Below are 116,544 nucleotides of genomic sequence, written 5' to 3' on the forward strand. Positions count from 1 at the left end.
TCTATATTAATCTATCGTTAATGCAGAGGCTCCTAGTCCGATCAAGCAAGGGGAAAGGCAAGAAGGAAGGAACCCGATGATGAGAAGGCCGGGAGCCCGCCCGCGGAGGGCCAGTGCTGCCGCGTGCGATGCGGGTCCGGCATGACAAGCTTTCTATGTTCTTTGCGGCATTGGTCGTTGGCTTCCTCGATCCTAGCGGAGCAGCCATGCATACATCTACATGAACAAAGCAAGCAAGGAAAGATAATGCTCTCGCTGATACAAACGGAAGATTGTGAACAGTTGATGGGCTTGTTCTTGTTGGTCATGTAAACACATATTTCAGGTGGTCACCTACTTGGGTAGCCGCTGAAAGATGCTCTGATGCATTGTGTTTCTTTTTTCTCTTGAAAAATAAATGCATTAGTTGCGCGTCCGATTTATGGAGGCAGCCGTCCTACAAGGCATGTGCTTCCCCATACTCACTCTGACATCTCAGTACCAGGCCAAGGATATCGAACCAACGTACTCAAACCAATGGAGCAACTAGTGCGGTGCCTCCTTTTCGTAACCAAAGTACTGCCCTGAGCAAAAACCATTGTGTTAATTAATAGGGCAGGACAAATGACTATACAAACAAGGATTTGCAGGTGACTTTCTTGCTTCATTATACAGACCAGACAACCAATCAACATCCTCAGAAAAAGATGTTTGGGCACTTTTTTGCTGAAGAGTAGCTGCCTCGAACTAGATTAGCTTGGCAAAGCAATCATCTCTGTTCACCGGCGATGGATCTAGTGAGAGTATTGAGTAGGCATCTGATTAGCCTTTTTTTACGTTTTTCTTTGGACAAACATGGATTAGGCCATATACTGAATTAAACTTAGGTTAGATCTAAGTAGTCACTGGTCCACCTAAACTACTCTGTGGGTCCGTGTCACTGTTGTTCATTGAAGTAAATTCTTAGTGTTAAAGTGAAACAGTAGTGTAAACTGATCTGGCTATAGAGAATGTTCAATCTGTAAGGTTTTCAGCTGCCCCTGGTGACCACAAGCTGTAGGGGGAGCACCATAATAATAGTGGGGATCCGGTTAGAAAAAATTATACGGGATTCACACCCACGTACCAATCGGCGGCAGAGATATTTTTCTACAGTGCAACTATTGTAGCCTTCAGCTAACTTCGGTAGCAACTTTCCACCGGTTCTTGATTGATGCGCGCATCTTTGTCATGTGTGTTGTCGTAAACCCTTCTTCATCTTTCATCTTTCATGCTCTATCGCTAGGGTGGTTCCTTTCTTCTTTTTCCCCTATCCTATGATGTTCTTACGGTGTATGTGCATGTGCATGTGCATGTGCTTCAAATTACTCCAAAGTTTTTTTTTTTGAAACCCACAGAAGAGCTATGTATCATTATATTAAGAAGAAAAGTGACCTAGTTTATAAAAAAACGGGTCCAAAAACCTTAATAAGTACAACGCGCGGAACTTCCCTCACACGTAAGCCAAAAGAAAGAAAGAAACCCTAGATCCCCCTAAACAACCGGACGATGGAGGTTCAGTGAAGCAGCATACATACAACTTGGCAACCACAAACAAATAACACCCACACCGAGCAACGCTATACCGCAAGCAACTGTGCCCAGCTAACACCTCGACCAGGACAGGGGACCTGGGACATCAGAGCATAGCCACTGCCGTTAAGTGCCAAAGGTGAAGGGAAGCCCCGCCAAACAGGAGAACGTCGGACAGAAGGGCATACAACAGTGGAGGATGATGTGCCCTGCAAGGAGTGCCATCGGCTGTAACACCAAGATAACAGAGGAATTCTCTGAAATGGCGCCTTCAGAAGGGAAGCGGAACCGTCGTCGCTCGTCCGAGAAGCCAGACATGGTTTTTCACACGGAAAGATCCCATAGAGAAGCCTCGCCATGGCGCCTCCAAGGAGGTTATGACACCCGTGAACGTCACCGCTGTCGGCAACAAGATGCATGTCAAGGCTTTTGCCTATAATTCCCCTTACTACGTCACAGCCTAATAAACCCAGAGGCTAGACGGGTCGACCGGATCAATCAATTGCAAGGAACAGCCAGCAGCAGAAGAACATGACACAATCACCAATAAGAGATGACCGGGGGCGAATCCTCGGCTCGCAACCACGCACAACATGACCACCGAGAGATGCACCAACTCGTCATCAATAACGGCCGGCCACCACAAAGGAGCACTAGAAGGCACTGACGGCCCCTCCAGGTGCACGATGCATCAGGCCTATCAAGAGCCAGACCGCATCAGGCCAACCACAAAGAGCCCTGCCGAACGACGACCAGTCGACCAACAGTCCATTTCCGTAGCCCCCTACCTTGCAAGCTTATATGCCCACAGCCCTTCACTGAAGCCGAAGAGACTGCAAACAGGCAGCAAGAGACGAGAAACCTTGACGGGGACGGCCTCGTTGGATCTTGTGGCAGCGGCGGAGGAACGTCAAAGGTGTTAAAGCTATCGCCAAGAAGATCAATAGGGAATGTCCGTACGGTGCATATGCATATGCTTCAAATCACTCCAAAGTTCAGAGAACACCTCGAGAAGACACGCACAGAGGAATGATCTGACCCCTCCCTGTCGTTTCTCTTTCTGCTTGCTTGCTGCCTTTAATCAGCTTGCATGCATGAATGATTTGGGGAAAAAAGAAGGAAGAATCATTGTACAAGAGCCGTCTCCCTCATCTCGCTGTGGCCATCATGCATGTAACCAACACAGACAGGTGTTCGATGATTAAAATAATTTCCGAGCCCTCCAGTCCGGCGTAGCGCTACAGAAAGGATTACGACGTGCTCGTCGTCTTCGGGATTCTCGGTAGTCTCGGTGATCTCCAGAAGGACGCCTCCTCCTCCAAAGCTGTGTAGGGGTAGGTCTGGGTGTGTGTGCGCGTAGGGTGGGTGGGTGGGTGGGTGGGTGTGTGAGTGAGTGTGCGTGCGCACATGTAGTCAGTGTACCACCTTCCCAGTAGGGGGAGTGAAAATCAAAAAAAAAAAAAAAAAACACAGACAACCTGGATGTGTGCATGTAACTCTTACAGGTCGTTTGAATCTCAAAAAATAGAACCAGTTTCGATCAAAGTAGTTTTAAGAGGATTTTTTTAGGAAAACCAATTTTAGGCTTGTTATTTGGTTAGCGTGTGTTTTGAAAATTCTTTGTTCGGGTTGTGAAAACCAAAAATTACTTTTACTAACGCCGTGTTTGGCTAGGCTAGAAGATCATGTGTTTGTCATCATTTCTTAATTTTCATCAACCCAATATTCGATAAAAATGTGATAGAATTTGAAGATCTCTCTGTGACACTTTCCCCATTTTTGCTGTTGCTCGCTCTCTCTCATGGCCGACCCATCGCTACTCTACTCTCTTTTCTCCTCACCAGCGAGCACAGAAGCAACAGCGGTGAGCGCGGCGCTCTGGAGTAATTCCTCCTCAGATCCCCCGTTTCTCCATGCTGCAGACTTTACCATGGTATTACATGCTGCTATCTTTATTCTTAAATAGATATTATTTTAAAATTTTAATTTTGTTTTTAAATAATGCCATTTTAGATTTTAAGTGGTGTTTTACTAAGTACTCATATTAAAAATATTAGAAAGTGAAGTTTCAATTCAATAAGTGTGGTGGATTGGTAGTTTATGTGGTATTAATTGAATATTAGAGAAATCGAGATAGGTAAACATATCGTACATGAAAAAATTTATTACAACATTGTTCTTTATACCAAAGGCTAAAATGATATTAAAAAAGAACGGAGATAATAGTACTCATTGGTCTTTAGGTGTGTATGACCGAGATAGGCGACTAGAGACGAGAGGTGAATATGCACCTTATAAATTTATTACGAAATAGATGATCTACTCCTCATTCATCTAACGCTAATAAAAAACGTACAAATAAAAGCATAAACTTTAGAGATACATAATGAGAAAAAAAGTTTCAAGGCAACATGACTTTATATTCAAGATCATTTCATATGTTTTTATGCACAAAAGCTTAAAACTTGAACGAAGAACAAAGCAAATGACAAACACCAAAAGAAATAATTCTCCAAATTAATAGTCTAGAGGTAAAAAGATTCGAGACCTTTTCAAAATACATGAGAATATGAATATTTACTCCTCGAGCAATAAGAAGAACAACTTTTTAAGGTTGAAAAATTACAGCTAAAAAGAAAAAAAAACAAAAATCAACAAGAAAATCGAAAAACTTGCACCGAAGCCATGGAAATCAAAAGAAGAAGACTAGAAAGAGATGAACACAAACTCATACAAGAAAATAATCTTTATTAAGTATATAGGTAAGACCTATTTTTACTAAATTACAAAGTTATTTTTCTCATAAAAGGTCTAATCTATTACAAAAACTAAGCTTATCCTCTCATCTCCTCTAAAATCTATCACAAGGCTCTCAAATAGTTGGTTCAAAGCTCTTTTATAGCTCTATCTCTCTATTTATAGCTTTTGGTAGCTTCCTTGCCTCTTAAGTTTTCTTGTTCCCAAAATACCCTTCACTAGTACTGTATTCCTACCTACCACCAGGTTATTTTAGTGTAGATTTCGCTTCTTCCATCCAACTGTCATGACTTAGCTTCGTCTCAACGCAAGTTTCACCATAATGCCATGTGACCCTCTAGTCCTCCAGCGGTTTTGTGGTCCAACCGTGAAACCTCAGCACACTTCTCAAAGCATGACTAGCCGCCACTTGTTTTGCCTCAAACAAGTGCTCTGATGTCGATGTGTGTCCTCCGTCTTGCGATCTTGATCGCCGGTAAGTCTCTCCCGCTCCCGATCCATCGGGTCGCCTTATCATCTGTACTAGTATCCCCTTCGATTGACTTTGTCACACATCGTCTTCATCCTTGATGCTCTCAATGCTTTGCTTGAACTAAGATGCACCACTAGGATCACTTTTGACTCTGTCTAATCTCCTTGATCGTCTAGCACCAAGCACCCATTTGACCCTGATCATCCCGTCGTCGATCGTCAAATTGCATTCATCATCTGCACACCATGAAACAAACAAACACGTATCTCTAAATTCTAAGGATATATCTAGTTAGCACATAACACAAATCATCAGTTCATAACTCATTCTGCAGAAAATGTGAGCACCGGATGTTCCAGCGTGTTCACTCACTCAACACCGAAATATCCGGTGAGTGTGTTTCCATTCAGCGCACAGAAAAATGCTCTCTTTAAGAATTGATCCGATGTGAAGCTCAGGTGTTAACCCTTCAGTCACCGAAATGTTCTGTGAGTTCAATTCCAGCTGATCAGTGATTGGCAACCTCTCTGCAAGAATTAGTATAATGTATTATCTGGTGTTCACAAACTTCTACACCGGACTATCTGGTGACTTCTTCACATTTGGCACAAAACTTCGAATTTCAAATTTTGTCATGCACTGGAAAATACTCTGGTGTTATCAGCATTGCATCACCGGATCATCCGATGAGATCTTCCACTTTTCACCGAGAAATTATTCTCTGCAGTAAATGATCCGATACTCTCTAAGCCCAACACCGGACAATCCGGTGTCTTGATCTTTATTTTTACTTGAGCACAAAATTACTCTGACGTTAGCTTTAGCACCATACGGAACCATCCAGTGAAGCTAACTTCTCATACACCAGATATTTCGATGAGTTTATTTTTTCTTGACTCAAGATATAAACTCCAACTATAACTTGAGTTAGCCATAAACAAAATTACACATATAAATTTATTTATGTATATAAATTTATTTATGTTAACGAAGTTCAACTCAAATCTAACGTTATTAATGACCCATCACAGTCATAACAAGTCATATCTCAACTTTGTTGTTTATGATGTTTTAATGCAAAAGCTAATCATTAATTACTGGAGTAATTAGTAGTGTTTCGTGGTGGCATTGGTGGCCAAAGTAGTCAACAGAATTCCTTCACGCTTCGCTTAGGCTGGTGGCGGCGGCGGATCACCGTCGAGCCCACCGCGCGGCATCGCTGCATCGGGTGACACCGAGCTATGGGTAACTCGAGGATGTAGCAGCGGCGACTAGCAAAAGGTTCAAAAATTCCAGTGACCCAGGGACTCCATGTCGCCATTTTTTGGTAGGTGAGGCCAAAAAATTGATGCGACGTTCGTTGAGAACGATGATACGGAAAGTTGTTTTTTTTGTAAAATTCAAAATTCTAGCTATACGGGAGTTTGTTGGAGTAATAAAACAAAATTTTGGTGGCCGTTGACTTGAAACCGGTTTTACGTAATCTGGTTTTCGTTATATCCATGATCCAAACAACCCTGTAGAGATATACTTAGTAGTTACTACTCTTTTAGATTATAAATACTTATCTTTTAAAAAAATATTCAATCAAACTTTCAAAGTTTGACTAGCTAGCTTTTAAAATATTTAGTTTAAAAACATTAAAATCATATATGTAGGCTTGTAATACTTTTATAATATCATAAAAAATTCAATAAATTTTATAAATATTTTTTAGAAAATACTGATCAAAACTATGTATTAAAAACCGTATAATATCCAAACAATATGTATTTATGATAGATGGAGTGGTAAATAAGCGTTGGCTGCTGATGAAAATTAAAGCACATATATTTGAAGCATGCAGAATACTACTGTAATTAAGTTACGGCCACCCTCGAGGCCTAGATCTACTGCCCATGTATACGACTTTGAGATTTACGTAATTCTGTCCGGCATAAAGTTCATTCTTGCTTAATAATGAATGAGCTCGGTCACGTAAGGGTTAGTTTGGTCGGTAAACCGGCCCACTAGACGGCGATGCCATGCAAAAGAGAAGCAAGGACGGGACGTGCACCAGGTTGTGTGTGTGCGAGCAATGATCATGTGGACCGGCCGAGGCCCACAACAACACACGACGGCACGAATGATGCAGCGGGCGACGAAGACTTGGTTTCTGCGTGGATCTCGGGCGAGCGAGCGAACGGAGCCCCCTCCAAAAAAATAAAAAAATAGCGGTACACGCATCGCCTCTGCAGCATGCTCGATCTCGTCCGTCCTCCGGCCAATGATCACGATCACTTCGAGCCCAAGCCAGAGCCCCCCCGCTGGGCCGGCCCCAGGTTTTGTCACGTCTCGCCAGCCCCATCAGTCTAATTAATGACGAGCTTAGGGGACGTGTTAACCCGGGGCTTTGCTTAGTTATGTTGGGCGCCGGGTAACGCAACAGCCCTAGCCAGCCTGTCCTTGTTCGCTGTTAGCGTGTGGTTTAGAGATCTAGTGGCTTGCAACGGCAAAGTTAGAGCAAAAAATATCTTGGTACACTAACTCATTATACTAATAGCAATATGAATTGGTAGTGATAAGGGGTATTCTTATCAGTTGTAACAGCCTCAATGATTAATTGATCGTTGAAGGTTATGAACCGACAATGATAGTTAAACGTTTATTGAGAGGTTTCTATAGTGATATATTGTGCTAGCCCTCCAAGTTCTCCAACCACAAGTGCATCACCATTCCTTTTTATGTTATGCTAGTGTGAAGGAGGAGAAAATCAGCTCCTCCTCTTCTGTAAATCAAGTGATCCAGGAAGTTGTGCCTCAAGACAATGAAAGTTCGGTTCCTTCTCTCCCGACCAGATGAATCTTTTCCAGAATATGATGTTGCCATTCATGAATGATGCATTCAAAAGGATCCTCGAGATGGCAAGGTTGAACTGCATTGTTCAGAGTAAGGTGACAAGTTTTCTGAATCCACAACCATAACAACAACATGTGTTGAATCCTCTGGACATTTGCATGAACTTTGATTTCTCTATCAGGTCTAACCGTTTTGTTGCAATCAAGTACATGATGATGATGAGTCTTTGGGACAAGCTTGATCAAGCTATTGTCAGTTTCCTGAGTGATGGCAGTTCTTCCCAGAGGTCTGACTTTGCTCTTGGTAATCTAAAGGTGATGCCTGATTCCCCTCAAATGGTTCATCTAATTCAACCACAACAGTAGCCTATATACAAGTTGCAATAAAGTTCCCTTAATTGTCTGGCACTTGGAGGCTGAAGAAAAAAAGCAAGACCTCCTCTCCAAGATGGACATCAATGTAGACATGAGACTCCATGTGAATAAGTCTATCTCTAAGACTTATTCAACGAGGAAGAAAGGCTTCGAGCCTTTGGCTGTTCTTAAAGGAATTGCCACCCAAAAGAACCTAAAGAAGAAAATGGCTAGCACTCCTATGGTGGACACTGAAATAAGGAGCCAAAGAAGGAACAAGGGAATGCTAGGGCTGAAGTCTCCTCCCATAGCTAGCACAACCAGAGCATCAAAGAGAAGCACCAGAACCTCCAGAGATCTCTCAGACCTGGCCTTGGCTTTGGGCAATTCTCCCTCCCTCAATGGGTTTCCTGGTCTATCTAAGTTCCCTACCCTCGAGGATATTGATAGTTTTACTAATCTTATCCCGGTCATATCTACTGATGCCATTCAGAAGGAGGTAGTGGAGGTGTGCCGTCTTCTTCCTGAGGAGGTGACGAATGAGCTACTGTTGGAGTCAAGGATGGATTCTAAAGACTGTCAGCATGGTCCTTCAATGCTTTAATATTTTGTGGATGGTTATGAAAACTTTCAGTTGGGTTGTGTAAGCTCATGTGATGAAAAATTGGTTCAAATAATGAAATTGGAAGAGCAAAGTGAATTAGCATAATGACATTAGGATGATGTTCATGAGTTGATAAGATATTGCTTGGATAGCATAGATAGTTTGATACGCTATTAGAAGTTGGGTATGCTTATGTCAGCGTGTTGGTTTTGCTTAGAGTTTGTATGGTGTTGCGTGAACTGATCTTGAGTCAAGTAGGGAAGGGACTTGTGCTCGTACTCATTTGCTTCATGTGCAGGTGTTGTTTGAAGGCGAATGTGATCAATGACGGATCGACAAACTAGGTTCAGGGAGGAACTGAGGTTCGATGACTAGGTTCAAGAGGAACTGAGGTCGAAGTGATCGAGGATGTCATGAGGGATGTTCGGGCTAGAGAATAGTGTACGTAAAGGCAAGGTTGCATGTGCGTGACTAGGTGCGTTGTGGAGAATGGCAAACATACGCGAATTTGTGGGCAACCGGATTGTGTGTTTGGATGATGGAGTCGTTTGAGTACATAGTGAGGTCAGGCTATAGTCTGATTGGTCGAAGAGTCCAGTCTCATAAGGAATCAAGTGGTAGTTGGAGTTGGACTCGAGCACGAGTTAGATTCAGTTATGGGTGGACGTGTTTTGGTATGGTTTGTGTCCGGGCAGGATACGACTAAGATTGTTTTCAAACCAAGGTTGGTTTAGAGTGCTATATATTGAGAGGGTCTCGATTAGGGAGATGTGTGCGCCAAGAACGAGATCAAATGTAGACTTTTGATCTAGAAAGTAGATTTGTCTAGGGTTTTGGGATTTTACGAAAATCCTTATTGGATGCTTTGTAGAAGAATCTTGTAAACTCATCAGTGTAATAAAGAATCAAGTTTCGTAAGTTGATGAGTTGCTTATTTGGAATTTTCTCTGTGTTCTATATTCTGCGTGCTTGGTTTTGGTTTTTGATTAATTTTATGTTTTAAGCGAGTTTTATCTTGGTTTAATCCATCCAAAACCTTGCTAGAATATCTAGTATTTGATCTGAGAAAATTTCGAATGGCTTTGGTTTGATCTCGAGTAGCTTTTTGGTCAACTCGACTAGATTTTAATCTATTCGATTATAGTTGATATAGTCTATTTCGACTAGACATAATTCTTGATCCACATATCTGATTGACTTGATTTTTATTGGAGTAGTTTTGTATTTGAATCTAGTTTCTGTTGTCCAAATTTGAGGGTAATCGGACCAATAGATCTTTCTTTACATCATTTTTACTAGAGCATGTACAATCTATTTAAGTGGAATACCATATTTAAATTGATTTTTGATTTGGGTGAGTTAATCTTTGAATTTGGTTTCCACAATTATTCACGCCCCCTCTGATTGGGTATTTTGCGCATATTCAATCCTATAGGTTGGTTCTTTATTTTGGTGCCTGATCGGGTTGTCTCACAGTGTGTATGCTACTTTGGTCACTTTGTGGTGCCTTGTCTTTTGGAATAACTTTAATTATGCTTCATTAGCTACTATTACTGCTCACAGTGACGGGAGGCTCTCTGAAACCCTTTTTCTCTAGTTCTATTTTCACCCTTGGTCACTCCATCCAAATGAGGGTTTGGGTTGTGATGTTCTTTGTCTATGGTGCTCATGGTTGGTGGTTAGTTTTGTTAATTCGACCTATGGTCAAATTCAAGGTTCTATCCCTATCTATGTTTGCAATGAATGTTAGAAAAAGAAAATGGAACATTATATGCCTAAATGTTGAAAGGAAGTGGCTTGCACTTAGAAATAAAGTTGAAGAGAATACATGTTCTATTATTTGTATTCAATAAACTAAAATGGGATCCATCGATAGCTCCTTCCTCAAGAAAATTGCACCGAAAAGGTTCAATAATTTTGCCTTTGTCCCCTCCAGGGGAACCTCAGGAGGCATCCTGTTGCCTGGATTGGTTCCCTATTCACTAGCAATATTACCTTTGATGCCTCTTTTACTCTGACAATTTCCTTCACCTACAACCTCAATGCTGAGCAATGGTACCTCATGTCGTTTTATGGTCCTTACCACGGTCCTAAAAGAGCTGCCCTTATTAATTGTTTGAAAGATCTTTAAATAGATGATGAGGAAAACTGGTTAATCTTAGGGGACTTCAACTTCTATAGATCTATGAAACATAGAAACAAATCGAGGGAAAATCTCTTTGATATTGAAATCTTCGATGATATTATCAACAGTTTGGTCTTGCTTGAAATCCCTCTAAAGGGAAGGAAATTCACCTATAGTAACATGTAGAAGGACTCCTTCTAGAGCAGCTCGATTGGTGCTTCGCACTCTACTGGATTGTGGACTACCTAAATACCCTTTTGTCGCCTTTCTCCAAGCCCACTTCTGATCATTCCCCTTGCTATGTTCAAATTGGATCCAATATCCCCAAATCTCAAATATTTAGATTTGAAAACTTTTGGGTTGACCAGCTTGGGTTTTTAGAGTTAGTGCAATCTGTGTGGAATTCAGATATTAGAGAAATAGAGTTAGTGCAATCTGTGTGGAATTCAGATATTAGAGAAACTTCTAGTTCTAAAATTATCTCTACCAAAATAAAGCTTCTTAAGAGAATTCGAAAGAGACGGTATCATTGTCTCTCCAATCTAAACAATCTTCTCAATGATTGTAACCATGTTTTGCTGATCTTGGAAAAATTAGAGAAAAGAAAACACTTCTTTATCCAAGAGACCAACTTTAGGAGGATCCTTAAGAATCATATTCTTAGGCTTTTATAGTGCAAGAAGGATTATTGGAGGAAAATATGTACTATTAGATGGTTCAAATTTGGGGATGAAAGCACAAAGTTCTTTCATGCTGTAGCTGGAGAGATTCAGAAGAAATACAATAACCTTCCTTGAAGCTTAGGATGGTATCTTAGTGAGTGACCATGATGAAAAGGCTACAATTCTCTTAAATGCCTTCAAAGGCAGAATAGGCTCTACCGATAATCTAAAAATATTATTTAATCTAGATGATTTGCTTCACAAAGCTACCTCTCTAGACAACTAGGCTGACCCTTTCACTAAAGAGGAAATTGATAGTGGTCTATGACCTGCCCTCAAATAAATCTCATAGTCCTGATGGATTCAATGGGCTTTTATTCAAGAAATGTTGGATGATCATTAAGAATGACGTCTACTAGCTTTGTGATGATTTCTATAATGGTTCCATCAGCCTCAGACTATTAACAACTCTTTCATCACTTTGATCCCAAAGAATAACAACCCAGTTTCTGCCAAAGATTTCAGACATATATCTCTCCTTAACACTAGCCTCAAACTTATCACAAAGCTATTAGCCAATAGATTGCAGAAGGTTATTATTCCAATAATTAATAAAAAACCAATATGATTTTATCAAAAGCAGAACAATATAGGATTACTTGGCTTGGGCTTATGAGTATCTTTGTCAATGTAACCAGTCTAAAAAGGAGATGAACATTTTGAAGTTGGACTTTGAAAAGACATTTGACATGGTAGAGCACCATACCATTGTTCTGATGCTATAGAATTTGGGTTTCCCTTAGAAATGGGTCAGTTGGATGGATTGCATCATGAAATCTAGTGCTTCTACAGTCCTAATTAATGGGGTTCTAGGAATAAAATTTAATTGCAGAAGAGGGGTCAGACAAGGTGACCCCATCTCCCCTCTTCTCTTTGTCTTGGTTGCTGACCTTCTTCAATATATTATCAACACTTCTTTTATAATATGGGTCTTTTCCAAGCTAATTCAGACTCAAGGTGATCATGATTTCCCCATTCTTCAATATTTTGATGACACTTTATTGTTCATGGAGTGATCACAAAAATAGCTTTTCTGTCTGAAATGAATTTTGCATACCTTTTTGGCTCCAATAGGTCTAAAAGTAAATTACAACAAGTCTTGCTTAGTTCCCATCAACATTAACCACGACAAGGCTTCTCTCTTGGCTAGAGTCTTTAGTTGCTCTATGGGTTCTCCTCTATTTACTTACCTCGGTCTTTCGTTGGGTATAACCAAGCCAAGAGTAGAGGATCATGTGCCCCTAATGAACAAAATTGAGAGAAGATTATTGGCCATCTCCAATTTCCTCACTATGGCAGAGTGCCTGAAAATGGTTAAGTCATTCTATATGCTCTTCTTACTTATACTATGTGCACCCTTAGACTGCCTTCTACTGTAATCCAAATCATCAACAGAGCCAAAAAGAATTGTATTTGGAGATGGATTGATTTTAATTCTTCTAAAAAAGATCTAGTAACTTGGAACAAAGTTTGCAGGCCAATGACAAAAGGGGGTTTGGGGTAGTGAATCTTAGAATTCATAATGAAGCTCTTCTTATCAAGAACTTGCACAAGTTCTATAATAAAAATGACTTGCTCTGGGTGCACATGATTTGTGGGGGGGGGGGGGGGCATATTACCAACAGGGTCAGGTCCCTCACCTTGAGCTTAACAAAAGATTCTTTTAGTGGAAGGATATTCTTAAATCGGTGGATCACTTCAGGGGAATTACTTCTTGCAACGTGGGACTGAGAGATATTGTCTTGCTCTGGAATGACGTATGAGACTCTTCCATCATTAGGGAACAACTCCCAAGCCTCTTCTCCTATACTAAGAATGAAAACATCTCTATTGCTTCTTTCAGACAAGACATGTCGGTGCACAATCACTTTCATTACTCCTCTCTTAGAGCAAGCATTCCAAGAATTTTCAGTTTTGACAGCAAAAGTTGATTTCATTCAGAACAATCAACAACTTACAGATGAGTGGCATTACATCTGGAGTTCAAATCTCTACAAAGCAAAGAAGTGTTACAATCTCCCTTTCAAGGGGATCCAGTCCCCTGTCCCATTTACTTGGATTTGGCTTCTGCTTATGGATAGATTGAAAACAAGAAACCTTCCGAAGAGGAAAAGATTCAAAGTTGAAGATAATGATTATAGCTGTGTGCTCTGCAATAGTAGGGTAGAAGAGATTATATTTCACCTGTTCTTCGATTGCTCTTTTGCCTCAGGATGCTGGAGGTCCATCAACATTAGCTGGGACTAGAATCTTCAATTTTTTCCAATGCTTCTTAAGGCAAAAAGGGAGTGCCGCTAGACTTTCTTCATGAAAAGTTTCATCACTGCGATCTAAAATATTTGGAAACAAAGAAATGAGTTAATCTTCATATGGGTCATTCCTTCCTTTAGTGGTTTGAAGGATAATTTGGTTCAGGACTTATTCTTACAATCCAACAGAATGTCTTTAGATTTTAGGCTTCTTGTTTCCTCCTGGTTCTCTTTTTTCGTTTAGAGTCGGCTCTTTTTTCTCTTTTTATTGTTCTCCTCTGTACAATTTTCTTTTCTCTCTATATATATTAATATATTTATCATAATAGGGGATTCCGCTACTATTTCCCGAAAAATAACTTAATTTTGCCTCCACCGAAGTACTGACTAAAGGCCAACACAAAAGAAACTGACCATTTCATATGGACGGCTACAACCATCTATCTAATTCGAGGCTGCTAGCCTTCTCCAAGATGAGATAGCTAACGTCATTTCGTCTCGACCACGTCCAGAGCCGAACGATCCCAGCCGCCCGTTGCCTCGCACAACAGACGCAGTCCCTCCGTCATCACTCCAAGCAACAAAACAAAAGGCTATCGTCCCTCCCTACGCGGCTTATAAGCGATGCTGGTGACTAGGAAACACAAAACACCGCCACTGATTCAGACGCAAGCTGAAGGCTCCGTCCAGAGATGGCCGCAGAAGAGGAGGGAGACCAGGTGAGGCAGTGCAGCCGTGCAAGTGAGCAAGTGGTGGCCAGGAGGAAGAAGCAGCCGCTTGGGTGGAAGTCCATGCCCTTCATCCTAGGTTCGCTTCAGTGTAGTACTATCAGATTTACTTTCCATCTTCATCATAGGCGTGTGGTGTCTCCTTGGTGTTTTGTAAGGTTTAAATCTCCTTTTATTTTCCCTCTCCTTTTGAGGTGCGCGCGGCGTGAGCATTTTTGATAGGAAGTTTCCTTCTTTTCCGCATGTTGGATAACCACCTTTTTCTACGCAGAATTGCACTGGGAAAAAAATCCTACTCACCCAACCACCACACGTATTGCGGCTGATAGTAAGATGGTCACGCTAATAGATGGCTACATGGTTACCTTCGCTGTAATATTTTATCACGATGATATTTGATTAAAAATTAGTTTCTTTAGCTTTTTTACGAGGTTAGTGTCATTTAGTTACAAAATGTATAAAATTAGAACATATAAAAATTATATTAGTGAAAGAGAAGTATTTATGCTCTAAACTTATAGCCGAATCATATATATGTATTAGTTCGATTCATATACGTTTTGATCACATACCAAAATTACACGTCAGGTGTAGACAAACTAAACAAAATCAAAATAAATTTGTCTTACTTGATACGACGACATTGAGCTACACTATACTACTTAATCTATTGTCTTAGTAAGATTTTTAAAAAAAATCATTATTTTTTGTTATGAATTTTAGCTATTGATTAATTATATTTTACATGAAGTCTTTATTAAATATTTATTTTTTTTAATAATTTGACTTTTTTTCTATGACTATATTTGATATGAATCACTCTCTTTTCTATTCTAACCCAATTAAATTATTATTATTTTATTTTATTTAGACTCTTTATTCAGATATTTTGCTTCTCAAACCGTATGTAAATTAAACTACTAATTTTTTATAATTTTTAATTCCAAATTTAGCTATATATTAATCATATTTAATATAAACTATTTAATTTAATATAGACTGTTAGATGTTTATAATAATAAATGATCTTTGCCTTTTTCATGACCTTGAGAGTGAACACGTGACTCTTTTTAAGACTCAAATAATAATATAATAGATGACAGTTCCTTCTTAGTAGGCGCAAAACTTGCACTTCGTAGCTACATAGTGATATCTATGTATATTCTGAATGGCTGTCTCTTCTGGTATGCAGCAAACGAGACATTTGAAAAGGCTGCCTCATTTGGAGTGGCAGCAAACTTGACAACGTACCTCGTAAAACGCTTCAACATTGGGCAACTGAAGGCAGCAAACATAACCAACATCTTCTTCGCCACGCTTAACTTCGCGCCATTGCTAGGCGCCTTCATCTCCGATTCATACTTGGGAAGGTTCAAAACCTTAGCCTACGGGTGCTTCGCAAGCCTCCTGGTATGTCCATCAGTCCATGCCACGACCAAGGCTTCTCTCATAATTTCATTTCACTTGCTCTTCAACACAAAAGGAAATGTAAGATCAGTTGTTGTTAGTCTCAGGCTCCATCAAACGAATGAAATAATCAAGAGTGCTTCATGGATGAAATGGCATGTGCAAAGATCCAAGGCAAAGCTTGATATCAGCTTATTAATTCACAAAACTTTATATCCCAGGAAATATTTTTTTTACTGGTTCAAGCTGTTGTAAGGAATCACAGTCCAGATGACCATACTTCCCATTAAGATCATGCTACAGCTACACCATGCAGTCTACAGTGCTTCATGTAGCTTAACTACAAATAATCATGACACGTAACTCAACACTTTTAGGTTAGAATGCATAATCTAGTTACATTGGACTTCCTTGATAGAGAACCCGACACAAGCTTAAAAAAATCATGGACATCACAACTGTACTAGATTTTCTCAAAATGCTTGCAAATATCAAAAGTTCATGGAACTGTGTTGCTTCAGAGTTCATAGTTCGTCGAGATGAGCATTTTTCTAATCTGTGTATTTATTTCCTACAAAACAGGGGATGCTGGGAATGACTTTGTCTGCGTCACTTCCAGCTCTCAAACCGCCAATCTGCAACCAAACATCCCAATTAGGTGGACATTGCACTAGTCCATCAACGCTCCAGATGAGTGTGCTATACCTTTCCCTAGGGCTCCTAACTATCGGTGGTGGAGCGATCCGGCCCTGCAGCTTGCCGTTTGGAGTAGACCAATTTGATAAGACCGATGAAGAAAGTCGAAAGAGCCTAAACAGCTATTATAACTGGTACTATGGCACAAGTACTGTTGCCCTGGTGTTTTCTACGACTATTCTCATCTACATCCAGAACATCAGCTGGGCAATAGGATTTGGCATACCCACATTCTTCATGTTTCTGGCAATTATCATCTTCTATGCCGGTACCAGACTCTATGTCCATGTACCACCAGAGGGCAGCATCTTCTCTGGAATTTTGCAAGTTTTAGTGGCATCATTTAAAAAGAGAAGACTCAAGCTTCCATGTCCACATGATATAAATCAACAAGAGTTGATGCTCTACAACTCTCCCACAAGGGGCAACCTTATTTTCAGACTGCCACTTACTTCGCAATTCAGGTAAGAGGTAACATATATACCGCCCCACTTCACTAGCTCTATCACATCAGTAAGAAAACCCACTATTAGAACTAGCCAAAATGAAGGATCTGAAAATATGTTCATACTGAGATATTTCCAAAAGCAACCTGATTCTCCCAAGCGAATTAATTTTCAATGATTAATCAAACCATATTACCTAATGTTTATTCACTAGCTCTAACAAGCTGGAATACTTGAAGAGCAGGATGTTTCACCCATACAGATTATGTATATCCAAATTGCATGAGCATTCTGTTCGATTGACACAAAACCACTATGATATCTGTTTACAGGCAAATAACATACAGGGCAACTAGACATTATATTAGATGATGCTCTATGCAAGCAAGGATGTGTAGTGAGTAGGCTATACATTCTTGAATGAAGTGAAAAGTAACATCAAAGACATGCTAGGATTGTCTGATGATGCGTTTCAAACCCTTCATCCTCAGGTTTCTGAACAAAGGTGCAATTATGAGGGGCGGTGATATAAATGATGATGGTTCTGCAAGAATCCCATGGAAACTTTGCAGTATCCAGCAAATAGAGGAAGTCAAATGTTTGATAAGAATTGTGCCTATTTTTTTTTCTGGCATCATATGCTTCCTTGCAATGGCTCAGCAATTCACTTTTATAATATTGCAAACGTTTACTATGGACTGTCACCTTGGGCCACACTTCGAAATTCCATCAGGCTCTGTTATATCCATATCACTCATCGCCCTAATTGTGTTCATCCCCATTTATGACCGAATTATAGTACCTATTGCTAGACAATACACAGGGCTGGAAGGTGGAATTACACTTCTACAGAGACAGGGTGTAGGATTAGTGGTTTCTACCATTTCTATGGTGGTAGCAGGACTTGTTGAATGTAAAAGAAGGAACTCAGCTTTATCTAATGGAGGGATATCACCTCTGACAGTCTTGTGGCTTGCACCTCAACTGGTTTTAATGGGTATTGCTGAGGCCTTCAATGCGGTTGGACAAATAGAATTCTACAATACGCAGTTTCCAGAGCATATGCAAGCCCTAGCCGGAGCCCTATTATTCTCTACTTTAGCTGGAGCAAACTACTTGAGTATTGGGCTGGTAAACATCACAAGAAAGGTTACCACCAGACATGGTCACACAAGCTGGTTAACAGACAATATTAACAGTGGGAAACTTGACTACTACTACTATTTTATTGCCATCCTGGGAGTACTGAACCTTTTCTACTTCCTTATATGCTCCCACTACTATCAGTATAAGGCCATGTCGCTCCATGCTGAAGAGTCCATCCAAATTCATGCCAAGGAAGAGGCAGCTGCAGAGATCAACATTGAGACAGATGCACCTAGCAAATAAATATTTCAAGGGTAATTTCGATGATGTGTGTGATAGTTTATATAAATTATTGAAGTCTTTTGTATTTGAGTAGAAGCTAAGGATGTGTGTAGTATGTGTTACATGTAAACACAGGCCATACAGTAATTTCTTTACAGACTTTCCTGCATATAACAGTTAGATTACCTGAAGATTGTGATAGTAGTTAGGACCAAGGTTCACACAACTAATCGTAACTAGCCAGTTACAGGAAGTAGTTGGGCAAACCAGTCAGCTCCATTAACATGTAACCTGATAGTGTTACCATGTGAAGAAGTAAATTGCCAAGTTATATCAGGTTTCGGATTTCACTAATTATTTTAGGTGAGTTCGCACAGTATGGGTGCTTTATCATATGCCTAACTGCATAATGCAAGTAGATCTCTCTCGTAAATAAAGCAGAAAGAAACTCGAAAGAGAGGATATAGGACAGCAAGCAGCTCGTTTGGCTAGTCAACAGCTGTTTGGCCATCAAATAATTTCATTTCTCTAAATACAAAAATAGCCCGGCTCAGTACAGTATTCCCAACCAGTTGTTAACGCTCTCAGCAGTAATCTCGCTCAAGCTAGCTTCTAGAACTGCGATTGGGACAATACAAGCAGATCAGCTTAAATGATGTCTAAATTGAGGGTCAATAACGAACAAGGGACAAGAGCCAATATAACTCAAAAATCCAATTCGTTACAATTTACATAGATTGGTTTTAATTTCATTTGACTTTGAAAGATATTTTAGATATGCAAATGCCAAAGAAGTCAGTAAAAACCAATATTTCCTTAGAACATTAAGTTAATAGCAAGCACATTTCTGTTTGTGGGAAGGGAATGAATACGTCAGCTGCTAAATTTTCCCCACCGTAGAAGGTCGAGGAACAATAATTGGTGCACCACGGACTTTGTCCAGAGCAAAATTTATCCGCAATAGCCGCCCTAGCATTACCTGTAGAATTATCAGCGATCAATTCATTCGCTCGATTTTTTTCTGCGATAGTTGACATAGCATTTAGAGCTATACCTTTCCATCCATAGCAACCTTGGCATACTTAGCCTCGTGATCATTTGAGAAGTGAACAAATCCAAAGCCTCTTGACCTTCCAGAGTTTTTGTCATACATTATTTTAACTGCAAAAGCCAAAAGTCCCCATATAACTTTGCTAAATTGTTTAAACCTAACAAATGTAAAAATAGCTACAAGTTTGTGGGACAAATAGGACAAAAGTAAAAAATCCATCTCTTATCACACTATCTTGATACCAGGTAAACACTGATAACTCTACCCATTGGTTTTACAGTAATATGAACATTGACATGTTATCTTGAAGAGTAAACCCTTGCGCTAGGTTAACCCACAATCACATACCACAGAAGAATTGCAACAAAGAGAAACAATAGCCATTGACAAGAATGCATGTGCACAAACCAGACTACATACAGGCATGGCATAGAGGGCCCTCAAATGTTTATTTGTGGTACAAGAGTGTTGATAGCTATCTATGGAGTAATATTATGGTTCTTAAGTGTAGCTATTTTAGTGTCAACATTTGGTCACTATTGGATTTGAAGGCTAGTAGCAAAGCAATATGCATAATGCATTGATGCTATCAACTTTAAAAGAAAAGGATACACGGTTAGTTCATGAACACACACCCAAGTTAAAACTTAAAAGGGGTTGATAAATAGGGACTGACAAATAAGATGCAATCTGTGGCATAAATACTTGCACACTAGCACTAAACCTGATCTATTGGATACACATATGAGCGACAAATCTCATCAAATACTTCTAGTAATATTCACCTTATCTTTTTACGATTGCCTAGGCACCACTTGTATGTCACAAGTTACATGGTCATATGTATGAGCTGCACCCTAATATATTGTTCAAAAGTCAAGTACTTCAGGTAGATAATATCTCAGGCCTTGTACTAACACTTTGCAATGAAGTATGAACCATATACTGTAACCATGTTCGCAATTCAACAAGTGCATGTATTCCAAGTTTGGTTAGAATAGTGAGGATGGTATCGATACAGATCAGGTCTCAGTGATTAGTACTGTTGCACCTCCAAGTTTAAAAAACAGATAAAACTCCAAGGCAATTGCAGTCAGAAAAAACAAAACGACGAAGGTAATGGATATGATGGTGTACTTAAAAAGTCTCCTATTAGGTCAGAATACCATCAGATAAACTCCATATTCACATGACGCAAGGCTCCTGAATCAACCATGCTAGAATAGATGAAAAATTGTTAGTTTGTCACAACCCAAGGACCAAGGCAATTCTCTATTGTGTCAACTGCTCCATTTGAAACCTCATGTTTGATGTGTCTCTTTTATCCACATGGGACTTGTCCATCTGACAGAGCAAAACTCCATCGCTCATGCCTAAAATAGATCCCAATAGCTTCAGATAGTGGATAGTAATTGCCTGATATATCTTTTCCCTTCCATTGAGAGAAGTTGCTACTTTGTGCTGGATGGCATGACCTCAATGGAGCTAAGCCCTAGAGTTTTTCTTTTTAGTTTTTAGTTTGTTTTGAATAATAGGATCCGATTGATTCGGCAGCACTATATTTTCCAGCCGATGCATAAGTGTTAGAAAGTAACACCACATGCCCATAATCAAACGAGTCCATCTTCAGCACCTTCTCAGCAGCAACTTTAGTTAGTTCCATGTCACTATGCAGATGACCCCCTCCCATCAAAGCCTTCCAAGCATTGGGTCCCTCTTTGTGAGTCAAACTTACCACTTCTGCTGCTTCATCCAAGCGGCCAGCTCTTGCCAACATATCTACTAGGCATCCGATGTGCTCCTGACATGGATTTATGCGCTTCTCATTAATCATTCTCCTAAAGATGATCAACCCATCATCAATCGGTCCAGAATGGCTGCATGCCAGCAGTGCGTTCAAATATGTTACACTGTCCCGCTCTTCACTAGATTCCTCCATCTCATTTAGTGCCATTGCTTGCTCTCCTTGGCCATTTATACCATAGGATAATATCATAGTATTCCATGTGACAACATCTCGAGAAATCATCTCATCAAACACTTTATGGGCTAAACTGACATATCCACACTTACCATAAACTGCCATGAGGGTATATTAAGGACATGTTTATACAGATACAAACCTGACTGGCAGCTATACCCATGAAGTTGAACACATAGCTCAAACTTAGCAATCTCATAGCAAGCAACCAATAAGCTGACCAGTGTCGCAGAATCAATCACAAACATACCTTCACGCCTCATCTTATCAAAAATATGCATCCCCTCTAGAGCTTTTCCATTTCCTAAATACCCGGACACCATTGCAGTCCATGAAACAAAACTCTTCTCCCTTGTCCCATCAAACAACATTCTAGCAGATCTTAAATCCTCACATTTGGAATACATTGTGATCAACGAATTTTCTGCGGTAAGCTCTCTACTAAACCCACCAATGACCATTTGGTTATGAACCAATTTTCTTCTCCTTCCATCACCCAACAGTGCACAAGCTTGAACCAAAATGACCATTGGTATCCTATCGGGCACTATGCCATTTGACCTCATCTAAACAAAAGCACGTATAACTTCACCATGTGCCTGATCAAGAAGGAATGTCATCATCATCATCCATGTAACAACATAACTAACAACAACTTTCCTAAAAATCTCCCTACCAATTTCAAGATCACGGAAACTAAAGTACATGCCAAGTATCAAGTTCGCCACCAAGTAGGGATGGCAATTTATCCCGTTTACCTATGGGTAAATACCCGAATAGGGTAGGGTATGGGTAGCAAATGGTACCCACGGGTATGTTCGTGGGTAAAAAATACTACCCGATGGGTAAATAGGTACGGGTACAGGTAAGGCATACCCATACCCGTAGAGCCCGTATACCCACCGTATAAATATCTCACCTCCAAACCCTAACATTCTACATCATATAAATACCCCGCCCTAGTCCACTCCGTCTCGCTGCCGCTGCCCCACGTCGCACCGCCTCGGCCCGCCCTGTCTTGCCGCTGGCACCCCACGCCACCCCGCCACGTCGCCCCACCCTGCCCCGGCCCACCCCACCACCCTGTCTCGCCGCTGCCGCCGCCACGCCGGTCTGTCACGCCACATCACCGCGCCACCCCACGAGTAAACGGGTATACCCGTAGGTAATGGGTTTGGGGCCGGCTCCTCACTCGCGGGCGTTCGTGGGTATACCCGCGGGTGGGTAAAAAACAGCAGGTACGGGTATGGGTGAGCACTACCCATACCTGCCGTACCCGATTGCCATCCTTACCACCGAGACACTCAAGTCAAGCCCGATCTTGACCGCATAAGCATGTGCACTCTCGCACAGTCCAAGGTCACCACAACCAGCATAAGCTTGAGCAACAGTAATCATGGTCACAACACTACAAACTGGTCCAAAATAATAACACAACCTTTTAAACACCAGCAACGCTTCCTCAAACAAATCATTGTGCACAAACCCCGAGATCATCGCATTCCAGGAAACTACACTGGGATCCCTCATTTCACTGAGAAACGCCCATGCTTTCATGGGGTAACAGCATTTCGCATATGCATCAACCAGCGTGGTTGCGACAAAAGCATTGGGTTCCAATCGACTCTTCACAGCCCATCCATGGATGCACCCGGCAAGCACTCCGTCAACCAGGCCAGCCGCCGCAAGCAACATGCCAACCAAGGTGAAAGAGTTTGGGCACACCCCAGCCTTCATCATGCCGACAAATAGCCTCACTGCCTCGTGTAGTGACCCACTCCTCACGTTCCGATAGATCACCGACGAACAGGCGACCACGTCCCTAACAGGCATTTCGTCAAACAGCTCACGGGGCTTGGCGCGATTAAGGCGCTCATGGCCTCCGCGGCATTTCATCGAACATCTACCGCGCGCACCATCTGAGTTCGAACCGCCCCCAAAAAACCCACCACTGAGAGGTCATTAACCACACCCAAATTGAACATCTCTAAGTTACTAAGTAACAACCATTCGAATTGCGATTTTGTTTCGTACCTTCGGTGACGGTGCCGAAGGATGAGAAGGCGTCCGTGAGGGAGCGCTCGTCCACGGACCACGACAACCCTGCGCGCGCTCCGGGAAAGCAAGACGAAGGTGAGAGCTATGACGCAAACAGGGATTGGGAGGGAGAAGGAACGGGAAGCGGGGGAAATACCGGCAACGAAGAGCCTCGAGTTGGAGGGCGGCGGCGGTGCACCGGGAGTCGACTCGTCTGGTGGTGGGGTGGCGGCGGAAAGAAAGCGGCGCAGGTGGTGGCCGTCGTGGAGGAGAGGAGCGAGGCGCAGGCGGGAGAGCAGCTCCCGAGGCGCCATGGCGGCGGTGGCGGTGGCGGCCGCGGGTTACTTGCGAACCGTAGAGAATATGGGCCGTGCAACTGGGCAAATCCCCCGGTACTGGGAAATTGGGTTTTTGGCAAAGTTGAGAACGAGCCGCAGCTCGTTTGCCAAGTGGTGCGGGTGGCTACGCTGCCCACCAGCGTTCTATCTCTGGGATCAGCGCTGGTGTCTAATATCATCCTAACTATATTCTCTCCATTCCATTCTTTTTTTATTTTTTTCTCATTCCCATTTACTTTATTTTCTCTTATCTCCAACAGCTTCTCTTTGAGGGAATTGCGAAGGGAAATGAGAGAGAATTCCATCCTGAGAGGAATAACCTAGAAATCCCGTCATGAAAGGAAACCGTTGGAGCGTTGAAGGAAACGAAAATCCTTTCACGACGGAAATTTCGTCTGCGAGGGGAATCCCTTGAGCGTGGTCTTAAAGAAGGTTCTCATTAGGTGCTACAGTCTGAGATCATCTCTTCAAAGTAAGCACATGAGTATAAACAGTAAATCTTAGCTTGCGCTTAATGAGTTGTGTGTGGGTGAGTATATGCGTATGATGTGAGTCTCTACGTGAGTCAAATATTACAACTTGTATTTCGAGGGTCTACTAAAAAACACTAGCTGTGTTTATAAAACTAAACTACCCTTCGGCTTTAAATTACCATTGGTAACGAGACATTATCGAATGGATTTAAAGGGATCATATAAATTTCCAGCAAAATATAACATGTTAATATATTTGTTGTGATGTGACATCAAAAGCTCACCTAGACTACACATATGAAAAGGTAGGGATGGGATATGGTCTAACCACCACTTAAATCCACTTAATCAAATGTGCTGTTGTAATTTTCTCCATAAATCTGACCAAATGAGAAGTTTGATGAGCTATAACATATAGTTACACCCTCTCTAATCACCTTCTTTGACCAAATGAGAAGTTTGGCGAGCTATAATATATAGTTACACCCTCTCTAATCATCTTCTATTTATGTCATCGGTCTATATTGATCATTTGATGTTTTATCATGATAAATATATTAACATGATATTATGTTAGGGATTTTGTAAAGGGTTTAATCTCGTTGGTGATAAATGTAAATGTAACTATATAACTTGTATGGGTATTTGCATTTCAAAAAAAAAGTTGGAATAGTCACACACATACACTTTCAGGAATCCAATTGATTGTCTCCATTCCTAAAGAAAAATTTATTGTCGCTCGTACAGAGACTCTTTACCAGTTTCATTACCTGAACATGATTCCTAGATACACTTTTTTTGTCCATGTGACAAAAAAAATCATGTAACAATGTCCAGTCCAAACAGTACGAATAGAATCATTTGTAATCAACAAAATGAACACATCATTGCGCAAGTCTGGCTTTGCAACACTGCGATGACGTACTTCAGATGCACCCTACAAGTTAGGAAAACAGCTAAGGAATTGCAAAAGGTCAGGACTCGAGGCACAAGCTTTAAGCCTCGGCTTCCTAATCGTACGGTGAGCTGATGAAGCACTAGTTGATGCATCTACCGATAATAACAGCAACACAACAAAACTGAATCATTACTTGCAAGTTTTTGCTAAGGCCAACATTTTAACGACCTGGTAGTGGTACAGCTGGTATAGGACTGCCGGTAGCTCTACCTGCTCTACAACAAGCATTAGCTGGTGGGGAAAATTGTTAAAGTGCACTCTAATTAATGGGTGCTTCAATAAAATGTTACTCCTCTGTCAATGGCATATGAGATCACCTGTGTCAATGACATATAGATTATTGTATCATTTTAGCGAAACACAATTAATTGAAGTGGAGTGCATTTATGCAAATCTCCCTTAACTGGTGTGTCACTCTCTTCTTAACCTTTCATCTTTTAGCGAAACACAATTAATTGGAGTGGAGTGCATTTATGCAAATCTCCCTTAACTGGTGTGTCACTCTCTTCTTAACCTTTCATCCGACACGAGAAATGGCTCTGTACTGTAGCAGCACCTAATACACTAATTACCATGTGGCAGCAGCAGCCACCGAGGACGATGCTAAGAGCATCTTTAATTGACTCCTAAAATTCTCTCCCTATATCTCCATAAAGAGAGGCTCTCTAGAAAATTTTCTCTCTATTTTTTCACGCGCTCCAACCGATTTTCTAAATGTCACTTTCTAAATTTCACTCATCTATATTTTATTAGTATCCTATAAATAAAAAATATTTGCAATGGTTATATTTCCTGACTAAAGTTTGTATATGTTTGTTCAAATTGAATTAAAAGAAGAATATCACATGAAATAATAAAAATACATATAAATAAAGTATTACAACGGAACTCACTTTTTTACTATATAACCTAGGGATAAAAATAATTTTAAAAATTAGTCCATCATATTAAAAAAATATTAGTGATTTTTTCATATTTTTGAGAATTTATTTAAGGCTGTAACAATTGTTACAAGTTATAAAAATAACCTTCTTTAGACAATTTTTGTTTAAATTTTACATAGGATTTGTACGGGAGATAAAAAGTCTCTCCCGGCTCCCAACAGTGGCGGGCTAACCGGGCCAGATAGCCAGCGCCAAAATATCTAGGCTCGTTTGGAGAGCCAGTTGGAGATGGATTTTTTTGACTCGCCAAATATGACAATGCTGAGCTGGATATTGTTAGATTGATCTCTAACCCTAACTGGACCCAACGGCCCAGTTGGGCCCTTGATCAGCGCCCTGATCGGGGGCGCCCAGCCCACTATGGCTGGAGGGCCCCTGTCACCCTGCGCTATATAAAGAGGTGGGGGCCGGCGGCTCTTTTCACGAGGTTCGACTGAGCCGTACACCCCACCGAAACCCTAACCCTAATCCGATCTAAGAGGGGCGCAGCCAGTGACGGGAAGCCACCAGCCGCGCCGCCCTGCTCCACCACGTCGACGGCTACACCGACACCGTCCCCGACCGTCGCTGCCCGTGCGCAGACTCCATCAACGAACGTGATGGAGGCATCTGGGTCATCTACACCGGAGCTGTCAGGTTCGTCCCTCTACCTCTCCTCTCTGTCTCTCAGTAGGTCTTTGATTCAATTGATAAGCTTGAAGTATCTCGGGTCTACCCTAGATAGATTCCATAGTTCCAACAATGGTATCAGAGCCAGGTTGCTAGTCAGATCTAGACAGGGGCTAGAATCGAAACAGATGCTTACCTCGCCGTTGCTGACACCGCCGTAGCGCGGCTCGCCGGCGCGCGGGGAGAAGAAGGCTGAGCCGGGGCGCTGTCCGCCGGGCTCTGGCCAAAAGGGGCGCCGCAGAGGCCTACCTCGCCGTTGCTGACACCGCCGTAGCGCGGCTCGCCGGCACGCGGGGAGAAGAAGGCCGAGCCGGGGCGCTGCCCGCCGGGCTTTGGCCAAAAGGGGCGCCGCAGCCAGGCCGCTCGACGGCGGCGCGCTCACCCGCTGGGGAGCGCGCTCGCCGGCGAGAGGGCCGGCGACGGCGCCGAGTCCTCGGACTTCGCTCGCTCGCTCGTGCTCCGCTGCGGCTGAGAGAGAGAGAAGAGAGAGGGGCGAGTGAGCTAGGGTTTCGGCCGTCGCCGGCCGAGCGCCGTTTTGTTCGCGCGATACGGACGGACGACCGTCGGATCGGCGCGGACGGCCGAGATTGAACGGGCCGCTTCGCGGCCCAGGCGGGGCGCGCGGCAGCGGCACTTTGCCGGCCCAGGCCCACGCTGCGGCCTGGGCAAGCAGCGCACGCGCGCAACAGAGATGGGCCGAGCCGGTTGGGCCGAAAAGTGAAGAGCAAGAGCTGGAAAATTGGAAAATTCAAATTGGCTCAAAAGAAAATAAAAAAATAGTAATAATAATAATATTAATAATAATAATAATTTTTCCCTGTGGGTAAAATTCATGAAAACAGTTCATTTTTCCGCTGCGTATTTAAAGATTTTATTTTCATTATTAAATTCGAACCAACGGGAGAATTTAATTTTGAAAAATGGATATGTTTATTATAATGTTGTTATTATTCTGACCAACGTTGATTAATGGCAATATTATAATGAGATTAATCATGCATTAATTCTATTTCTGCCCAACGGTGATGTAGATTTAATGTATAAACAACTGTATGTTTTAATTTTGACCAACGTTGGAATCAAGGCATGCAATTGTTGTTATTATTTATGTTCTCACTGTATATGAATTGTGTTTTCAGGCGGATACAATTTGATGAGTTGTATCAAAGAGATCCCCACTCTCAAAGGTGACAACTACACGGAGTGGAAGAAAAAGATAGACCTGGCCTTCATCTTGGCTGAGGTGGACTGGGTAGTCACCTCACCGTGTCCCACTGAACCTGTGGCACCGGTGAGGGAGACAAACGAGGCTGATGCCGCTTGGGCAACTAAAGAAAGGGATTTTGAATACCAAAAGATGTCCTATCACCTTAAGCATAGGAAGTGGTTCACTGCCAACAAGAAATGTTTGGCTGTGATAAAGAACACGATTGAGCCTGCAATTTTGGGCTCAATCCCAGAGTATCACACGGTCACCGAGTACCTCGATAGAATAAAGAGTCAGTTCACTGGCTCTTCAAAGACATATGCTACCCAGCTAATAAAGCAGCTGGTGACAGAGAGGTACTCTGGAAATGGTGGCATAAGAGAGCACATACTAAGGATGAGCAATTTGGCATCCAAGCTGAAACTAATGGATCTGACTCTCAAGGAAGAGTTCCTTATCCATCTGATTTTTGCTTCTTTGCCAAAAGAGTTTGACACCTTTGTTGTCAACTACAATATACAGCCCGAGAAGTGGGACTTAGAGAGGCTCATGGCTATGTGTGTGCAAGAGGAGGAGAGAATAAAAGCTTCCAATGGTGGCACTATCAATTATATAAAAGACAACAAGAAAAAGAATTATAATGCTAACTCCTCCTCAAAGTCAAAGGGAAAAGGTCCACATCAGCCTCAGCAGAATAAGTTCACAGTGGAGAAAAACCAGTGTCTCCATTGCAAGAAGACGGGACATTATAAGAAAGATTGTCCCGATTTCTTAAAGATGATCATGGCAAAGAAAGGTGAGAACATTATTACGTTCATAAATGAATCCCTGTATATACAGTATTCGAAATCTACTTGGTGGATTGACTCAGGTGCAACTGTTCATGTTGCTAATTTTTTACAGGGATTCCGTTCGACGAGGACTACGCAAAGAAGAGAAAGACACATTAAAGTTGCAAATGGACTCCGAGCAAATGTTGAAGCTATTGGCGATCTTTCTCTAGAGCTTGCTGATGGCTTCACACTTTTACTTAGAGATGTACTTTATGTTCCCTCTTTACAGAGAAACTTGATTAGTGTTTCATGCTTGGACAATGATGGATATGATTGCCATTTTGGAAATGGCAAATGTAAGATAACATTTAATAATGCATGTGTTGGTCTTGCTATCTTACAAAATGAGCTTTATTTATTATCATTACGTGATGATGTGAATGTTGTATGCGATGATGGGAACGTTGCGTGCGACAATGAGAATGTATCCTCGTCTGCGGATGTAAACAGAAAACGAAAGAGAACTCACGATGCGTCGTCGAAATTATGGCACTGTCGTTTAGGCCATATTTCGAGGGGGAGAATAGAAAGACTAGTTAAGAATGATATTCTTCCTTCATTAGAGTTCTCAGATTTAGAACAATGCAGAGAATGCATAAAAGGAAAATATGTAAAGAAAATTAAGAAAGATGCCAAACGAAGCACAGGAATTCTACAGATTATTCATACAGACATCTGTGGTCCGTTTCCTGTAAAGAGTGTGGATGGTTATGATTCGTTCATAACATTCACAGATGATTACTCCCGTTATGGCTACATTTATCCAATCAAAGAAAGAACAGAAGCATTGGATAAATTTAAGATATTTAAGGCAGAAGTTGAAAACCAACACAATTTAAAGATTAAGATAGTCAGGTCCGACCGTGGGGGGGAGTACTATGGTCGGCATACCCCATATGGCCAAGTTCCTGGACCTTTTGCAAGGTTCTTACAGGAGAATGGCATAGTTGCCCAGTATTCTACACCGGGCGAACCTCAGCAGAATGGAGTAGCTGAAAGGCGCAATCGTACCCTGATGGATATGGTGCGCAGTATGATAAGTTACTCCACCTTACCGTTGAGCCTGTGGATGGAGGCGTTAAAAACCGCCATTCATATTCTCAATAGAGTACCAAGTAAGTCGGTGCCCAAAACACCGTATGAGTTGTGGACAGGAAGAGTACCCTCACTAAACCACTTACGTGTGTGGGGGAGTCCTGCTGAGGCTAAAGTATTTAACCCAAACATTGGGAAACTAGATCCCAAAACAGCAAGTTGCCATTTCATTGGCTACCTAGAAAAGTCAAAAGGTTTTCGTTTCTACTGTCCAGACAGACATACAAAGTTTGTAGAAACGAGACACGCTGTCTTCCTAGAGGATGAAATGATGAAGGGGAGCATGGTAGCTCGAGAAATTGACCTTGAAGAGAAGCGGGTGTATGCACCCACTCCGATGATTCATGAGCCATTTTTCTCACTACCTGCTGTCACTGCACCGACAGTGCAAGATACTGTGGTGCCAGCACCTGTTGTTATTCCACCTGTGGCAATAATGAATGACGATGAGGAACATGTTCTTCAGGATCCTGTAGAACCTATTGCCACACATGAGGGGGAGCAACAACAGCCTCAAACAGAAGATGTGCCAAATGTGGAGGCCCCTAGAAGGTCTCAAAGAGTTAGAAGATCAGCTATTCCTGCTGATTATGAAGTGTACAACACTGAAGAATTTCAAATGGAGGATGATCCCACCTCATTTGAAGAAGCCATGAGAAGTGATCATTCATCAAAGTGGCTTGAGGCCATGGAAGATGAAATGAAATCTATGAATGCCAATAAAGTTTGGGACTTGGAAATAATTCCTAAAGGAGCCAAAACAGTAGACTGTAAATGGGTCTACAAAACCAAACTTGACTCCCAAGGGAATATAGAGAGATATAAAGCGCGACTTGTGGCAAAAGGCTTTACGCAAAGAGAAGGGATTGATTACAATGAGACCTTTTCTCCAGTCTCATGTAAGGATTCCTTCAGAATCATAATGGCGTTAGTGGCACATTACGATTTAGAATTACATCAGATGGATGTAAAGACGGCATTTCTCAACGGGGACTTGGAGGAAAATGTTTACATGGCACAACCGAAAGGATTTGTCATGGAAGGAAAAGAACGAATGGGATGCCGCCTAAAGAAATCCATTTATGGATTGAAACAAGCTTCAAGACAGTGGTACTTGAAGTTTGATCAGACAATAAGGAATTTTGGGTTTAAAGAGAATGTAGAGGACAATTGTATCTATGCAAAGTTTAAGAATGGGAAGTTCATCTTCCTTGTCCTGTATGTAGATGATATCTTACTTGCTAGTAGTGATGTCAGTCTACTACTGGAGACAAAGAAGTTTTTGTCCTCGAAATTTGATATGAAAGATCTTGGTGAAGCTTCGTTCGTTCTAGGGATCGAGATTCACCGAGATAGAAGTAAAGGGGTATTAGGACTATCACAAAAGGCATACATAGAGAAGATCTTAAAGAAATTTAGTATGCACAAATATAGTCCCTCACCTGCTCCTATAGTCAAGGGCGACAGATATGGGGATTTTCAATGCCCCAGGAACCAGTATGAGATCGATCAAATGAAAACGGTTCCATATGCTTCAGCTGTCGGAAGCTTACAATATGCTCAAGTATGTACGCGTCCTGACTTGGCATTTGTTACCGGGTTACTTGGCAGATTCCAGAGCAATCCTGGAACAAAACACTGGAAATTAGTAAAGAAAGTCTTGCGTTATTTGCAAGGAACGAAAGGCCTCATGATGACGTATAGAAGATCAGATTCACTCCATATAGTGGGATATTCTGATTCTGATTATGCGGGAGATGATAGAAAATCCACGTCTGGATATGTATTCACTCTCGCAGGGGGAGCTATTTCATGGAAAAGCTCAAAACAAACCGTCACTACATCGTCCACAATGTATGCCGAGTTTGTAGCGTGTTATGAGGCAACGGGGCAGGTGAACTGGCTAAAGAAGTTCATACCCGGTTTGAAGGTGGTTGACGACATCTATAGACCACTTAAGTTATACTGCGATAATAATCCAGCAGTACAGTATGCTCACAACAATAAGTCAAGTGGTGCTGCCAAACACATTGACATAAAGTATTATGTTGTGAAAGATAAAGTCCGGGATCATGTCATAAGTCTTGAGCATATAAGTACCAAAAAAATGCTCGCGGATCCGCTTACAAAAGGCTTACCACCCAACGTGTTCAGAGAACATGTAGCCGGCATGGGTTTAAGGGAAAGCCTATAATTCCTGGACAAAAGAAGGCCCAAAAGTTAAGTATCTATTTCAGAACAGAATGGTGTGTTTTAGTTGTTAAATCTATCGGCAATTGACCGTGACGATGAGACATGCTCTATGCGCTAATCTGTAATGGAATGAACAAAAGTAAATGATATGAAAATGAAAGATGGAATGAGATCAAGGGGGAGATTGTTAGATTGATCTCTAACCCTAACTGGACCCAACGGCCCAGTTGGGCCCTTGATCAGCGCCCTGATCGGGGGCGCCCAGCCCACTATGGCTGGAGGGCCCCTGTCACCCTGCGCTATATAAAGAGGTGGGGGCCGGCGGCTCTTTTCACGAGGTTCGACTGAGCCGTACACCCCACCGAAACCCTAACCCTAATCCGATCTAAGAGGGGCGCAGCCAGTGACGGGAAGCCACCAGCCGCGCCGCCCTGCTCCACCACGTCGACGGCTACACCGACACCGTCCCCGACCGTCGCTGCCCGTGCGCAGACTCCATCAACGAACGTGATGGAGGCATCTGGGTCATCTACACCGGAGCTGTCAGGTTCGTCCCTCTACCTCTCCTCTCTGTCTCTCTGTCTCTCAGTAGGTCTTTGATTCAATTGATAAGCTTGAAGTATCTCGGATCTACCCTAGATAGATTCCATAGTTCCAACAGCTCTAAGTGCAAAACACCTTAACATACGAACAAAAATCCTCGATCTAACAGAGCTACACTATGAAAAATCAAACGAGCTACACTGCACTTTTTTCCCCTCAAATATGCAGGAGTACTACGCATTTCGGCACTTCAACTCTCAGATGCATTCATACAGGAAGAAGCAACAAGTTCTAGAAGTGCTAACCACAGGAATACAGGATACAGAAAAGGTTGAACAACTGATGAATGAAGGGTGTGTTTCAGAGAAACAAGTTCATCATCAGTACATAAATATCTGAGTATCTCCAGACAGGATTGATCGATTATATAGTGCGAAGAATAAACAATATTATGCCACAGACAGCGTAAAATGACAAACTCAAAACAAATTAAAAGGCGGTTAATGACGACGACGAAGTGAATGAATCATTCTAGAAGCAATAGCACATCTTCTCTGCCTTGGCTTAGCTATGAGCTAACATATTTCAACAAGCCGGCCCTGCACCACATCATTGGGTTGCTGGCCAGTCCTTCCTAATCTCGAAGTAGTAACTCATCTCCAGGTAGACCTTGCCATCATCATCGACGAACTAGGAAAGAATACATTACGGCTGTGATTATCGAAGCAATGATCTTGAAGCATCAAAATTGAACTTGGTAAGTATACATACCTTTAATTTGGCAGAATAGGAACCTCTTGCAAAAATGCCAGCAGGTGTTGTCTCTTCTTCACCCTCGTAGATGTAGGGCTCTAGCTGGGGACTGAACGTCCCCAGCATCATCTTCTGGTTCTCCACTGCAGGAAATAGAAAAAAAATCAACTACTTCAAAAGGACAATCGTAGAAAGATTCTGAATTATCAAACCCTACTCTTGTGCCAGATGGCCATGTTATTCTTTTGGTTGGATGAACACTGCAATGAATGATATATCATGAGACATGAATCTGATTTGATTACCTGATTGTTCGATAGATCACAGTTATCTTAAAGTGCGGTTCGTTATCTTTAGTTTTTCAGCAGTAATGTATCACATTATCATTATTACATTTTAAACTGTTGGCAGAATTGGGTTATACGGGTGAGAATCCAGTCTTTGACTGAGTTAATATTTAATAGTAACACAAAGGCACGCCTTGAGGAAAGAAAACAATCGATTCCTCTCTCAAAAGAAACAAAAAAGGAAAGGAAAGAAAGGATCGGATGATCACTAAATGTGAATCATGCAAAGGCTTCCTAACCACGAGCCATCAGTTAAAAAAATTCTTCAAATGTCATTAAAGTTGCAAATTACACTGCTGAATATATAATACCAAAGAAGAATTGATAGAACAAGATAAATAGCAAGTTCACACCGATATCTCTTGTTGCTTTTTAAGTAGGTGATGAAATTCAAACATTTTTTTATCTGATCTGTAATATGCAAGTCGATCGGCGAATTCGATGAACAATGCGACGACAGAGCAAGCAGATCTAATCAAGTTGAGTGCTAGTAATCATGCACGAGGCGTATGTGGTGTAAAAATACCTCTTACTCCAGTCTTCCATACAGTGTTGGTGTACTTGAGGCCGGACACGATGTTGTTGGAGACGATGAAGGAGAAGCGGAAGCTGTAGGGGCTGCCGTCCTTGAGCGCGAACGCGTAGCCCTTCTCGTCCGCCTTGAATGGGATCGGCAGGACCAGGTCCGGCCGGCCCGGCGATAGGATGGTCAGGTTCAGCACCTTCACCTCCGGCTCAGCAGTTTCTGCAACAACAAAAAATGTTCATATGTTCAGGTAATGCACCATGGCCAGATCTGTATGAACTCAAGGACAAGCTAGTCAAGAAGAGGTTACAACCACCTCCGAGCTGTTCTGTGTCGACTTGCCCAAGGAGTTGCTCCTTCCACCTCCTCAGGCTCTCATCATCCTTCGTGCACAAGCAGAGAAGATCACCGAAATTAATTTTTTTTAGCAGAGTAGATTACAAAAAAATTTATATATGGACTTGATTAGACGCAATGCACGCCATTGAATTGAATCATAGGCTGGTACCTTGTCGAGCTCGAGCTGTTCCTTGAGGGGGACCTGGGGGCCGAGCACGACGGTGCGCTTGTTCCCCTCCTCGTCCTCGTCCTCCTCCTCGACGTCGGCCCCGTCGTGCTTCTCCTTCTCCTTCTCCTTATCGTCCATGAGCGGCGGGGATACCTACGCACGCACGCGAAGCTCCCAACGCGGTCGACGAGGACGGCCGGGGAGAGCGAGCGGACCAGCAACGATGGACGGGCCAACGAGCACTCAAAGTTTGGGAGCGGGCGCGTCGCGCTGCGCTTTGTATGTGTGCTTGCCGTGGGAGATGGCGCGCGGGGGTTCGGAGTGGTGGAGGTGGAGGGGGAGGAAAGGGTCGTAGCGTGCAAGAGAACGGCCCGGGCGGCCGCGGGAGGGGCGCCAGGTGTGCGCGCCGGCCGGGCGTCGCGCTCGCGCCTCCACCGGGGGACCTGGGAGCCAGTCGTGGCGTTGGATCGCTCGTTGCCCGACTGCTTCTCTGGTTGCCGCGCCTTTTCCGTTTCATTTCTTTTTTTCTTTCAGAGTGTTTCATTTCTTTTCTTACCTTTGGTGTCTCTCAATTTTCCTTTTCTTTTTAAGAAAAAACAGTATAACTCATAGACACACACTCATATCACTATATGCAAACTCATACAGCATCTATTTAAGACAAGAGATCTGCTATCAAGAGTACCCGCCTATCTGAAAGAATTTTTTTTATCTTAATAAGATACGCCAGAGCAAATCTAGGCTTCTGACTGAAAAAGCCTGGTGTATTCAGCCCATATTGAACAGCCATGGCCTGCCCATACAGCTAATGTAGCTTTCAAGAAAGAGATGTGGCCTGCAAAGTTGGGCCAGGCCGAGCGGGTAAAATCACCTTCGATTTTAGGCCGAGCCCACGCCAGTTAGGAAACGAGAAAATTGGGGCCATTGCCATCGCGTAGTCGCGTCGCGTCAGCGCCCAGGGAAACAGCAGCGGAATGGGCGGCACGGCGGTGCGGTGGCCGCGGGTGCTGACCCCGGCGCACCTCGCCGGTAACTGAGTCAGTGGTCTTCTGTGTCCTCGATCTTATAGTTCTGTGAGTACAGAACCAAGCATTAGCTCGGCGTTCATGTTTGGAATCAGTGCGTTCATAGATGCTGGTGATAGCCTCCGCCTGGGCTTTCGATCGAAATTCGTATCGTACGTCTATTCTAGCTGTATGCCCAATTCAACTTTGCGCTGAACCTGCAAATCGGACAATTAATGCGAGATCTTCTCCTGTTCGATTTTATTTCCGCCTTCCTAAATCTGATTGCGCTGAGAAGCTTATTTATTTCTGCACAAGGCCTATACTTCAATCGACTGAAAATGACACACCTTTCAGTCGACGGCGGGCGGTGAGCTTCCTCCATGATTTTGATTTCGGGAGGGCAGTTCTCGGGGTCCGGTGTACTCCCTGAGCTTAGAGTATGGTCGGGACAGATTGATCGACTAAAACAACAGTTGTTTTCAGTCAATTGAAATATAGCATGTCCCTTGTGATCGCGAGAAACAACATGAGCCTAAAAAAAGGAAGGTTTTTGTTTGTTACGAGCCTAGTTTACAAGTCTTCAAGACAACAGTTGTGGTCCAATTCGAACTTAAAATACATTTTCGAATAAGTTCGTACTTATAATAAGTTTGAAGACTGTAAAACTAACGAGAATTCGAGAAATTTTAGTCTCTGGCTCTCTGCCCTTAATTGCTTCAAGATGTGGAGGCTTTTACTGAAGTGGAGTACTAAAGCAGGATAACCCCATGAAAGGTCGAATGGAAGTGCTATATTCAAACGAGTGCAAGCAGTAGCAAGTTTCCATTACTTCCATATAGTAGAAACACTATACACCTCTCTGAAGCACCAAACTTGCTTCTTTCAGGCGATGCAGCTCAGGCCCAGGCACCCTCCCAACAAATTCCTCAGCAATTTCTTCTGCAACACAAACACAAGATCACAGCAACATGAGATCCCCATACTTCAATTTTCACCTAGGATCTTGGTGAAATTTACACTCTGACTTTAGAAAATAAAGCTCCAAGAATGAATGCTAAAAATGCAGTACTTAAGCTTTTACGCAAAGGTCACATCTTTGATAAATAGAGCTACTATTATCCAGAGAAAAGCTACTTGCAAAGGTTCAGCTTAGCCTAGAAAAAGGTTTATGTCAATCACATGATAAACTAGATAAAGCAAACGCACTTAGCTACACGTAGGCCCAGAAAAGAAGCACTAATACTTCAATAAACTGCAATTACAGGGTACTTGCCTTCTTCACCTTGCAGAGAAGCTGCGGGGATATCTTGTACAGGTCCTCGTCTACATATCCCTTTGGCTTCCACTTCTGCTGCTCATTCACATACTGCCTCCTGCCTCCCTTCCTCACTGGCACAACGTTTGCTTGCTCCCCCTTCACTCGCACAACACACTGCACATTGATAGCAGAATTATCAACCTCTCTGCTAGATAGTGCAGACTCAGTCAGTATCAAAAGCTAACGTGAACCCAAAATATGAAATGCTAAACTGAATTCTCGGGAAAAAATTTGCTCAAAACTGAATGGTGTGTTTGTTCAACCTTCTTGTAGTTATAGGGCTTGGCAGGGAACTGGGGAACCTTGAAGAGGTCCTCGTCTTTCTCCGCTTGCGCTGTGAAGAAGAAGGTCCCTGACTGGAAGTATTGGGTGACGGGCATGTCGTCCCACAGGTTCCAATCGCCGAACGCCGGGGTCTGACGCCACTTGCAGTCGTCTTGCGCCTGTCAGAAATAAACGAAAAAACTCACTTTCTTTGCAACTGATACTGATGGCATAAGTTTGGTTAGATGGGAGGAAGCAGAGACATGACATCAAGTCATCAAGAAAAGAAGCTGAGGGGGTTTTTTTTTTGGGGGGGGGGGGGGGGGGCGGTGGCGAACAATTCAAGCTTGCCTTCTGAAACTTTCAAGTGACCTTATTCAATATATATAAAGCTTTGAGGCGATCAAAACATTATGTCATGTTAATGTAATAAGACATGAACTTGACGAAAAAAGGAACTATACTGTTATGACTTATGAGCATTGTATAGTATACTACAGTGTATGACTAAGATGCTCATATTCTCACTGCAATGACAAGTTCCGCTGTTGGCTAGTACAGGGTGTATAGTCGCTTGCCATTGCAGAAGGATGTAAATCCCTACCTCACAGAAACTAATGTGTTTGACACAAACAAGCAGAAGTGCAGAGCATAAGTTCAGCAGCAAGAACTGAAGTGTACAATGCAAACATGCCCTTCTGATAAGATAAAGAGATAAGGAAAAGAAAAACAAAGATGCAATGCGCATCTCCTTGGCTCACCTCCATCTCTCAGTTACTGAAGTTGTGAAGCAGAAACAGATGTGAGAAGAGGAAGAAGAGGAGGAGGAGGCAGAAGAGCAGGAAGGGCAGTCAAAGCTCTGATGGAATTGGGCAGTAACACGGCAGAGGAGCAGGGAGCTCTATACATAGCCGGACAAAGGCTTGGGTAAAGAGAATGTGGGGGCACACGTAGCTAAACTTTTCAGAAAGCCCTCCAAGAAAAGCAAGGGCCCAAAGCAAGTAGTGTTCAGCTGTTACTGAGCCGGGGCAATGAGTGTTACCACTTCACACTCATGCAGGGTGCAGCACCTACCCCTTGCTTTCCGAGTTAGTGTCTGCTGTTCTTTTCTGTGGTCACTGCCTCACTAGGTCAGATTGATTACCCTTCTCTCTTTCTCTTTTTTTAGATCCGGACCTCGAGCCTTCATTGGAGGCTATTTTTAACGGGATGTGCGATGCCGGGGCTTCGAACCCTCGGCCACTCCCTTGTGGCTTTGCCAATCGGGTTTCATGCCCGTTCGCTCTCTCTCTCTAATAAAGTTGCCAGCTTTTGGTAACAAGTCCTGCCATTGCATGATAGACAATAAGTGTGCGTGTCGCGTGCTTTTATCACCCGCGACGCGAGATGGCGGTCGTCTTCCCGGCAGCTCCTGCCGCGGCTGCGCCTCGACTCTCAAGGCCGGCCACGCATGGAAGCGGAAAGCGGCAAAAGTCGCTCGCTTTTGTTCGGAACCATGGCGAATTCACAATGATTCTTGCGGTTCGCGGGCTGCACGCTTTGCCGCTTTCCACCGGCGTCACGATTACAGCCGAGGAAGAAAGGGTTAGTGCCGTGCGTGAACGTTTGTCTAACCGTGCACTTGCTTGTTACTTCCGTTGGAAAATTGGTCCGTAATTGATCGGAGAATACCGAACCATGCATGCAAAGTCGCTGGCCAGTGGGCCCTTTGGTATGTCATCACCCTTTTACAAGTCATTCGGTGTGTCACCACTCACCAGAGCACGTACGTTATGATACAAAGCTTGCTAAACGGAGTTCTCCGTTTCTTCCACCTTCACTTGGAAGTCATTTGCCATGATTTCAAAACGAAAAAAAACCATCAATACTTACTGTGGATTGCTTTTTTCTAGTACAATTTGCTCAGGCAATGACTGTTTTTTTTTTTTAAAAAAAAAGAAGTTCTATTTCATCAAGCAAATGAAAGTATTCCGGTCTCTACACCTTACGATATATGCGACCTACAATTAAAACCAAAACACACACTCTTACAAAAGATGTTTAAAAAAACAACAAGCATTCATCATTAATGACATATTCTATTATTAAATCTCCACCCATGCGTGACGAAAATCTCTATTATAGTCTCCAACACACGACAAGCCAAGCGCATTGTTGTCATGTCTTCCTCATGCTGCAACAGAGTCCAGAATCTTGTCCAATATGTTGCCCTGAAGATAACCTGCATAGAGGAGTAAACTTGTTTTTTTTTTATCAAAAATCACATCATTCCGGCTCAGCCAAATAGCCCAACAAATGGCACTAGCCCCCACCAGAATTTGTCTTTTCAATTTTGCTCCTATTCCCCTAAGCCACGTTCCAAACATATTTGAAATGCTACGAGGAGGATGTAAACCAAAAGCAACCACTAAAGTTCTCCATAAAAACTTGGCTAGATTGCAATCAAAGAATAAATGTTGAATCATTTCATTCTTGTTGCAAAAGCAGCATTTTTCATTACCATGTCAGTTTCTTTTAATTAGGTTATCTTTGGTAAGGACAACCCCTTTCTGTAGAAACCACAAAAAAAATCTTTATTTTTAGAGGGATTTTCAATTTCCACACATATCGGTTATCATCTAAGATGTTTTCATTTATAACAGCCATATACATCGAATGGACTGAGAATTGCCCATTCTCCTTTAATGACCACCTGAAAATGTCAGAGTTTTCATTAAGATGAACACATACTATTTTTGCCACTAGACTATGCCAGGCTGTCAAATTGTTCCCCACTAGAGCTCGTCTAAAAGAGATATTTAGAGGATCTGAGTTTAACACTTCCGATACCATGACATGTTTTTTGCGAACTATGTTATATAATACCGGGAATTGCTCACTTATTGTAGTTGAGCCGAGCCATTTATCTTCCCAGAATCTAATCTGTGATCCACTCTGTACTTCAAAATTTTCAAAGGAAAGAAAAAGTGTTTTGATTTTTATTAGACCTGACCAGACATGTGAATCATCTGGTTTCTTTTCTACCTGAGCAATTGTCTTGGTACCTAGATACTTGTTTCTCAAAAGCCGTTGCCATACCCCATCTTCAGTAATAAGTTTGAATAATCATTTGCTTAGTAGACATTTATTTTGAACATCAAGGTCTTGTATGCCTAAACCCCCTTGTTCTTTAGGTCTACATAGCATATTTCATTTTGCGAGTCTGTATTTTGTCCTATGTCCATCACCCTGCCAGAAGAATCTGGATCGGTAATAATCCAATTTCTTTAAGATTCCTCTTGGGACCTCAAAGAATGAGAACATAAACATCGACAGACTACTTAAAACGGAATTGATTAAGATTAGTCTGCCACCGTATGACAAGTGTTTTCCTTTCCAGCTGTTTAATTTCTTTTCAAAACGTTCCTCTACTCTAATCCAGTCTTTATTACTTAATTTTCTATGACTCATTGGTATTCCCAAATACCTAAAAGGGAACTCTCCAATCCCACATCCAAAAATTTGAGCAAATTGTTCTTCGCATTCCTTCGTCTTTCCGTAGCAGAATAACTCACTTTTATGGAAATTAATCTTAAGGCCAGATAGTTGCTCAAATGCACAAAACACCAACTTTATATTCATAGCCTTTTCGATATTTTAATCCATAAATAGAATAGTATCATCTGCATATTGTAATATAGAGAGGCCACCATCTACCAAATGCGGAACGACACCTTCAACCTGACCATCTTCCTTGGCTTGGCTCGTGCTATAAATATGGCTAACATTTCAACAACTAAATTAAAAAAGATAGATGAAAATGGGTCTCCTAGGCAATGACTGGTTAGATGCTCTAATATCACTAAAGTGATTACGCTGTTGCTAATGCAAAGGCACAGTGTCTTAAAGTGACGTGGTGCCCAAAAGGGGGGGGGGGGGGGCAGGCCTTGAACATGCGGATATGCATATGAAGATGGGCCTTTTTGTTGGGCCAGCTAAGAACCTTTTGGAATCTACTTTGGCAAAGACGGGAGCATCAGGAACCTGGCGATTTTTCTAAATCCCAGCCCGCATGTCGAGCTTCTTCTTCCTCCTCCTCTTTTTTCCTTTATCTTCTTCTCAGATTTTTTACACGCCCTCTCCTCTTTTTGAATAAAAGTTAGTTAATTTGCTGCCTCTCCTCTGAGTTTGGGCTTTTGATGTAGTCAACTTGGGCGCAGCTGAGAGAGTGCAGATGTCCGCCCCAGCGAGTGACGCATCCAGATCTGATTTTTATGCTGTTGCATGCATGCATGCATGCTACCAGCAAGCTTGATCCTTCTGGTTCCCGTCTTCTTCCTGTGTTCGTCAAACGAGTCGAATCAACTTTCCTATTGCATGCCTATGCCATGACACTGCTAACTATAGAGGATCATTGCCTCAGTTCAGTCCTCCAATTAAATATTCGACTGGCATACAAACTGGCGTCGTCAGCATTTCTTTTTTTATTTATCGTTTGTCCGAAATTATTTGGGCACGGAGTTTTGCAGGATGTCTCTACTCTTACCCCATGCCGCTCTGATTTCTTTCTAGAATTTATAGTGCTTATTTGGATCGTGGGGAAACAATTTGGCCGGGGTCGTAGTTTTGAAATACGACCAGGAACCATGTAGAATTGCCTTTTTTACTTTTCCCTCTAACGAATTCATCCGAGTTTGAAAATCTGTAGAGCGATGCGCCAACGTACTTCCAGTGTCCAGAAATTTTAACATAATTTTTTGTGGTGATTTGCAGCTTTGAAAAGTGATTTGCAGGTTTGACAAGGAAATGAGGGGTGGTTGGTGTTTCAAATAACGACCACCCCTATGAACATTTCTTGTTTTTGTTTCTCCCTCTCCTGAATTCATATGAATTTGAAATTTTGTAGGACGATGATCCAATGTAATATTCATCATGTACAAAAATTTATACAGAATTTTTTGGTGGTGATTCGGAGGGCAGAAAAGTGATTCGCAGGATTGTCAAAGAAAAGAGGAGGTGGTCGGTATTTCATATAACGACCACCCTGTGAAGATTTCTAATTTTTGGTTTCTCCCTCTCCCAAATTCATCTGAGTTTGAAACTCTTTAGGATGTTGCGCCGCTGTATCCTCTTCCTCTTCCAATTTTCACAGAATTTTCCGTGCTGATTCGGAACGTAGGGAAGCGAGATTTCCTTGGGGTCGGAGTCTGAAACTAGACAACGACCACCCACCATGCATGTACACTTGTCTTTTTTACTGCTTCCCTCAACCGAATTCGTTCGAGTTTAAAACTCCGCAGTGTGCTGCAAGGTTTGAATCCCGTCTCCACCATATTTTTGTAGAATTTTTTGTGGTTATTTAGATTGCAGGGAGGTGATTTGCCTGAAGCTCCGATCCGGGCGTGCTGTGCAGCTGGTGCAGGTGCAGCGAAAGGGAAGGGAAAGGAGAGCAGCAAGCTCTCTCTCTCGTCTTCCAGCGTGCATAAAACTAGCTAACTTGGTGTTGACGCGAAAACATGGCACCGTCACCTTATGTGTAATATCTGGTGAGCAGTATTTAGGATGTTTTAGTTATGGTGTTGCGTCGTCGGATCTTCGTTGTCACTCACGCTTGGGAGGGATCCCGTCGAAGTACGAGTGACCGCTTGCTTGTTTTTGATTGTCGAGATTAAGAACATAAAGCAATATAGATGAGAAAAAAGAACGAGACTACAGAAATTAGGTAAAAGACAAAAGATAATGTAAATTGTGTTTGATCGGTTGTTTGATGTCCTTAATCAGTCATGACCCTCTCATATTTAAAGTGCAGCATGTCTTAGCCGTAAGAGATCATGACTTTTAATTCAAATCGAACAAGACTTACAGACATAATTCGGCTACGTCTACCTGATTTTCAGAGTTCCTATAACAAACATATATTTTCTATTTGAACACGTAAAACTCTCATATATTTACTCGAATACGATTTAATGTAGTTCGCACTTCTTAGATTCGATCAACTCTTCTATCTGTTCGGAGACCAACTGCAGAAACAAACCATGATCACTGGTCACCTGGTCATTGGTCATGATCACTGGTCACCTGGTCATTGGTCATGATCACTGATCTTGTTCACTGGTCTAAAAATACTATTCACTGGCCTGAAATCACTGTTCACTAATCGGATGTTACTGTTTATTGACCTAAAATCACTGTTCATTGATTGAAAGATATTGTTCACTGGTCGGAGATCACTATTCACCTTGTCGAGCACTATTTACCTGTTATTGTTCATCCGATCATGTTACTATTCATCCAGTCTCGTTGCTATTTATCTAATCATGTTACTGTTCATCTAGTCACAATACTATTTATCTGATCACCTATTAAACCAGTCATTGCTGCAATAGCCACTATAAATACTAAACCTTATCATCAACCCTTGGCTTTTCTTACTATGTGTATAGCCCACGGTAGAATGCAAGAGGGGACATTTGGGGCCACAGCTCAGTCTGCAGTGTCTTGTTTTAGTTTGTTGTTGCTCTTCAAGTTGGAACAAAAGAGGTAGCCATACGTTGGCCTAAAAGTTGGCCAACACATGAGGTCATAAAATAACCAGATTACTTCACTTTCATGAAAACTTACGACTAATTTTTAAGCAAACTAGCAAAGGACATAGTTATACGATTACGGCGAAGAACCGGCTGTTTTACAAGGAAGAATAAGAAAAGATAGCTACTTCAATTTCGTAGGAGCATATGACTGATTTATGAGACAAATCAACAAAGTATAGCTACTCTAGATCTATTCTTTGAAAGAACAGAAAAGAAACAAAGAAAATAGATACGTTTTGTGTTTGACGATTGTGTGTGTTTTCAATCGGCAGTACGCTCATCTATTTAGACGGTTTGATCTTTCTCTCCTCAGGTCATGACTTCGGTCCATGCTGGTCTCCAATGTGTGCTCCACCTCAACGCTCGATTGGGCTTCGATCTTGCACTTGGGCCAGTGCGCTCCGCCTGAGTTGGCTCCCCATGCCAGCAGGCCATTGCCCCGCGCCAAGCCTCAGCAAGCCGCGCGTGGCACCCTCTGGGCCGCATGCTGGCACGCTAGGCCAAGCGCCGAGCTGGCCAACACCTCTAGCACGCTTGACGCGATCCACCATGACGCTATCGATCCTAAGCGTTGAATCCCTTGAATTAGCTGCCACGGTTTACATGCATGTAGAAGTCCAAGACGAAAATCAATGTATGTAGCTAGAGCTTCCATCGCTGTTGTCTCTTGCCGCCTCTGCATGTAGCCTCGAGCCACAACTGTAGGTGCCGCTACATGTTTCTGTGTTTCTGCATACACGTTGCCGACTAGCATACAGCTCTCCGTGTCTCTCTTTCAATCAATATGCTAATCACCTAATTAACTGACCATATTAACACTATTGCACTAACAACTTAATTAGCAAGCCGATTATTCATGACATCATGAATACTTCTTTATTCAGCCAATGACCCAAATAAAAGCCAAATTAAATTTTGCAATATCTAATTACTAGCTTAACTAATTAATTGGCCAATGATGTAAGCCAATTAGCAAACATATCCTTATCTCAGCCAAATATTCATCTAAGTCGAATTAAATCAATTACCCTTTTAATCTTTTAACACTAGATGATCCGACGAGAATAAAAATATTAACATTAGACCATTCAGCGAGCTCAATTAGGTTGGAACCCTAATCATCATTTTAAAGCAAATTGGATGTCCCGACGTAGCAAATACACTCACCGAAGGTTTGCGCTGGATTAATTTTTCTAGAGAGCAAAAACTTTATGCAAAATTTGAGTTATATGCACTGAATGATCCGGCGTTAACACCAAATCTTTTACCGGACCGATTTTTCCAGAGAGCATATCTCTATACAAGAAATCACCCTTTTACTTACTGGGTAGTTCGGTGATGACACGATTGCTATTACCGCACTATCCGCTATGTACAAAAGATTTAGCCGTGCTATTTTTTTGCTATCAACACCATGTATAGTATAGATTGTTGGAATAGAGAGGATAAAACCATCAAAATGTACCGAACTAATTATGTGGATGGAGAGAACAGGAAGCCAGAATATACGACGTTGTTGAGCACACTACAGAATATGCTAATTCCCTTTTTGAGACAACAGAATATGCTAATCTTCTGCAGCAAATTAAAGGGAAACATAATGTGGCAAATACATAAAAGAATATAGAAAAGGCATATCGAACAGACTGGGCATGTTCTGTCTCTCTTTTTGAACAATGAGGCTGGGCATGTTCCTTTTTTGTTTTGGAACAATGAGGCTGGGCATGTTCTGGATAGGTATGTAATTGGATCGGATATGAACGGACACGGATAGTGTCAGATATAGATACGGATGCGGATAGTCAGAATCAGATCGGATATTGGCCGATCCTATATCTCACATTTGTTTTTCATCAGAATGGAAGTCGGACATGGATGATGTCAGATATAGATATGAATGCAGATAGTCTCGGTCATGAATACAGATTGATATAGATCGAATATGTGATGAGTCAAATGCAAATAATGTCAGTCACGAAATTTTATTCGGATATTAGAGGTATAACAAGCAAATCAGCAATATAATCTCATGGAAGAAGTTACGTTAGAGCGAATCGGAGAAGTTACGAGCGCTCAATATGCTGGCTAAAACTTCTATTATTTATTTAAACATATTAATAACTCCAAACAAAAAAGTATCAACTACAAGTTTATATATCTCGTCGAGAGTTACATTTTTTATATAAAGATTGTTTTTATCCGATTTCATATGAAAAAGTTAGAAGCTCCAGAAGGTAGTCTCGAATAGTTGTTGAATATATCCGATTTTATTTTCAGATATTTGATATCCGATAGTTATCTGTCTCTATACATCTAAATTCAATATTCGATATTTCTTTCCAATATCTGATAGTCGAAATTCTATTAGAATCTAAAATGGTCCAAGTCATCGGACGGGAAAAATCCCATCCGTTTTCATCCTAGTTCTGAAGCAGCCAAAACCACTACTCCTAGCCTACTCCTAGGCTCCTAGCTATGTAACCAACTCCAAGAGTCACAGGCATGGCGATAGGTTACTTTACCCCGTTACCATACACAGGCCCGTGTCCCTTCCTCGCCGTCCGCTTCGATTGAGAACGCCCACTTGACGCAAAATGGCACGCAAGATACGTCCAATTCCAGCCAAGAACACAGCCGCTACCGTCGTCCTGCCCGCCGGTACGGCCTGCGCCCTGCACCAGCACCAGTGCTAGTGCCTCGTAGGCACGTAAGTACATCAGTACATGCGTGCGCACATGCATGCCAACACGGGCCGGCAAATGGCGTGGTGTTGCAGATGATTCGATCTTGCCGGCCCGTGAGTCCGTGACTGGCCGCTCTCTTGACTTGACTTGAGCCTTGAAGGTGACGAGCTCGCGGCGTGAGCCCGTTTGCACATGCACGCACGTCACGGGCCACGCTGCGACCGTATCCCCACGCTATATAAACCTTCATCGAGCGTGACCCACAGATCACAAGAGCTCCGATCGAGTACCTTGGCACACACATATATATCCTGAGCCTTGCCTTCCTACTGAGCGTAGCTCGCTCGACCGCTAGCAAGCTAAGGCGCCAAGCAAGACACCCGATGGCCGGAAGGAAGCAGGTGAGCTACGCGGTCGCCGTCGCCGTCGCCGTCGCGCTGGTGGCTATGCTGGTAGTGGCGACCGCGGCGGAGGACAACTGCGGCATCAGAGACAAGGGCGCGGTGATGAGTGCGTGCTTGTCCTACTGCGCATACGGTAGCAAGGAGCACCAGTGCTGCGACCCCCTGAGACAGGCCGACGTCGCATGCCTCTGTCGCAACTACTGGAGCGCGCTCCAGAAGTCGCGCTACGCCAGCTGCGCCAACAAGATCGAGTCCAAGTGCGGCATCAGGTGCTAGTCATGCTATAGACGTATCGATCTATGCACGTACCCTTTTTATGATTTGCATCGTGTTTAAAATCAGTGTGTAATAGTATTTAAGGACGTCGTGGAAGTATATGTACCGTGTTGTGGGTCTACCGATTTGCATTCTAATAAAAAGCTCTTTAATTTATTCAGAACTTTTTGAAATAGAGTTGAATTGTGAGTTTTTTTAGCTAATACGTAGTTTTCAAGTTTGAGTCGAATGTTGCACAGAGTTGAAAGTTAATTGCTCGCCTGAATGTTTCGGAGCTGGGTTGAAACATGGGAAGTTCCCAAGTTAAAAGTTGTTTAATTCAGGTTGAAGAAGAAACTTTTTGGCACACAGAAGCTTTAGGAATGTAGGTGGAAAGGGGAATGATAGCAGTGCCCACATGCTACACTCCCACAGTAATCCTGAAAAAGAAATAAATCCTAGAATTTAGTCAGGACCAAAACGATAGCGATACAAGTGATTTGTTCTTCTATATTACGACACTATATATTTGTTGGACACTGCTAGCATCTGGACGTCCGATCTGGATATAGTATCGGATGGTCCTAGCTGTTAGATCAAAGAAGCAAGGTAGTCAGCTACCATCCGATCAAAACAATTCCCTTAGACGCCCGCAAGACTAATTAGTGGGCTGCGCTTCTGATCTATGTCTCCCCATCTCTATTCCTTCATGTGCCCTCCCTCCTCCCTTGTGCTCCCCGCTGCTCGTCGCTGCCAGATCCGACGGTTCTGAGCCACGTAGCCTCCAGATCAGGCGATGCTGGTGCTCCTCTCAAACCACACCGTTATGAAGGACACCGACGCGCCGAACCAGCTTGATGCTACCATCTGTCGCCGTCCTCTTCATTGACCAAGAGCCGACACTTCTTCTGAAGATGCTGCCACTGGATCTCCATGCAACACCACATTGCCGTCCACCTTATAGATTTGGCCGCGTACACGTAGAAGAAAACCTGGAATCAGAAGCCACTCTCATTAGTTGAATCTGAGCTAAGCAGTGCAACATCGGAAGTTAATTAATACAACATCAAAAAAGAAACAATGTAACATCAGATAATAATTAGTGCAACATAAAAAAAAAGAATCATTGCAACATCAAAAAGGAATCGATGCAACATTCTAAACGAAGGATTGCAACATCGTGCAACATTAAAAAAGACAGCTACAACATCGAAAAGTATTCACTACAACATAAAAAATGAATCGATACAACATTCTAAACTAAGGACTGCAACATCATGTACAAAATAAATTGCTGCAACAAATTAAATTGAAGGACTGCAACATTCTTTCACAAAGGGGTAGGAGAAGACGACTACCACAGAAAGGTGTATTGCCATAGAAAGGAGAGGTCATCGCTACCACACTCGCTGAGGTGCTCAGAGCATGAGGAGTCACAGCTGCCGCTGGAGGAGTCACCGTTGCCACACTCGTTGAATGGCGCGGACGACGCTGGGACCACCAAGCTCCCAGCCTCGCCCCCCCCCATCTCGTCACCCCTAACCCTATGGCTTACCTCGCATTGGGCCACTAGATCCACTACCACGAGCTTGATCCACAAAGCTCGGGCTGGTCCGCCGAACGAGCTAGCCGATGGACGTAGTGCTGCTGTCAAATATGAGCCAATCTGAAGAGGGAGAGGGATGAGATGAAAGGAGGGGAGCTGGATTGAGCCGTGGGGAGATGGATTTGGAAGTGGAGCAGTGGCTGAGGGATGGTGCAGCAGGAGGTCAGATCGAGTGGGGGGAGTGGCGGAGGAGGCAAGGTGAAGGCGACCAGAGCAAAGTGACAGGGTGGCCGTGGGGGGTGACACGACTAATGTTAATGATTGAGGGTGGGCTGGGCTAATTATCGATGATAGGCTGCAGGTTAAGCGGGCCATCCGATGCGTCGAACGCCCGAACATTATCATTTTCGATATTTGTTATATATGAATAATAATTACAAGCAGTACAACTATACGTTAGATATGAGTAATAATTACAAGAAGTACAACTATAATTTTCTATCACATTTATATCATAACGTCATATTATTGTATTTTGTTGTGGCATTGGGCCCTCCCCCTTAACCATGGCAAAGGAGTCTAATACGTAAATGAGTTTGTAGTGATGAAGTACACCCCAAATGGAATCTTCTGAAGAAGGGGTTCAAATGAAGGTGCCCAATTGGAGGGTACCCATCTCAAACAGGATTTGAGACCATACTCTGTATGTCAGTGACTCAGAATGATCCTATATGTTATTATGATATTAATGTCAAATCATAAAAGACATACAAATTTAATATTATATTCTAAAATCTCTCATATGAAACACGGAGTATTGCTCCAAACCATCTCCAAAGATTGACCTGAGGGGGCCTCATTAGAAGGCCCTCACGTAAGGCAGGGACCCTTAGCTAAAGGCCCATCGCAAAGCCCCTTGCTAGGGCCTTAGGAGGGAAACAATTTTTGTGAGACCTTGAGGCAAAAGACTTCTGCGAGACCTCCACGCCATACACTTTAGATCTAACAACTCGCGTGCATGCGTGTAGGCATGATAGAAGACACGTGTCACGCAGAGGCAGAGGTCTACTTGTGAGACCCGGTCTCACATAAGGTGTGCTGTCAACCTCTCGCTTGGTCACAAGTCCCCCGATGTAGCCAAAGTTAAAGTTACTAGAGGATGGTCAAGGTGGAGTCCATGGTGGACTAGGCTCACAAGATTAAAATGGAGTCCATGGTGTAAAATTGGAACTAAAATCTCTATATAGCTTTATGACTCAACAAGTTATATGTTTATCTTAGCGCCTGGTGTACATTGGCCCCTGGTTGCATTCATGGTTTTCTCAGATTGAGCATTCATGTGGTTGGTGTGGATGCATGACAAATCTATATATGATCTACACAATCTGTAGGACAAGATAATCTATCCAGATAAATCAGGAATTGGCATACATACAGAACATGGTATAATTTAATTTCTCCAACAAAGAAAACTTAGCGTGCCGGAGAGAGATAGGTATATGACAAAGATAAATCAAATCAAATACACACTACTAAAAAAATCCCTAAACCTAGTCAGTTCACTAATCATCATCAATTTCCTTTTTCTTATAAATAATTTTCATTCATTTTGTTTTTCTTATAAATAGTTCATGTTAATTTCTTTTTCCTTTATGCGATGGACACCTGCACCGTACGAATCTCATGAAAAAAGAAGCACCCACACATGCTAGGTAGGGCGGGAACGCGGGAAAAACACAGGAGAACAAGCACTCCCACATGCTAGGAAGGCTATTTCTTTTGACTTTTGTCGAACTTGTGATCATTGTGATATGCTTACGTGACTCTGATGACTACGTAATGTCTTTTATGGATACCAGTTGCTAGTGAATGTATGACTATGTGATGTCTTTTGTTGCTTTGTTGCTCTTTTGTGATATGCTTGAGACTATATGTGAATGTTTATGCAATGTGCTATCGCTAGTTGCTTGTTTAAGAGGGAGTGTCTAGCAATTCCTAATGCTATCCTAAAATTCAAATTTTTGTAATGCATGGTATACAAATTATAGTCAGTTTTTTGCTTGAACCAAATGTGAAAATAAATCAAAGAACATTCGATTCAAACAAAAAACTAGCTTAGATAATAATATTATCACAGTCAGTTATAGTTGTAATCCGACTATGATAATACCATTATCATAATCAGTTCGTGCCTTGAGCCGATTGTCATAATGATTATCACATGTAGTTTTCGAAACTGATGGTGATAATCAGATATTATCACAATCACTTGATTGCAAATGATCTAGGAATCGAATGCACAAGCATACCAAACTGATTGCACTTGGTCTTGGTGTGGTAGTGGTAGGAATGAGTGTAGAGCGATTCGTAGGTGTCTGTGGATCCATTCTAGTTCAACTCAATTAACTACTAGTCAAGTTAATTGAGTTGAACTAGAATGGATCTACGGATCGCTCCACGCCTATCTCTAGGTAGTGGTAGTAAAAGACGTGCATCTCTCCCCAACATCATTATCGTCGGCTTGCCCATCGTCGGTACAACCTCATTTTTACCCGTAGGGGCAAGCATGCAGTAGGGATCTCTACGTGTATATCTAGCGGTGGATACACGGGGGCTGGGGCAGGCCCTCCTAACCCTAGGTGCACTTGGGAGCCCTAAGCCCCCCTCCCTCAACCTTTGGGCATGGAAGAGTAAGAAGAGAACAAGGAGGAGGAAGAAGAGAAAAGGAGGGGAGGAGGAAGAAAAGAGGGAAAATCTCCCTAGTTTTTGGTTCTGCATCCGCCACTGTGCGTTTATGTGCATGTATGTAGCAGGACATGCCTCACTAGTTTAGAGTTCTAAAGAACAACAACAGCTAGCTAGGGACTTGTGTCGCAGCACTGACGGGGAGCCTCGCTGAGGGATTGAATGTACTTAAAAGTGCCTAGAGGGGGGGGGGGTGAATAGGCTTTTCTGAAAATTAAAACTAACCAGCGGATTAAACAGATGCTGGATACTTCGGTGAAGGTCGGATACTCTGGTCTGTCCGGAGTATCCGGTCTAGTCCGGAGTCTCCGGTCTAACAGGAACTCGAGAACAACTAAAATTTAACAGGAATAGCTAGAGTCTAAAAGGTGATACTAGATCTAATAACAGCACAAAGCTTAAACAACAATAGACACTAGCAAGATGATCACAAAAACTAATTGTATGGGGAAAATCCCAAAACTACACAATTAAATGAAATTGCACAAAAGATGAGATAAATGATTATCCTGGAGTTCGGCCACCTTACAAAGAAGTGCCTGCATCTCCGTTGAGGAGCTCACAAAGAGCCGGATCTTCTCCAACCCTATCCTCTTCTAGCGACCACAAAGATCAAGCTAGAATTTTCTTACTCAAGTTGATATCGATTACAAACTTCCATGGCACCCCACAATGATTGGGTGCTCTACAGGCGACGCCTTACCGTCTAGGAGCACAAGACTCCAAGAGAAATGATCACAGCGAATGCTTGATGATGAACTCAATGCTCAAATATCTCAACTTCACTCCAAACACAATCTCACAAAATTGGCGCAAAACTAAGCACTAAAGATGTTTGGAGGGCTTTTAAATGCTCTTGGAAGGCTCTATGAAAGTGGAGCTCATCAGCAACAGCAAGCCTTTAATGCTTGGGGGTGTGGGAGTATATATAGCTCAGCAGCAACAGCAAGCCTTTACTGTTCTGACACACCTGCCCCGGAGTATCCGGTGAACACCGGAGTCTCCGGCCTAAAATTCAAAAGGGCGTCAGAACGGTTACAGAACTGTGTCAGAACTAGCCGTTACGGTTCTGTTAAGCTGTCGGAGTCTCCGGTGAACATCGGAGTCTCCGGCCAGACTTAGCTACCACAGAGACAAGATCCGAAGACTTGCCGGACTCTCTGGCTTCTCCAGGTACCAGAGTATCTGGTGAACACCGGAGACTCCGGTCTCCTTTTTATAAAAGAATAAATACTAACCGAGCGACCCTTGACGGAGTCTCCCTCGGAGACTCCGGCCAAAATATTTTTCCTACCGGAGTATCCGGTGAACACCGGAGACTCCAACCTTTTTCTTTCAAAAATAAATGCTTAACCGAGCGACCTCTGGCGGAGTCTCCCTTGGAGACTCCGGCCTAAAAACTCACCAACTATCGGAGTGTCCGGTGAACGCCGGATACTCCGGACAAATAAAAATTCGGAACCGAGCCTCTTCTGGCGGAGTCTATCTCGGAGACTCCGGCCTAAATACTGAGGACCGGAGTATCCGGTGAACACCGAAGACTCCGGACTCAGTAAACTTCTGCCAATATACCCGGTGTCCGTGGGTGAATGTGTCTCTCAAGTTATTGGTTCTAAAGGTTATCTTGAGCATTGAGACACCATGACAGCAAACAAATGCAACCCTCTTAATAGTACAACTACCCTAGACTCAATTTCAAAGATAGAATAATTTAAATCCTATTGAGTACTACTCATTGCTTCTCTTTTCTTTTCGAGGGGCGTCAACCGTCGTAAGTCTTCACAGTTGAGACTAACACCTGTTCATGACTTCGATAAACATATTAGTTCCTTGATCGTTTTTGTCATCAATAAATCAAAACCCACTTAGGGGCTTAGATGCACTTTCAGGGATCCCTTGGTGGTTGGCCGCACGTGCAATCCTAGTCTCGTCTAGTGCGCAAGCGGTGGCTGGTGGCGCCAGCGCGCGTGAGCAAGGCAATTGTGGTGGTTGTGGGAGCGAGGAGAGAAGAGGAGCGTAACTGAGCAAAGGAGGGGAGTCTCGACGAGTTCCTGTCCTATCTTCATTGCTTGGTCAAGCACTCTTGGGAGCTCATCAACCATCAAGCTCCGTTATCAGGCATGCCTCCAACTTCTCCTCCGACCGGTCACGGATCTGTCACCACCTCCCCATGTAGCCTCCTCCAAGCACGGATCCACGGCCATGTCCTGACCCCTACTGGCTCAAATCCACCTCCAGTTCCGGAAATGTACGAGATATCGTCTAGGTAGGGGGGGTGAATAGGCGATTCCTGAAATTTAAAAACTTTGCAGTGGATTACTGAATTCGGATACTCCGGATTAATCCAGAGACTCTGGATTATACAGAACCTAAATACTCCGGTCTTATCCGGATAGTCCGGATTATACAGGAAAATGAAACTAATGAACTGTTGAGTAAATCTAAGTGATTCTATAGGTTACCACATGTTCTAAAAGAGATCTAAATATCTTATCACCAACAACCTGCAGTCACAAGCACACAAACAAGTAGATCGGGAAAATCCCCAAAGATTAACTAAAACAAGTAAATGTGCAATAAGGTAAAGTAGACAAGAGTTTGTTCCCAAAGTTCAGCCACTTCACAAAGAGGTGTCTACGTCTCCGTTGAGGAGCTCACAAAGAGCCGGGTCTTTTTCAACCATTTCCTCTACCAAGCGACCACAAAGATCAAGCGAGGGTTCTTACTCAAATCAACGAGGGTAACACAAACTTCACGGGCACTCCACAAATTTGATTGTACTTGTTCTTGGAGTGTCTCGTAGAAAAGCCCAACAAGAAAAGGTGATTGAAGTGTCTCGATATGATTCGCTCCTCTGCTTGTAACGGTTGGAGACTGAGCATATCACATGGGTACAGTGTACAACTTCTACAAAGTGTAAATCTATTCGAATAGCTGTGTCCATGATCATGGACATGCAAAAGTAGTAACCGTATTGATTATACTCGGGGTGTGTGAGTATCCTTGATTAGTGAGTGCGTGGACTAGATGTCCGTGTGATGAGATTGTTGGCTCAATCCGTCAAGAGCTACATGGTACTAAAGGTACACCAGATATAATGACATAGACTACGGAGTGACGTGTAGCCCCTCTCAGGACCAAAAGACCCTAGATATAACTTGTTGTCTTGTTCTCTGGTTCAGACTGTTTTAAAGTTAATAGTAGAGAATATAACTGGATACCTGCATAAAACTGTTTGACGCTTAAAACTAAACAGTTAAGTCTTGTCCTTGATTTACCCTTTATGCATATATCAACACCTTGAAGTAGTATATGACTTATTGAGTACCTTTCATACTCACTTTTACTATCATTCAGATGAGGAAGCTGAGGATGACTACGTTGGAGATGAAAGCACGGATGAGGAGTAGATGTAGTAATCACATTCGCAGCTTAGCTGCTCGTGGCCTTGGGTAGATATTTCTATTGTGTTTTTTTATGGCCGTTAGGCCAGTTCTGTAATATACAATATGGGTTTGAAGATCTTTTTATACTTTGTAACCTTAATAATTTATGTACAAAGTTTGACTGTGATGCAACAATTATTATACTATATGTATCCGCTACTTAATCCAAGGATTGATACTTGAGGCATAGGAGCTCCCGAGAAAGGGGTCTTACATGACACATGTGGCCACGACCCCTCCACGAGTAGCTCACGACGGCTCAATTTCTCCCTGCACTTGAGGCAGAGTCCCTGGAGTACTCCTATGACTACTCGGGGATTGACTTTCAACAATTGGAGGTGGCATCCCTCTTTTATGAGCAATCGTCTGAAGCTTACTTTTTCTTGTTGGCAACACCCCCCTCCCCACCTGTGTTCGAGCTGGAGACCCTAGAATACATTTTGGGCTCTCCTGTTGTGCCCTTTCTAGCCTCCACTGATGTTACTGAACGTTCGCCTCTTGTGAGGGTCAAGGATCCCCCTTGCGCCCCACCGCGACCTTCACCGCCGAAGATGACACCGGCATGACACAGAAGGAGGTCCTATAATAGGTCGATGGTCCGTCGAAGTGCTCGCCTTGCCTTGAAGTACCTAGCCATTTTCGATGGATCATCTCCCCTACCACCGTTTATACTCCCTTGGATCATTTCAGCTATCGGCCTTCAAGCTTACGTATAGTCGCTTGAGTCATCGGATCTTGGGAGTCACTTCGGAGCGGTGATGCTGCGATTTCTCCTCTTCGTTGTCTCTTATAGTCGCTTTTTGTTGTTGTGTGTTGTTGTGGTGCTCTAGACCTACCTCTTTAGCTAGGCTCTTAGCCTGCTTTGTTACGTAATTTTTGCTTGATTTTCTCTTAATTAACCAAGCACTTCAGGCCGTTAGTCTTTCTTCTTATTAATATAAGAAGCAGCTCTCATATGGTTCAGTTTCAATATGTGCATGTATGCATGCGATTGGCGAGTGACTGGCTTACCTGTGACTTGGCACACGCCTAACTAGATCAAAATAACTGGTTAATTAATTAAGTTAAATTAGAATAGATTCATAGATCGCTCTATATCTATCTCTAGATATGGTAGTAAATGACCTGTATCTCTCCCCTCTGAGTGCGTTTTGAGCCTACCATACTGATCAGAGATCGTGCGCCTGATCAATCCGGCACAGCAAAAAAAAAAAGATATCTAAAACAGTCAGCCAGTCACGGACACACTGGCCGATGCGCTAGCTAGCCCGACGTCGCATTTGCCGACTATGCATCATTTTCTCGTGATCGCCAATGATACTCCGAACTCCATCCTGTCTTCAATTAGAAAAGGGCCCAATTCGAGCAAAACGACACTCCGAAATGCGTCGAGTTCCCGTAAAACCAGCGTCGTTACCGTCGACTTGCCCATCGTGGGTACAGCCTTATTTTTACCCGTACCGGCAAGCATGCAGAAGGGATCTCTGCGTGTATGTGCATGCATGCATGGCGATTGGCGAGTTGCTGGCTCGCCCGTGACTTGGCACGCGCCTAACGGAGACAAGCGCTCGGGCACATGCAGGTCACGGGCCGCGCTATCCCCACGCTATACAAGGCCGCGGCCGTCGTCCGACGTGATCACATGCACACGCTCACATCACAACTCACAAGTGCCCCAAGCTAATTAAGGAGCACACCTACGCAGCCGGCCGGTGGTCGTACCGCATCAAGGCGATCCGATGGCCGGGAGGAAGACGAGCAACATCGCCGCGGTCGCGCTGGTGGCGCTCCTGGTCGTGGCGGCCGCCGGCGGCGCGGCCGGGCTCTGCAACTTGGACCAGTCCGCGGTGGAACCGTGCCGGTCGTACTGCACGGTGGGCAGCACGGACGACAGCCCGACGCAGGAGTGCTGCGCGGCGATGGGTCAAGCCGACCTCCAATGCCTCTGCGACAACATGGGCATGCTGCGCTGGTTTGCCAGGAAGCAAAACATCAGCGTCGACCGCGCCATGAAGATCCCATCCAAGTGCGGCGTCCCAAACGCGCCGACCAAGTGCAAAGCCAACTAGAGGCCGGCGAGGCAGACATGCATGCACTAGCTACCTTAGATGATGCACTCTAGTTAAACGTGTTAATTAGTAGCCACCGTTTTGTGTTATGTTAGGTCACCATGCCCTGCCTTGTTGTTTTGTGTTCCAGAAGTTGTGATGGGCTGCAGGGTGACTGCGTGCGTGCTTGTGCCCGCCAGGCAGTGTACCCTCGCGTGTTTTCCCTCGTTGTGTGTCTACCTCCAACCGTGTCGCAACAATAATTTTTGCCACTTGTTCTGATCATCTGATGACCTTATCTGTTGTTGTTATAGCTTATACAGGAGTACCACAATATTTCGTGCAACATGCATAGGGAAACTATATTTACACGAAATATTGTGGTTGGATGAACGAGGCAGGATCCTTACTTGGGATGCGGATCAGAACACCGAGCCCACCTCTCCCCAACAGCGCTAGTCGTCAACCACCTTCGTGTCCAGATGTACTGCATACAAACACGAAACATCACATATTCACACCTCTCTAACTCTCTTCTCTAGTGAAATTAACATGTAGATGCCTACAATCTGCTCAGCTAGTGAAATTACATTCGGTAACATGTTACAGGTAAGAACTTTTACCCGCTGAATGCTTCCGTTGCTGCCAATATGTCTTGGTTACCAATCAAATTCATTTGACCAAGCTTTGGTCCCCGTGACTATCATCATCTCCCTGTGGTACCAGCTCTGAAACTGAAAGCAACAACAGCTGAACCCTGCTCATATCCACGCCCAACATCTTCACCGAAGCGAGAACCACACGAAGACCGAAGAGCCCACAGCATTGGGTGGCCAAGGTCAAGGCACCACATGCTGGGCACGATGCCCCCAGCAGCGGTCTGGCGCACGCAAAGCAGCCTGCTGCGCCTGACCTACTGCTGGCCGGAGGGATCATGAGCGCTACGGCTGGAGATGGCCCGGACCCCATGGACATCTCTTCCCCGGAACGCTCGCCACCATTCCTGCAGCTTGCTCCAGTAGGCGTGCTGGTGGCCACTGCTGCCATACACTGCAAGGAGCATAATCCTGCCATGGTCTTGCTTATCTGCGACAGCGTGCTCTCTTTGCCCTGAATCACGGGTCCTGGGAGGACGATGCTAGTGGCCAACACGACTGTGATTGAGGGCCAAACGGGCCAGAATGAACCGATTGGGCTTGCTCAGTCTAATGATGGGCCTCCTGTGCCCCTCACTGCCCAACATCGATGATGGACCACCCCTCACTGATGGATCTGACTCACCTGCGCTGTATTTGGTTTCTCCGATGGGATTTTGTATAGGCCCGTGTACAATTTGGCTAAAAGATAAAGTTATATTTATTAAAAATAAGAGTATTTGGTTAATTGTATTTATTTAAATAGGTTGAATTGAGTTTTTATTTGGTTGACTGAATCTAAACACATAAATAGATAAAAAAATAATATTATGATTGGTTGTTCGTATGAAAATAATTTTATAATATCGATAAGTGAATCTATATGTATGAGCACATGCAACGTAGGCTAATAAGTGAGTTCGTCTGAATAAGCGGATATAGACACTTGTATCCACCGAGCTAGACTGATAATATATATTTACATGCATCGAACAAACTGGAGCAATAGATATGTACAGCCAAGTATATTTTTTCATAAAATTATATCTATCCATTAGACCAATCTAAAACAAGTTCGGACAGTGCACAGACCCTTGTTCGTCCGGTTGTTCGTCCGGTTGAGGCTAGCAGATGTAGCCTAATGTGGGCCCAGTGGACACGGACACTCTGCGATGTAACTATGCAGCAGGAGGCAATATAGGTCACTGTAGCATGATGCAGTGTTTTGTGAGACGGTAACGTCTAAACGGTGGGTACAGTAATACCGTAGCAGGTCCTGTAGCAACACTGTTCCGCTTTACTATACCACCGTGCACTAATACTGTAGTATCTGATTAAGCCGTTCGTTTTTCGATCCGACAGTTAAAAAAAATCCTAATACAGATCACCGTAACTTCTTTACAATGGTAACTCCACTGTAGAGGATCCGTGTCCTTCCTCAAGCTTCCTCTTCACGACTCCGGAGTCGGCTCCGCTTCCTTGAGAGCCGCCAGCCAGCGTCCACCTCGCCCCGAAGCTCTGTGGTCTCCCTGTGGCTCAGATGGCTAAAGAACTGGTTGCCCGTCGGCTTGGCTTCTGCTGCCCTGACGCGCTGGCAGTTGGGAACGCAGTGGCTGAGCACAAGAATATGTTGAATAAGCCGCTGCCATCGAAGGTCGCAAGGCATTGAACTCAATCTGCCATATTGATGCGACCCCACGCCCGGTGGCTGCAGCACTGGCCGTGGACGGCGGCGGGGCTCCATAGCTGGATGTTTGAAGCAATTCCGTATGTTGCGTTAGTTTCTATCCATGTTAAGCACAAGCTCCACGTATATTAATTTTAGTTCCTGTTTGTTTTTCTCTAAATTTTGGATTTTAGATTGTGGATTATGAATTGTAGAAGTTTAACTTAAATGTATTGTGGATTGTAGATTGTGGCATAATCCAGTATATATTTACAGAATCTATTTTCAAAATCTAGCTATTTGTTTGTAGAATCCACCGTCCAGAAACAAACAAACAGTATCTTAGCATCTTAAATCACCTAAGGGTGTGTTTGGTTGCCCGCACGAGGTTTCGTAGAGCTGCATCGTATATCTTGGATGAGGGGAAGCAGCCTGAGGGGATCCGTATTCTGGAAAAGAAGTGTGTTTGGTTGGTTGTATGAGCGGATGCAGATTGAATTTGAATTTGTGTTTGGTAGACTGAATCTGAGGTTGCATGAGGGAGCTCGCTGTCGCTGACAAGTGGGTCCAAACCGTCGACTGCTGCATCTGGCCAGCCTGCATGCGACCTACGGCCATTTCCAGCGCATGCGCGGATGCAGCGGCCGGCCGTATGGCTGCATGAGTAGGTGCAGCCTCGCACAGCTCGTCACGCCATCCAAACGCGCAGCTCGCAGAGCGTATACGCCTATGCCTGCATCCGCTGGTGCGTGCATCCGCCGGTGCGGCAAACCAAACACGCCCTAAAGCGCCGCCTAGCAGCAGGCATGGCTGGCCTCGTAGCTTTCTTCAGGCTAAGTTTCAGTTGCCTTAGTTTGTCTTTTAAATCCCCTAAAGTGCCGATCTGTAGTAGGCATGGCTGGCCGAGGGAACGCCAAAACATCCCATTGCAACTTCTTTAGTTGTGTTAGCTGGTTTCCCAATGAATGATCAATCAATTTCGATTTTTAGTTGGAATGTTAGGGGGTTAAATGAGAGAGACCGATGTGATACTGCCAGGGAAATGATGTACTCTTCACGCTGTGCGATTGCTTGCATACAAGAAACAAAACCGCAAAATAATTCTACTAGACGTTTACATCAAATTGTCGGAGCAAACTTACTTAGGTCAGCTCCAGCAGCATCGGCAAAAGCCGATCTGCATCACCGTATCGTGCATCACGTCATTTGCGGCAGCGAGACGGTCCGGTTTTCAACTCCACCAGAGTCTCTATTAAGTGCTATAGGGATACGAGAGCTTACTCGACACTAGCAAATTTGCGGCCAGCAATAGGGTCCGTATCACTGTACGGCGTCGTGACTATGGATGACTGCAGGTCTAAAAGAGATAAAAAATAATGTAATATAGAAAATATGGTAGCTATTGGAGATGAAAAATAAAGAGTACTATAATAGTATTATAATAAATAAATTTTTAAGTATTTGCTGAAGATGATCTTAGTAATTTTTCCTTGTTGGCTGATGGTGTTAAAATTGTACTTTGGAATGAGTTCCAAATTGCTAGTGAACCTCACTAATCCAATTTATGGAGAACACACCTGGATGCTAAGGACGTATGGAAAATACAAAGCACAGTCGGTATACCAGGCTCAATTTAGATAATTGCCGAACAACAATACAAGAAGCTAATTTGAAAAGTATGGGCATAGTAAAAGTGCAAATTTTTTGCTTGGCTTCTTATACAAGATCCCATATGGACAGCTCAAAGCTTGTAGCTCTGGCAGCGTGAAAACCAATATTTCTACCCAATATGTCTCCGACCTCAGAGCACCTATTTATTAAGTGTCCTACCGCTAGAAGCCTATAGACATGTATTGTAGGGTACCTTCCTTGCATCCGAACTGATGAATCAACACGGACTTCATCAAATCTTGGTGGAAAGAGTGCATCTGTCAACCGAAGCTTCAAGGGAGGCATCGAGATACCGATTATCTTGGTGCTCTGGGAATGGTGGAAAGAACGAAATCAAATGATTTTTCAGGGCAAAGAACTGACAGAATGTGTGCTGCTTCATAGAATGCATGAGGCAATGGTGTGGGATATGGTGAGTGTCCATGCCTTAACAACTATCAGAGAAAGGTAAGAAAAATTATATTAGTTTCACTTTTGGCGTTTTTCCCATTTGTGGTTCTTTATCCTAATTTTATATTGGCTTGAGCCCGGCCTGACGGTTTGTTTTTTTATACCGGACCTCCTTATCCGGAGCCTTACATTGGAGACCAAATCAGGAATGTGCGACACTCAAGAATTGAACCTAGGTGTGCTCGGCCACATCCTTAAGTCTTACCGTCGAGCTCCGTGCTCGTACGCAATTTCTCCTTCTTTCTAATATAATTGTGCCAATTTCTCCTTCTTTCTAATATAATTGTCAACGTGGTGGCTTTAAAAAAAAAAAAGAACGACACAAGAGTAGAACAAATGCATCGCAGATCCGGCGCTTCCAACCGTTGCTTTCTACAAGAAATCACCAGACTGTACATGGTACGGCTCTGAGCCTCTTAATATTGTTTCAAGCTCTAGATGCAGCTCATGCCTTGAGGTCGCAGCCTCGCAGGAGAAGAGTGACAGCGGTGAACAGAACAAGAGTTAGGCATGCAGAGATGAATGATCCAAACCATGCAAGCCCTATGCTTCCCATCCTTCTCTGGCATTCATTCACTTTTACATGTTCAGAAAAGATACGGTGTGCCGGAGCTTTCCCTTTCGTTGCCTTTTTTCAGGCATCTTCTCTTACTGAATAAGCTTACCATTTCTTGTTTATATTTGTGTACTATAAACGCCATTTGATATTCTTCCAACTGGTGCAAATAATTGTCCCTTCTTTCTACACGTCATTGTTCTGCAGAACATAAGGAACAACACAGAGTGAACTAAATGGCAAATAAAGCATAATATTTGACTACCTACGTTCAAGATGGGATACAGAAAATAACATGCAGAGAAGCAAATGTATAACAACCAAAGTGATGCTATGGAAATAATTGAAGAAAGGCACCCCCGTTGCTTAGTTTCAGACCGTATCTGTTATCCCGTGTGCGCGTGCATATGAGAGGGGAGCCACCTGGTGGTCTCCGCAGTCCCCACTGCTCCCTCTCTATATCACTGTCTCTGCATGCTATGGCACAGGGATGTGCATAGGCTAGGCATGAGCAGAGGCACAGAGCAGGCACACAGAAGAGCCATTGCACCTGTCTTCGATTTATATAGCCTCTAACATTTGCTCCCTTGTGTTGTTTCTCTAATCCAAACACAGCACCATCCTCCCATTCTCTATCCATTGCTCGTTTGAACAAGAGGGATGGCTAATGGTTGCCCCACAACTACCACAAGCTCCCTCCTCCTCTTCTTCCTTCTCTCTTGCCTGCTTAGCGGCCGTGCTCTCTGCAACCAAGGTCACCATGGCAGAACATCAGGTTCTTTCCCCCCTTTACAAACAATGAGTTTGTTATTTCTCTTTTCTTGCACGAGAGTAGTCCCTTCTGTTCTTTTTTCCCATTACTTTTATTCACTGTTCATTCATTTCAATCTATTTTGTTGTGAAGGTGCAGTTTATGTAGAACAATATCCCCACCAGGAATTGCCTGAAAAACATATAGTTTTGGAGGAGACCGTGAAGGTGCATATCTCTCTTTCTAAGCGGCGTTCTTAAGAGTTTTCAACTTCCATAAGCTTGTGGCACCTTTTCTTTCTTTTATACATGTACGTGAGGAACGCTTACTTTAAATGTTAACTTGCTTGGCACAAACTACATAGCTATTTATGGAGTTTTTGGTACGAGGTTGTACCAACTAGCAGCTGTGTGCTGTATATATTGTTTTTGGTAAGAGGAAATAGTAACCACTTGCCTCCAACATTACTCCTACAGTAGTACTAAGAAAAGTCTTTAGAACAACAACAAAAGGCATGAAACCTATGTGCAAAGTTAACCCACAAAGCATATAAAGATCTGAAAGGAAGTATAATTAACATGGTGTTCACATGCCTGATATTAGGGTCTAAACAAGGACAAACTGCCTATGTATGCAAGGAGAATGTTGATCGGCTCCACTGCTCCGATATGCACATACAATGAGTGCAGGGGGTGTCGATTCAAGTGCACTGCTGAGCAAGTCCCAGTGGATTCAAACGACCCTATGAACAGTGCTTACCATTACAAGTGTGTTTGCCACAGGTGATCTTTAATGATTAGGAGGAGCTTCTATGTTATGATACGTTCTAGTGAAGTGTAGTAGTCTTCTTTCATTCTTTTATTTTCCTCTTCTTTTCCTTCTATTCTTTTTTCTCTGCTGAAAAAAGGCTTCAATTTTTTCCTTACCTTTGTACAAGAGGCTAGCTAGTAGAGGACTGGAGTCAGGAGGGGCACTTTGTACTTTAAAATGCTTAGTTCAGGTTATGGGCTAGTAATTTTAGTAGTAAATGGTCAGAAATTTTGATATCTGCAGTTTGGAATGAGTAGCTTATTTAAGTAGATAAACAGTATTGTTGACCTATGGCTACAATGCATCGAGTCTATGAAGTATGAACAGACCTCGATATGTACTTGTCTGCTTAAACAGCCTTGGAGATCTAGGCTGGATCCTCTGAGACTGTTGGCCTCCATCTGTGCTAGCACTTTAAAGTGCATAAATGTTGTAAATTTTCTTTTGCTCCACCTGAAGCTCCATAGTGTTTCTCTTCCGAGCACCGTCCGTTCTTATGGGCTTTTGTGCCATTCCTCTTTTTTTGTAGTAACAACCACCTATACAAACGTGCAGTATGTTAAACTAGACAAATCACAGAAGAAAGCTGATGATGACGAAGGGCATGCAAAGGGAAGGCTTTTGTGCAGTCTGCAATCCATCAGCAAACCAGACTTCATTGTTGAAGTTTAACTAAGAAGATATTCCTGAGAAAAATGTCAGACGATCACATGCATCTCTCCAACTTAAGCTAACATGTATAATTTGATGGCTGTACAACATTATATCAAATCCACGAAGATTTATTAGATGAAGGGCAAAAATATTCTCGAAAATTTAAGACTTTTCAATGCCATACAGAGCATGTAGAAGGCCTGCAGACTGCTCTGTATGTATCCAACAAAAAACTTGTGGAGGATTCGTGCCAACAGGAAATATTTACAAGCAAGAGCTCTGTGCATGAGATACCACCGTTGAGCTACGGCTGCAACATGTGTAGATTATGAGCAGGATACGGCAGTTCCTTGCAGAAGAATGCATTGCTTTTAAAAAATTCATTTGATCCCTAGGCAACTAAAGTTTGTTCTCTGCTACTGCTAGGTATGCAGGAAGACAAGGGCAGGTCACTAAAATCTTTAGTGGTTTACCAAATACCTTGACATGTTTCTGTAATGTGTTAATGTACACGAAGGCGCAAGGAGGCCTTGGGATATTGAGAGGTTCAATAAATATTCAGTTAATCATCAAAGAAATTCAGTGAGAACTATATATGGAGACTGAGGTACCATAAGTCATGTAAGGTAGACCCACACATCAAAAGACCATATTTCAAATCAATAATTCCATAACCAGGTAAAAAGCTCAAGGTAAGAATTCTGCAAGCAATTAAATCACACTATGCTGACGGGTTACATGTGAAGATAGCAACTTTACATCTTATTCTTACTGTAGCTTTGCTTCTGGATCTTGTAGATATCCTAAGTATGAATAGAGTGGTATTCTGAGAGTGACACGAGAGAGGAGATGCATATGGAGAGAGGAATAAAGGCTGATATGTGGTGGCCCCAAACCCCACTATTACTCTTTGGCGATAGAATGAGATCATTATAATGTAATGTGGTAATTTCGTGATTTTGAGAGCGAATATGATGATTCTTTTTTCTCCTCAAAAAATAATACTCCCTCCGATTGCAAATGTAAGTCGTTTTAGACTTGTGCACAAAGATTAAGAAAGTAGATCAAATAACCTTATTGCCCTTTATTTATTTCGCATTGGAAAAGATAACTCATTCATTTGTGAGAGAGGTAGCATTTATTAAACAAAAACAAGACGAGAATAAAAGAAAAAAAATGCATAGAAGTTCGAAAATGACTTATATTTAGAGAATGATTGAGGAGGCTAAAACGACCTATATTTACCATCAAAGGGAGTAATAGACAAGAAAAGGCCATAGTTGCTCCCTATGAGGTGGTCCTGAATCTAAGGAGAGATTCACATGGATGTAAGACGGAGGATCCATCTCGTACTGTTTTGTTTTGCCTGAACAAGATGCACGCGTAGGACCCTACTTAAGTCTCATGCACCAAGGTTCACGTGACCACAGCCCTGAACCCATGGTCCAGCAGCACCTTTGTATCTTGACGGTGCTATTGTTATTGTCGTTAGAATATAATCTAAAGTTCCAAACTTGAGCATGTCTATACTGGTAGCAAAGAGGACCAACCATCTTGACGTCTTATTCATGCTAAATTGACTAAACAACACAATGCATTGTTGCATCACACAAGTCATGCCGTGTGTGCAGTTTACCTGCAGTCGTCAAGTAGATGGTCAGGCGGTGAGTACGATATGTTTACAACAGATTGGTAGTTTAGAAAGCAGTTAATTTGAAATTTGAAGCCAAAGAACCAACAGAAAGCAAGGTTAAGAGTTTGCATTGTTGATTATTGTTACCGGTTCATGCTATAATTCACAAGATCAGCTAATTTTCATTTCCCCCATTGAATGTATATAAATGAATCAACAAATAACAGAATAGTTACGAAAAGAAAAGTAGAAAGTAGACAGAAGTGATCGGCAATACAATCTTGAAGGCTTCAGTCTTCAGTCCGAACTTCAATTACCTTTTCTAGGGGAGAACTTCATTTATCTTCATTCTGATGATGTAAAGAACAATGGAATAGGGGTGCATAGACTTGTATTTTAGGACCAAACTTGTATTTCACTCTGAAACCGGTTTTAGTCTCATTATCAGCAAGTGGCCGGTCCAAACAGTTATCATCGTACCCTTTAAAACTGACTAAAAGAAGGATAATTTTTTTTGTAGAGCGCCTTAGTTTGATCACACGTTTTTTGCTGGTGAATCTGAAACTTTAAAGTATCCACCACTGTGCAAGTAAGTCAGCAAAAATTAATAAAATGGACTACTCATGGATAGTCAAGATCTCCATGTTTTGGAAACATTAATCGAAACAGTGGTGTTTAACTTGGCACCTGCTTGGGTTGGCAAATTGAAGCTTGAAAAGTAGCCTGCTTCCATCAGGGCTCTGAACCATCAGATGCAATTTTTATTCAAATTGCCACCTTCAAATTCATTTAGGAAGTAAGCTGAGTTCCAAGCAAAACTTCGTGTTTCTGAAACCAAGGAGGGTGGGCAATATCATAAATGAACTCAAATATGGAAGCTCACATTTGTAAAATATTCATCATGCCGAGCAGCTTCAGAAGAATCTTTACGAAATGTTAAAGAGTTTACAAGGGCCCCCTCCAATGCAACAGTGTTTCTCCGCTCTAGAAAAAAGCTACACTGTCTCATGTCAAGCATGTTAAATCAACAGACATCACGATGATGGATTCAGCAAAATCGGTGGACAAAAGAATAATAAAAAAGATGCTGCCACGTTAGAAAAATTCCACAGCATCACGTATATTGCATCCTTACAAAGATGTGAACTATCTCCGTTCACAAACTCATGGATTTGTCCATCCACTTCAATCACACTCTGTCCAATATCTTTTTCCATCCCTTCAACACTCATCAATCTCCTAATCCTCAAAACATCATCCCACATTCCTTCATTGGCATAGATATTTGACAGAAGAACATAGACTCCAGTATCATCAGCTCCAAGACTTGCAAGACGCTCGACTGATAACTCAGCCAGCTTGACACACCTATGGCTTCGGCAGGAAGCAAGAAGAGATCCCCACAATTCTGGAGTTGGTTCCAATGGCATCATCTCTATAGCATGCCTAGCCTGCTCCAAACGTCCAGCACGGCCAAGGAGATCAACCAATGCACCATAATGTTCTACCTTGGGATCTATCCCGAAATCCTCCCTCATTCGGTGAAATCCTTGGAGACCAACCCAGCATGCGTGCAAGCAGTCAGCACGGCAAGTACACTTAGATCATTCATGGGTGCTCTTTCAGCCTCCATTCGATGTAAAAGCATGACAGCATCCAGACCGTAACCATGAGTTCCAAGTCCAACGATCATCACATTCCAGGTGACCACACTCTTCTCGACCATGCTTTCAAAGATCAACATGGAAAGATCCAAGCGCCCACACTTCATGTACATATCTATCAGAGCTGTCTGCACCACAACATCGAATAAAACCTCCTTCTTCTCCAAGTACAAGTGCAACCATCTGCCTTGATCCAGAGCGCCTAGCTGAGCACAAGCCGTGACAGCCCCAACTGCAGCGATCCTATCAGGCCTTACACCACACCTAAGCATACTCTGAAAATACTCCAAAGCCTCTTTCGCCTCCCCACACCTGACATACCCATCAATAACAACGCTCTAGGAGATCACGTTCCGCTCCGGCATTTCCTCGAAGAGCACTCTCGCCTCATCCATCCTTCCGTGCCTGGCATAACCATCAATCATCGAGTTCCAGCACACCAAATCCCTCGAAGGCATTTGATCAAACAGCCCGCGTGCATGGTCCACGCCACCAGCTTGCTTCCCATACCCGTCGATCATGGTAGCCCAGGAGAACGCGTCCCTCTGTGGCATTTCGTCAAACATATCCTGTGCGACCTCCACCTCCCCACACCCGACGTACCCCGCGACCATGGAGTTCCAGGAAACGAAGTCCCGCGCGCCGCCGCCCGCCTCATCGAACATCTTCCTCCCCGAACAGCAGTCCCGGATCCTACAGTAGGAGCTGATGAGCGCGTTCGCCGTGAACAGGTCTCCATCCAGCCCCCTCCTCACGGCCTCGGCGTGCAGCAGTAGCCCGACCCTACAACCGGGCGCGCAGCCGCAGGCCTTGAACGCGGAGGGAAACGTGTAGGCGTCGGGCGCCACTCCTCGCCGGTGAATGCGCACCAAGTAGAGAAGCGCCCTGCGGGGGCTCCCGGGGGCGTGGGCGCGGATGAGGGTGTTCCAGGGGAACGGGTAGCGGGCGGCGGGCTCCGTCGGTGTGGGTGGGGACGGACGCGAGGGCGAGGAGAAGGAGATTGGAGAGGCGGATCGGGGAGGCGGCGAGGTGGCCGGAGGTGAGGAGGAAGGAGTGGCACTGGAGCGCGTGGGAGGCGGACCTGCACGCGCAGAGGCGGGAGAGGAGCGTGGACAGGGCGACGGCGAGACGATCAGGCATGGCGAGTTCCAACTCGAAACCGACTGATTTGATTTTTTTTTAAGCTAGATGATATCATCATATACACCACATAATTTTTTATAATTTTAAAATAGACGCATATATTTGCAAAATTTTTATTTTAAAAAATCCTCTTAGACACGTAAGCAGTTAGCTTAGCTCCTCCAGAGCAACAGCAACAACAAGAAGAAAAATTTCCCATGCGGGTTCACGACGAAGCCCGAGAACACCGGTCTCGGGAGAACCACAGCCACCCTCAGTTATAGGGCACGTAACCTGCAGTCCTGCACGCACGGCGCATGCGGCGATGCATGCAGCTGATTGTCGCAGCCTCGCAGGGAACGGGCGTGCGTACGACGGCTTCGGTTCCCGCGCGCGGCAAAAGCCGACACGGCATGGCGATCTCCACCTCCCCTCCCCGCGGCCGCGTCGCCCTCCTCTCCGTCCTCTTCCTGGCGTGCCGGGCGCTGGCCTCGGCCGGCGCCGATTCTGAGTTCGAGGACGGCACCTCGCCCAGGTTCCCCGGCTGCGACAACACCTTCCAAAAGGTCTGTGTGTATGGACGTGGACACTGGTGTCGTGCCGTGGCCCGTGCGTGGCTATGCATTGATGTCACGAACACGAATAAAGAAATCCGCTGATTCGCGCGCGCAGGTGAAAGTGATGTACTGGGCGGACGGCGACGAGCGGAGCAGCCTGACCGGGATCACCGCGAGGTTCGGCGCGATCCTGCCGTACACCGCGTCCGACAGCCAGAAGCAGCACGCCGCCGTGCCCAGCCCCAGGAGCAGCTGCGCCAAGTCGTCCGACCAGCTCGCCAACTCCGTAGCCGTGGCCGAGGGCGGGCAGTGCACGTTCCTCGAGAAGGGCGAAGACGGCGGAGTCCGGCGGGGCCGCGGCGTTGCTCCTTATCAACGATGCCGATGGTCTGTCATGCTGTGCAGTCAGCATTCCCACCGGCCATTGCATATATACGCAGACTCTCGTAGCAAAACGTGCATGGTAAACGGAACTAATCGGAACAAGTTGTTTCTGTAGATCTGGAGAAGATGGTCTGCACGGATAACGACCCGCCTCCCGACATCTCCATCCCGGTGGTCATGGTATCGCACTCCGCGGGCTTCAAGATTCTGTCAGCCATCGAGGACGGGGCAAAGGGTCAGATCTAGCCAGCTGCATTTCTTTCTCCTGTGTTTGTGCGCCATGATTATGATAACTAATTTGTGGAGGTCGCTTGTAATTTTCAGTGGACATTCTCATGTACACGCCGGAGAAGCCGTCCTTCGATGGCGCCATACCTTTCCTCTGGATGATGGCCGTCGGCACAGTGGCCTGCCTCTGTGTGGACTGTCGTCGTCGTCGGAGAAGAGGTGTGTGCACAAATTTCGCGCAAATTTGTGGCCAATGTTGGGTAGAGTCTCGTTTTGCAAATCTTTTCTTTGAAAAGATAAATACAAGGGCGACTCTAATCAACGAAGTCCATGATCATATCATCTGCATTTGAGCATTTCCATTGAGATGAATGGGCACATTTACAATGTGACGACTTTAGGCGATTGTCTTCTTTGTTCTAGCCTACTAAGAACGCTCCTTCACTGGGTGGAGAGGAAGATCCCGAATCGGAAATCGTGGAGCTGAAAACTAAAACCGCGCTAGTGTTCATCGTCACGTCGTCGCTTGTGCTGCTGTTCCTCTTCTACTTCAAGTCCAGCTGGTCTGCATGGATGTTGGTTTTCCTGTTCTGCCTCGGTGGTCTCCAGGTACGTACCAAATCTGAAGCAACTTTCTTCAGTTGATCAATGAAGCTAATGCCCTTAATCACTTTAAGTTATTTCTGATGGCTCGTCTATTTTCAGGGAATGCACTATGTTGCCTCAACTCTCGTTCTAAGGTGCGACCACTGACACCAAAACTTTTGCATTGTTGCACCACTGATCTGGATGGTACTAACTTTAACGGAATTGAGATGATGTGCACAGAGTATGTGACCGGTGTCGCGATGCGAAAGTGAAGCTTCATGCCATAGGGAATGTGACGGTGGTGACACTGGTCATCTTGCCGTTAGCCCTGATCATCGTCGTTTACTGGACTACACACCAGAGTTCACCGTTTGCTTGGGTTGGTCAGAACTTCATGGTAAGATGATGTGCTTGTGTTCTAAGTGCAGTGTGCTCTAGTCACAAGATTATGTGGTATTTTGCTCATCAGTTGTTTGTGCTCACTGACATATATGATTCTTCTTGTTCAGGGCATCTGCATGATGATTCTTGTATTGCAAGTGGTCCATATGCCGAATATAAAAGTAGGGTCGTTATGGACATGATCTGGTTTAATACTTCATCCACCTTGTCTACCTCTCTGACGAGCTTGTCATTTTCAGGTTGCATCGGCTCTCCTTGTCAGTGCTTTTTTGTATGACATATTCTGGGTGTTCATATCACCCCTCATATTCAAGAAAAGCGTCATGATCACAGTAAGTTCTTTTTTTCTACAAAGGGTAAATATCATGTTCTAACCGTAGTCTAAACAAAATACCGTTCAGGTTGCTCGTGGTAGCGATGATGGGCCGAGCCTTCCCATGGTACTGAAGATGCCAAAGGAGTTCGATTCATGGAATGGCTATGACATGATTGGATTTGGGGACATTCTTTTCCCAGGACTGCTTGTTGCTTTCAGTTTCAGGTAAAGAACTGAACTGGACTCTGAATCCATCTGCAATTTCAGTTAAGAACAATCGACTAGTTATCAGTTGTTTCTTCTCCTGAAATTTACTAACTGCACTTGAGTTGCAGATATGACAGATCTCACGTCAAGGACTTGACTGACGGTTATTTCCTCTGCCTAATGATCGGCTACGCCTTTGGTATCTAGTAGTGAGTTTCTGAGTTGCAGTCGCAGAAGAACAATGATGCTTACACCAACAATGTTATGCCAATGCAGGCTTGTCATGCACATATCTTGGCCTGTACCTAATGAAGAGTGGCCAACCAGCTCTGCTCTATCTTGTTCCTTCAACGCTAGGTACCAGAGTAGCAGTCTGATGCCGTTTTCGACATTGCGGTGCATAATATGCAGTTCTGACAACTATTTATGCAATGAAATGGTGCAGGAGTCATCGTCACGCTTGGCGCTAGAAGAGGGGAACGTAGTCAGCTCTGGAATGCGAAGGCATAACTTGTGGAATGCGCCTAGTTGATATGAATATGATGGCATTGGTTGCAGGCTTGAAATGGACTTCGGTTTAGCTAGAGATGCGATCATCAATCTGATGGTTATTGTAATATCATGCCAGCCATCATGCATGAACCTTGGTTGGAAATTTTCTCTGTCTCAGTGTACAGTACTACCCACGGAGGGTGATTACTAGCCTGCTGCAGAACACTGCCTGTGAAAGACGTTAGCGTGATGTAAATTTGAGCAAGATTAGATTGTCTTTTTTCTTGATATGTGTAAGAAATGTAAAGTTCCTATTATCATTCAGAAGCTGCTCCAATTTTTTCCCTGCATGTTGGATGTAAACGCTGAAACAATATTGGAAGCTTAGGGCTTGTTTGACAGGACTTCAGATTCTCCTAGAAACGTTTCGGTTTCAGATTCTTTCTGGAAATATTTCTCTGGTGAATCACCCTCAATTTTCTGAAAATGTTTGGCAGGGATTCTGGATTCGGATTCTTGAAGAAAAATGATCTGAGTGATTCTCGAAATGGGTGAAACACCATTTTGAGTGATTCTCCTCGTAGTGTTAAAAATGAGAAACGTTTCAGGTGATTCAAGGTGAAACGTTTCACGTTTTGATGCGTTTGGCAGGGATTCTAGAGAATCAACAGAGAATCTGAAACGTTTCTTGCAACCAAACGGGGCCTTAGTTACATTTAACAAAAAGGAATAATGTGGATGATCGACGGCATACAACAACCTTAAAGAACAATAAAATGAGGAGAAGAGAGAACAAGGATTCCAAACCCTGCAGGAAGGCAAGAACGGCCAGGGCTTGGACCCGACGCTACCATTCCTCCAATTTGCTAGCTTGGTTGCTTCGAGCCATCCACCCACTTCGTCATCGTCAAAGCCTGTGCATGCCTCTCCTTTCTCTGCTCATGTCGGCCCTAGTGTGCTACCTTTACTCTTAGATGCCGCCTGCATCGTCCCTCTATTTCTAGGTTTGGCTGCACCGACCAACAATCGCAGGTGCTGCTCACGCCGATCACCAGTCCTAGGTGTTGCTAGTAGCGAACTTTGCTCCCAGGTGCCGCACGCACCGCCCTCCACTACCAAGTAAAGCGCACACCGAAGGTTACTCCCAGATGTTGCACACCCTACCCTAGATTGCTCCTAGGTACAACACCCCTCCTCCTAGTGTTGTCACCGCCGGCTCCTCCTCTCTCACTTGGATGATTTTAGGGATGAGATCAATTTAGAAATGAACTAGGTTTGGGTTGATCTAGGGTTCTATTGAGTTAAGTGCAATGTGGATAGGGTTATAGGGGTGGCAGCCGGGTTAAGGGGTGTGGTCAAGGTCTAGTATAGTCAATAGAGGGGTAAAAAGACTTATAATGAAAAGCTAACATGATCATGGTTTTAATGGTGATAATTTTTAACAGATGTAACATAAGTGGTATGGAAATGAAGAGAAAATTAAACCAGTGGTAACAGAGGAAAATGAACTTTTTTATAATATATATGGGTTGAGTATAATTTCCAATGACATACGAAGAATTCTCTCAAAGTTTTTGTTAAGATAATGCTTAATGCTAAAGTGTGGGATCATATATCAAAAGGAAAATATGGATATTACTTTAGCATTTAGTTAGTGGGACTCGATGATCATTACTCCATTAGACACAAAGCGCATAAGGCCATCTCCAGCAGAGGTGGTAAATTTGCAGATTCGGGCGCTACAGTGATTTTGCGGTGCACTGTTCATGTACTGTAGCAAGTCCAGCAGAATCGTTATCCGGTGCTACAGTACGCTACAGTGTTGCTACAGTATGCGGAGAGAGAAATTGGGACTGCAAATTTGCGGAGCTACTGTAGCACCCGCAACACTGTAGCACAGCTGTAGCAGTACTGTAGCGACAGTGCTAAAAAGAGACTGCCAGTGGGCCCGGAGGGAGAAAACAATGCCTGTTACTGTAGCAACACTGTAGCACACTGTAGCGGTGCTGTTTACAGAGGCTGACAGCGGGTCCGGAGAGAGAAAAAGAGGAGTAGAAGGTAGAAAATAGGGTAGCTGTTGGAGATGAAAAAATAAGGGATGCTGTAATAGTGATATGGGATGCTGTAATAGTGTTTTAGAGGATGAAAATTTAAGGTAGCTGCTGGAGATGACCTACTGTTTACAGAGGCTGACAGCGGGTTCGGAGAGAGAAAAAGAGGAGTAGAAGGTAGAAAATAGGGTAGCTGTTGGAGATGAAAAAATAAGGGATACTGTAATAGTGATATGGGATGCTGTAATAGTGTTTTAGAGGATGAAAATTTAAGGTAGCTGCTGGAGATGACCTAAACATGTGCTTTGTATCTATTCGACTAGCCACGGGCTCATAATATAGCCCTTGCAATCTGATGTACTAACAATAGAAGAAGACCATTCTGAAATAAATAGTACTGCAACAACTATAATGTAATCTGAACCAGATTCCATCTTCTGTGCCAAAGTAGAGTGTTTACCACTGAAAACTTACTTTAATTAACCTCATCAAAGTTAACCACCTTCCCCTTCCACACCTCTCTCTCTCTCTCTCTCTCTCGCTCGTCGCTTCCTCCTGCAGGCTCCGACCACGAGCACCGCCGCTCCCACTTCCCCGCCCGAATCCGATCCCCTCCCCAAATTCCACGCTGGTATGCCTTTTCTCCTTCGTTGGTATCCATCGCTACTGCTTTCTTTTGTTGGATCTAAGTTTCGTCGCGCGTAGATGCCGTTCAGATGGAAGGATTAATCTCGGAGCGGCCATGCCCATGAGCTTGCCGGGGAGGAAGGCCGCGGCTGGGGCTGCCGGAATCCGGCGGTGGCTCATCACCGTCGTCGTGTCGGTGGTGTCGCTGGTGCTGACCCTCGCCGTGATATCGCTCTCGGTGGCCTCGTCCCTGCCTCGGACGTCGCTGTACGATTACCTCCCTGTCCTTGCTAATGGCCTGGGGAAGCTGCCGTCTTCGGTTCAGCATGCTGATGGGGGCAAGAACGATGCTGCAATTGATGCCCCATTACACGGGGAAGTGTTGCAGGGTGGCCAGGAACCCTTGGTGGAGCAGAATGGTCAGGGTGGTGACGTGAATTCTAGCGAACGGTCTGTGCCTACAGGAACAACTGACAGCAAAGCGCCGGATCCGGTTGCTATCGGTGATGCCACGGCGAAAACTGATGATGATTCAGCAAATGGGTTTCAAAGCGCTGAGCAAGGTGAATTGCTAGTTCATTTCCTTGAGATTTCTGTAAAGTATTTTACTAACATGAAATGGGATGCTATTTGTCATTGTACCGTAGTAATTTGTTAAATTTATCATCATATAGGAGTGAATGGGATAGCAGAAATTGATCCTCCTTCCACGCTGTGATTGTACAGGTACCTGTGATCTATACCATGGGGAATGGTTTCTTGATTCTTCTGGGCCACTATACACAAACAACTCTTGCCCTATCATTACACAGATGCAGAATTGCCAGGGAAATGGACGACCGGATAAGGACTATGAGAATTGGAGATGGAAACCTGAACAGTGCACCCTCCCGCGCTTTGATGCATGGAAGTTCTTGGAGTTGATGAGAGGCAAGACACTTGCTTTTGTTGGGGATTCAGTTGCTCGGAATCAGATGGAGTCCCTCCTTTGCATTCTGTGGCAGGTGAGATACCTGCTGATGCTGTTCATGATCTTACATTTGCATTATATAATTCAAGATAACCATAACCTGTCAAATACTGTTTGTGACTAGCTTTACTGACCTATATGTTTTCCCTATGAAAATTGATATATAAGTACAAAATCCTAGTCGTTTCTACTGATAATTTACCCTGAGTCAGGGTTTGTTCTGGAGTTACGGATGAGCCATTGTATTTTATTATTATTTTGACTTTTTTTATTTTCGATGCTTGCCCATAACAACATTATTTGGAATTTTGCGTTTAAAAATAAAATAAGCACTGGCTCCACACAGTTTCTCTGTAACTTGGTAAAAACCACCCAGTTTTTGGTAGATTTACAGCCAAGTTGACCGCCCTCCCCAAGTCTTGGCTAGTGCTGAACCAAATAAGGTGTTATTGTTGTCCGCTACCAAACAGATAGGAAATAACTCTGTCATCTTTAGTAGAAGTCTAAGTCTTTTGAAACCCTGGTTTAGAGTTTAGATATTGTAGTCGGTTCTTTGTTTTCCCATGGAATGTGGAAGAATTCGGGATAAAATTGTAAGATAAGCTTTACATGAAAATCTTATCAAAGCTGAAGAACTATTACTGATGAGCAAAAGAACACAAAGTAATTGGATCCTTCCTTGCATACTCCTATGGATAGGAAGCTCTATGTCTTAGAATTGCTTCAAAGTGTGTACTTCGTCAGCATATGAGGCTCATATTTCAGAAATTCTTCTAGGAGTTTGGTAGACTATTACTAAGGTTAGTCGCTTTTCTTTTCTCATCGTGTTGAACATAGTCATCTCTATACTGAGCACTTTTATAGGTAGACGTCCCACAAAACCGTGGCAACAAAAGGATGCATAAGTGGCTCTTCAAGTCAACTTCAACAACTATAGCTCGTGTCTGGTCTTCTTGGTTAGTGCACAGGTCAACTGAAGCGGTGGGGATTGCTCCTAAGGGTCTTGATAAGGTTTTTCTGGATATCCCTGATGAGACCTTCATGGAGTTTCTCCCAAGATTTGATGTACTTGTCCTCTCCTCTGGCCACTGGTTTGCCAAACGATCAGCCTATATCCAGAATGGGAATGTTGTCGGAGGGCAGCTTTGGTGGCCTCGTCAAGCAGGAAAGATGCAGATCAACAACGTTGATGCTTTTGGTGTCTCTGTTGAGACATGCCTGACTGCTGTTGCGACCAACCCAAATTTCACAGGTCTAGCTATTGTGCGCTCGTGGTCACCAGATCATTATGAAGGTGGAGCATGGAACACTGGTGGATCATGCACTGGAAAGGTCAAGCCATTGGATGAGGTGGTGAGGAATGGTTTTACCGACGTGATGCATGGAAAGCAGGTTACAGGCTTCAGGGAGGCAGTGAAGAATGCAGGGAAACACGGTTCCAGGTTGAAATTGATGGACATAACCGAACCCTTTGCCTTCAGGGCTGATGGGCATCCTGGTCCATATAGAAGTCCTGACCCAAACAAGAAGACACAAAGAGGGCCAGATGGAAAGCCTCCACCTCAGGATTGTCTGCATTGGTGCATGCCAGGACCAGTAGATACATGGAATGAGATGTTGCTAGAGATTATACGAAGAGAGTTCGAGAGAGATAGAAGCTGAAGAAAAAACTTGCTGGCTACTTTGTCACATAATACATTTCTGCCCTGCGAAACATCTTGGCATGTATTACATAGCATGTTGTTGTTTTTACCACAGATAGGAAGGAACATAGCTTTGGGTACGTAAAATTCACAATATTTTTTTCTGACACATTCTTGGACATACCATTTCTTGCCAAATTTTGTGGAGCTGAAAACCCAGTAGTGTAAACTGATATTAAGTGCTCTGTCTGTGTACTAGTCAGCTTGGTATAAGAGAATGAGAATATAGCAGGTGAAAAAGAGCTCATCGTTTACTGTGATAGATTTTAACTGCAATTTCTGTGTTTTTGCAAAATACCGCTCTTCCGCTCTATGTTTTTGGTTTTAACTGCATTTTCTGCTTTTAATTGCAATTTCTGTATTCTAGAAAGTGCATAAATGGTTTTTGGTATTGCCTAGAGACATGTCTTTTCGTTCAAATTATTATATGATCTTGCTATGTTATTTCAGAAAGCAAGAGTACAAAAAGGTAAAAAAAAAAAGGTCTATTCTCTTACTACTTGTCAGTTCGGTGGAGAATGCTACTTTTTGGCTGCAGAAACAGCCTATTGTGACTACCATTAGTTTACTAGGAGCAGGTTGCTGCATCTAGGACTCTCGAAAGCCTTTATACTAATAAAATGTGTGAAATAATAAGTGGCATTATGATCTGGAATATGTAACCTGATGGGGCTAACTGATCAAATGCATGGTTCCCAGGTGAATTAGGCATCAATTACCTTCTTACTGGATGTGAAAAAGACAGAGGTGAAAGTGTAATAGATTACTGTGTTATACTGGATATCTAGGTAATATACTCAGTATTTGAAGTGTAAATTTCTAGTGTCAAGTTCCTCCAGAGTCATCTCTGTGAAAGGAAGCTATTTGAATGTCCGATTGCTCCATGAAATTCAGTTTCAGATCTTTTGGTTCATCAGGAAAAGAAGAAAGAACGAAAAAGAAGTACGGCTCCTGCCAAATCCTATTCCCAATCATGAGCTTAAACAATGTTCATGTGATGTGACCCTTCTCTAGTCAGTAACGTCAACTGCTGCAGCGACGAAGGTAACGTCAGCTGTCATCGGAGTTTTGATCTCATCTATTAGGATTTAGGAGGTTCTATGCCTGGAATATGCCACTTGGCCTTTGGCCCCATGTTATCTCTTCCTCGAGCCATTTTTTCCAGCATTTTTCTGTATGATATTTTGAAGAGTTAATTTATGACATAATATCGTCAATCGGATGCTCTTTGCTCCTCTTTTTGGTAACCATGCGAACAGCGTGTTAATAATCTACCCCTGTGGGGCTATAAACAATGGGATTAGCACATAGTATGAGGCAGGACGTAGCTGTTACCGCGTGTTTAGCAACAATAAGACTAGTAGCCAGAACGAGATCAATTGATGTGTCAGGGTAGGCCAAATTATATATAAATATATTTTTTGAAACGAAGCAGGCCAAAATATTATCAAATTGAAGTACATAGGAATAGCCATTAAGAACTCGTGCCTCACAAATCATAATTCCAATTGGCAGTTATCAACCCGTCATGAATGAAGAATCATTCAGCAATCACAAGTTGGAATTTAAAAGACTTTCAGAAAAACAATTCAAGCAATTCTCAAATCTCAACAAGTGTGTTAATATACAGAATTTGGGACACAATCTTTGACCTGATGGACATAAGTACGTGTGAATGCCTGATACACCGTGTGTGCCGGTTGGGCATGGCTAGAGGGACTGTTAGTGTAAGTGTACGATGAGCTCCTCACCTCATTGGCTAGCTTTTAGGTGTAGAAAAATCCTTTCGATTCTACATATGGTATCAGAGTCAGATGCCTCGAGTTTGAATCTTAGCGGACACAATTAAATAAAAAGTTATAGTCGACTCCAGCAGTGAATAAGCGATAGTGATAATCTAGGATTATCATTGCCGGTTCTAGAACCGGTAGTGATTGTACATATCAGTGTCGGTTCTTGATCTCATTCCGATTGATTTGTATGGTTATCACTGCCGGTTCTATCTACGAACTAGTAGTGATACTCAATCCAGGAAAAAAATAAAAAAGTAAACATTCATGTATTAATTTAAAGGAGATTAGTATTACTAATGATCATATTAATATTGTTTATATTAATTACAGCAAAAGATGCCATCATATAGACGACAACGCAAAACCCTAACACACACGAAAACCTTAACGCGTGTGTTGTCTAACCTAGCTAACTAGCTAGCTAGTATTCGTGCTCGAGTTCGAACTCGACCCATAAATGGAAGTTTGCGATCTCATCCTTGTCATTGTCGCCACCATCGTCGCCGCCACCGTCGTTGTTGTCGCCATCATTTTCCTCCTTATCATCCTCCTCCGACGAGCTCGTCTGGGCCTTCTTGGCCCTCGACGGCTCGTCGATGAACTCATCCCACACCTCGTCATCCGACAAGGGGGATTCTGGCGGCAAAATGCTATAATCGGACGAGGTGGGCGATGCCTCCTCCTCGGACGATTACACAGGTGTGGGAGAGAGAGAGAGAGAGAGAGAGAGAGAGAGAGAGAGAGAGAGAGAGAGAGAGAGAGAGAGCAGAGTGAAGAGGGAGCAAGGATCGCTAACATTTAAAGTTGCGCATGTGAAGCCTAGCAGTCGCGCGCGTGAAGACGTATGTATTTTGAGGATCACTGTTGGCTCGTAAATCTGACCAGTAGTGATAGTTATTATTACTGTCGGTTATTGTTTGCATGTTTTTTAATGAGCTAATATCACTGCCGGTTAGTAATACGAACCGGCAGTGATGTATCACTAGACTATCGATTCGTATTACTAACCGGTAGAGTTAATCATTATCATTGTCGGTTATTACTATCTTGATTTTTTATGTGCGGCTGAATATAAACCAGTAGTAATATGCTATCATTCTTTTGTGAGGTGATGGTGTAGCACCAGTGGCTGGGGGCAGTTGTATCAATGCCATACACAATGTCGTGCTCTTCTGCGGTGTACAAATCGATGGTCACAATTTAAACACTTTTTTAAAGAATAAAATAAATTATATATATTTGGAAAAAAAAACTATATGCATCAATATCAATACTATATCCTAACCGTGGAAGAGTTAGAGGCCTCTCAGGGGCCTTGCTACTGTAGCAGTAGGCCCATATGTGTGTGTATATATATATATGTGTATATATGTATATATGTATGTATGTATATACATACATACATATAGGTATACATGTATATATATATATACACGTATATATATACATATATGTAATTTTTTTTCCAAAAATTTTAGAAAAATGTCAAAATAAATATTAGTTACATTAATAAATCAACTGAAAAAAAATCTACAATGCAAAGAAAAATATCTAAAACTCAAAAAAAATATGAAACAATTTTTTTTAGGTTAGTATTACTTTCACCTACATGTTAAAACTATGTGCATGCATAAAAGTACTATTGTTTTCTCTATAATTAATTTAATGTGTTTAACATTAATAATTTTATAAATTAAATATTGAAATGTACAAAATTTGTGAACTTAATTTTTTAGTCTTCTTTTGTCGTGCTCTACACAGCAAAACAACAAAGGGCGCGGTGTACGCCCGCCAATCAGACTAGTGTTATATTGTTAGAGGAGTATGGCACGACATATAGATATAAAGCACGACATATAGATATAAAGCACGACATATAGATATAAAGCACATGCACTTATCTAATTCTAGTGTGGTAGTAGCCAGTAGGGGTGGGAGAAAACCAAGAAACTGAAATAAAAAATCTAAACCAAACTGAAATAACCATTTTTATTTACTTATACGGTTTTTGGTTTTAAGATTCTTTTTTTAAAATTGCTCTATTCGGTTTTTGGTTTTTAATTTCCAAAAACCATACTTACATAATAAACCGAATTGTTGTGTACCCCCACTGGCCCAACGTGATATCATATCCAAAATTAGAATATTTGACTTAGTGTTGGGTTTATTGTGAATTTGTCATGTTGTATGCATGTATAGTTATATCTGTATTGCAATTGTATGTGTATTTGCCTTTCGTATACTTGAAACTTTCTGAAATGGGTGAGAGATGTTCAGAATTTCGGTGCAAAAACCGAACCAAAATATATCAGTTATTAGGTCTGTTTTTTCATTTTTCCTTGATTATTTTGGTTTCTAGTTTTTGGAAACGATTTTTTTTAAAATCAAATAACTGAGCCGTGATGACCACATTAACCGATTGCCCATCGTAGCCAGCCATTTTATAGCCCTGCTGATTGATTGAGTTCATTTCTACTGGTTAAGCGAGCACTTTAATATTATCTAAAAGAGTGAGTGTTCTAATGGATTATATTCCACTATAATTTCAGTATTTGAACCCGCCCACATGATACGCAACAGCTACATTAGTTGATCATATTTGTCCATACTCTGAGACAACCTTGAGCTTAGCTAAATTGTGACTACAAACGAAACAACCCCAGAAATATATGATGCTCAGCATCTCTCTCGATGCATCTGGGTCAATGACCCAATCTCCGTACTTATCTAGTCGATACGAATGGGAGTCGATTAAATCACCAACCGATGTTTGATAGATAATTCACAATTGCATTTCACCGTCCGACGATGGAGGCTGGAACCATCGGAAAGCGAGGTGGCACGTCGGCAGATCGTCCGTTCCCGGCTGCCCCCGCCTGACAGGTGTGCAACGTCATTTTCCCTCGCAGCCAAGCTGTAGCCGTGGCTTCAAGGGGGAGCCAGTCAGGTAAGGGTGAAGGGCCTCATCAGCCAGCCGACTGCTGGTTGTTTCGAGCGGCGCTCGCGGTTTCTGATCAGAGAGACGATTGGGATCATGGGATGGGCGCGCATCTGTCGACAGGATGATAGGTGGGGTTCGTAGGGCTGTATTGTATATTAAAGTGGAGTTATATTTGTTGAAAAAAATATATTTAATTTATTGTATCTATCTGATCAAATTGAGCTGAGTTTTTATTTAATTAATTAAATATAAAATTATATAAAAAATTATAATTGATTATTCATACAAATATGATTTTACGATACTAAGTAAATGTACCTATCTTCATAAGTAGATGCATAGCTTATATCCTTATATCCACGAACTAGTCACGAAGTGAAGACTATATATTTATATCCTTGAATTATATTAGATTAGTAAATGTGACATCTAATTATATTTTTCTTTAATATTATAAGTATTCACTAGACAGGCTTGAAAAGATTTCATCAACCAACCGCACTTAAGTAACAAGTCTCGTCGTCCGTAGTCCTTCCCCCACTATTCCCTGATCCATCTAACTCTGGACCACTGAGTTGTTTCCGTCGCCTTTCTCCTTTCCAATCCATTCTGTTTGATGCCAATAGTTTTTGCATTTTGTTGTATGAATTTTCTGGACTGATCAATTTTGATGCCTCTGCTGCATCAAAGACCATCGCGGTTTATGCTGAAGCCTTTTTTTAAAAAAAAATCTCTAGAATCATACTGATATGAATTGAAACCATTGCCTGCAGACCATTCCTCCAGAAACATACGAGTCTCTGTGCAGTGCTTACAATTTTAGGCATCTTTTTCGGAGCTAAGTATACTGACAGAATAAAATTTGGTGAGCTAGGCGACAAGATTGTTACTGTAGAATTGCTACCATGCGCTACTCAGGATGCTGCTGGTTTTTAAAGAGAAAATATCAACCACAGGTCACAGTAAGCGGAGTCTTCCTTTGTTTGCATTATTAAATCTCGTCGCCGACAAGCACACTGCAACTAAAGCATATAAACAATGCTATCATGTTATCGATGCTAATCCGATATAACAACTTCTGGCCGCCGCGTACATCGTTTCTTCGTCTTCTTTTCCCCTCTTTTTGTTGATCTTTATCATGTTTTCTAAGGAAAGATCAGGCTTGAGTACATAATGATTTCTCATATCACTTCTTAAAAAAAAACGATGTGCAAAAACAATTTGCTCTTGATAATCTCGAACAAAAAACCTCTGTACAAGTTTGAGAGAAACTCAAAGTCGAAATGAAACTCTCCCACTAATCTCTCTACAAGAAACATCTTTCAGTGATCTCCCCGGAGAAGAGCGTGAAGCTACTTAATCCTCGCTGCCGGTACGGTGGCCGGAGGCGTAAAGAACCCGACGGCGCGGCACTTGATATCCAACCCGGCGGCGCCGGGCATCGGCATTGCCCCGTCGGCCACCGGCGAGGTGATGGTCGACCGCTTGTAGGGCCCGAGCCACTTGGCGAGCATGTACCGGGTCTTGCGCCACGGCGGCACGTGCAGGCCGTGGGCACGGAACGACCGCCGCGCCGCGTCTGCCGCCACGCGAACCGCGCGCCCGATGGACTCCTCCCGCGCGACCACCGGCGCCGCCGGCACCGCGGCCACGATGGCCGCGTACTCGGCCGTCGCGCGGGCCACCTCCAGTCCCGCCCGGAAGTCGGCGTCCACAATGTACCTGCTCCTCGCCCCCCTCGCCGCCGGCGTGACCACGTCGACGTACTCGTACGTCCCGGCCGTGATGCCGCCGGACGCCTCCCACCTCGACTTGCACACGCCGGCGTCGTACCCCGCGGCGCGCAGCCGCCGCATCACGGCGCGGCGTAAGGCCGCCCCGTGCGCCCGCAGCGCCGCCTCCGCCTCCATCGCGGCCGCCACGGCTGCGACCAGCCTGATCCGGAACATGTCCTCCGCCGGCGGCGGGTCAAGCAGCGCCCGCACGGACTCCTCGGCGGCCCCCGCCCGCTCGAGGCCATTCGCGTCATCGGAGTCGTACTCTCCCGCACCCTTGGGCGCCGGCCCGGCTCCCTCCTCGCCGCCGCCGGCGTCCGTCTCAAGAAACGCCTGGACAAGGCCGGAGAGGCACGCGGACGCGTCGTGGTCGCTGCCGCTGCTCGTGCATCCCGCACCGGCATCCCCGCGGAGGCGCGCGCGGACGGCGTCGTTGAGGCGGATGTACACGGCCATGTCGCCGGCGAGCGGCCTCGGGCCTGTCTCTCTCTGGGGGAGGTGGTTTGAGCTGCGACCGGTGGCGGGGGGAGGTCGACACCCAGCGACCCGGGTTTTATAGGGTGGTTGGCCTGGCGAAGAGTGATCAACACAGCAGATGAAAGGGTTTATTCCCTGGATTAGTGCGGGGTGGGGGCACTTAGGTGACACGATTAATTATTAATCTGTTTAAGAAATGGGATTTGAGAAGTAAACCATCGAATATACTCTCGTGATTGGCGCTTTGGGGACGCTGGCCGCTAAAAATAGTGCCTTCTAGCTAATTCGGTCGTGCCCCGCAGTGGTTTAATCCCGTTCCACGGAGTTGATGACTACAATCCGTTACCTCTTAAGTTGCGTGCTAAAGGCTGTAATCTATTGTTATCTCTTGTTTAGGCAAATCCTAATGCTTTATTTCTTAGTGATATTTTAGAGGAAAGAGATAGTAAGAAATTAGGTTTAAAAAATAGGTAATGTGTAGAGGAGAAAGAGTAAGAAATTGTGATTAAAAAATATGCATCAGCACTGTGTAGAGGAGAGAGAACAATGGGTAGAGGAGAGAAAGTAAAAAAATTGGGGTTAAGAAATAAACATCTTATTTTTAACTTTAATTTTTTACTCTCTCCGTTAAGATATAACTCAAAAACAAAACATTATAAGTTGAGATTTAACAAAACAATTTATTGTCTCACAAACATCTAGCATTGCTAAAAAAACTAGTTTTATTCTATAGGAAATAAGTTTCATCTCTCTGCTATTTAAATAGCTTACCACATTAGTATTTTGCTTACGTGAACATCTAATTAATACCTAAGAAACCAGCTATGTTGAAGCATTAAGAGAGACTTTAGTGGCTTCTACTTTAAATATTTAATTATGTTAGTAAATTTAAGTTAGTATGAGTAGCAAATATGCCATACATTAATCTTAGTATATATGAATGTATTTCTCTCTCTTATCTTCTCCTAGCACCAATTGATAGATATATCTGCGATGAGGTGCAAGGGGTTCTATTCGACCCGTATGCGCACACCCTAATTTTTTTGACAAAGGAACGGAGCGGGTCGGCTCCAAATCGAAGAGGTCCAATAGGAGCAGTGACCCCATTGACCCATGGGTCGAATTGATATCCCTTCGCTCAATCGAAAGTTTGTTGTTGATACATATTTGAGATAGTTTCATGTGTGCCGTTAAAAACATCAAAATCCTCTATTTGTTATTGAAAAAAATACTCATTCTATTTGTGTCACTAGATAAGATTTTGCTACCCTTAGTATCACTACCGTAAAAATGATTGTTATGTATAGGTATAAAAGACTCGTTTACCCTTTCCTCTTTGCTACGTCTCTCCCTCCGCCATTTTTCCTCTCTAGCCGAGCTGCTGCTCCCCGCTCTGCTACACTCCTTCCAACGAAGGCTCTGTTGAGTGCACAAGGGGAAATGGTTCTTGTGCGGTAAGAGAGAAAAGGGGCAAAAATGTCTTTTTTGATGCTATTTAACTGTTATCTGACCGACAACAGGCCGAAATGGCATGTAATGGAGCGAAGAAGTCAACCGATGGCCAAAAAAAAAAAAGATCACTAATTTTTTGGTAGTAGAAAAGGAATTTTGATGTTTCTTTGTGGCAAAAAAGAATTATATCTACATATTTCTACTGCCGACCTTTTCAGCAACTGCTTTGAGAAGTTCTAGGCACGTGATTCCAGGCAATCATACCATTTGCATTTTTTAGCTTCACGGTGATGGTAGAATAAAAAAATTCGTCATAGTATGTATCGTACTGCCAAACTCGTATATTTTCTACCGTATTTAGAAGCGACCCTTTAACCTCTGAAGGATCAACCTACAGTCCATACTCGCAGTCGTTTTGGAAGAAACGAAGGTTCAATTTTCTCTCTCTCTCTCTCTCTGGAGATCGGATAAATTGGGGCAAGTTTTCATTCAAAAACCAGTGAGTGACTAGGTAGCCAGATCAATGAACTTACGCTGAGACTTGACAGAGAGAATCAAAAGTGATCACCATCGCAGTGACAAGGGCGCAGGGATGCAGGAATGATATATCACTCCATCATCATCCGTTACCTCTTGAGTTAGGTGCTAAATCTATCTTTTAACACATTCTACTTTATTCCTTAGCACCTCTTTTATAGGTACTAAGATGGTTAAATTAATTAACTTTATTGCTAAAATGAAGTTAGGACCGGTAGCAAACTTTAGCATTGGTACCATACATTTTAACCTTACTACCCGTGGCTACATTCTGTAGTATCAGTGCTAACATATTTCTCTCCCTCTTTGCTTCTCTTTAGCACCAATAGATATACATGCTTTTAGGTCTGTTTGTTTGCCTGAATTCTCCTAGGCTGCATGAGCGGATACATATAATCTTAGAAAGAAATATGTTTGGTTGTCTGTATCCACTGTTTCTGACTGCATGAGTGGATGCAAAAATATGCTCTCATCCTGATTGAGGGGTGAAGCTCAATTTTAGTTTCACTCCTCAGCCTGGCTCGACGGATGCAGACACCGCATCCGCTCATGCAGACGGGTCAACTTAATAGTGTCACAAAATTATCTTCATATGAGTAACCATATATGCATCCGCTCATATAGACGAATCTACTTGTTAGTGTCATAAAATTATCTTTATACGAGTAACCAATCACAATATCAACTCTAGCATCTACTTATACAACTTTAAATTCAATCAACTAAACAGAATATCAACTTATTGCATCCGTTTATAACTCAAATAGAACCAACCAAATACACTTTTTTTCAACACATATATCTCCATTTAACCTACTTCCTATCCACTTACTTATACCATACAACTCTATAAAACCATTAAAACAAACAAACACACCCACAATGGGATATGTCGCGGCATCGCGGGCTTTATCCTCTGTCGCGCGGGGCTTCGAGGTTGAAGGGTCGGAGGGACTCGACTGGGCAAGGTCAGCGTGTGCCAGGTGCATGGGCCCCGCGTTTGGCCCTCGGCGCTGCCGCGGGGACGTGCCCATGCCTGCGACCATGCGACATCGCTCATAGTCACGGAAGGAAATTCTATAGAACCCTTTACAGAAAGACCCCTGTGAGACCCTGATCTATGCCATCCTTTCCTTGATCTAACAGCTGACGCGTGTAGGAAGAGAAGGATAAGAGCACATATCGTGTTAGAAGAGGAGGTCTTTTGAAAGACTCGATCTTATAGAATTTCCTTCCCCTGGTCACAACACCGATATTGACTTGCCCTTTCGTTCTCGGGGCACCGGGACTCGCTGCATCTATGGGCGGAGGATAGTTGTGGCAAGGGGGGTCGTAGCCCCTGGTCCAACAAATTTTATGTATTTTATAGTGTATTTTTATTTGATTCAACAAATTTTATGTATTTATAGTGTATTTTTAGCTTAGTCTTTCATATTTTATTGGTTCCGCCCCCTTTGTGATTCAGTTATAGCTTATTTGGCTTTACTGGCTCCTATGAATTTAGATCTAAGCTCTGCCACTGGCTGCATCCAGCCCTTTCCCTCTGGGAAGGCGCTGTCCCTGGTCTCCGGCCTCCCCAATGCCCACCTGACATGCGTATATACATCATGTAAGCGTAGATTGTTTTTTAGTTGTTGGTGAGAACGGGTTTACATGCAGGTGTGAGACTTGATTGTTAAACTTTGAAGACACAGATTTCATATTTGAGAACGAGTTTAGTCCAAGTTTGTCATGTTGAATGGCATGTGGATGGCGAGCGTATGGAGTAGAAAGCAACGTCGTATGTGAGTGTCATACCTACAAAACATATTCATCGTGTTGAATGGTATGTGGATGTCGCACGTATTGGAGTGGAAAGCAACCCCTTATGTGAGTGCCACACACTCACATGCGTACGGAACACGTGTGTTGTCCCGTAGGAAGAAGATCCATCACAGGTCACAGGAGTCCATCAGTTGATCTGCCCCCCTCCTGTAAACCCGTTGAGGAAGGACGACATACGTGACCGTCCGCCACGGACGATACACACCCCGCGCAGCATAAGGCCCAACCCAAACACGTATCGGGGACTTCGATCGAGAGTGACGAGCGGCGTCGGTGGGACAGGAATTATTAAGGTTAGTCGCCAGTTGTTATTGGGATAATTGCTCAGTTGTCACTCTGATTAAGTAATAATTATTACTGAAGATGATATGGAGACCACCTTAAATCTATGCATGTAGAGCATGATGACAAATGGAATACCACCGGAGATCACCGGTGGGGAAAGAAAAAACGAATACCCCGCGGAGGACAACTCACCCAGCACCAGGCCGGCCCACTACCCCGGTTCAGTCCATGCCGAGATTAACCCCCCCCCCCCACCCCATGCGTCCGCGTCTGTGCCAGCCAGGCCACAAGACCCGACCCACCGTTTCGCCGGCCGCCCCACGCGCTCCGCCGGTTTGCCGCTCGCGGTTTCAGCGGAACCAATCCCAACCCAACGGCGCAAGGAAAGGACCAGCCAACCCCGCCCGCCCGCCCGCCCGCCCGTTCCGCGCAGGCGCCACCGTGCCAGCGCGCGCGCGCGCGGACGAACGCTCGTGTTTGTTGTGCCGTTGTGTGTGGCCTGACAGGAAGGCGTTGCCTGTTTCAGAAACGAAACGTCGTCCACGTGCTGCGGACTCCGGGAAGACGTCCAAGTACGTCGAATCTGTTCACGGATCATGGTCTTTGGGCTCGTTGTAATGGCGCTTACGCGCACTCTCTGCTGCATCGTTCATTCATCTCAACGGCTTGGCTGAACGAGCGATATGGATGTATATGTACGTTGCGCATCAGGACAGAAATTTGGTTTCATGCATGGGTGAGGCCGATCGATGAAGGGGAGAGCTTGATCGCATATGGGGTCACCTAGGGAATATTTTATGATCGTTATAAACAAAGTCTGTTGTTGCATGGATTGTGGCAGCGCGCGGAGATCTGAATGAACAGCAGAAGCTACCTACGACCGAGTGGATATTATCGCCAACTAATGGCACGAATAATAGTTGGTCAAGTATCTATTGATAGAAATTAAGCCGCAGCAATGATGCATGGTGGCCACTGGCTCGTCTGTGACAATTTTGGGCGACATGGACAAATGGCACATATCGTGCACGCATGAGCATGCAGATAATAATCAGAGTCGCACCACTACTGTTGTCGTTGTCTTCGTACTAGCTAGCTAGTTTGTATAGTCATTGCTACGAGGGTTGTACGCTCGTGAAGTTTTCTCTACACGCTGCTTCACTGTGGATCACAACTCACAAGTAACCTAAGAACATGATGTATTTAGTAGGGATAAAAGCAAAAGCTGAGCAAGAATAAATCTGTATATGTGCATGATGGGGCCTTTATATTGATCGTCAGAACCGTTGCCTAGCTAGGCAAGCAACAATACGGGATAATGCATGATGTGGTACGTACATCCTTCCTCTAGCTCATTCACACGATCGAGTTGGACTCCAACTTGAGCGCGCGACTTGTGTGGGTTTTTTTTAATAGGTTTTTCGCGATGTAGAATTGTAACCTTAGAAAAGTTTCCTTCACAATGAAATTTGACCGTCTGGCCGAAGAGTCGGTGCCCCGCGCGCCCGCGAAGAGCCTTCATCCCAGTCACCTCCAAGTCCCTAGCATTTGACGTGGGAGTCACGCTCGTCGCTCGCTGACACGTTAATATTGCGACCTTATCTACAGGCAGGAAATCGTCCACGGAGCACACGTGATCGCGACGACTTTTTCCAATCAGCATCGAAATCACCACGCGTGCATTCTAATCCAAGTCAAACCCGTCAAACCACCAATTAAGACGTTCAACTATCGATATTGCAATGCGGACGTAGGATATATACTTCCTCCGATTACAAATATAGATCGTTCTAGACTTGTGTACAAGGATTAAAAAAGTAGATCAAATGATCTTGTTACTCTTTATTTATTTTGTATTAGAAAAGATAACTCATTTATTTGTGAGAGTGGTAGTATTTATTAAACAAATATAAGACAGGAACAAAAGAGAAAAATATGTATAGAAATTTGAGAATGACTTATATTTAGAGAATAGTTGAGGGAGCTAAAACGACCTATATTTACAAACAGAGAGAGTATTTAATAGCGGATAAATGCATCTTCTACCTCAAGAAGAGGTGTTCTCCCCTCATTCATAACCCAAAAATTGAAGAAGGAGCTAAGGAACTCCCAGGTGTACCAACCAATAGGAGGCTGAGCCCCACGTTCAATCCACCTCTAATTACAGTACCTTGTTTTCAGAGGTGCGACTATCAGCTGTGCTCCTTTTCAGATATCTGTTAACGGTTCATTATTCTTTCAGGTAAGTGAGTTTTTCTTTAGATATCTATGAGGCTATGCTTTTTTCATTAGTTATTGTTCATACATTCATGTTTTTTTTTTACGTAGAATTAACTATAAAGCACCTGATTTGTCGTGTAGACGAGTGGCATCCTTTGGGTTCACATGGTGTTTATACAGTAATTGCTTCACCAGAATAAAAAAAAAATTATGTAAATTAGGTTAAATTGGGCCTAGCTAAAATGGGTATGTTCTATAAATATTACTACATTAATTGTTTGTCAAGAAAAAATGTGATAAAATTACAGAGATAAGCGAGAATTCTTCTATGACAATGCTCATTACTATTTTTTTCCCTTCCTGGGATTGCAGATGGGAGTGATCATGTAGATATGTTAACGGTTTTGTCCATTTATAAGCAGAATAAAAGAACTGAGGGGGTGTCAACAACAGATATTGTTGGTACTAATCCTGCTTTAGTATTTTCTTTTCTGTTTTTAATGTTAAAGTTTGCTTTGCTAATCATGATATATAAGTCTGAAACAGCGAATATCTAGCTTCTAAGTCTCTGTTGCAAGTTATTTGTTAAAGTGTTGATTGAACATCAGTTGTGACCTTGTAGTACTGGGAATACATATTGAACCGGCTCAATCTGAGAAACAAAAAGGATATATTGACTTTATTGTCATCTCCTGACATGTTAAACACTATTGTGGTCAGCCCTTCTCAGTTTGCCAATTTTGTTCTAATGGACAATTGAAATGCTTTTAACTTCACTACCGGATTTTGATACACGGCAAAGCGCTAAAAACACTCGGTATAACACTGTCGGCATACACAGTGCCGGTAAACAGCTGTTTGCCGAGTGTTTTATGTCGAGCACTCGGCAAACATATTTGCCGAGCGCCAAATACGACACTCGGCAAAAAAACCGACCTAACGGCGCCAGGGCCTTAACGGCCTCTTTGCCGAGTGTCTAATGTATACACTCGGCAAACCCGAGGACACATGGCGCTCGCGACTTTACCGAGTGTCCGTGGAATACACTCGGCAAATCACATCACGTTTGCCGAGTGTATTGGAGGGTACTCGGCAAAGTGAGTACAGAATAGCGCCGAGATAGCACTCTTTGCCGAGTGTATACACTCGGCAAACCGGCATCCAAAATGCCAGTTTAAACAGCCTTGTGACACGTGTCACGTTTGTCGAGTGTAACACTCGGCATATCCTTATTTGCCGAGTGTAACACTCGGCAAACTGTTCTATACCAGACGGCCAATTGATCCATACCAGATTCAAAACTGTCGCTGCAATTCAAAACAATTTATATATATCTCACAGATTACCATATTTACATAAACATCACATAAATCGTCGCATAAACATCACATAAACCGTCGCATAAACATCGCAAGTGACACAAACATCACAAATTGTCGCGACAAGATAGCAAAATATAGTCCAAACAAAAAGAAAATGTTGCAGGCCGTAACAGACTCCACACTTGATTACCACCTTAACCTGCATCAATCAAGGAGCAGAAACACTAAGTAAGAAGTATGCATTTGAAAGTAAACAAAAATGCTAAGTATGGATATGGGGTTACAAAAGTAAGTTTTCAAAGTGAGGAGAACAAACCAAAGTGAGGTGGAGTACCAATGTGCGAACCTCCAGCTCCAGGCGTATTCGATCCCTCTGATGGATACTGCACAAAGGAGGAGATAGTTAGCACAACACTCTATGGTTGTAGGAATGGCAATAAGGGTGATTACAAGGTTATAAACTAACTCACAGGAGTGTGTGGAGCCTGTGGAGCAAGTGGACGAGAAGGGGTTGGTATCGGTGGCGGAGTTTGGCCCATTGCAGCATAAAGGGGCGTCATCATCGCATACCACTGGGATCGTTCTGCCGCCATCCTCTCCTCGAACGATCTCTCTAATTCATGCCGGAGCCTCCTTTCTTCATCCAGCTGGGCCTACATTATGTCATCACAATCTCATCATCGTTCCAATGCAAAGCATGTAAAGATCGTGGAGGATGAATGAAATAGAACTAACCTGGATTTCGTTCATCGCAATCCGTGTAGGCTCTAGGCGAGGACGTATACCCGGACCTGAGCTCGTGCTCTGAGCTCTAAGCTGAGAGAGAGAGGGAGTGGTGGCCGTATCGAGTGTGCCGTCGCCAATCCAGAACCGGCCATGTTTCTTGCCTCCTCCCGCCCTCATAACCACTTCCCCATCAAGATCATGCTCGCTCGGATCAAAGTCTGGGCCGTGGACCTCCTTTGCCATCGATGTGTATCCATCCAGGCGAGCCTTGACGTTCTCGTTGCTGTACGCTGAGGCCGGGTCATTCGGGTCATATGCAACCCCGTGCATCGCCTTTGACTTATGGGCCAAAGCATAAGCCTTGAACTGGGAGAGAGGCTGACCATCATTTTTTGCCGACTGCAACAGAAAAGCAATAACATTCATAAAGGGGACGCCCGCACAGAAATTAAGGAGAACTGAGCTTGGGAACAACAGATGCTATTGCATACCCATCTAGCCGCGAAACTAGTCAGGCTGAGGTTGCCTTGATGGTGTGGCGCGCCAGGCATCAACAATCGCCTTTCCCGGCAAGCATTGTGACTCTCCTCCCACTCGGGAGCGCACCACTTCTCCACAATCACCGTCCAGCACGGAAGGTCTCTTGCGCACCACCCCGGAGGCACCTAAATAATCAAGTACATGATATATAAGAAGAAGAAATTAAGTGTTAGTAATCTAAGGAATAATAAGCTTTAATGTACTTTACCTGCAGGTACTGCTCCCTGGTCAGAGATATGGTCCTAGCGTCTTTTTTTGTCACCTTCGCTCCAAGGTGTTCCGCGTGAAATTTGATCACGGCCTGGACGCGCGCCTCGTAGTGCATATCCTTAACAAGCTTCTTGGCAGCTTTGTCGACGACAGCAGCTTCCCTAGCCTCTAAGCCCGGCTCGCATCTAAAAAAATCCTGCATATAGACGCGACGGATCCAGTCATTAGTTAAATAATTTCCATGCGATTAGTATTGACTAATGTAGTGCGAAAGAAACTTACCCACAGCTCGGCCTTCACCCGCTCGGCTCTATTGGGAAACACCCTTCCCTCCCGGTCACGGGCGTCCGGCGCGGCTGCATAGTGGGCCCATGTGTATGCCGGCTCAGTTACTCCGCCCAAAGTAACCATGCCAGGGAACTTCTCCTTGATCAAAAGTCCAAGGATGCCGTTTACATGGCGTGAGTGGTCACCCTCTCCAACCCTCAGCCAGTTTCTGCACAAGTGTAAAGGCAATTTATTAGTATGTGTTGAAATATTGAAGATACAAAGGCAAAAAAAATAGTGAGAGTAGAGAGAGCCATTTACTTCTCCCCATCTGGTCGAATGAGCGGGCGTCTAGCCATTGGCACCGGTCGCCTCGGGAGGCTAGAAGGACCACGCAGCCACACACGAGAAGAAGTAGAGCTAGAGCTACCCCCTGGTCAACCTGCTCCTCCTCTACCTGCTTCTCCTCATCCCCAGACTGAGTCGCAGCCGTAGGTATAGGCGAGTCAGACTCAGACTCAGCCGCACCTAGAGGCGACTCAGTCTCCTCCTCAACAGCAGGTATAGAAGGACCTCCTCCACCCCTGCCTCCGCCTCTCGGCCTTCCTGGAGGTCTTCCCCGGGGTCTCTTTTCGGACCCGTCACCTGCATCCGTGGCTTTCCCCGTCGCCTTTTTGTATAGCGACGTCAACTTCCTCATACCGCCCACCATGCTTCAATCACTTCCTATGAGAACGAGTAAACCAATTAGTACGGATGTTACAACTTGATGTAAATAAATGAAGCATACTAAAAAAAACATGCTATGAGAAAGAATAAATCATACAGTTATTAGAAATAAACATACAGTTATTAGAAATAATCATCATCATCGGGATCAGCTGGATCATAAGTCTCATCATCACTATCACGCGTGTTGAAATGATCATCCTGATGCTCGGGAGGAGGAATGCCGTCATCATTATCATTGCCTAAATGTAACCGCTCAAGTAATTCCAAGTCCCTCGCATTCTCAACCTCGTCTTCTTCGTCCTCGTCAGCACCAGTTTCATTGTCTACTTCCATGACCTGAGCTTCCGTCAAGTCGATCTCAAAATTCCCTGTGAGGCCATCTTCTTGAAAGAATTCTCCATCATATGTGTTGGGGTCTATGTTGTAATCTTCATTGTTTTGGACTGGTAGTTTACCGTGTGGCGGTACCTTGTACACAACATCCCAACCCTTAAGACGCTGAACGGTTTTGCACGGGTACGAGAGATAATAAACTTGCGTGGCCTATTGAGTGTAAACGCAAGAACACTCGGCAAACACCTGAATTTTTTTTTTGCTACAAATGCACTTAATGAATTAAAAATAGCAAACGGACCCCAAAAAATACCAGATTTTAACATCGAATATGCTATGCTGTATGTTGAGTGTAGAAAAAGTTTCAAGGTCAAACGACGATTGAACCGTCACTTCGGCTTCAAACCTGATCCGTTCCCTCTCGAAACAACGATTCTTCCTCGGAGATGCTTCAGTTTCTAAGCATCGTACGTGATAACTTTTGCGAAACCTTCTCAAATTTTTATCACAGCCTCTACGTATCATATCATGACGCTATGGCAAGTCTCATGTTTTTCAGACTTCGTTTGTTTTTTTTAGAATTAGAAAACCAATAAGCTACATGTTGGTGGTCGAGTGTTGCCGCCCAGATGTTTCAAATTTCTTTTCATTTCTTGGGTAAGGCCTAAAAATAGACTCAACAACATGAATATGATTTTTCTACCCATTTTTGTTCATTATTTCATGTACTTGCAGATCAAATTTGACTTATATCCATTGAAATGCACTTAATGAATTAAAAATAGTAAACGGACCCAGAAAAATACCAAAGTTTAACATGGAATATTCTATGTTGTATGTTGAGTGTAGAAAAAGTTTCAAGGTCAAACGATGATTCAACCGTCACTTTAGCTTCAAACCTGATCCGTTCCCTCTCGAAATCACGATTCTTTTTCGGAGATGCTTCGGTTTCTAAGCATCGTACGTGACAGCTTTTGCTTCTTCCACTTTGCAAGCATTGAAAATTCCTTCTTTGTCTGGATGACAGCTGGAATGATAGTATATAGCAGAGAAATTCCTTTTTTAAGGCAAGCAAGAAGAATTGTCATTCTCCTTTGTTTGTGAGCTCAGCTCATCACACGGTAGCATCTCTGACACATGTTTAGAGCACAACTGATTCCAAGGGCCGCTCCCAGGAGTCCACATCTGCTGCATCTCAATCTTGAAGCACGACTGAATTCTAACTCCAAGTTCATAACAATATCATCCTTAAACCATACTGCAGTAGTACCGAAATCGATGTGTGGCGGCCCTTGATCGGTTGTTATTACGAGAAAGAAAAGAGAACAAAAGGAAACCAAAAAGAAAATAAAGAAAAAAAATAGTTTGCCGAGTGCCTAATATCGGGCACTCGGCAAACATACATGTTTACCGAGTGTCCGTTAGACGACACTCGGCAAAGGGGTGACTCACCGTCAGACGCCGAATGGAGGGACACGTGGCGCGTTGTTTGCCGAGTGCCCGAATTCGCCGAGTGTTTTTTCTCTTTTTGCCGAGTGCTAGTGTTTGCCGAGTGTTTTTTGATGAATTTACCGAGTGCTTTCGTTGGGAACTCGGCGTAGGTGGCTGTTTGCCGAGTACCCGATATAATGCACTCGGCATACATGTAGGCACTCGGCATAGGCCTCGTTTCCGGTAGTGCTTCTTATACGTTGTGTTGTTTCTTATACTCGGCAAACAGCTTTCAACTTTACTTACCAGTTCATAGCAAATACATAACACCTCTATACAGGCATAACACTTTTGGCCAGTTTGCCTTATATAGCCCTAAATTTTTTTCTGATTACAATATAAAACTGTTGTGTTGCAATTTACATACAAGCATTGTTCATTTCCTTGGTCCACTTACAGGATTTTCAGAAGTTGTGCCTTTTGATTTGCAGAATTTCTCCTAGAATGCCTGATTTGAATAAGAAGCTAAAAGCTAACAATATTGATGTGTTCCTTGTGCCAGGATGCTCCCGACAAATAATCATGGTAAGTATATCATTCCGCTCGAAGATACAGTTCAGGTAGTCCTGTAATATCACAGCATGGCTAATTTCTGTTGCCTTCTAGAAAATATTCAAATTTTTATGCTGATTCTTTCTTCTGTTAGATAATCCATAAACTATACTTCGTATGTGATGGGCTATCATTAAATGGTTCTATAAATTACTCATCAGTTTTCTATCTATTTCTACTTTCTCGGCTGTCGACGTGACCTCACCCTCACTCGCCCTAGAACCATTTGACATGTGAACTGTTTAAATCGTCTGGCACACTTGGAAGCTTAATAGCAGTAGCAAGTAGTTGATTTTGTGCAACAACTCTCTTTACTGCACATACAAGAACTTGTTGGATTAAGTATAAGCACCGGGCATGGCCATGGGCCATTGGGCGCGGCGTGCATACAGGGTTGTGTGAGTGCTGATTGTGTGCGTCTCCCTTTACTCTCTCAAGGAAAAAAAAAATGTTTTTCTCCACTATTTTTTAATTAAATCGATAAATATGTGTAACCCTCCAATTAGGTCCGCACAAAAAAAGCTAAAATAAGTCCGATAACACAACTTAAAGTAAGGTTGCGGATTGGAGTGGGGACATGAGTGAATAAAGAAAAATGATAATGATTATCATGATACAGTCCCAAAGCCCAGACTGCTTGGTCGTTTTCCGGTGCCGTTCGGATAAGATATGATCCCATTGCTTTGACTTTGCAAAGGGAAAATTACAAACAGCACTAGTAGCGACACAGTGTCGCACGTGAAAAGTGAAGATTATCAGGATAAGGTGTCACTTGCCTTCTATTTAGTTTATCGGCCTTCAATAGATTGAAATCCAGATTTTGTTTCACTCGATATGTTAGAATTTGTCTTTTGATCTGTACTTAGTTAGAGATATTTATCTATCATGTACTAGAAAATTATATATATTTTTACTATAAAAAATATTGTTCACTTGTGAATTAATTTTTTATTAACTGTTAAATCTTTATTGAACGGTTACTGTTATCGAATGAAACATATCTTGTTTTCATTCGATTGAAAATTAGTAAGTCTCTTAGTTTATTTGATTAGGGTTACTTAAGACCCTTGCACATATAATTTGGTCCTTCCAAAACAAAAATCCCTTTGCAAGAAAAAAGTGACATTTTAGAAATCACACAATTTTCGACCGATTGTTAATTTATACCACGCTAAAAAAATGCAAGATTGTAAAGGTATGCACCGAGATAATTAAATAAACACATCCTACTTTCCACATGGTCTATATATCTAAACATCTCTGAAGGAACTGTACCTCAAATATTAAAATAGTCAGGAGGAATAACCTATTTTGGACTAAAGCAGTACAGTAGTACATAAACATATGCATGCCCCACCACGAAATCCATCATCGTTATATTTGTATTTCTGAGATGGCAGGTCCATAAACTTTAAATTATTATTTAATTGTTTCCGTGCAATTATTTTCATTTGTTTATGTAGGTGTAGTTCGGCCTGGATAATATCCCTATCTTGTTGATTTTGATGGGTGCGATTTCGATTTCTACCGCTTTTGATCACTGCAAGTACTACTAGGCGAACACTGGAGATGGGCGTCCACAAAGAACAACAGTACATGCATACAAAGAGTGACATTTTGAAGAGGAGCTTTTATTTTCTAGCCTGTTGCTGCTCTTGCAACCAACCACTACTACAGTAGGACTACGAGTACATCTCTTAGTCATCCACTATTACTGTACGGAAAGGCTCCCACCTCTACATTTAAGATTCGTGCTGAATCTAAAGTTTATATAAAAAATAAAGTGATTTAAATACTATTCTTTATCTAAAATTAAAAACAAATAACTTAACCAAATACTCTTAATCTATCAACAGTTCAGATCCTAGATTTTTTAAGCTGTATATGACCGGCTCCAAAAATATTTAAGATATAGAAACACCTTACTCAGCTACTCCAGTCCAGTAGTACGTCTTCAACATGGATAAGATCCCTACCTCCCGGGTTGAATAACCCCATGTTGCAGTCAGAAAACACTTTATCATTTCAAAAATAATAAGCAATGCAGCAGCTGCTAATGGCATAATACTACAGCGCGAATCCACGCTAATAAATGAATAATTAACGTTGTGAATTATTCTCTTCTGTTATAAATATTTGTCGCTTTGACTAAGATCGTATTAAACTTTTTAAATTTTGACCGTCAATAGCTTCTAAAATATTTAGTTTGAAAACATAAAAACTATACGTATAGATTCATCTTAAAAATACTTTCATAATATTATATTTTTATTAAATATTATAACTATATTCTAATATAAAATAATGGTCAAAGTTGCATATCGAAGACTTAAAAAAAAATCAAAAGCGACAAGTATTTATAACCGGAGAAAGTATTAGGAAAACCTCACCTTTACCTGCGTCCGGTTGTAGGTGACGTGGATGAGACTGTCCTAGCCGGTGATGCAGGCCAAGCAGTAGTGGTGGGCCCATGTTGGGGCATAGGTGTACACCTGTATATCCTTTTAAAAAATGATTATATATATTGTAATAGTTGTAGAATTGCGTATTATTCTGACTCACAAACCATTCCTACTCTCTTATGTCTTTTCTCACTACTGCACTCCATCTCAAAATCCAATTTTGGATCAACACTATCTCGATCTATTTGCCACTGTTGGCATTCGGCAATAGAAGCCTACTCGATCGCTCGATATAATTGTAGTTTGTTGTAGGCTAATAGACTCTATACCAATCCTTGTACTCGGTGTATAAATATCACCAGAAATCATCAAAGAGAATCACTTCGATAATTCTCCCAAATCTATCTTTCTCACATGGTATCGGCTTAACCTCCCAATCCACCGGCAATCTCATCTTCCTTTCACCGCCATGGCCAATAACAACCAGTAGCTTGCCGTTGCTACCGCTGCTGCTCTTGCCACTGCCAATCCGAGACCTTCTGCTTCCGCCCTTTCCACTCTCAATGTGCGCACACACATTCCTTTCACTCTGTCTCTCCATCCACGCAATTACTCCCACTGGCGTGAGCTTTTCTTATGCCTCATCAGCAAATTCAACACCCTCCGGCACATTGATGGCACATCTCCTAACACCAACGATCCTACTCTTGCTGCCTGGATAGCCACTGACTACTCAATGTGCTCCCTCATCTACTCATCCATCTCCGAGGAAATCCTCGGTATCGTTCTCACTCTCAGTGCCACCGCCCATGCGATCTAGCTCAACATTGAGGGCTTGTTTCTAGACAACAAACCCTCTCGTACTCTATCAATCGACACCGAGTTTCGCAACCTGGTTCAAGGTGACATGGATGTCCTGACATACTCCCAACGTCTCAAATTCTATGTCTACGCTCTCAGTGACATCAGCCAACCATTCACCGATCCAACTCTTGTTCTCACTTTTCTTCGAGGGCTCAATGAGAACACTGTCACATGGCGTCCATCATCAAAACCAGATCTTTGATGTCATCCTTCGTAGAAGTGCCCTCATTGCTCCTCCTAGAAGAAGCTAATCTAAAGATCAACAAACCCAACCCGGCAACAACCCACATCACCAACACTCCGAGCAAACCGTCACCTTTGTCGTCCGCAGGATCCTACTCTGGCCCTCGCAAGAACAAGCCGAAGCACAAGAACAAGGGACACCAAGGTTCCACCTCTGGCAACCGGGGCTCCAATACCGACGACACTACCCCATGGCCATATGGATGTCATTGGGTCAATCCTTGGAATGGGTCATTCCAGATGTGGCCCACTCCTCATGGCAGCCACAGTTCTTCCTTTGGCAGCCAAGGCATTCTCGAGCATGCCCCCTTAAGGCGTTCCTCACTCCTAGTGTACCGAACATGTCCGACCCACCTATCGGATGGCAAGGTGCACCTACATGTCCCGACGCAGGCTAGCTTGACACTCCAACACCTACATGGGACCAGGCATCTATGATCAATGCGCTCAATGTCATGGCCATGAATACTTCGAACTCAGGTTGGTACATGGACTCTAGCGCCTCGTCACACCCCTCCAATGACCCTTTTAATCTCTCATCCACCTATAGCAATTGTATGCCTGCACAAGGTACAAGTCACATCAAACCATGGTTAATAAAAAGAACATAAAAAATCCATCCAATATTTTGTACAAAATGCCTGTTTTACGGTAAAGTGATTTCGAATTTGAGAAAAATTGGTGCAAATACTATGGACAACAGATAAGTTTTTGTTTCCCTACTTCTCTGAAAGATCTTGTGCCTTCAATGCATCAACCTAAATTTTGCAACGTGATCAATCAAAAGTTCCAAATTGAGAAGATTTGAATAACCTGAATAAAAGAAAGGATTTTCAATTACCAGACGAGGATTTAGTGCAAGTGATTGATGGCAACATTTGCTTGCCTCGGTTAGATTTCCTTTTCGAATATAAGCATTCGCTAAGTTTGTGAATGCATCAGCGAAGGTGGGTCGGATCTAGAAGATTAGAATTTAGCATTAGTCTGACATTTCACAAAAACTTATAGTAATCAAATATTTAAAAAGAGAAACACATTGTGTCTTTGCGCGTGTCCATCGATACAGACTAAAAAGACAGAAATCTAAACTAACTAGAAAATACTTCATATCTCTCTATTAGGAGGTAAAAGATGAAGTCTTATGCAACTTGGTTGCGGAGCTTATTTATATAATAATAACAATACGATTGGCTTAGATGCCATTTTCAGTTTGTTCACCAATTTACTGATCAAGCAAAAAAGGCAACCTCAATTAAACTTGCAAAGAAGTGGGACCATATAAACCCGACTTGTGGTTCCGTCTCTCCCAATAAAAATTTTCTATAAACCCCAGTTATATACTTAAGACATGCAGCTGCTAAGTGCTAACCCCTACATGTGAGTCCTCCCCAACCCAATGGTCTAAAAGATGCATGCAGGACTCATGGTTGTCATTCGTTTTGCAGAAGAGGCTTTGTTGCTGAGTTTGACCTTCCCACCTAATGTTCTCATGATTGCATCGTAGCCACTTCCATACCTACCAGCAAATTGCATCAGCCACAAGGATGGAAATGGGTCGTGTCAGTTTTGGATGGATCGTGAGCTTCTCATAGGGTGGTAACATTACCGTTCCTTGAAAGTAGTTAATGAAATAACACAAATAATTCTTCACCTCTTGTCAGGTTAAACACTCATGTCATGGTTTTTTGATATAAAGCGTAGAGGTGCTTCTATATAAACCCATCCCTCAAGACCTAACACATTCAATTCACAAATCTGATTATTCATAGCAGCAAACACTTGCCTCATTTCATCTTCGGTCCTCGGATAGTACACTTACCTTAATTGCATGCTCATAATACTGGATGGCACGATCTACATCGCTTTTCTCCTGCACCTGACAATAGAATCGAAAACATATTATGTCATAATCCCACATATTGGCGCCAAACCTTTGCAGAATAAGTGGCCCCACCCTCAATGCATTCGCCATGTTGTTGAAGCACTCCGGGAAATTGGGCTGGATTGCAACAGCCTCGTCGTTCTTTGCGATGCACATGTTGAAATCCCGCAGCTAAACCAAATAAAATAAAAACAATGACATGAATACAACACGACAAGCACAAAAAGACACGTATGAAGGTATGAGCAACTTGGAGGCTGAATTTCGTGGTTAATCCTGGTAATAAACGGCGCCGAGCAGCAGGAGGTTCTCCAAGCGCCTCGGGTTCTCCCTGTACACCGCATTGCAGTACTCCAGTGCAGCTCTGTAATCCCCAGCGTTGTACCTCTGTTGCGCAATCTCGAGGCGCTTACCCTTGTCAACTGAACCTAACCAAAACACAATAATCCAACAATTTCCACCACAAAATTTCGATCGAATTGAGTTACGTGCATCGGCGAGAAAATTGGAGCGATCCGAACCTTCGAAGGGGCTCAGGAGCAGGGTATCGATGGCCGCACCGAGCTGCTGCGGCCGCGGATGGGGAGGAGGGAGCGGGTAGGGCGCGCAGTGTTCCTCCCTGGCGGCTACGGCGCCGCCGCCGCAAATGGATAGCATCGCGGGCGCCCGCCGGGAACCGGAGGCTTCTAGAAACGTCGGTCGGAGAGGGGCGCCAAGGCCAAACCCTAACCCGAGCACCGCGCGTCCTCGAGCTTCCGCGTACGGGTGGACTGGGGAGGCGAGTCAGGCCACTCGTGCGGTCGCGCCTCTGGCTTCGGTCTCTCTCGGGGATGGCTTTTCATTCAGACGCGTCGCGTTCGTGGGGAATCGGGAGATCGTGGGGTATTTGTAGGCGACGCGGACGCCGCGGCGAAGCCGGTGCGGTGCGGCAGGCGGCGTTTGGAAATCGGGTGGGCGCGGGAGTGGGTGCGGAATCGTCGTCGGCGCGGTGGGAGGATTCAGGCCGTTGGATCGGACGGGATGTTTGGGCTGGGCCAGTAGAATTTTATTCTTATTTGGGCCGCATTTAGATAGGCTATAATTGGGCTCCAGTTAGATATGATGGCCCATCCTCTTAAAACAAAAAAGATACGACGGCCCAAGTTCCGACTTGGTATATTCGGTTCAGTTTTTTTCCTTTCTGAAACAGCGACCAGTTTAAACTTTGGTATATTCCTTTTTAGCTGCCTTTGATGAGGGTGATTGTGCACCGGCATATGCTTAGCTGTATCATCACCCGAAATTCCTGTTCCGTAATTTCACACGAGCAATTTAACTCACGTGTAACCGAGAAAGACAGTTCACAGGACCCACTAATGGTATACGTAAATTTTTTATCGTAAAATTTTTTAAAAAAAATTTGAGCTAAACTTTTTCTCAAAAGTTTGAACGAAAATTTTTCTCTAATTTTTTTTAGAAAAGTTCCCCAAAAAGAAAGATGGGAGAAAAAAATTCTAAAAAAAGAAAAAAAGAGAGCTGTCAGGGTGGTTGGCGAGTAAGCTGCTCGCACGCGTGCGCTGATTAGCAGCCCCTCTATCACCCTTCTTCTATAGTTGAAGTGCGTGCTTAGATGTTGTATCTCAGACGTGCAAGATTCAACAATCGATTGTAAGAGAAGTGCTCCGGTGGACCTCTCCAAGAAATGTTCACGAATCTAGGGGTAAATCCGTACTTAATCAACAATTAGTCTTGTTTTCACATCTCCATTAAAAACCCAAACCTATCGCACAAGCCCTGGGCACCATGGATGCTAATATTGATCCGCCGGAGAAGAGATCAAGCTGACGGATTAAATCACGCGATGCTTGTGATCCAGGAAGAAAAGGCATGCATGGCCGATCTCCCCATCTACGAGCCCATGAGAGCACCCATGCATCATTCGATTAAGAATACATGCCGTTTGGCGAGTTGATCTTCATGACGAAAGCGCCGCCGCCAAAAATACCTCACCGCTGACGCTGAGTTCTGCACTCTTCAGTTCTTGGCACCGTGTCGCTCACCGTTTGTAGTTCTCCGCGTTGGTTGTAGGTTCGTCGCGCTCCATGGGAGAGATCCGTGTTACTTATTTGGATAAGTATGCAAACTAATTAGAACTGATTTGTACATATTTGCCCCCAAACTGTTGCTAACTACCTTTCTTTAAGATTCGCAAACATTTCTTGGAGAGGAGCATCGGAGCAACTTCTCCGAATGTAAATGTACCATGGTACAGTAAGGATGTGTTTGGTTGCTAAATCATCTATTCTGGTTTGGTGGATACGTATAGCCTTAGTAAAAAGTGTGTTTAGTTGTCTATATCTATTGTTTTAGTTAGGCATCAATTCGAGCCTAACTTCGCAATATGGCCCGGTGAATGTAGACTATCTGCATCCGTTCATGCAGACGGATTTACTTGTCAACGTCACAAAATTATTTTCACGCAAGTAACTGATCATAATCTTAACTTTTTCATCCGCTTATGCAACATCAAATTCAGTCGATAAAATAAAAATTCATCTCAACCTATTCAAATAAATACAAACAATCAAAACTCTCTTCTTTTCAATAAATATATCTCCACTCTCCTCTTTTCAATAAATATATCTCCACTCAATTTCTCTCATAAGTCTACTTATACAATACAAGTCTACGAAACCTCGTTCGAATAAACAAACATGCACTAAATTAACAACTCGTGCAACTTTTTTCATCTAGCAAACATAGCATGATATTTGCACTTCGATGCTTGACTATAGTGCTTCAAGTGGCTACCCAGATGCTCTACAAACTGCGGTCAATAGCGGATCCACGGAATCTTGGGAGAGCCCTACTTCGTGGCATTGGATTCGCCAGCGACAGAGACTAGCTCTACCGGTCTCGTAGACCAACGGCAGCCGGCTGCCCTGCACATCGAGTCGTCGACCCACAGTCCACAGGGCACAGGTTGCCCTCGCACATGTCGAGGGCAGGGACATCTCAAATCAGCCCCGTCCTGGCCGCTGCCGAACCGACTGATATGATGCGTCGTGTGTGTCCCTGAACCGTGTTACGTCCCCGGCTCCCCGCACTCCCATCCAAACCCGCAGCGAGCCACACCGCAGCCTCCGCCTCCGCCCGCGGCCCGCCCCACATCCCACGAGCCCCGCCGCGTGAACGCAAAGCCAAAACCATCGCACGGGCACGGGCACGGGCACGGGCACGGAGCCACGGACTAGGTACGTGCGTCGCCATCCGCTCGGCGCTGCGTGATCCACGGCCGCCGGGAGCAGCGGCCAACGTGTGCGCCAGGAGGCCGCGCGTCCTTTCGCCGGACGGGGCGAGCGTGCAGCATCCTCTCGCCCTCGCTCCCCGTGGGGCTTCAGCCCTGGCTGATCTCCGCATGGCATGATTGCGTGCATGTTGCATGCACGGGACCACGGGCGTACCGCGCCTCGTCGCTCTCCCCGTCTGGCCTCTGCACCTTTTCATTAGTTAGTGGTGTACAGACAGAGCATCATCAGGGTCGAGCAGCAACAGCAGCAGGGGGACGGCGCCGGTCGAACATATGCAGGCTGCAAGGAAGGCACGTACATTACGCTACCACGCTGCGGTACACCCTCGGCCGTGGTGACACGCACACATGTCCGGCTGGTCCACGGGCGCAGCCGGATTGACAGGCACATACCAACGCACACAAGCCACTGGAACAGGAGTGGCCCTCCTGGCTGCTTCTGTTCGTCATCTTGCTTCACACCCACAAAGATAGATAGGGCTCCTACAGGACCATATAAATTGCAGAAGAAAATCATAACGGATAACCAGTGTACTGTATATCTGAAGTAATTAATTTGTTAATGCTCTTTTAACCGAGGGCGTGAAAAAAATCACGCTGGATCAACAGGAAAAAGGAAAAGATAGCTAGGAATATACTGTATGTGCTAATGCCTTGAACCGGGGAAGGAGTCCTGTATTCGTATGATGGTATGGACTGGGTATCTGGATTTGGCGCAATAATCGGTCTGTACCTGTCCGATGAGTGAAGAGTCTACTACACCTGCCGATGGGGATTCGCGCGAACGCCGACTGCTCACCAGCAGAGCAGAGGCGACTGTGCACCCCCGGCTCGCGCGCTTGCTTATGTCGGGTGGGAAATGAGATGGCGCTGCCGCGCTGCTGCTTAGGAGGAGGATCTACATCATGCCAACTATGAGCCAGTGCTGGTACCTTACCTATGGTTCGGTGTAGCCAGGATTAATGCATGCCGGGCGAGTTGGGTGATGGGCTAAAACTAAAACCTGAACCTGCCGTATCTTCATGTGGGGTACAACTGGTCATGTTTCAGTTTAGTTGCTTTCGTCCAGTGAAAAAGAACCCAGCTTTGTAGATGTGCAGGTCAACAATGACTCGAGCTGACATTGGCTTTGGTGATTGCATTGCTGATTCAAAAGCTGGAATGGATACAGACAGTTCAAGCTCTTTCCTTTGCATGTATGCAGGCAGGTGTCGATAAACACACGAGTTCAAAACCTCTGGTTTGCTGTCTGTCCTCACAGTGAGGCAACAGTTGAGAAAATTAAGACCAAATTTAAATATGTTATTGATCCCAAGTGGGACTGGAGGGTAAGGAAGTTGGATGAAAATGAATTTATGGTGGTGTTCCTCAACAAGGAGTCTCTAACAACCTTTACAAGATTTAATTTGATTGAGCTACCCTTACACAATCTGAAGGTCAAAATCAGTATGGGAAGGATCCAGATATTACTAAGGTGTTGAAGTCACTTGGATCAATATTTATGGAATTCCTACATTTGCTAAAGATGTGGAATTTGTTAAGGAAATCACTTCTCTAGTGGCTGAGCCTTTGGTGGTTGATGAACTCAGCCTGCTAAAGAATGATTAAGTTAGGGTTAAGGTTTTGTATAGAGATCCCCACAAAATTAGGAACTTTTTTGAGATATTCTTTAATGGAAAAAGGCACTTGATTAGATTCATCATAGAATGCTTCAATGATAAGGTCTCAACTGAGGACACTCCTAGCAAATCAGATGATGATGAAGATAAGGGGTCAGATGATGATAACTTATCAGACTTCGATGAAGATACTAGTCATGGTGACTTGGCAGCCAAGGATATAGGAGGAAAGGGCAAGAAACACCCCTCAAGGGCCTATAAACCTATTGAAAAAGGGAAGCATGTAACAGGGGTGGTGACATCTTGTTCAGAGAGCTGCAAGTAAATCACTTCCATTGCCTCATATGATCCAACAATTGGGGAACTCAAAATTTATAGTGAAATAGAGGTGGAGGAGGGACACAAAGGGTATCTCACTCAAGCAGAAAGCTTGACTGCTGAAGGCGATCATGCCTTGGTGACCTTCCCTGGTCCTCAACCTGCTTCCTTCCAACAAAACTCAAAGGCAAAATGTCCGATGTGGGGGCATCTACCTTCTGCAGCAACACAGATGGTGGAACATGCCAAGATGGAAGATGGAGGCTTTGATACCCAGCCTATACAGGAAATTGATGTCCCTGCTGGCATACTAATTGCTCACAATCAAGAGGGGCCTTACCTGATCTGTGCCAGCTCTCGGTCAAATTTATCACCCCCACAAGACAGTATCATTGCTCTCGCAAATGTGGACCAAGGTGTGCATTCTCCTTTGCCACCTATATTGAATGAGGTGGATGAGGGGCAATAGCTAACTGAGACCTTGGAGAAAGAAGAGGAAAACTTTGACAACCTTTCACATATCAGTTTCAAGACTGAGGATGAAGAGACTTCCCAAGGATGGGTTGAGGTCTCAAAAAGAGCTAAGACCAGAACTCCCAAGAAGAAAGGCTCAACAGTGGTGACTAGGACAAGCTCCAGGATCCCTAGGGATGACATACCCATCCAAGCCAAAGCCATGAAATGGGCTCGGCAAAAGAACTCAACTGCAGGTACTTCTTTATACTGTAATCACTTCACTATTCTAAACAACTCATCTAATGCTTATATTGCTAATGTTATTCATGAGTTAGATTTAGTAGCTGATAGTACTGATACTCAAATTAGTGCTTTTAAAGCTGAGAAAAATTGCTAGGGCTAAGACTACATAGGCAAACTATAGAGCCTTCCTGCAAAAATAAAATGAGAGAGAAGTCTCTAAGGTGGAGGATCTTGAACAGGATATGACCATGGAGGTCATGGACAACTCTGTGAGGGACATTGATAATTCTAACCCAAGAGTAGTGGAGCCCACAAGGAGTTGTTCTATGCATAAAAAGGAGAGAGGCGGGCCAAAGAGAAAGCTCAAATAGAGATTCTTATATGGAATGCCAGGGGGTTAGGCAAAATAGTAAGGAGAAAACGTATAAACGAATATATTCTACAAGAAAAGCTAGACATTATAGGTATATAGGAGTCTGTGAAGAAGGACTTCACAGTAAAAGATCTTAAAGAAATGGCTGGGAGGGAGAATTTTGCTTGGAATGTTCTTCCTGCCTATGACCATTCTAGAGGGATCTTAGTGGGAGTTAAGGAAGATTTGCTGAAATTGGAGGATTATGTGGCCCATCAATTATGTATCCAGATGATTGTGAGGATGAGAATCTCCAACCTCGGATGAGAGTTGATCACAGTCTATGACCCTACAAATCACAATATTTCAAAGGACTTTATATGAAAATTGAAGGAAATTTGTGACAAGGTGTCACCACCTCTCATTTTGGGAGGGGACTTTAACCTCATCAGAGAGGCTTAGGATAAAAACACTACCAACATTAATAAAAACTTGATGGGCCTCTTTAATAGCTTCATCTGGAAATTTCATTTAAGGGAAGTGAAAAGAGCAGGAGTTAAGTATACCTGGGCCAATAAATAACTTACCCCTATTATGGTGATTTTAGATATATTTCTTATGTCAAGTGACTGAGAACAACACTTCCCCTTATACCATGCGTGGAGCCTAACTAGGGTTAGTTCATATCACAATCCTATTTGTTTGGACTTAGGGAAAGCTGAAATACAGAAATGCAAACACTTCATCTTTGAGAGAAAATGACTCTTAGTTGACAACTTCAAGGATCTTGTTCACCAAAGGTGGGTGGACAAGAAAGCAAGAAGACATATTAATGGTTATTCTATGGATTCATGGCATGTTAGCCTTTTTGATATCAGGCAGTTTATGAGGGGTTGCTTAAGACAACAAATTGGTGAACAAGCAAAAACAAGCAAGCTATGCTGGCTAAGCTGACTCTGCTTGATGGCAAGGAAGACTCTGTTGGGTTGACTAAGGAGGAATGGGAGAGTAGATACAACTTAGAAGAAAATATTAGGAAAATTCTCTCCATGGAGGAGATTCTTTGGAAACAGAAAGGTGGAAAGACCTTGATCAAAGAGGGGGATAACAACACAAGGTTTTTCCATTTACTAGTAAATGGGAGGAGGAGGAAGAACTAGATCCTGTATATGGAAATTGATCAAGGGCATATCAGTTCTCAAGCTGAAATTAGAGAGCATATCTATCTTCTACAAAACCTTTTTGGTTCTGACTCTAGAGAGGGGTTCAGGTTACATGATGCTTTCTGGGAGAATCACACCAAGCTTCCAGCTGAAGTCAAGGATAGTTTGATTCAACATTTTTCTATCCAAGAGATTGAGAAAGCCTTAAGAGACGTGAAAGAAGACTCTACTCCTAGGCCTAATGGCTTCACCTCTACCTTCTTTAAGGTCTGCTGGGACATTGTCAAGGAGGAAATCTATGACACATTCACAGACCTCCATGCTGGGATGCTGGATCTGAAAAGAATCAATTATGGAGTTATGACACTGATACCTAAGGTCAAGGAGGCCAACATTATTAAATAATACAGACCTATTTGCTTACTAAATATAGGCTACAACGGTTTCACCAAGGTTCTAAGCAATAGACTGACACCAATAGCTAAGGAGGTTATTGCCTAAGTCAAACTGCCTTCATCAAGAGTAGGAACATTTTGGAAGGGGTGGTGATACTACATGAAGTCATTCATGAACTAAGAAGAATAGTACAACAAGGTATGTGGAAGAAAATTGACTTTGAAAAGACCTATGACAAGGTTAAATGGAATTTTTTAGATAAAGTAATGAAAGGGAAAGGGTTCCCCCTTGGTGGATAGACTGGATCATGCAATCTATCAAGTAAGACATAGTATGCATTAATTTTAATAGCCAAAGGGGACAATACTTTAAAACCTACAAGGGTTTAAGACAAGGTGATCCACTATCCCCTTGCTGTTCAACATTGCTACAGATGTCCTGGTGTGTTGATGGATAAAGCTTCAACCAAGGGCTTGATCAAATAGGTTGTAGATCACTTGATTCCAGGTGGGATCACCCACATACAATATGTTGATGACACCGTCCTGATGATTAATGGCTTTGATAGCTCTATCCTTAATCTCAAGATCATCATGTACTGCTTTGAGTGGCTATCTAGACTTAAGATTAATTTCCACAAAAGTGAGGTGTTTGCGTTTGAAATGGAACAGGGTGAACAAGAAAGGGTGGCAAACTGCTCAATTGCAAACTGAGGCAGCTACCTTTGAAGTATATGGGAATTCCTATCTCTGACCACCACTTTGGAAATACTGCTTCTACTGAGGTGTTATAAAAAATGATGAAAAGGTTAGACCCATGGAAGGGCAAAAACCTGACCTATGTGGGCAAATTGACTTTGACAAACTACCACCTCACTAGCTTACATATGTACACCATGGGATTCTATCTCCTCCCCAGAGGGATACGCAGGAAAATCGATATTGTAAGGTCAAGATTCTTTTGGAGATGGGTTGAGGATGTGAACATATATTATATGGCTAAATGGGTAGCCATATACAGGGGGTCTTGGCATCCTAAATACATCGATAATGAATGAGTGCCTCCTGGTCAAATGGATTTGGAAGCTTGTCTCTAGATCTGAAGATACCTGGCATAAGTTGTTCGAGGCCAAATACATGCCAGATAGTAACTTCTCCACATCCAAGCAAAGGAACACTTCTCAGTTTTTGAAGGCCTTACATAAGGTCAAACACTTATTTCCATGGGGAACTATTTATAAGGTTAACAATGGCTATAAAGTTTTATTCTGGAGGGATGTGTGGCTAGGAGAGACTCTTCTAAAAACCCTATTTCCTTATTTGACCTGTGTGCTGATCCAGAAGCTATAGTCTCTGATTGTTGGGGGCACAATGAGTGGGAGATTCAATTTAAAAGGAGCCTAACGACAAATGATCAGATCCAATGGGAGGAGTTGTCACACAAGCTACAGAATGTCCACCTGAGTGAGAATGAGGATGAAATTGTTTGGGCTCTGGACAAGTCAAGGAGATTTACTACCAAATCTTTGTATAAGTTCTTGACTTTTGAAGGGGTGTCATGCAAGAGGGCAAAGACACTCTGGGCCTATAAGATTCCACTGAGAATTAAGATTTTTTTGTGGCAGATACTTCACAACAAACTCCCAATGGGAACTTCCCTCAAAAAGAGGGGTTGGAAAGGAGATAGGAATTGTTGCATGTGTAATAGATCCGAAGATGTTAACCACATATTCTTTGATTATGTGTTGACACAATTCATTTGGAGGGCTTTGCGGGATACCTTTAGCTAGAATGGGTTTCCCACTTCGATAGCCAACTTATGGGCAAGCTGGCTTCTGAAGAAATTCAAAACCTCTCAAAAACTAGGGTTGTTTCTTTTTACAGGGATTGCTTGGGCTTTGTGGTGGACACGGAACACCATGTCGATCGAGAAGAAATTCTCCAGCAAGCTTGCGGAAGTGTTGACTCTCGCTATATCATTCGTACAGAAATGGAGTATCATTCTCAAACAAAATGACAGAGTTAAGATGGGACATGCCTCAGATCAGGTCTGGGAGTGGCTGCGAAGATTTATTCCAACTGAGAGGCCCCTGATGTCTGCAAGCTCTGAACTGATGGCCTAGCTTCCTGTGTAATAAGTTGCCTTGTATTTGATCGTTGGTGCATCCAGCTGATGATGAGGCGCCCTGTATATTTGATATTACAGTCCTTAGGAGCTCTTGTGGTTTTTTGTTCGCTGGTATTCTAACTGTTAACTGACTAGTTCTTTTTTCTTTCAATGTCCATGTGAACTTATTATTTGGCTTTCAATACAAGCTGAGATTATCTCTGTAAAAAAAATCAGAATCGATGGTTTCAGCAAAGTTGCCAAATATTTTCTACACATGTGCAGGATGACAGCATGGCTATGGATCGATATAGCTGTCGTGTGACTACTTGTATGAACGGATTCTGATGCAATCAATGCTAGTACCACTACTAATGAATCTTTGCAGATGCCGATAGTGATACCAAGTGTCGTAAAAGTGTCCTTACCTTTGAAATCTCATTTTGCTTTTTATACAAGAGCTAGCAGGATGGTTACATTAATAACGTGGCTACTCTCGTTACAACATTTTATTATGATAATTTTTAATTAAAAATTAATTTCTTTAGTTTTTTTTACGAGGTTAGTGTCATTTAGTTACAAAACGCATGAAACTAGAATAAAAGATAAAATTTGTGTTAGTAGGAGAGAAAATTATTTATTCTCCAAACTTGTACCCAAATTATATACATGTATTAGTTCGATTCGTATATGTTTTGGTCAGCCGTTAAAATCATACGTTAGGTGTAGATGGTCCAATTAAAATCAAAATCAATTTGTCTTGCATGCTGCTTGCTTGATGTGACGACCTTGAGATACACGATACTTCTTAATCTATTATCTTAGTAAGAATTTTAAAAAAAATTATTATTTTTTATTACTAAGTTTAGCTACGATTGATTGTATTTTACATGAACTTTTTATTTAGGTATTTATTTTTATAATAATTTGATTTTTTATAAGAGTTTTCTATTCAACCCCAATAATTTTAATTATTAATATTTTTATTTTATTTGAACTCTTTATTTAGATATTTTGCTTTCTAAACCGTATGTAAATCAAACTGCTAATTTTTTATATTTTTTTTTCAAATTTAGGTATTTATTAATCGTATTTGATATGGACTTCTTAATTTAATTTAGACTGTTAGATGTTCGTAACAATGAGTGATCTAAATTAAATTTTTTAAATTAATATGGTAATTTTGTAGCCTTAAGAGTCAATATGGTGACTTATTTTTCTCTAAAAATATTAAGATAATAGATAGATTTGGTTCATATTGTCGTATAGACCTTAAATTTCCACTAATGCGGTGTCCAGATCTAGGCCAGCTGGTGATCTCTCATTGCAAAAGCAATGCGTTTGACTTGTGGTTGTGGTCGTGGTTGCATCACATTCCTTTTAAATGCAGCATTGCTCCGTAGGTGACGCACTAATCTTCGCTTCAAAGCTAAAAATAGTATATTACGTCCCACACCAATTGCAGCCCTCGACATGGGAAAACGACGAGGGCAGTATCCCCACTCCTGAACAATACACGCAGCAGAAAATCTGGCCGTATCAGTTATCTTGTCATTGTCCTGTTTGGAAGAAAAAAGTCATCTCGCCATGGGAGAAAAATATACAAGTCTCTAATGTTTGCTCATGCAGATGCAGCGCCTGGTCATGGCGACCACGATCACGCTGGTAAGACGCATCATCCCTTCATGTCGAGACCACGAACTCATGTACGAGGCGCATCGTGATGTACCGTCCTGCTTCCTGACAATAAATAATGTAGCATCCCTGTTTCACCTTTCACTTGTCTCTCGTCCAAATCTCTTGTAATTTACGAGCCTGTCGCACCTATTCTGCTGAAAATTTACATGGCATGTTGCAGAAAGATGTTGCATTTGGTTAGAAGTGTAGTATCGAGAATGGTGATTAGAGAGATGAATAAATATCTTAATAATTTTTTAATAGATATTTATCTTCTATTTTATCACTAAAGATCTAAAAACAAAGCGTAATAAAAAACACAGAAACACAACGAAAATATAGAGCTCAATCTAGAAGATCCGTCTAGAAAAAAAACTCAAAGAATTCAAAAACCAAATTTGAAGATTCAATCAAAGGTAGGTTTCATGGTTGGAATCGACACTAGGTTCTAAAGTAAACTAATCCATAACTTATCTCCACATAAAGTTTAGAACTTAAGAAAAAGATTCAAAAATAAAAGATAATATCACTGGTTGAAGAAATTCTCTAAGTTGATAATCCAGAGTTAAGCAAGTTCAAGACCCATGAGTATACACTTGTATATGATTTTTATGCATCTAGCAATAAGAAGAATGACTTCATAAGGTACTGAAAATTCAGCTCAAAAATCAAAATGAAAATCATAACGAAACACCAAAAATTTGCAAACTTGTAAGGGAACTTGTCGGAGGGTTAACTCCTGTCGCAGGGATCCTGAGGGACCCCTTTTTAGAGATTCGGCCGGGGGGATGATTCTGAATATATTTGCTGGAGAAATAAATGGATGTAAATGCGATGGCAGGTGGGGTGGAATGATCTGATGCAGAAAAGAGTAAATGTGCTGGGGGGATTTTTAGACAGGTTCGGGCCGCACTGCGCGTAACACCCTACTCCTGTGTGGATGCTATAAATGCCCTGAGAATGTCTCTCAGAATGTGCTGGTTACAAGAATGTTTGTCTATCCTAGAGCCTCGGGCTCCTTATTCTTCGGTGGTCACAGCTTCTATGCCTGTACGAAGGTGATCTTCGATCTCCGAGCAAGAGTCTGAGAGTTCGAGCGCCCTCTGTTCGCTGGGATTCACCTTCAATCTTGGGTCTGTGTTGGACTTTGTTGGATCTGCTTTGTCCGTGCCTGCCGGTCGCTTTAAATACCCGCCGGCGGTAGCGTACCTCGAAAGGGAGGGCACGAGTTCCAAGGCACCATAAATGGAAAGGGCATCATCATGGCCTCTACGCGAAGTGACGGGGTTGAAAACGCGCCCCGCGCCTGGTCTTCAGTTGTCATGATGGCGCTGGCAACGGGCGCCGTGGAGAGGGCCCACTGGGCAGCCGCAGAGCAGCCCGGCGTGCTCGCCCGGTCTTGTTCGCCTGCCACAGCAGCGCGGCAGACGGAACGCCTCGGGCCTCGCGATGCTATTCCGAAGCGCGCCGGATGGTGCGGGATGGGACCCGTGCATTAAATGTCCCCACGCCCTTCTGCCAGAGTATGGCAGGGACTGACACCGAACGTGGCGGGAGCAGTTGGAGGTGACAGGCCACGCGCGCTATTAAATGCGGCATCGGGCCTTTCACTGGCTGACACCTCATCGCTGGGCCATTGACGGGGGGCTTCCTGGGCCGTCGGGGAACCAAGTGCTCGGGGGTCACTGTTTACCTTCCCGAGCACTCTCTCCCGAGAACGCCCTCTCTTGGTCCTCGGGGAATCGAGTGCTCGGGGGCCACTATTCGTGGCCCAAGCACTCTCTCCCGGGCTTGACTGTACGGATCCTCGGGGAACCGAGTGCTCGGAGGCCGTTGCTTGCAGCCCCGAGCACTCTCTCCCGGAACTACCTTCCTTGGGTTCTCGGGGTACTTAGGTGCCCGGGGGGCCACTGCTCGCAGCCCCGGGCACACCCCTCCCAGTACTCGGTTCTCCTGGTCGTCGGGGGACTTGGGTGCTCGGGGGTTACTGTTCACCTCCCCGAGCGCTCTCTTCCCGGTCACTTAGTCTTCGCAAATCATCGGGGAACCCGGGTACTCGGGGACCACTGTTTGTGGCCCCGAGCGCCCTCTCCCGGAACTTAGTCCTTTTTACCTTGCGGAGATGACCCCCGCGGGAGGGTAACACGTGGCGTATTGCTGGCCTGGCCTCGGGATTCGGGGACCCCTGGTTCCTGATTCACCGACAGCAGCCCCCGGGCCCATTAGCAGGCGATGGCCCAGAGACTGCGGATGGGGCCTTCATCATCATCGAGGCCGAACCCAGCACCGGCGTCACGTGGCACGCTTTTAGGCGCTGGCCTTTCCAGCCCGGGCTTCTGGTACGGCCCAATGGGGAGCCGAACGGACACGCGTCCAGCCGACTCCTGAGGCGCGTGATAACGAGGCGGGCGACGCGTGATAACGAGGCTGGCGGCGCGCGTGGCAACCGCGCTGATCGAGGATAGTGCGCCTGGCAACCGCTGACAACCGCGCGGCCCGAGGGAGATTCGCCTGGCGGTTGTGCTGGCCGAGGAAGTCGTCTCGCCGAGCGCGCCGCGGCAGGCGACGTTTGAATTTCCTTGGAGTATAAAAGGAGGAGGCGAGCGAACCGCCCCCCTCTTTACGCCATCTTTGCGATCATGTCTTCTTCTTCTTTGCGCTCCTGAGCTCTCGCCCTCCCTTAGGCGATCAGCGCACCTCTCTTCCCCTACCGTTCCAACTCATCCCCCACCCTGACAAAATGCCGAGAGCGGGAGGTAGCCACCGCGATAAGACACCCGACAGCGTGCTGCCAGAGTCCCGGTTCGTCAATGAGGAGGCGGCGGATAAAGTGCGGAAGATGATGGTGCCCGAAGGCCA

At 43.5% G+C, this 116,544-nt stretch overlaps 10 protein-coding genes and 3 pseudogenes across 21 annotated transcripts; 6 read left to right on the plus strand and 7 right to left on the minus strand.

Annotated features, from left to right (window-relative positions):
- Nucleotides 1-13,279: 13,279 nt before the first annotated feature.
- On the minus strand, nucleotides 13,280-23,884 carry LOC133927165 (glycine-rich RNA-binding protein 4, mitochondrial-like). Of its 6 annotated transcripts, XR_009911275.1 has the most exons (7): nucleotides 23,543-23,881; nucleotides 23,383-23,451; nucleotides 19,371-19,477; nucleotides 19,212-19,295; nucleotides 15,651-15,868; nucleotides 13,607-13,752; nucleotides 13,280-13,519 (listed from the first exon to the last, which is right to left on the minus strand). XR_009911275.1 is itself a non-coding variant. In XM_062373513.1 (5 exons), the coding sequence occupies exons 1-5, from the start codon at nucleotides 23,697-23,699 to the stop codon at nucleotides 15,860-15,862; spliced, it is 426 nt and encodes a 141-aa protein (XP_062229497.1). In that variant the 5' UTR covers nucleotides 23,700-23,881; the 3' UTR covers nucleotides 15,446-15,859. The 6 variants fall into 6 exon arrangements, 4 of the variants coding, with proteins under 4 accessions (XP_062229497.1, XP_062229467.1, XP_062229474.1 ...); XR_009911274.1 differs by having other exon boundaries at nucleotides 13,280-13,752; XM_062373513.1 differs by lacking the exons at nucleotides 13,280-13,519; nucleotides 13,607-13,752 and having other exon boundaries at nucleotides 15,446-15,868.
- Nucleotides 14,021-18,585, plus strand: LOC133927151 (protein NRT1/ PTR FAMILY 2.13-like). Of its 2 annotated transcripts, XM_062373462.1 has the most exons (4): nucleotides 14,021-14,478; nucleotides 15,592-15,809; nucleotides 16,389-16,966; nucleotides 17,440-18,585. In XM_062373462.1, exons 1-4 carry the CDS (start codon nucleotides 14,364-14,366, stop codon nucleotides 18,335-18,337), a joined length of 1,809 nt encoding a protein of 602 aa, XP_062229446.1. In that variant the 5' UTR covers nucleotides 14,021-14,363; the 3' UTR covers nucleotides 18,338-18,585. The 2 variants fall into 2 exon arrangements, with proteins under 2 accessions (XP_062229446.1, XP_062229453.1); XM_062373469.1 differs by lacking the exon at nucleotides 15,592-15,809 and having other exon boundaries at nucleotides 14,388-14,478.
- LOC133927189 (pentatricopeptide repeat-containing protein DOT4, chloroplastic-like) lies at nucleotides 19,484-23,264 on the minus strand (annotated as a pseudogene).
- A 9,085-nt stretch (nucleotides 23,885-32,969) lies between the features above and the next one.
- On the minus strand, nucleotides 32,970-35,256 carry LOC133890766 (rho GDP-dissociation inhibitor 1-like). Of its 2 annotated transcripts, none has more exons than XM_062331306.1 (5): nucleotides 34,773-35,256; nucleotides 34,581-34,647; nucleotides 34,265-34,483; nucleotides 33,410-33,534; nucleotides 32,970-33,328 (listed from the first exon to the last, which is right to left on the minus strand). In XM_062331306.1, exons 1-5 carry the CDS (start codon nucleotides 34,908-34,910, stop codon nucleotides 33,248-33,250), a joined length of 630 nt encoding a protein of 209 aa, XP_062187290.1. In that variant the 5' UTR covers nucleotides 34,911-35,256; the 3' UTR covers nucleotides 32,970-33,247. The 2 variants fall into 2 exon arrangements, with proteins under 2 accessions (XP_062187290.1, XP_062187281.1); XM_062331297.1 differs by having other exon boundaries at nucleotides 34,578-34,647.
- Nucleotides 35,257-36,572: 1,316 nt separating this feature from the next.
- LOC133890775 (uncharacterized) lies at nucleotides 36,573-38,287 on the minus strand. 2 transcript variants are annotated; one of them, XM_062331328.1, is made up of 4 exons: nucleotides 38,123-38,287; nucleotides 37,361-37,540; nucleotides 37,062-37,211; nucleotides 36,573-36,718 (listed from the first exon to the last, which is right to left on the minus strand). In XM_062331328.1, the coding sequence occupies exons 1-4, from the start codon at nucleotides 38,126-38,128 to the stop codon at nucleotides 36,662-36,664; spliced, it is 393 nt and encodes a 130-aa protein (XP_062187312.1). In that variant the 5' UTR covers nucleotides 38,129-38,287; the 3' UTR covers nucleotides 36,573-36,661. The 2 variants fall into 2 exon arrangements, with proteins under 2 accessions (XP_062187312.1, XP_062187303.1); XM_062331319.1 differs by having other exon boundaries at nucleotides 37,053-37,211.
- Nucleotides 38,288-46,871: 8,584 nt separating this feature from the next.
- LOC133890782 (uncharacterized) lies at nucleotides 46,872-47,453 on the plus strand. The gene has a single exon (XM_062331340.1). It carries the CDS (start codon nucleotides 47,001-47,003, stop codon nucleotides 47,295-47,297), a length of 297 nt encoding a protein of 98 aa, XP_062187324.1. The 5' UTR covers nucleotides 46,872-47,000; the 3' UTR covers nucleotides 47,298-47,453.
- A 9,182-nt stretch (nucleotides 47,454-56,635) lies between these two features.
- LOC133890791 (putative lipid-transfer protein DIR1) lies at nucleotides 56,636-57,346 on the plus strand. Its single transcript, XM_062331351.1, has one exon. It carries the CDS (start codon nucleotides 56,753-56,755, stop codon nucleotides 57,080-57,082), a length of 330 nt encoding a protein of 109 aa, XP_062187335.1. The 5' UTR covers nucleotides 56,636-56,752; the 3' UTR covers nucleotides 57,083-57,346.
- Nucleotides 57,347-62,401: 5,055 nt separating this feature from the next.
- On the plus strand, nucleotides 62,402-64,575 carry LOC133890801 (EPIDERMAL PATTERNING FACTOR-like protein 9). 3 transcript variants are annotated; one of them, XM_062331372.1, is made up of 4 exons: nucleotides 62,402-62,814; nucleotides 62,950-63,017; nucleotides 63,394-63,572; nucleotides 64,130-64,575. In XM_062331372.1, exons 1-4 carry the CDS (start codon nucleotides 62,700-62,702, stop codon nucleotides 64,161-64,163), a joined length of 396 nt encoding a protein of 131 aa, XP_062187356.1. In that variant the 5' UTR covers nucleotides 62,402-62,699; the 3' UTR covers nucleotides 64,164-64,575. The 3 variants fall into 3 exon arrangements, with proteins under 3 accessions (XP_062187356.1, XP_062187347.1, XP_062187363.1); XM_062331363.1 differs by having other exon boundaries at nucleotides 62,403-62,814; nucleotides 62,944-63,017; nucleotides 64,130-64,559; XM_062331379.1 differs by lacking the exon at nucleotides 64,130-64,575 and having other exon boundaries at nucleotides 62,408-62,814; nucleotides 62,944-63,017; nucleotides 63,394-63,938.
- Nucleotides 64,576-65,894: 1,319 nt separating this feature from the next.
- LOC133927192 (pentatricopeptide repeat-containing protein At3g29230-like) lies at nucleotides 65,895-68,709 on the minus strand (annotated as a pseudogene).
- A 377-nt stretch (nucleotides 68,710-69,086) lies between these two features.
- On the plus strand, nucleotides 69,087-71,865 carry LOC133890817 (signal peptide peptidase-like 3; annotated as a pseudogene).
- Nucleotides 71,866-74,371: 2,506 nt separating this feature from the next.
- On the plus strand, nucleotides 74,372-77,454 carry LOC133927199 (protein YLS7-like). 2 transcript variants are annotated; one of them, XM_062373555.1, is made up of 4 exons: nucleotides 74,372-74,529; nucleotides 74,604-75,088; nucleotides 75,252-75,529; nucleotides 76,360-77,454. In XM_062373555.1, the coding sequence occupies exons 2-4, from the start codon at nucleotides 74,641-74,643 to the stop codon at nucleotides 77,155-77,157; spliced, it is 1,524 nt and encodes a 507-aa protein (XP_062229539.1). In that variant the 5' UTR covers nucleotides 74,372-74,529; nucleotides 74,604-74,640; the 3' UTR covers nucleotides 77,158-77,454. The 2 variants fall into 2 exon arrangements, with proteins under 2 accessions (XP_062229539.1, XP_062229547.1); XM_062373563.1 differs by having other exon boundaries at nucleotides 74,382-74,529; nucleotides 74,615-75,088.
- Nucleotides 77,455-83,094: 5,640 nt separating this feature from the next.
- LOC133890822 (uncharacterized) lies at nucleotides 83,095-84,371 on the minus strand. The gene has a single exon (XM_062331404.1). It carries the CDS (start codon nucleotides 84,161-84,163, stop codon nucleotides 83,285-83,287), a length of 879 nt encoding a protein of 292 aa, XP_062187388.1. The 5' UTR covers nucleotides 84,164-84,371; the 3' UTR covers nucleotides 83,095-83,284.
- A 16,349-nt stretch (nucleotides 84,372-100,720) lies between these two features.
- LOC133886213 (probable UDP-N-acetylglucosamine--peptide N-acetylglucosaminyltransferase SEC) lies at nucleotides 100,721-102,957 on the minus strand. Its single transcript, XM_062325943.1, has 6 exons — nucleotides 102,588-102,957; nucleotides 102,139-102,494; nucleotides 102,004-102,060; nucleotides 101,026-101,142; nucleotides 100,908-100,942; nucleotides 100,721-100,745 (listed from the first exon to the last, which is right to left on the minus strand). The coding sequence occupies exons 2-6, from the start codon at nucleotides 102,220-102,222 to the stop codon at nucleotides 100,721-100,723; spliced, it is 318 nt and encodes a 105-aa protein (XP_062181927.1). The 5' UTR covers nucleotides 102,223-102,494; nucleotides 102,588-102,957.
- Between the last annotated feature and the right edge of the window lie 13,587 nt (nucleotides 102,958-116,544).

This window comes from Phragmites australis, chromosome 1, assembly GCF_958298935.1.
Source record: "Phragmites australis chromosome 1, lpPhrAust1.1, whole genome shotgun sequence".
Lineage (NCBI taxonomy): Eukaryota > Viridiplantae > Streptophyta > Magnoliopsida > Poales > Poaceae > Phragmites > Phragmites australis.

Excerpts from the sequence above, each read along its gene's own strand:
- LOC133927165 (XM_062373483.1), bottom strand. The coding sequence starts at position 23,699 with ATGGCGCCTCGGGAGCTGCTCTCCCGCCTGCGCCTCGCTCCTCTCCTC. Across the intron at positions 19,296-19,370 it reads AGGTTGCTATGGATGGAAAG|GTAATGCTAGGGCGGCTATT; the intron begins GTATAGCTCTAA and ends ATAATTCTACAG. Across the intron at positions 18,258-19,211 it reads TTGTTCCTCGACCTTCTACG|CATGGAGCGACATGGCCTTA; the intron begins GTGGGGAAAATT and ends TGGACTCTTCAG.
- LOC133890791 (XM_062331351.1), top strand. The coding sequence starts at position 56,753 with ATGGCCGGGAGGAAGACGAGCAACATCGCCGCGGTCGCGCTGGTGGCG.
- LOC133890766 (XM_062331297.1), bottom strand. The coding sequence starts at position 34,910 with ATGGACGATAAGGAGAAGGAGAAGGAGAAGCACGACGGGGCCGACGTC. Across the intron at positions 34,648-34,772 it reads AACAGCTCGAGCTCGACAAG|GATGATGAGAGCCTGAGGAG; the intron begins GTACCAGCCTAT and ends TTGTGCACGAAG. Across the intron at positions 34,484-34,577 it reads CACAGAACAGCTCGGAGGTG|AAACTGCTGAGCCGGAGGTG; the intron begins GTTGTAACCTCT and ends TTGTTGTTGCAG.
- LOC133890775 (XM_062331319.1), bottom strand. Across the intron at positions 37,212-37,360 it reads AGCCCTATAACTACAAGAAG|TGTGTTGTGCGAGTGAAGGG; the intron begins GTTGAACAAACA and ends ATCAATGTGCAG. Across the intron at positions 36,719-37,052 it reads TTCTCTGCAAGGTGAAGAAG|AAGAAATTGCTGAGGAATTT; the intron begins GCAAGTACCCTG and ends TTTGTGTTGCAG.
- LOC133890822 (XM_062331404.1), bottom strand. The coding sequence starts at position 84,163 with ATGGCCGTGTACATCCGCCTCAACGACGCCGTCCGCGCGCGCCTCCGC.
- LOC133890801 (XM_062331363.1), top strand. The coding sequence starts at position 62,700 with ATGGCTAATGGTTGCCCCACAACTACCACAAGCTCCCTCCTCCTCTTC. Across the intron at positions 63,018-63,393 it reads TTTTGGAGGAGACCGTGAAG|GGTCTAAACAAGGACAAACT; the intron begins GTGCATATCTCT and ends GCCTGATATTAG. Across the intron at positions 63,573-64,129 it reads TACAAGTGTGTTTGCCACAG|TAACAACCACCTATACAAAC; the intron begins GTGATCTTTAAT and ends CTTTTTTTGTAG.
- LOC133890782 (XM_062331340.1), top strand. The coding sequence starts at position 47,001 with ATGGCCGGAAGGAAGCAGGTGAGCTACGCGGTCGCCGTCGCCGTCGCC.
- LOC133886213 (XM_062325943.1), bottom strand. The coding sequence starts at position 102,222 with ATGTGCATCGCAAAGAACGACGAGGCTGTTGCAATCCAGCCCAATTTC. Across the intron at positions 100,943-101,025 it reads TTGCACTAAATCCTCGTCTG|GTTGATGCATTGAAGGCACA; the intron begins GTAATTGAAAAT and ends TGCAAAATTTAG. Across the intron at positions 100,746-100,907 it reads GCACAAGATCTTTCAGAGAA|GCATACAATTGCTATAGGTG; the intron begins GTAGGGAAACAA and ends TACCTTGTGCAG.
- LOC133927151 (XM_062373462.1), top strand. The coding sequence starts at position 14,364 with ATGGCCGCAGAAGAGGAGGGAGACCAGGTGAGGCAGTGCAGCCGTGCA. Across the intron at positions 14,479-15,591 it reads GTCCATGCCCTTCATCCTAG|CAAACGAGACATTTGAAAAG; the intron begins GTTCGCTTCAGT and ends TCTGGTATGCAG. Across the intron at positions 15,810-16,388 it reads GGTGCTTCGCAAGCCTCCTG|GGGATGCTGGGAATGACTTT; the intron begins GTATGTCCATCA and ends CCTACAAAACAG.
- LOC133927199 (XM_062373555.1), top strand. The coding sequence starts at position 74,641 with ATGCCCATGAGCTTGCCGGGGAGGAAGGCCGCGGCTGGGGCTGCCGGA. Across the intron at positions 75,089-75,251 it reads GTTTCAAAGCGCTGAGCAAG|GTACCTGTGATCTATACCAT; the intron begins GTGAATTGCTAG and ends GTGATTGTACAG. Across the intron at positions 75,530-76,359 it reads TCCTTTGCATTCTGTGGCAG|GTAGACGTCCCACAAAACCG; the intron begins GTGAGATACCTG and ends GCACTTTTATAG.